At 31.6% G+C, this 144,179-nt stretch overlaps 7 protein-coding genes across 11 annotated transcripts; 3 read left to right on the forward strand and 4 right to left on the reverse strand.

Annotated features, from left to right (window-relative positions):
- Nucleotides 1-19,175: 19,175 nt before the first annotated feature.
- Nucleotides 19,176-20,636, reverse strand: LOC123212113. Its single transcript, XM_044631164.1, has 3 exons — nucleotides 19,983-20,636; nucleotides 19,570-19,710; nucleotides 19,176-19,474 (listed from the first exon to the last, which is right to left on the reverse strand). The coding sequence occupies exons 1-3, from the start codon at nucleotides 20,598-20,600 to the stop codon at nucleotides 19,346-19,348; spliced, it is 888 nt and encodes a 295-aa protein (XP_044487099.1). The 5' UTR covers nucleotides 20,601-20,636; the 3' UTR covers nucleotides 19,176-19,345.
- Nucleotides 20,637-36,077: 15,441 nt separating this feature from the next.
- LOC123212231 lies at nucleotides 36,078-37,576 on the reverse strand. Its single transcript, XM_044631314.1, has 3 exons — nucleotides 36,862-37,576; nucleotides 36,492-36,632; nucleotides 36,078-36,390 (listed from the first exon to the last, which is right to left on the reverse strand). The coding sequence occupies exons 1-3, from the start codon at nucleotides 37,474-37,476 to the stop codon at nucleotides 36,250-36,252; spliced, it is 897 nt and encodes a 298-aa protein (XP_044487249.1). The 5' UTR covers nucleotides 37,477-37,576; the 3' UTR covers nucleotides 36,078-36,249.
- A 3,844-nt stretch (nucleotides 37,577-41,420) lies between these two features.
- On the reverse strand, nucleotides 41,421-44,577 carry LOC123210012 (haloacid dehalogenase-like hydrolase domain-containing protein At2g33255). Its single transcript, XM_044628160.1, has 5 exons — nucleotides 44,124-44,577; nucleotides 43,624-43,666; nucleotides 43,348-43,408; nucleotides 42,297-42,431; nucleotides 41,421-42,002 (listed from the first exon to the last, which is right to left on the reverse strand). The coding sequence occupies exons 1-5, from the start codon at nucleotides 44,464-44,466 to the stop codon at nucleotides 41,838-41,840; spliced, it is 747 nt and encodes a 248-aa protein (XP_044484095.1). The 5' UTR covers nucleotides 44,467-44,577; the 3' UTR covers nucleotides 41,421-41,837.
- A 19,309-nt stretch (nucleotides 44,578-63,886) lies between these two features.
- On the forward strand, nucleotides 63,887-65,667 carry LOC123211014 (ammonium transporter 1 member 1-like). The gene has a single exon (XM_044629514.1). The coding sequence runs from the start codon at nucleotides 64,013-64,015 to the stop codon at nucleotides 65,525-65,527; it is 1,515 nt and encodes a 504-aa protein (XP_044485449.1). The 5' UTR covers nucleotides 63,887-64,012; the 3' UTR covers nucleotides 65,528-65,667.
- Nucleotides 65,668-83,475: 17,808 nt separating this feature from the next.
- LOC123210482 (carboxyl-terminal-processing peptidase 2, chloroplastic) lies at nucleotides 83,476-89,241 on the forward strand. The gene is made up of 13 exons (XM_044628862.1): nucleotides 83,476-83,627; nucleotides 84,341-84,674; nucleotides 84,780-84,929; nucleotides 85,286-85,368; nucleotides 85,532-85,740; nucleotides 86,112-86,180; nucleotides 86,424-86,542; nucleotides 87,114-87,189; nucleotides 87,272-87,313; nucleotides 87,684-87,792; nucleotides 88,538-88,635; nucleotides 88,716-88,809; nucleotides 88,885-89,241. Exons 1-13 carry the CDS (start codon nucleotides 83,535-83,537, stop codon nucleotides 89,008-89,010), a joined length of 1,602 nt encoding a protein of 533 aa, XP_044484797.1. The 5' UTR covers nucleotides 83,476-83,534; the 3' UTR covers nucleotides 89,011-89,241.
- Nucleotides 89,242-112,532: 23,291 nt separating this feature from the next.
- Nucleotides 112,533-115,541, reverse strand: LOC123212068 (beta-amylase 1, chloroplastic-like). Its single transcript, XM_044631104.1, has 4 exons — nucleotides 114,769-115,541; nucleotides 113,828-114,038; nucleotides 113,612-113,722; nucleotides 112,533-113,530 (listed from the first exon to the last, which is right to left on the reverse strand). Exons 1-4 carry the CDS (start codon nucleotides 115,392-115,394, stop codon nucleotides 112,721-112,723), a joined length of 1,758 nt encoding a protein of 585 aa, XP_044487039.1. The 5' UTR covers nucleotides 115,395-115,541; the 3' UTR covers nucleotides 112,533-112,720.
- Nucleotides 115,542-125,035: 9,494 nt separating this feature from the next.
- LOC123211209 lies at nucleotides 125,036-137,006 on the forward strand. Of its 5 annotated transcripts, XR_006501362.1 has the most exons (17): nucleotides 125,036-125,331; nucleotides 125,943-126,095; nucleotides 126,239-126,355; nucleotides 126,451-126,535; nucleotides 126,974-127,082; nucleotides 127,197-127,264; nucleotides 127,346-127,471; nucleotides 127,545-128,494; nucleotides 128,831-129,034; nucleotides 129,147-129,207; nucleotides 130,409-130,522; nucleotides 134,009-134,122; nucleotides 134,207-134,293; nucleotides 135,401-135,471; nucleotides 135,647-135,719; nucleotides 135,797-135,845; nucleotides 136,733-137,006. XR_006501362.1 is itself a non-coding variant. In XM_044629794.1 (15 exons), exons 1-14 carry the CDS (start codon nucleotides 125,204-125,206, stop codon nucleotides 135,671-135,673), a joined length of 2,322 nt encoding a protein of 773 aa, XP_044485729.1. In that variant the 5' UTR covers nucleotides 125,036-125,203; the 3' UTR covers nucleotides 135,674-135,719; nucleotides 136,733-137,006. The 5 variants fall into 5 exon arrangements, 2 of the variants coding, with proteins under 2 accessions (XP_044485729.1, XP_044485727.1); XR_006501363.1 differs by lacking the exon at nucleotides 135,797-135,845; XR_006501361.1 differs by lacking the exon at nucleotides 135,401-135,471 and having other exon boundaries at nucleotides 125,037-125,331.
- The last annotated feature ends 7,173 nt before the right edge of the window (nucleotides 137,007-144,179 follow it).

Below are 144,179 nucleotides of genomic sequence, written 5' to 3' on the forward strand. Positions count from 1 at the left end.
TTTTGTTTTTGCCCACCAAAGCTTAGCTCTTAATTTTAAGGACCATTTTAACTTCGTCCCATAATGATCATTTTACATAAACAAAATTTAAATTTTCTTCACTAAACCTTAGCAATCAATTTGCAAATATACACTTTTGATTTAGTGATAAAGTTTTTTGTCTTCAAATGAACAAAATTTTGAAAATTATTAGGGACAAAAAACTATTTTGTCTTCAATTTTTACCTTCCGAGGATGGAACCTATAAATCTGTTTAATATTAAGTCATCTATTTTATTTAATAAATAATAAATATTTAATTTTTTTATTATTTTATAACAGATGTTCAATATTTTTAAAAAATTTTCTAATAATTTAATGATTTTTTAATACTTCTTAAAGAAATTGTGACACACCACTCAAAAATACTGTCTTCTGGAGAGAAGCGTCATACATCTTGATTAGTTGAATATGCAACACTTAAAATACTTATATTCTTTTGATAAATAAATTGGAAATGACTAAAAATACCTTGATTAACTTTAACAGCGGAAAACATGCAAAAGATGTCCGAATACAACAACCATCATCAAAACAAACCGTGTAACAAATGAAATGTAATAACATCCATACAACAGTCTCAAAATTGAAATACATACTAAAATCATAAATTTATACAAATTGAAATATGATAGATATGCCCTCATATCGACTCTACACTTGTTGACCATCGTTGCACCACAACCACAAAAGATTGTGGCATTGCAAAGGATTGTACTGAGAGGCTAGTTACTAGGAGTTGGTAAGTTGTTAGAAGATATGGTTGCAGTGGCGGACCAATAAATAAAATTTAGGGGGGTTAAGGTTACAATAACATACCAATAAAACTATGCGTATTCATTTTGATTACACAAATAGATATACACTTTAGACGTCTTATAAAGTAATTGATGATTTTAAATTAATGGTAAAGTAATACAATATTATATGATGACATATATTAAATGTATATTTATTTGTATAATGAAAGTGAGTACTCATAGCACAGCTCAAAACATAAATATATTTTATATTAAAATAAACATAATTTTTGTATTAATAAAACATTCATTAACTAATATGTCTATAATTGCCCTCAACATAATTTCATTTTTTGAAAGTATTATATAATAACTTCATTATCAATACTATCAAATAAATTTTTCTTTGTATACACAACTAAATTATTATTCAACTATTAATCACTCATTCTATTTCGTAAACTATTCTTCACAAAATTCATTATTGAAAATGCTCTTTTTACACTAGCAGTAACAACTAGTAAAATTAATGTTAATTTCGTAAATAAATACACTAATCCTTTTTAGTTTTAACCATCACTTTTACAAGATCTTCAATCTCATTCAATTCCATAAATTTGTGATTAAAACGTATATCTAAAATGTAAATATCAAGTTGAAAATGTAGTGGAGAAAATTTTGACAATGTTTTGATATCGAAAGGAATAACCGAATAACAAAATAAAATGAAGATGGAAAAATGTAAACAATGTTATGGAGAAAAAAGTGAGCAGGTGAGAAATACAAATGACTCTCTCTCTTAGTCTACCTTTACTACTTATTTATAGAGTTGAATTTGAGTCAAACCAAACTCAAGCTTGTTTAAGCTCGAGCTCGAATTGATTTGAGGGGAGTCAAACTTGAGCTTAAGGTTGTTAGACTTCCCTTAACCTGTTCAAACTCGAGTTTAAACCAAGTGAAGCATTGAACTAAGCTTGATACCATAACTAAGCAACAAAAAAATAATTAAAATAACGTTCTCAAAATGACTTTGTTTTAGTTGATTCGTATAAAAAATTTTCGGGTTTGTGAGCCTAGTGAGCCGAATACTCCTCAAACTTGAACTCAAACTAAAATATTCTTAACTCTCAAGTTTGAGCTCGAACTCGAATTCATTTGAATCGAATTCATTTTGGACTTGTTCTAATTGAACTTATTTCGAGTTTGAACAAACTCGATTTGAATCTAATCCTACTTGTTTATTTGTTCAAAGATTAAATATACATTTTATAATATAATATTATACATATAATATATATGAGAGGCAACATGGGGTTTTTGAAAAAGTCAAGGGGGTTGATGGATGATGATTATGTTATTGGATGATGATATAGAAACATTTGCTGAGACAATAATATGAAATAAACAAAAGGGAAAAAAAACAAAACTAAAATCATTCAGTTTCCCATGTATATTTCTTAACCCAGGTACTGTTATCCCAACCATGGGAGAAACCGTTCTCTTTCACAAGCCAAAACACTTGGCCATGATTTGCATCTCTTTTGGGCTGGTACGCATCCAAAGAGCAAACTTAAGATTCCACATCGCTTGACATCTGTGCAAAACATTTTTACCCAATCTCCATCCGTAATCACGGCCGGCAGCGACTCCGATGCTGCGAAAGCCATCACCGGTACCTTGTGACAAGCAGGTAAGACTTATTTCGTCTGTGTTTTCTGGCAGCGCATTTTTAACATGAATGAATGGCTCAAATGCTCTGTTGGCATTGTAGGTAGCACGAAAACGGAAACGTCGAAACGTTGAAACGTGAAAACGGAAATGTGAAAACGTATTTTCTTAAAAAAGTAGAAAACGGAAACATGGGAAACATGTAAATATAAAAAATATACGGTTTTTTTTATAAATATGAAATTTTTATAAAAAATACAATAACCTATATTTTAATTAAAAAAAAATACAACAATTGATTTTTTCCAACCAATTTAAAATTACATATAACAAAATAATTTTATACCAAAAATAAATTACAAATTCAAGTTTTTGAAACATGTATGTATAAATTAAATCAATATTTATATATTTATCTTTTAAAATGAAAAATAAACATGTATACAAAATAAATATATTTTATCAAAATGTAAATAAATCAACCTACAAACTCAATATTATTTCATCAAAATAATAATTTCCAAGGGTCAATATCAAAGGCATCAAATAAAATATAATGAAAAAAATTAAAAAAAAAGTAAAATATTTATTATATTTTCTCTGTTTGATTATTCTCCTTATCTATTATGTCATTTGCATCTTCATCGAAAAAAACAGACTCCAATTCTGGTTCATCTAATGACAGGTTGGCTAATTGAAGAACTCCCACATCTTCCATACTCCCAAAGTCATCTCTACCAACATCCTACATCTTCTCCTTACTATCATAATACTTAGAGTTAACCCTTGACAATAAACGAAGATTATTATGAACAAAAACCAAATCTTCTGCACGTTTTGGAATTAATTTATTCCTTCTAATTGAATGAATGAAGGAATAAGTACTCCAATTTCTTTCACAACAAGAGGAGGAACTAGGTTGTCCAAGTACTTTGAATGCTAACTTTTGAAGCAATGGAGCATTCGAACCAAAACATGCCCACCACTTCATCGGTTCTGTATTAAATCTAGTACCAATTGAGTCAGGATCTTCAAACGGTCCACTTTTGAGGGAGAAGTTAGCATACTCATCTAATGCTTTAACACGCTCATCTTCAGAAAAGATTCTTCTAAAATATTTGTTCTTCTCAATAGATACTTCCCCATCTATATGAGGAGGCACTCTACCTTCACCTCATTCAAGCTATTGTTCACTATAAAACCTTCACAAATAATAGATATATCAAATAGTTAACAAATTAATACCCAATTTAATAAATAAATATATCAAATAAGTATGAAAGAAATATATAATTCAATTAGATATTTACCTTGGATTCAATGAATGAGCTAGACAATGGAGTGGAGTATTACTTTTTGCCCAACGATCATAAAGAATACTATAGATCACTGAATAAAAAGGAGAATCTTGGGTAGGAAACTTCATGTTCATAAATAATCGATTTAACCTTTTCAATCATAGAATCTCAATTCTCATAAACCAAATGAAGACATGACTTATTTGTATCACATATTCGAATCATATCATAAATCGGTGCAGTAAAAGCAAGAATGTAATTGACCTTCGCCCACCAATTCTCATCCAACACCTTTTCACAAACAAATCTTACTTTGCCTTGATCATCTTCTCTATATTGTCCCCATTGTTCACTGACAATCATTGATTCTAGAGCACCCTTAATTAATTTAAATCTTTTGAGCATAACAACAACAGAAGCAAAACGAGTGTCTATAACTGAAAGTAATTTCAAAGGACTAAATCGATTAAACATAGCCAATCTCATTGAATCATTCATTATGAAGTTTTTAATTACCATAACATCACCATAAACGTCAGTTATCCAATGACATTCATCATATGTCTCTTGATTAGATTCCACATTTTTAGCTGCACATATATTTTTCAAAGCTAGATTCAAAGTATGGATAACCCATGGAGTCCAATAAATATGTGGAAACATACCTTCAATGATTTCCCCAGCACCTTTACAATTTTTAGCATTATCAGTTATTACTTGAACTACTTTTTGATGACCAACCTCATCAATTATCTCCTTCAATAAATTAGCAATGAAATATTTATCTTTAACTTCACCTGCACAATTAATAACTTTAATAAACATCGGGCCTGATTCACAAACAACCATGAAGTTAATTAAATGTCTCCTTTGTGGGTCACTCTATCCATCACTAACAATACTAATCCCTTTTTCCATCCAAGTGCTTTTAATAGGTTCCAATAACCTTTCCACATTTGTTTTCTCCTACTGAAGTAGTGTAGTTCTTAATTTGTTGTACCCAGGAGGCACATAACCACCCAATGAATGATTAGATGCAAATGAAAAGGCACTAATATAGTTTGGATTCCTAACAAAATTAAAAGGAAAACCACCAGTGTAAAACATTCTAGCAATTTTCTCATCTAATTGAGCTCTAGTTTGTATGTCAAAAGATTTAGCAATAGGAGAATCATCAACTTTTCTCTTCTTTGAAAAAAGATTTGACTCACTCGGTGATGGTAAGGATAAAGACAATGATTGATTTACATTAGTAGTATCACTAGGCAATGACACTTCCTTAGGTTGAGAATTATAAATCTTATTGGTAGCTTCATCATCTAATTTTCTCATTTCTACTAAATCTTCAAATTTCACTTTAGAACAAACACTGATTCCTTTCCCCGTAATTTTTAATAGGTGAGCTTTAACTCTAGTATAAGTCCCTTGCCTTTCTTTATGACAAATTACAAACCCATTTGCATGTACCCCCTAATTCTCCAAGTTTCTCAATTTTTGTGACATATTTTCACAATGGATTTTGGTCCTCATCATTATTCTTTTTTGTAGAACCCACACTACTACTACTACTTTTAGAATTAGAACTTCCCTTACCAATAACAAAATCCATTAATGATTAACCCAAATTCAGTATCACCAACAATTTGCTAAAATTTATCAAAAAAATCAACCAAATCACATAAATCACCGACTATTCTTCTTGGCAGCTTACTACACAACTGAAATAAAATCACAAATTGAAAACATAAATAAATCAATTTAATTATAGAAAAGCTTTTATCTATAAATAATATTCAAATCAAACAAGAATAACTAAATTACAGAATAATTCGATTAAATTATATAAAATCAAATATTCAATAATTATTAATAAAATAAATTATGGATTATAATTACAAATTATATTCATGAATAACTTATGTGGGAGTGTGCATATATATATATTGCAAAAATTAACCAAATTGCATTGATATAAATATAAATAAATGAATAAATAAATAAATAAATAAATATATATATATATATATATATATATATATATATATATATATATATATATATATATATATTTCAGGGGGAATAGAGCATATAAAATAATTTAATGTTTTAACATATATTTTATAATAAATTAGAATTCAAACGTTAGACACATCTGGAAGGAAGCATGCATTGACTGCGATATATAAAAGCTTTGAGCAAAAAGCAGGTGGATAGGAGTATATATATAATAATTTAATATATGTTTTATAATAAAATAAAAATCTTGGAAAACTAACAAATCTGGAAAAGGTATACAGAGTTATAGTCTTGGGAATAGAGTTTATATAATAAATTAATATATATTTTATAAAAAGAAATTAATCTTGGGAGTAGAGATGCATTAGATTAAAATCCATATAAACTAATTTGTATCATAAAAGGTAAGAAAAACGCACACTTTTTTCATAGAGTTTTCTTTCTTTCAGCCACTGTTCGGAGAAGAAGAAGATGCCTAAGAGATTGACAACAAAGAAGAGAAGATAATCTAATGCATAGGAAACTGTTTTTGTTATTTACTTTCAAAATCCTTTTGTGATACACTTTCAAAATTCTTGTATGCATAGAAAACTATTTCTGTTAAAGAAACGCGTTTCCCTTTTATTTAAAATTATCAAAACGGCCCCGAAAAGTTTCGTACCAGTTTCGGGTTGTTTCAAAAATCGAAACGTTTCGGATTTATGGAAATGCACACTACTGTGCATTTCCGTGCTTCTTAGTTGGCATTAAAGTGCAATCCAAGAAAAACAAAGAGAAGATAGTGGGAAAGAGAAAAAGCTAATTTTATGGAAAAGATAGTTTATGTTACTGAGTTATGACCTCTTTTTATAAGTCAATTGAGAAGACAAGATGGATGGTAGTCAATAGTCTTTGAGTGAAGCCATATATGGAGCAAAACTGGATTAGTCAAGAAATCTCTGTTTGAATATGTAATCTTTAATTACAAAAAGTGAACTATTATCATAAAAATAGGGAAATCAATCATAATTTTTTCATTATACAATTATATCACAAATAGTTCAAAGTCCCTAAAATACTCCTACCTTTACAAAGCCATATACTCCTGCCTTCTCCCTTCCTAGGCACAATGTTTCTCAACTTTAAACATCTCAATCTAGCCAATTTCAACGACTTTTGCTCCGATCTTTCGGTCTTCTTTGAAGTTTCAAATGTACTCGACTTGACAATGGCGATATAGGTGAGTGATTGTTTAGTTTTCTCTTAAATTAATTGTTTGTTGATGATTGTGTTAGGGTTAGGAATTGTCTGTTCAAAAATTGTTATTTGCTAAGAGAAAATGCTTCATTGGTTGTTTAGTTCATGATTTACATATGCTTACACTTTTCTGTCGCCAAAAAATGTTGAAGGCGTCGTTTATCTAACTGCTTTGGTTATGAGATTTCAACTTAAGTTAAGCAAAATTGTGATTTTTTAGTTAGAAATGATTAATGTGTTGGAAAGATGTTTCTAGACAATTATGTGGTTGATTTGTTGGTTGTAAATTGTGAAATGTAGGTTATTTCATTGGATTCGCTATTGATTTGCCAAGCACGAATGACTTAGAGTTCAAAAGCGAAAAAACCAAACAAGATAAGCTTACAGCCTTAGACACACTTGGTCTGGTTGGATGTAGAGTAAAATGACCAAACAAGTTACGCTTGGGGCCTTGAGCATGACACAATTGTTAATGTCTTGAGCAAAAAACTAAGCTAGTTGGGCTTGGGTTTTTAGGTGTGCTTAACCTAGCAATGTTTGTGAATGGTAACGTGCATTATTGTTCATGGTAACCAATATGTATTTTTTTACAACTAATTTTTATTATTATATGTAATTGGTTGGTTTTATTTACTAATTCAAAGATGTTTTAGTCTTTTTTGGGAGATTTGGTGTTAACTATTGTGTGAGAGAGTTTAGATTTCATGAGTCATAAGGACATAGTGAACATCATCAACAAAAAATTAAACATGGCCCAAAGAGAAATTCTTAGGATGACATGTTTCGAGCACTTCTTGAGCTTGAAGAAGACCGAATTTAGCACCTTACTCATACACTTTGTGCTATTCCATTTAATAAATTGTGGGGACATAAAAAAAGAACTATGGCTCAGATTAAATGACATTGATCTCTGTTTTAGCCTTCTGGAGTTCACAATGGTCACAAGGTTGATCTTAAGGGCATGATACAAATGTGCCATCCTATGTAGATATTTCAAGATGGCCCCAATTGAGGCAACAATACTTCTTGGGTGCAAGAACAATAAATTATTTGGACCTGCAAATGGTATTTGAATAAAAGATTTGGGGTGACGGTGATGAAAATGCCATTAAGTTTGTAGTCTTATTTTTATTACATCACGGGTTGTTAAGGTCGAACAATAGGAAGGTTATATGAGATTACATATTATTTTTAGTCGACGACTTTGATGCATTCAATCGTGACCCTTAGGGTTTAGTGGTTTAGAGTGTAATAGCAAACTCTATAAGGCGAGACATACATAACAAGGATGAGGAATGCTCTATTGACTACCCACATTTCCCAACCCCCGCCTCCAATGCTCAATTACCTACTCATGGGGTTCCTAATAATCTTCCTAGTAACCATGTCATAATTAATCTAGTATATTACATACGATTGCAAGTACTAACCTAAGTTTTTTTTTTATTAAACAGTATTAGATTTATGAGATGTTAGAAAATCTAAGGGCTTTTGTCTATCTCGAAGAATGTGATAGGGTCCCTCATATGCTTAAGTGGAAGACTGTTAACCTATTGACATAAGATGATATACCCACAAAATTGGAGGCTCCTTTTGTAAATAGGAAGATGATACATTTTTAGTTGATTGGTTTATATAACTTGATTATTTTTAACAAATTTCCATTTTTTCCAAGAGGTTATGTCTCATTTCTTGTGTCTAACAAAAATAAAACAGGAGATAAAATGATACATCAAGGTATTAGATTTTCTAGGAGAAGAGCCACATGTAGTGTTGTCAGATGAGAAGCCTGTTTTATCTTAGGATGATGAGGATGTTAACTGAGCACATCCTGTAGTTTATGAATCACTAGTCCTTCCAGCTTAATGCCTCTTCCCCTACATTAGTAGTGACCCTTAGTTCTACACCTTTTCCCCACCTATTTAAGGGACCACTTCCTCCCTTGCATGGGTGAAAAACTCATTGCTTCCCGGTGTTTTCCCCTATGTTTGGGTGTCCTTTACATGATAGTTTCCAAGCACTTTCCATGTATGATAGTTTCTAAGTGTCTCCCTTACATGTAGGTTTAGATTCGAATCAAGCTTGTTTGAGCTTGAGCTGACCTCAAACAAGCCCCATGTTAGCGAGCTTGAGTTTTGCATAATAGTAAAAACGAGCTTGAGCCCAACCAATTAGTCGAATGGCTCCGATAGCTTGTGAGTTAGTTAAGCTTGCCTAAGCAATGATATTGTTTTAATATTTTAGTAAAATGTTTTAGTCAAAGACTCAAAGTCTACTTCCCTTTTGGCTTTTGCTTTCAACCTTTCAATCTCTCACACACACTTCTTCTAGCCTTTTTGTAATTCTCCTCATCTTTTGACTTTCTAAAAACCTTATCACTCTATGTCTCCATCAACAATGTCAGTATCTAATCAACTCCATATAGCTTTCGAGGTCAACTACTTCATCAGTTTTAGTCCAGTCATGAATCATCTTTACTTTCGGCTATAGAGATTACATTTGTCCAACATTCAAGTCTAACAGTGAAGAGTTCGACGACAATGACACAAGGACATATTAGGTTTGTTATTTGTTATTTGTTTACTTGAATTTGTTAATTGTTTGCTAAAATTTATTGAACCCTAATTTTGGAATTAGGGTTTCTAATTTGGAAGTTTTGTCTTGTTTGGTTTTCCATGTTGCCAATGTTGGAAATTTTTGCTTATAAAGTTTTCTTTTGTTTGATTTATGCTTTTTGGCAAATGATCTTTTGATTAAGCTACTTTTGGCTTTCTTCTTTTATTGTGTTTGTTGGTATTCATGAAGTGTGTTGAATTTTGATGCTAAGCTCTGCCATTTACGAACAAATTTATATATGTTATTTGTTGTGTTTGTTGGTATTCTTTTGTTGTGTTTACTAGTATTTAATATTTGACACAATTATTGAATGGTAAATTTGCATTTTGTTTCCACAATTTTTTTTTCTAATTCAGTATGTGCTAGTTTTCATTCATTTTACTAAACTCTGCATTGGTTCAACTATAATGATTGTGTAGACTTCTATAAGACCATAGCTGTAAATATAATTATTGAACTCTATATTCGTTTATCTATAATGACTGTAAGAAATCCCTTTATGATGTAAATACAGTTGACCTTGGTCAAAATAATGCAATAAAGGGTAGTTTGGCTATGCACATATATAGTATGCTTTCACTATTTATCCTTCATTATTTTGTTTCTATATTCTATTTTTATTTTATTTATTTATTTTAATTACATTAATAACTAACAATCTAATTTTAGTTATGATATAAAATATGAAATCAAGAAGAGTAGACACAACATATGACAACATTGGAAGATTTTGATGTTTCATCTTTAGCTAAGGAAGATGAAGTAGCTATATATTTTGGAGGAACAACAAAAGCACCACCTTCTGTTATAGAATCTAATAAGAGGAGGAAAACATCCACTATTTGAGAGTGTTTTTCATAAGTGATGTTTGTTATTGTTGGAGATGTTAAATATGTGGTATGCAAGTATTGCAAAAGAAAGATGATATCGCAAAAGACCAGGGCTATTACCCATTTGACACAACATATGGCTCAATGTGTTGATAGGAAGAAAGTGATGGGGAAAGATTTAGTCATGGGGGGACAAACAATATTGGGTTTTAAGTCTTCAAAATTAGGGTTACCTATCCCAACTGTGGTGAAGACAAACATGAATTATGAGCATCCCTTGGTTAGTTTGGGTTCAATTAATAACTTTTATTGTTTCTATGAAATTGTTATTAAATTAATTGTATTAACTAATACAATGATTATGGTATTGGTGTTTCAGGTTTGAGAGGCCTTGGCTCACCTTATTATGATATCTAAATTGCCATTTACTATATTCAATCACTCTAACTTCATCCATTTTTGTCGTATTCTTCAATTGCTTTACGAAAAAGTTAGAAGGACATAAGTAAAAACTGATTGCATTTGGATTTATCAAGCAGAGTCTATGAGGTTGAAGAAGATTTTTCAGAAGACCAGATGGATTAGTATTAGTACTAATCTTTACAAGTTAGATCATCAAAATATTGAGTATATCGTAATCATAGCACATTGGGTGGACAAGTCTTGGTCTTTAAATAAACAAATTATAAATTTTGTGCGCCTACCTCTGCCTAGAAGAGGAATATACATTGTAGCAACAATTTTTTAGTGTTTAAAGGGTTGGAGATTGAGAATAAGGTAAATTCAACCTTAAGAACTGTTTATAAGAATATATGTATAATTTTATTGTATGTACTTTCATTAATATTTATTAATTTTGGGAGTGTGAAGTTCATAAGAGCTAGCAAGACAAAAATTTTGCAAAAATTGCTATACAGTGTGAAATAAAATAAAGGAAGTTAGTTTTGAATTGTCTTACCTCGTTGGAATAATACATATAAAATGTTAACTACAACACTATAGTTTAGAGAGGTTTTTCCTCGTTATATATTTTTTGAATTAATCTATATTTATTGTTCCATGTGGGAAGAGTGGGAAATGACTATTTCCCACATAACAGTTAATTAAATGACAAATTTTAGAGACAAGTGGGAAATTAACTTTTTCAAACTTAAATGATGAGAATTTGTCATTTCATCAAACTTTAGGTAGGAGATAGTCATTTGACCTATCTTAAACAATCAATATAACTCTAGGTAAGCAAAAGGATAAACCTATGAAGACTAATGGATTTGGATCTTGGTTGATATGTTTGTGAATTTGTGGTTATTAATTTTAATGGATTTAACTATTGGAGTTAGGGGGGCTTGCTTTCTATAACTTAGAGTTTTGGAATTTGAATGTATATTATACCAAAATTAGTAGACTTCTTAAAGCCATGACTTCTTAAAAATAGAAATTTGAGCTTGTCTATTTGGTTCACTTCTCCCCTCTAATAAATTAATTTTAAAGTTCTAGCATTGACTTGATTTGCAATTGATATGCAATGTATATGTTTTTATGATATCATAATGTAGTTTGGAATTCTATGTGATCTAACTGTAGTTTAAAAAGACATGATTGGGACTCTTGAAATTTTTGATAAAATTGGAAAGGTTTCTTCATTTACAATAAAGTTATGGTACACACTTTTAGTTCATAATTTAGGTACACAGATAATATGTAATTGTATGATTGGATGATTTTAAATTAAAGATAAAGTAACATCTAATCAAGTTATTCGATTGTGTTCGTATTATATTAATTCAGGTTTCAAATTAAATACCCTAAACTCTAACCCGACCTAAAATAAAATCGTGTCAAAATTTATTAACTTTAAATCAAACCAAAATATTTTTAGGTTGATCTGACTTGACTCGAATCAACCCAAACTATATAATGGGTAAAGTTGTGTCAAAACACAACATGTAACAATATGATTTGTTATGAAAGAACACATTTTGTTAAATGTCAAAGAATAACACAATTTGTTACAAAATAATACACATAAAAGATATTTTAACATGAAATGACATTTTGTCAAAACAAAATTGTTCAATTTTAAGTTAATACTAATAGTTTATTTATTGTCTTTTTAAATGATTAATTGTAGGGATAAAAAAAAATATCATAATCAAGAACCTAAAAAAGTCTATAATTTCAACTTCAAAATAATTCAATTAATAACCAGCGAGATTAACAACTACTTATCAAATATTTAATAAATTTAATTTCTAATTTATATAATGAATGCGACTATTATAAATATTAAAACCATTAATAAGTCTATAAATATGACACACCAAATGTTTGTTTGTATATGACACACTAAACATAATAAACTCAAATTAGTAATATTGTAACATACCAAAAAAAAAAAAACAAAAATAGTTTTTTTACAAGTCTATAAAAAAGAATTATTAAATTAAAATGAACGTCTTTAAGTAATGCAAATTTGGTATTTGGTTATGTTATATTGATTAAAATTAGGTGGCCTTTCAATCAACATAAAGGTGGCTTCTAGCTCTATGTCCATTGATTGCCACTCACCTCGCGACCATTACAATCACTTATACTAGAAAAACTAAGAAAGTAAGACAGTGAGTAAAAAGTCACTAGTAAATAAGAGTTTCTACCATTATTTTATATAATCCCCAAAATACCCTTAGATCGACTCACCATAACTTGGCCATTGGGAGTGATCCCTAAACTCCTACTATGATGACATGGGTCTTACTACTCATATCAATAAACTCAAGAATCTTTAGGCTACATGACATCTCTTGGGACTATCTAGGTCTCACTTGGTCACTAAGGAAATCACTCTAGATCCTGAATTTGTGTGACTATATCATCTCTTAAGTGAAAACACTTATTCATCTATAATTGTATATTAGGTTGATTAGAGTGGATCGAGATAAGGATTTGCACTTTGGCCATTCGTTGTGTAGTCCACTTGCTTACATTACTACAAATTACCAAACTGTAACTAGGTTTTACTACAAGTAGGGTACCTTACTATGAGTATAATGTCTTATTACGAATGTGCCTTACTGTGGTGGTATAAAGTATATAATCACGGTGCCCTCTTGTAAAAATCCTAAGATATGTCTAACATGCATACATCTTAAACCACATAATCATTTCAAGCTTGTCTCAATTTTCACTCTATTCATAACATGTGTCTTATCATTATCTTTGTATTGGGCATATTAGGCACTATTACGTACTTGGAAAGTCTATACTGTCTTTCAGGACAACCTTCTAAACACTTAGCATGTTTTCTTAACCTTTGTTATTCATTTCACATCATCCACAGATATACATTATCAGGTGTATAGGCATGCAACATCTTCTCTTTGTACAACTAGTCCTTCATAGGCATACATACTTATACATAGTATGCATGACAATCATGGTCACATTCACGAGCTTGCCTCATCTTTTCTCTATGAATGCTTTATCTTGTCGTTCATTACTCAGTGTGACCTTATGTAAAAACACACATAAGCATGCATAGTTGGGTGTAAGGGTGTGTAGCCTACTCTATACTTAAACATTTAACTTCTCTGACCTATATACTTCTTAAGAGTAATATGGTCATTTTACCTTACATACAGTCATACATACTACTCATATGAACTTACCTCAAACCTTAGTCTATGAATCATTAGTCACTAGTTTGTGTCTATTACTTGATAGTCAAAAAATCCTTTATAATGTTTTGGGTTTTGCATGGATGAGTTTACATGACTTAAAATAACACTATTTCAGGCATGTCGTAGTTGTGTCTATCCTTGTTACGATCATGCATGTTGTCTAGAATATGAATTCTAGGTTAATTACGCACCCTAAATTGTTTCTATGCAAAATCCATCAACTTGAAACTTATTATAACATGTTTCTACTTCTTTTAGAACTTAGAATAAGTATCTAATATATTGATCTTATCATCATAACAATAAGAATACAAATAACATTACTCAACATGTCTTAATCAAAGGCGGACGAAGGGGGTCAAGCAAGGTCAATCGACCTTCTTTGAATTTACAAAAAAATCTCTCTTTCTCTCTCTCTCTCTCTCTCTCTATATATATATATATATATATATATATATATATAGAGTTATGCCATTGATTATAAAACCAATTTTATTTACAATAATGTCATTAGTTATGTAAACCATTCTTCTTTGCAATATTGTCATCAATTATATAAACCATTCTTATTTACATTATTGTCATTAGTTATGAAAACTAGTTTTATTTACAAAATTGTCATTGTATTACAATTTTATTGTATAGAATACATAACAACACATTTCTACACTTTCTAACAAGCTCCCTCTGCTTTTCTCCGTGCTTTTACTTCTCTTTTGGCACTGCTTGTTCAACTCTCTTACATTTTCATTTCATATCTTTGTTCGGATATTTCTTTAGCCTTTAGGTATCAATTATATCCCCTCTTGTTATTTTCACTTTTTGATTGGATTGATTAAGGTTTAGGTTATATTGGGTTGTTTAAGTTTTATGTGAATTTGATTTTCGAACTATTTATGGAGCTTCTTTGACTGGTTATTTCAATGAAGAGTTGTTTATTGTGGGTTATTTCTTGGATGGTTGTGAAGTGTTTGAAAAAAGTCTTGTTTGAAGTTGTGCCTATGATTCTTAATTTCTTATTCTCATTATGAAATATTGAATTGGTTTGTTGTTTGAACTATTTATAGACCTTATTTGACCATTTAGTTTGTTTTGGCACTAATTATTAAATTGATTTATAAGATATCCCATTGCATTTGTGAAGAAAGACTTGTTTGAAGTTCAAGTAATTTTTGTACTTAAGGTGTTTATGATTTTGCTTGTGTGAATTTTAATTAAATTTGAGTTTTATTTCATTGTTTCATTATGAAAAAGTAGTTTCTTGTTATATCTTTAATATTATGATGATTATAGTTAATATTATTGGTATTTTATCAAAATGTTGTGATATTTTTAAAAATCAACAAGCTTGTAAAGTTACTGAAGCTATTTCCAGTAGTGAACTTTCAAGTGGAAGAGGCCTTAATCAAGACACAAATTTGAAACTTGCTAGTGATACTCGTTGGGGCTCGCATTATGGTTCTTTAGTGAGTATAATGTTGTTGTTTTCATCCATTATCAATGTTCTTGAAATTGTGGCACAAGATGGGACAAATTTTGAGCAAAGATTTCAAGCAAAAATTGTATTGAAATTGATGCAATCATTTGATTTTGTGTTTAGTCTATTTCCTATGAAAGATGTACTTGGTTTAACAAATAAACTTTCTCAAGCACTATAAAAAAAGATCAAGATATTATAAATGCTATGAATTTGGTTAAAGCATGTAAGCAAGCTTTGTATTTGATAAGACATAGTGAATAAGAGACTTTACTAAACAAAGTTTGTTTCTGTGTAAATCATGAAATTGATGTTTCAAATATGGATGGTAAATTTTTTATTCAAGGATGATCACAACTTAAGACTCAAGGTATCACAAATATGCATAATTACTGCATTCAAGTATTTTACAATGTCTTAGATATACAACTTCAAGAATTGAATAATCTTTTCAATGAGGTAAACATGGAATTGCCTATTTGTTTGGCATGCTTATATCCAAATGAAAATTTTGTTGCTTTTGTTAAACAAAAATTGATGTGTCTTGCTGAACTTTATCCTGAAGATTTTTTTGACTTAGAACTTATGACATTTGATTCTTAACTTGATATTATATTTTGGATATACACTTTAATGTCAAATTCATAGGATTGAGTAAGAATGAAAATCTTGCAAAAGTGATGGTTGAAACTAATGAGTCGTTTGGTTCCAATCAATAAAAATTACTTAGGTAATCTATTTTTTATTACTTACATTACCTTTTTGATTTATCAGTAATAAAATATTATAATAATATTTTATTAACAATGATAATGCGACAAGTAATGTAGGTGGTAATCTGATTATCACATTCTCTTTAGGTATTAAAAGATTATCAAAGTAATTTTGATTATATTATAATTATATTTTTATTTATTAATTTTTTAGGACAAAAATGACCTCATTTTTAATTAATATGACAAATAATATAAAAAATATTTTATACTAATTAAACCCAAGGACATTTAAATAAATTAATTTACTAGTTTTTTTTATTACCTCTAGTCAAACACAATAATTATTTATACTTATTCATTTTTATCAAATTTTATTAAACATAGTAATTATTATATCCGATAATTTTCTAAGTAATTTATCATCAAAGTAATCTTTCAATTTTAGTAATAAAATATTACTCAAACCAATTGTAGTTTTTTTTGTTGATGAAATTAGCGTTGATTTTACTAGTTGCTACTTTTAGTGTAAAGAAAACATTTTTAATAATGAATTTTGTGAATAATCATTTACAAAGTAGAATGAGTGACCAAATGGTTGGGTAATAATTTAGTTGTGTATATAAAGAAAAATATATTTGATAGTATTGATAATAAAGTCTTTATACAATATTTTCAAAAGATGAAAACACGTCAAAAATAATTATAAATATATTAGTTAATAAATATTTTATTAATATAAATATTTTATTTATTTTAATTTAAAATATATTATTGTATTATCGACCCTTAAGTTTTATTTTTGATCTGACAGCGGTCTCAATCATGCTTTTCAATCTTTGTGCGCATAAGTCACGTATCATTCGTTCCAAATTTCTCAACCATCACCAAAACAACGCAAACAAATGTCCAAAATTCAACACCCACCCATATATATATGTATATATAAACAACATACACAAAAGCAACCGGATTCAGTACTTGTTCTCAATTCACTGCAAGGATCATCAAAATCCAGAATAAACATTACAACTGTGGTCCTACTTACAAGGATCATCAAAACCTCCTCCTCCTCCTCTTCTTTTCATCACAAGTCACTCGCAGGAAAATCTTTTGCCCGAGCTTACTGCTCCATCAAGAGCACGTTACTCAAACTTTTCTTTGGACAGGGGATAAGAACGTTTTTAATTTGATGGGATAATCATCCCAACAAATCAGTGAAAGTGCATTTCATAATTTTTCTCATTTATTTTTAATTATGGTTTTTATTTTTTAGAGTGCAAATGAGAAGAAATATCTGCAAATGTAAATTAATATTATAGATCAACCAAAGATGGCATAGAAATATCTGCAAAAAGATAATAATTTGAAACAAACAAAAGGGGAAAAAAAATTAAAATAAAATCATTCACTTTCCCATGTAGATTTCTTAACCCAGGTTGTGTTATCCCAGCTAAGGAAGAAACCATTCTCTTTCACAAGCCAAAATACTTGGCCATGTTTTGTATCTCTTTTGGGCTGATACGCATTCCAAAGAGCAAACTTAAGATTCCACATCGCTTGACATCTGTTCAAAACATTTTTCCCCACACTCCATTGGTAATCACGGCCGGCAGCGACTCCGATGCCACGAAAGCCATCACCGGTAGCTTGTGACAAGCAGGTAAGACTTATTTGGTCTGTGTTCTCTGGCAGCGCATTTTTAACATGAACATATGCTTCAAAGGCTCGGTTAGCGTTGAAGTACAATGCAAGAAAAACAAAAAGAAGAAAGTGGGAAGAAGAAGTAGCCATTTTTATGGGGAAGGCAGTTTATGTTATGGGGTTATGAGTTCTTTTTATAAGCCAAATGTGAAGACAAGATGGATGGTAGTCAATAGTCTTTGAGTGAAGCCATATATATATATATATATATATATATATATATATATTATTATCAATTATGGAGCAAATTGGAATCTGGAACATATCCCTCATTCCGGTGATTGCGTAATTAAATATGGACCAAAATTGGACGATGCAGGAAATCTTTCTTTGATTCGGTAATATTTAATAATAAAAAAGATGAAAGATTGTCATAAAAATGTACTATTTGAAAGATTTGTAGGTGTAAATGGCAATTTATGTCTGCAAAGATAATGGACTCTACAATACTTTGATTCACATTGTTATATTATTATCATGTCAACCTACCAATGTTGTTACAGGTTTTCTGGGAAGCCTAAAGGGGACCTGAGGTATGGCCAATGTTCTGAAAATTGGCCATAACTTATTTCGTCTTTCTCTTTGATTTCTTACTCATGCTCTTACAATCCGAGTCTATGCTGATGTTAACCCAGCTTGTTCCAGTTCCACCTAATTGCAGTCTCAGTCTCAGATAGTTAATTTTTTGGCTGAATGACTATTTCCAGCCTGAACTTTAATCAAATGACAATTTCCCATAACTTAAAGATTGGACTACCTGTCTACCTCCCTATCATGTATCATTCACTTTTAATAAAAAAATAATAAAACTATGTATATATACTTTGAATACATAAAATAGGTAAACAGATAATATATCATTATGTGATTACATTTAATTATATGATAACATATTATCCGTATACTCATTTTATATATTCAAAATATGTATATGTAATATTGCTCTAAAAAAATGTTAATTGAATGGATAAAACAATCATTTTTTTACTAACAAAAAATAAGAACATGGATTTAATAGTCATTCGACGTTCCAGATTGCTATCAAAATCCCCAAAATTCCCAAAGTCCCCTAATTGCTATCTAAATACTATGTTTCATGAAAATAGTTAAAAGTCTTTTGCAATGTTTGATAACATTATTACTTAAAATGGAGTGACTCTAATTACTAGTAAAGGAAGCATTTTTATCAGTGGCACAAAAAATCTCAGAATTATGAGAACTTAATCCATCTTCAAAAGATTATACAGGAAGAAACACTAAATGGAATCTAAACGAAGAGCAAAACGAAACAGAGTATTGATGATGTTTCTCGTTGTTGATTGATTAACAGTCTACAAGAGCTTGTAGTAACAGTTTTTCCCAGAGAGCAGAATCTGATAACCTCTGTCACAAGGACACTTGAAATGGATAATCAAACAATCCCCAGCCTTCTCCACCGTCACTGCTTCCTCACAATTATCCTGAATCCATTAATAAACAACAACCCACTTGACACTTTTTATCTGTTGTTTTTAACAAGAAAGACTAACAAGAAATTAAATGATGAAAAAAATACCATATTTCCATTGCTGTTCTCAATGCTGTTGCTGTCGTTCTTGTTGTGGTTCTCTTGCCTGCCCTTATCTTCTTCAAAACCGAGCAGTTCCTCCCATTTTCGAGTCATTTCTTTCATACAATCATTAAATTTCGTCGCCCACTGCACAAACAATGTCAATCCCACGCTCGATCAAGATTACACTTTGAAACAGTAAATAAAATAGAAATTTTCCACTTTGAATTCATTCAAGCAATGAAATCAGAATCTTGATAATTAGATATCAAAAAACACAATAGAAATATTCTCAAACTGTACAATAAGAAATAGTTCAATTCAAAATTCTTTATACTCTAAGGACACAGAATCACTCAATAAAGTATTGGATGATTCTCAAGAATTGATTGACAATTGAACATTAAAAAAGTTCGAACCTTTGCATTACGAACATCGTACTCCCCCACCCTGTCGCATGAACTGGAAAAAGTAGGGGCCGGAGACGGATTTGGGTCTGACACCGACCGCCGTAAAGTGGAAGGCATAGGCGGAAACTTCGACGCCGACAACGGAGTCCCAGGGGACGCTATATTAGCGTTCTGTGACTGGGGAGACTGAGGTGTTTCAGCCAATACTTGGGTGGGGAGTGGGTCACAAGGATCAGAATTGCAGCGTCGGAGAAAAGGATTGCTCGGCGATGTGTTGGGAGCCGATTCCGTGGGCAGAGGAATCTTGGAGAAGCCGCAGAGTGAGGTGGGTTTGATGTTGGGTTTCTTGGAATTTGGTTGGAGAGTGTTGGTTTCAGAGGAGGGACGTTTGAGAGAGGCAGAGGAGGTGCCGGTGAGAGAGTTTCCATTGCAACCGCAGGAGAAGCAGGGAGGGTGATTACAGAGGCGAAGGTTGGAGAAGCGAGTGGTGGTGCTGGTGGGATCGTCATTAAAGGAGGAGGAGGAGTCCATGGAGATGATTTCTTTTAAAAGAAGGAGCTCTTTTTCTTCTGCTAGTCGTTCTTGGATGGTGGGAATTTCTTGGAGTGCATTCTTGTCATTAAGCATTTTCTTCCTCTGTCTCTGGAGTTAGCAACGAAAGCTTACAGGGGGTTTTTATACACAGTGGAGGGAAATTATAAATTGGCCAATCGATTTTGAGCACTCGGGCCCTGGGTAGACGGCCCTTTTTGGGACGGATTCGGGCCTAATTGGTTTATACTTGATTGTTACTTCAATTTAAACCAGTTTGGAATAAGTTTGATTTAATTGATTTCAAATTTAAGCTCGAGTTTAATAATTTTATATTATTGAGCTTAAACTCGAAGGTTTTTGGTTTGCCAAACATTCTAGTTTAAAAAAATTTGATTCAAATCAACTTAAATAATATTGTTTTAAGTAATACATATTAAAATAATTTCATTTCGCTTAATTTTTGCTATATTATATTCTTTAGTCAAATTCAACTCAAATTTAGTTCAATACTATAATCAAATTTGAGTATCAGTTTTTTCAAACAAAACTAAACTCAAATTAGTTTGAGGGGAGTTCATCGAGCTCAAATCTATGTTCAAACTCAACTATTTAATCTAAGCAAAACTCAAACTAACATAAAGTCAAATTCGACTTAATTCACATCCAATTTTATCATTAAGTCATGCTATAGAATTTTTAATTCCATTTGTAATACTGAAATGAAACAAAAATTAGTGCACATAGCCAGACTTCAAACGCGTGCTTCCAAAGTATCAATGTTCAAATCTTCATGAAAAACCATTTTCATCCTTATGTTTTTATTCAAAATGCAGCACCTTCATTGTTCAAAGATATTGTATTAATTGTTTGGGATATTAATTAAAATAGGTGAAATTTTTTCTATCTAAATCTTTCTAGGTCAACTTATGATACAATTACCTTTATAAGTGAACTTACCATTTATTCCAATAATACCAATTCCCTTGTAGTATACCTTTGTTTTAGTTGTGTTCTTTCTCAACATACCTGATGACAATACACTCTAGCAGTGCATTATCGTATTGAAAGTAAGTTTGGTAACTTATATTATAATAAATCAAAACTTTTATTCAAAACTTGTTGTAGAAACTTCTATTGATAAAAGTTAAAAACATTAAATGCTGATTTTTAAAAGAGGTTGATGTTTTTGTTTGTTTGTTGGTAGTTACTAATTACATTATTTGTAGACAGATAATATCTATTGAATTAGTCAAAGTAGAGCAAGTTTTAATGTCTAGATCAGAACAAAAAGCAGAAACATGATTTCTTAGAAATCGGAATGCATATGCGAATGTGAATGCAATTGTATGTGTGAATGTGTATGCATTTCTCAAATATAATTTTTTTTCCTAAACCTTAAATTAGTGCACTTGTTGTTTGTATCAAAATGTTGGGTTAATTGATTTTTTTTTTTATTCAAGAAAATGGTTGAGTTGATATATATGCTTGGATTTGGTAGGCAATAGGTTTACGGAGGTGATAACACTTCAAAATACATTGGTCGGATTCGGACATTAGTTTTAATCAACAAGAAAATAAATTACAATGGATTTATAGAAGCAGTGTGTTCTCATTTGGGTATCAATCGAAGTTGTAATGATGTAAAAATTTGTATATCTAACCCAACGAAGTACAGTCATATGTCATGTTTGTTAAAGGATGACTACGATGTTTCAAATTATGATGAAGCTATCCAGGGCATGCAAAAGAACTTTGTTATTTCTTGATGTGGTTACACACCTAATAAAACCCAAACCAACTTTTTATAATAGCATCTGGAACCACAGTAAGAGGTTTATCCATCCTCAACCATAGATTAAGTTCACTATTTGGATAACATATATATGTAACCAAAAGTGTGCCTGAAGGTAGTAGGGTTAATGTAAACTTGCATCATAACGGTGTTGAGGTTGGGGTTGGCTTGATTCCTTTCTCTCAAGATTGGGCCATAGTGAAAGAGGTTCAAAACCGTTATGGAGTACACCCAAGGGATATTATTAGACAAGTGATTTTCCTATAGATGATTTTCACTTGGATAAAGAAGATGCATATGGTGGTTGCAATTATTTGGGTGATGATTTTGGTAATGGTGGTGGTGGTGGTGATAATGGTGGTAATGATATGAGGGTTGGTCCAAGTGGGTTAGCCTTGAAAAGTTCAATTCACGTTACTCCAATGCATGATGGTCTTATTCCTATTAGTGTGTAGGTTCCAAATATATTTTTTGGTGGTCTAAAACCTTATAGGGATGTGGAAAATAAAGGAATTGAAATTCATTTAGCTTCATCACGAGATGAGAGATTTAAAATAAATGATCATTTTGCTTGTAAGCAGGTTTCAATAGATAAGTTTTTCAAAGATGTATTAGAAAATGGTTATCAGTTTAAGGTGTCAAGTTCAAACAAAAAAAATGGGATATAAAATGTGTGCATTCTCAATGCAAATGGAAAACACGAGGGGAAAAGTTGAGTAATAGTAAAATTTTTGTGTTATAGAGATTGGAAACACACACTTGTTTCTAGGATGTTTTAAGGCCTTACCATAAACAAGTTGACAAAAGGACACTTAGAAAAATATTGTAGACAATGTTTACCATAGCAAAACGTGTCTATGAGCCAAAAGACATCATAACAAATATGATAGATAGGTATACAATTGATATCTCCTATGCTCAAGCTTGGTATGCCAAAATTAAGCTTTGAATAAGATTAGAGGTTCACTAGAAGATTCATTTAGACAATTCTGGCGTTTTGTTACAACCTTGAACAATGAAACCCTAACATTATTACACATATAGACACAAATATGGATAATTAGTTCCAATTTGTCTTATGGTTTTAGGATGCTCTATTAGAGCTTTTCAAGATTATTGTCATTCTGTCATTGGTATTGATAGAGTATTCTTGAAAGTCAATACTAGGGTACACTTTTATAGGATGAAAACAACTAGATTTATCCATTAACATTTGGTGTTGGGGGAAAGGAGTAAATGATAACTTGGATCTTGTTTCTTCAAACGTTACATAGGTGTATTGATGATCTCTTAGATTTACCAATCATCTCAGATAGACACTACACTATCACTCGGTGTGTGAGAAAAGTCTTCATAAATGTCCACCACGATTGGTGCAACCATTATATAAAAGGGAATATGCGTAATAGGTACAAATAAACAAAACATGTAGAAAGGTCATTTTAAAGAGTCGCAAAAGTATATCGAATACAAGATTTTGAAAGGGCTACATTGATTAATCCTAAAAATCCCACAACAACCACTAATTTGAAAGGTATTGACTATCGACGGTGGGTTTGCATTCATTTTCCTGGCATCCAATATAATGTCATGATCACAAACATTATAGAGTCTTTTAATGTTTTGGCACGACACATGCAAAAGTTGCCAGTGATGATACTCTTTGAATTTTTATGTTCCACCATACAGAAATGGTTTTATACTTAATGTAACATGACAAGTTCGATCAATTTCTTGTATTATATTTTATTTGTTATTCTAAATTCAGAAACTAATAATATTTCTCTGTTTGTTTGATATGTAGATGCTTATAGTCATCTTCTAACTCTGTGGGCTGAGGAGAAATTGGTTGGTCATGTCTGAAAATCAGCCAATATGATTATCAAACTAATAGTTTTCCATAAATATAAAGTTCATGATATGGGTACACCAGTCACTAAGTCTACCTTGCTACAAAGGAGTGCAATTATAAGAAATTTCAATTGTCATAAATCGCATGCACACATATTGTAGTGATTGTCAAGTTTCAAAACCTTTTGAATTGTTATCCATGGGTGAGAAAGTACTACTCAACTGAATATTGGAAAACAATTTACAGGGAGAATGTGGAACCATTAAGAGATTTATCTGAATGGGAGCACCCTAAGGAAATGATAGTGGTCCTTCCACCTTCGATGGAACATCGACATTCTGATCGTCCATTTGAATATAATAGAAGACCATCGCAAGGAGAGGAAGTACATTAAGTGGTATGTAGTTGATGTCATGGGAAAGGTCATAATAAATTGGTTTATATTAATCCATTACCTGAGGCTACTGTATTGTCACCAAATGCCAATTATTTAAGTGAGGTGTGATTGGTATTTTTATTCATTTATGTATTTTTCATGTATTTTTAACAAACCAAATCATTATAATGACAAAATATTATCCTTTATGTATATATATTTTATTTTATGTAATTAACTGTATTATTTAAGTGTGGTGTGATGAGTACTTAGAAAATTTTGGTAGAGTTTTCCTTGTGATGTATGCATTTTCCTTATTATTTCAAACAAATAACAAATCAAAATACACTCTAATATTTGCATTTAATCCAACATACTTCATTCAAAACACTATCTAATTCAATCAATTAGAAATAATATAATATAAATAATATAGCAAATATTAATGCTAATCTAAATACAAATAGCATATCAATCATCCATTGTCGTCATGCTTCCAAATCTTGGATGCTATTATGCTATGCATTTTGACAACGTATTTGGTAGCAAAGTCAAATCAGTGTATTGTCATAAAGTACTCTAAAATCCAAAATGTGAATATCCCACAATCGTCGAATGTTGGGCCTTATTAGGGTACATTGATACACCATGTGAGCTTCAATGGCTTCATCTTTGGCTCCTTGCCCCTAAACTCCCAATAACTAGTCATACCACTAATGGATGGGAAGTGACAATATCATGTCATCATTTCGGTGAACCTTTCTGTAGATTGAAAGAATTCGCTGATAAGTTATAGACAATCAAGGTCTATGCTTTGAGGTCCACTTCACTGCTTACCTCATGTTGATAATTGTAGTTGATCAAAATGTATACTTGTAACAACAACAATCACATCATTATCAGTGCGACTAATATGTGTAATGTTAAGAATTTAACATATAATTACATACTAATGGATGGGAAATGACAATATCATGTCATCGTTTTGGTGAACCTTTCTGTAGATTGAAAGAATTCACTGATAAGTTATAGACAGTCAAAGTCTATGCTTTGAGGTTCATTTCACTGCTTGTCCAATATTGATAATTGTAGTTGATTAAAATGTATACTTGTAACAACAACAATCACATCATTATCAGTGCAACTAATATGTGCAATGTTAAGAATTTAACATATAATTACATTGAACATGTTTCAAACCTTCTTCACATGAGCCCATGAGATGAAGCCCCAATCTAGGGCCAATTTTTTTTTTCTTCAATCGAGTCTAGTAGCAATCAAGGTCATTCAAAATTATCCAATCCAACCTCTTCCCAATTTTCTATTACTCACAACAACCACCTATAGAAAGACATTTCAACACATGTATAATTAGCGAATACGAATGCATGTCCTAACACAATCAGATAGTTATCAATATTTTGAAATAATAATATTATAGATATAATCACGTAATTAATAATACAATAATATATTTCAAACATAATAAATTGTGGGGGTTAAATTTCACATGCCTAGTCTGTTAGTAATTTATTATCGTCACAAAGCTTGTTCCACTATCCTTTTTTGTTACAGGGTCCATTCAAAAAGTGGATCATATGACATCTTCATTTGTTTCCTTATACCATTTAAAAAATTCAATCATAGTAATAGATTCCATGTGCAATTGTGACAATCAGATAACTTTTTGCACATGCCATTATCTTAATAGGTCAGTATACAGGCTGAGAATTGAATGAGCTTTCTTTAAAATCATTTTTCATAATGTCTTTTGGGTAGCAAAACAAGGTTGTACTAGAGGGTCAACTTCATACGAGATAACAACTTCTTAGGGGCTTGTATCCTTCTAGGAGCCTGTATACTCATGGCTAGACAACTTAATTATGACTCAGATTACTTGCCTTGTATTATAGGGAAAAATATAACCATTTAATTACATGGTTAGCCTATAATGTTACATATTTTAAATAATAAATGATCATTGGGAAAAACTTATCTCGTTTGTAGGGGTAATATTGTATATACGTTGAAGCTCCACTAATTTAGCTTTAAGTGATGTTTGGCGTTTATCCAACTATCCAAAACCCTTATCAACTTGGTCCACGAAGCCATGAGAAAGCCCTTGAAGTCGATCAATTTTAGGTTTAAATGTTGATGTAGAAGCAGTGGGAGCAATGTGAGAGGGTAATGTTTTGATCGATCGATGAGACATTGACATGACCAGATTGCATATAACTGGACCATATGATGCGATAAGATTGCATATATGTGTACTCCGGTATTGGATTTGCTTGGGAGATGTAAAGGGGCTACAATTATTATCAAGTTCTTTTCTGTCACTTGTATAATCCACGACATTTATGTACCATAATAATTCTCTTTCGACTATCAATGAAATCAAAATGGGAGTCACAACATCTTGTCAGATGTAACAATTTTCAAGTTATAAAAAGAATAGATGTTCTCATGTATAATAACAATAAATCATCAAAACATACCTAAAAAGCCCTGAAAATGCTTTTAACATGCTCCCACCCTAGGCCCCCAACAGATTTCCATTTTAACATCTGGGGGACCTGTCTCTAGACTTATAAATTGCATAACCCTTAGATTGCTAAAAGTTTTGTATATCTGTAATTGCATCACAAAAAATATGTTGTTAGTTATTGTACATAATCATTTATAAAATGTAAGGGTAATATAACCATTATCTCATACTTAAGTTACCTAAAATACCACTACATATCTCATTTTCCCATCAGATTACACTAAGATATCCTTTTTGTATGATGAATATTTGTTCAAAACTTCCTTATACCTTTTCTTCATCACTTGACTCACAGACTCTATAGTCATCTTCTAAACCATTTTGCCCTAAGGATACCTATTGAACCCGTCTCAATCATTAACCAACCCAAAAATGCATTCTGATATAAGTTTCCTGTTATCTGATCTCATCAGTCCATAATGGACAAAATATAGGGCAGTTAATTTTACAACATCCTTATAATTGTTACTTGATGCCTTTTCTTTAAAAACTTTGGCCAAATCAGCGTAGGACAAATGTTTAGCAACTGGGAAGTACCTCTCTTTAAATTATGTTTTCCCTGTCATTACATAATCACTCATATCCCTCTATTTGCTAAACTTCAACCCAGTTATCATAGCAAACTTAATAGAGCTAAATTGACAATCGACAACATTGAGTATAAACTAAAATACCTCTCTCGGGACCCTCTGTTGACTTGCTGGAAGAGTACACAATTTATCATAACCAAGTTATGTCTATGTACTTCAAGATCCAAAATCTGCCCAAAACAACTTGAACATCTCTTTCTAATTTCAATTAAGATTGTTGTTTATTTGCTTAACTAATTTTTACGTGGCTTCGAACATTTATCATACCACTAAAGCTATGACTATCATGATATTGTCTTTCTCTAAGCTGTTTATTAACTGGAATTCTTTGAAAAACAAACATCAGAACAAATCATTAATAAAAAAGTAATATTTCATGTTTAAAAAATAAAGCATTTTGTGAACAATGCGAATGCGAGTGAGTTCAAGTGAATGCAAATGCGGCAAATATCCAGTTTTCTTCTTTATCGACAACATCATGATCAGACAAAAATCCAGTTAAATACGACTATTTGCAAAATAACTCATCATAAATTGATCGAAACTTTAACCCTAAACCTTTAAACCAAACTATACTAAATTGGTTGAAACCCTAAACGCCATAAAACCATCATACCGTACCCTATTTTCATCAGTGTAATCATAGTTCAAATGTTATATAGACTTAGGATGGACGACAAAAATGGACTAAACCCATTTCAAACTTAACAAGGCAAGGAAACAATCAAACTTACCTTAGATGACATTTTTGAAGGCTATTGTGATTGTTGAACGTTCAAACTACAACAACGAAGTCATTGTTACTATGTTTCCTGTTCTAATTTGCTATCTTTGGTTTAGAAAAAAAAAAATGTTTCAGTTTTCATTAGATTTTGATATTAGAGGTAGAATAGGTCAATCACATGTAATTTGCTTATAAAAGTAACTGTATTAAAAGATGACCTAAAAAGGTTTAGGCAAAATTTTTTTTGCTTGTTTTAATTAATATCCTTATTTTTTTTAAAGGCTTTATTTACCTCAATATTTCCAAGTAGTCATGCCAACTTATATAATTCAATTAAACAAACAAAAAGGTGGGAAAATGGGATTGGGCCTTGTGGCCCATTAGGGCATTTGATGTCAACTTGGAATATCCTGTTAGGGGTGCGGTTTGATTTTAGCCCTATGATTAGGCAATCCTAACCTTGGTTATCAAGGCCTACAAGCCCAAGGCTTAGTCTCAACCCATTTAAGATTGTTTTAAGTGTAAAAAAATTAATGATGTTATGTGTATACACTTTGGATACATAATTTGGGTATGATTTAACACAATTTTGTTATCAGGCCCATTAGACCTGTTTTCTCAATTGTAAACAAACTCTAACCAACACTTTTGATATATAATTTGAATACATATAGTTTTATTTATAACAACAATAAAACTGTGTGTACACACTTTTGATGTACAATTTAGGTATACTAATAATGTGTCATTATGTTATTGGACGATTTTGAATTAAATATAAAGTGATACCCAATTATATGATGACATATCATCTATATACCAAAATTATGTTTTTATATATATATATATATATATATATATATATATATATATATATATATATATATATATAATATTGCTCTGGTAATAAATATACTTTAATAAGGCTAAAGAAATACAAAATAATAATAAGAAGAGGAAGAGGAAGAAGAAGAAATAGAAAATAAGTCCTATGTCCTCGATCTAGACCAACCTACTTAGGGCTTGCGGGCTTATTCCAATACTGTCCCTTATACTAATGGGCTGATCTTAATTCAAGCCTTTGGAGACTGAAAATCAAGCCCCATCAAGGCCTAAGATTCTAGGCTCATAAGCCCAGGATAGAGCCCGTTTTCTCAACTTTAAACATGTATAATTTAACTTTGAGCAAAATTATTTTTATTTATTTTAAATACAAAAATGATTACATATTTATATTTATAATCATATAATTAAACATTCAAAATGAGTATCTATAGTGCTATTGTTTAACTATAACAGGAAAAAGATATAAAAAAGAGCCAAATCAACACAACATTTATATTGTACTTTGTAAAAATTTCCGTTATGAGCAATTAGTAACATCCAAAATCTCAAAATTATTAGAACTAAATCCTTCTTTGGAAAGTTATATATATAGGAGAGTATTGATGAGGTCTCTTCTTTATTGTAGGCCATAGTAAGATAAAACGATAATTCTCATATTTTAAGTTTGAAAAAATTAATTTTATATTTGTGTTAAATTTGTTAATAAATTTTGTTAAATTTTTTATAAAAATGTTAAAAAGAGAAAAAAAAAACCTTTGAACTAACAAACACTTTTAAGCTCTATAATTTTATTAAATAATTTTTGTACCCTAATCTATATTAATTTCAATTAAAAAAAATTACTAGTACAAATATAAATAGGGGTGTCAATGGCGTGTAATTATATGTTTGGAGGCAAATTGTAAAAATGAAAATTTTAAGGGCTTTTAAATTTAAAAAAAAAGTTTAGGGTTATAGTTATATTTTAAAAATATATGAAGGTGACTATTCTGAAACAAACAAGATAAGGAAAATATCTATTTGCTCCTAGTAAATTTTAAAAAATGACATTTACACCCTATAATTAAATATAGATATTGGTGTTAATGAAATCTCATATGTTGGGGGTGTTAATAAAAATTTTCAAAGGGTTCTAGAAAATTTAAAAAAGTTCTGAGATATTTTTAAAAATTTAAATTTTAATATGTCTGTCAACATATAGTTTCCAAGATTAAGTTACATTTATAAAAAATTGAACATAATGTAACAAATTAAAATTGTAAATATCATATTACAAACTATTATAGTAAACTTTGAGAAATAACACTTGCACCCTTATAATATTGTTTATAATTCAATATAATAGGGTGTTATTATAATATTTTAAATTTTAAAGACAAAATTACAATATATTTTAGGGGCTTTGTAAATAACTAAGAATTGAAACCCTAAACAAATCTAATAAACTTATTTATCTAAATACAATATTACCCTAATCCGTGACCCTTTTAGCCTCTCAATAACCCTATGAATTTCTCAATCTCACTTATGAAATCTCACATCCAAAGCAAAATATTTAGTAAGGAAAGTTAATATATGTAGGTATTAAGATTAATCTTACCTTTAAATCCTTAGATATATCTTTTTATTATTATTATTTTAGCTTACAATGATTTTTTTCTTGTATTATTGTTGACATACTGATGATCTAAATATTGTTTGAAAACCCATTTACAACTTTTGGGTTTGACACCGATAACAACTCTATGAGATCCCATTCTCCATTATCACCCATAAACTACATTACTTCCTTTATGACTTTTAACCATTCATCAAATTGTGGGCATGAAATAACTTTCTTACAGCTCATAGGATCTATGGTTTGACCTATGTCATAATTTATCTCACCAAGATAGACATAATAATAATTAGAGATTGATAGACATTTTTGTCTCATTGATCTTCTAATAGGAATCTTAACTAATGGTTCATCAACAATAGCTTCAATAATTGGTGGTTGATCTAAAATAGGATTTGAAAAGGAATCTTTAACAATAGCCTCATTTTGAACAATATCAAGTTCTGCAGGATTTCAAAAACCTGTTGTTTAGACTCTACAATAGGATTTGGTAAAATATTACCATACCCATAAGAGAAACAAGTAGTACCAGATGAACTTGTTTCATAATCTCTTTGGAAAAAAATGTTGCTACCTTCTAGTGTATCTAGCTCTAAGAACTTGATTGTCATGGATTCGACCACTTAAGAATAATTAAGACAATAAAATCTATAATCTTTGAAATGTTCAAGATAACCAACGAAATATCCTAGAATCCAATTTCTTCTCATTGGAGTTGTACGCCTTTACTCAGCTGGACAACCCCAAACTCAAATATGTCTCAAATTAGGTTCTTTTTCCTGTCTATAATTTAAAAGGAGTCTTCGGCACAAATTTTGAAGGAACCTTTTTGAGAATGTACAATACAGTCGTAATTGCTTCATCCACAAATAGTCTAGCAAATAGATCTATAGATCATGCTTCTCGTCATTTTTTTAAAGAAGTGATTGCATTTCTTAGCTACACTATTTTGTTTAGGAGTCTCAAACATAATCTACTAAAGAACGATACCACAATCTTGCAAATAGTTGGCAAAATGTTCTATTTGCTATTATGAGTCATCATATATACCATAACACTTTTCACCTCGATAAGATCTCATAACCTTCATAACTTTCCTAGTGTGTTTATCTGATTCAGTTTTAAAGATCTTAAACTTCTTAAGAGCATAAGATTTCTTCGTAATTAAAAAAACATAGTCATATATGGAATAATAATCAATGAAGGTGATAAAATATTTGTTTCAAGCAGGGCCCACTTATATATGTATGAACAATCTCCAAAAAATCTTGACTCTTAGTTGATCTGTGTTTCTTAGTCTCGGTCAGTTTACCCTTTACACAATCAACACAGATCCCCATATCTTAAAAATCCAGATATGGGAGAATTTCTTCATTAATAAGCCTATTAACCCTCTTTATAGAAATATTTCCCAATCTTTTGTGTCATAATAAGGAGGATCACTCTCTAATCAAAGGCCTTTTAATATGAACATTTTTAGCATTCAAGGAACAATTAATACTATAAGGACCCAAACATAATTTGTATAAATTATCCATTAGAATGCAACATCTAATAAATCAACTTTTATATTCTCAAAAATGAGTTTATATCCGATTTTGTCAAGCAAACAAACATAAATGAAATTCCTCCTAAAAGAGCGAACATAAAAGCAATTTTCCAAACAAAGCTCATAACCAGTATCTAATAATAGCTTAATAGTATGAACATAGCAAACTTCAATATCAACATATTCCCTACTTTAAGTTTGGCCTTCCTCTCAGTTGAATCTTTTTTATTGATTAATCTTTGTAAAGTAGAAGTCACATGAACAGTTGAACCATTATCAAGCCACCGGCTATCTCTACGAACATCAACAAGATTAGACTCACAACAAACACAAGCTAAAACATTACCTTACTCCTTCTTCTTCTTCTTAACTAACCAAACCTTGAATTTCTAAAAGTGGCCCTCATGTAACCTTTATGCTTGTAGAAAAACACTTTACCTTAGACCCTATTTTCATATGAGCCTAACACATATCTTTCTTTTTAAAATTCCCTATGTTCTTTGGAATATATGTCTTGTGTTTCTTATTTTGCCATTTCCCTTTGTGAAGACCCTTTGATGAACCAACTAGGTTGATAGTTTCAACTTTCACTGACTTCAAATTCTTTTCTTCAACCACACATTTAGTGGTCAAATAATTTATGCTCCAATTCTCACTATGAGCATTATCCACTAACTTGAGCTGACTGAATTCAACAAGCAAAGAATTGAGAGTATGCAAACAATAAACTTGTCATTGAAGGGAATTTCATGATTCTTCAATTTAGATTATATTTGTATAATCTTCAAAATAAATTCCCTAACTCCTTTTGATTTGTCAAAATTTGCACAACATAATTCACTCGTTAATTGGGCAACTTCAACATGATTACAAATTTGGCATCTCTACTCAATAATAGTAAAAATATCTCTGGCATTAGTGGCTTCTGGCAGACTATATAAAAGGTATTTATCAATTGTCTTCTTCATGGTAAGAATACTAAGCTTATAGATCTTTTCCATTTTGCATATAACTCTTTCTCAGTTGTAGTACTCTCATTAGTGGGTGGTTATTTCTCTTGCAGAGCTATATCAATATCAACATTGTTGAATGCAAACTCAACATCAAATTTTTATCTCTTAAAGTTACTACTAGTCAAGACCTCAACAATAGCATTATTATTGTTTATTGTAATTGTAACTGATTCCAAAATAAAATAATGCAACTAATTTGTATTAAGGAAAATCAATGATCAAAATAGCATTAAAATAACATAAGTTAGTCTAAATTGGGATCCATATTACATAACCATTACCTTTCTTTTGGGTAGAGAAAATAACATGTTATATGAGTCCTAAACATAAGGTTATAAAACAATATGGAGACCTTAAAAACATATGATTTTTGAAAGCCTCAATGTATTGAATCTATTCATGACCATGTATTCCACAATTTAATACACATAATAATCCCCCTTAGGCAAGAAACTATATGCATTAAAACAAAATGTACCATAACTAAATAGAAAATTTCATAAGCTTCGATGAATGAACAACTTTGGTGATTAGACAATTTGAAATCTGATAAAATTACTCTTATGATACTTTATTTAAAATTGTCATTATCAAAGATTTTATGAAATACAAACCATAAATATCTCTAACAATTAATATTCAATAAGGTTGCATTAAACATAGTGAACTATAAAGCTTTCGTAAACTTAACACCCTAAAATATAATAAACCATAACAAATAAAGTTATCTAAGTGTTGCAAATGCTACTACATGTCTTCTTTTTGCAAGACAACTATGTTATGCACCGGAAAGACATAATGACGTGCCAACATGTATCAAAAAACACCCTCACGCATCGACACGCACCAAAAGAAGTTGTGATGTGTCAAAACATGTATGCACATGCCTCAACGACAACATGACGTGCTCACATGCACTTTCACGTGCCCAAAAAAGCTTTGATGCACTTCCACACATTGAAAATAGGTGTGCACGCAATCATAGCATCATACTCATGGTCCCACATGCTGACAACACACTCAATTTAGGTTACTAAAACCTATTTGATGTTTGACTAGGTTGGGTCAAAATACTGATTGTTGACATCCGAGTTTGGTTATACTTGTTGGCTTACCAACTCAATTTCAACTCATGAGCACAAGAACCCTAATTTCACATGTCCAAAATTCAATGCCAAATTGGACAATTTCGATTACTAATCGGACCAAAAATCATGGGTGAAATGATTGACACGATCAGTTGACTCTTCCTAGTGCATTTTTTAACGACGATACTGCTGGGAAGTGGTTAAATCTTGACATCACCTTCTAGCCCTACACTATCCATTTAGTCCATTTTGGTTTTATTTTTGAAAGATTTACAAGTCTAAAATCTTAAAAGTGGTTTATGAAACTATAATCAAGGTTTTCATATCTCAATTCGAAAGAATTGAGTCTCAAATTGGCACAAAACATAATAAACCCTAAAAAACCAAAATTAAACATATTTGCACAAATTTCATTTACAAAACCAAGTTTTATTATCTAAATGTACAAGCTCTGATACCAACTGTTAATCAAAACATGAATTGACCATAGAAATTTTCATAACTATAATTTCACTCATCAGTTCAAGAATCCATATACATATTATTATAAAACACTAAAATTGGAGTTTATAGGGTTTTAAATAATCCTAATTGTGTTATTTGATGAAGAGACCAATTTTGATGCAGAAACTTTTTACTGATTATCAATTTGTAGCAAAGGTTTTCCTTGCTAGGATCAGTCACCCAAAATGCAATTGTTGATAGGGTGTAAGTATCATGCTCTGTTACGGAAAGAGACCTAGTCTTTTTGATAATAAGTCTGTAGGATCCTCCCATTAAAAACTTAATACTCTATAACAACTCACACTTATCACTCAAATTAAAAAATAATAATAATATGAAGTGTAATGAGTTTTTATAATATGATCACATAATGTCCAATAAACAGATTCTAAACTATACATTTATCCGAGTTTATTTTAATCAAATTAAAACTAGAATTAATGTACACCCACATAAGAAATTTCAACACTGTCATATCATTCTTTCAGCTGAAGGAAGGTAGCTAAAGTATAAGGAAAAACAAGAAAACAACAAAGCATGGCAGCAACAACCACAATTTGCAGAAACAAAATATGTTGGATGTGATAGAGATAAAAATTATGCAAAAACGAAAAAGAAAAATGGAAGAGAGAGGCCTAGTAGAAGCATAAGGAAAAAAATTTAAAAAAAATTTGATTCAATTAATTGCTCAAGGCAATTTCATTCTTTCAATAAAAAATAATTATAGATTGGTCATTGAAACTTATATTAAATATGGAAGACAATTTTATAATTCCACTCAAAATGACAAACTATAAATTTATAATGAAATCAAACCTTTTTATTAACGAAAATAGATGATGAATAGATAAATGGACCTTTTATCATAACAGCAAAGTTCAGGTGGGAAATCCATCTTGACCTAAATTGTTTAGTTATTTCTGGTTGGCCCCGAGTGTGTAAAAAACTATGCGACCCCCAACTTTGAAATTGTGGAAAGTTGATTATAAATGCAAACTAACTTGAAATTATTTTTGGGGGTAAATCTTTTGCAATGTTTGATAATATTTTTACTTAAAATGGAATGACTCTTATCAGTAGTAAAGGAAGCTTTATTATAAATGGCATAAAAAATCTCAGAATTATGAGAACTCAATCCATCTTCAAAAGATTGTACAAAAAGAAAGACCTAGTGAAATCTAAACCATGAGCAAAACGAAACAAAGTAATGATGAGGTCACTCGTTGTTGATTGATTAATAGTCTACATGAGCTTGTAGTAACAGTTTTTCTCAGAGAGTAGAATCTGACAGCCTTTGCCACAAGGGCACTTCAAATGGATATTCAAACACTCCCCAGCCTTCTCCACTATCACAGCTTCAACACAATCTTCCTCACAATTATCCTGCATCCATTAATAAACAACAACCCATTTAAAACTTGACACTTTTTATATGTAATTTTTAACCAGAAAGAGTAACAAGAAATTAAATGATGAAAAAATACCATATTTCTATTGCTATTCTCAATGCTGTTGCTGTCATTCTGGTTGTGCTTCTCTTGTCTGCCCTTATCTTCTTCAAAACCGAGCAGTTCCTCCCATTTTCGAGTCATTTCTTTCATACAATGATTAAATTTTCTCGCCCACTGCTCAAACAATGTCAATCACACACTCGATCAAGATCACATTTTGAAACAGTAAATAAAATAGAAATTCAATGAAATCAGAATCTTGATGGTTAGATATCAAAAAACACAATAGAAATATTCTCCCGAAATAAAAAATGGTTCAATTCAAGATTTTTTATGCTCAAAGGACACAGAATCATTGGAATGATTCTCAAGAATTGACAATTGAACGTGAAAAAGTTCGAACCTTTGCATTTCGAACAGCGTACTCTCCCACCCTGTCGCATGAACTGCAAAAAGTAGGGGCTGGAGACGGATTTGGGTCTGACACCGACCGCTGTAAAGTGGAAGGAATAGGCGGAAACTTGGACGTCGATAACGGAGTTCCAGGGGACGCTATATTGGGGTTCTGTGACTGGGGAGACTGAGGTGTTTTAGCCGATACTTGGGTAGGGAGTGGGTCACACGGATCAGAATTGCAGCGTCGGAGAAAAGGATTGCTCGGAGATGTGTTGGAAGCCGGTTTCGAGGGCAGAGGAATCTTGGAGAAGCCGAAGAGAGAGGTGGGTTTAAGGTTGGGTTTCTTGGAACAGGGTTGGAGAGTGTTGGTTTCAGAGGAGGGACGTTTGAGAGAGGCAGAGGAGGTGCCGGTGAGAGAGTTTCCATTGCAACCGCAGGAGAAGCAAGGAGGGTCATTAGTGAGGCAAAGATTGGAGAAGCAAGTGGTGGTGCTGGTGGTGGGATAGTCATTAAAGGAGGAGTCCATGGTGATGGTTTCTTTTAAAAGAAGGAGCTCTTTTTCTTCTGCTTGTCGTTCTTGGATGGCAGGAATTTCTGGTAGCGGATTCTTGTCATCAAGCATTTTCTTTCTCTCTTTCTAGAGTTAGCGTTTCTTTGAGCGTTTTTTAAAGAACCGGAGAAGGTAACGAAGGGTTTCAGGGGGTTTTTTCACACGGGACGGAAATTTTGAATTGCCCTCAGGACGTGGGTTAAGGCCTTATGTAAGAATATGTAAGAATGGTTTCGGTTGAATTTGAACCCAGTAGTTAACCCAAGTTCAATTGCCAAAGTTTGGTTTAGACGAGCTTGAACTCAAATTTAAGCCTAGGGACTTTGTATTGTTAAGCTTAAACTTGTAAATGTTCAACTTATTAAATTAACAAGTGTAAAACCGTTTAATTCAAATCAAATAAAATAACATCATTTTTATTAATATGTATCAAACAATACTATTTTGATTAATTTTTACTCGACTATATTACTGAGTCAAGTTTAACTTGACTTCAGCTCAATATTATAGTCAAACTCAAGTTCAACTCCCTTCAAACTAATACTACAAAAAAAGTTGGCATTAATGAGAGGAATAAAAACCCTTGCTTTCAATGTATTAGGGTGAAGAAAACAATAGTCAAAATCATGAGATTTTAAATTGCAGACACGATTGAATATCTATTCACAGTGGTGAATGATCATTCAATTGAGAGGTTTAAGATGAACAATGAATCGTTCACAAGGAATTAACGATAATAGTGGGGTGTCAATCTAGCAGTCCATATTTATTGCATGCAAGGAAAAAAGGATTGCATTAGTTTATTACTCACATGGCTAGTGAAATGTTTCATACACTAACTTGCGATAGGGACCAACTTCAGGTGATTTTAGTAGTTCTCGCATATTGTGTACATAGAAATGGGGACTGTGAGAGTTCATTTGCTCATGTGGTCCGGATGTTTATGCATTTGTAGCCTAGTTCGGCCAATAAAGTTGAGAGAAGAGACAACATCGGAGCCTTGATGATATTAGTTGTGTGCATTAATACACTAAGATTGAATGAAAAAGTAACGATAACACATAAAGATAAGTTGTGGGCATGTGAAAGTATCTTATAAATCACTTACTAAATGTTTAGCACTCATTCCTAAAAGTAGTTTTGCAAGTAGAAGATGAGTTGTTGTTGGAGGAGCAAGGGTCAGCTAGATTGGATGCATGAAGAGGGACAATTTTCATTAGGTTATGATTTTATTCATATTATGTTTATGCTATGTATTATAAGAGCATATATTACACATTTACTATTTTTTATATGTATTTGACTTGAGATGTGCTCCTTTTGTACATATATTAATAAGATTTTTATTCATGTTTGTTATTATATATAAAATGATTTTTAGTTGCATTGAGTTTTGAAGTAGCATTTTTTTGGCTAAGTTAGCATGCTTCTTTGGATGTATATTCTGTTATAAAGGTATCCATCTAAAGAGGGGTATTATAATATATGACCCAGACTTATATCCGACAAATAACATGCCTTAGGCCTATAAATGTCCCTCAAGGTGTTAACAATAATCAACACAGTAGTTTAAGATTGGTCAATGACATGAGAAGCACCCTTATTACCCAACCTTACAACCATTTTATGCATGACCATTTAAATGTCCATTAGGCTTCTCTAGAGAAGGTGATTGAATGCATCCCTATAGATAACGTCTTTTGACATAGGAAATTGGACTCTCATTAGGTAGACAGTATCTATCCACTACAATGGCATGTTGGCTCCTTATTCGATTATAGTAAGCGAGGTAGCCCGATTCATGAAGCTCTAAGGCCAAAGTAAAAAAAATGGATAACATCTCTTGATCCAGAAAGCAAGCCTCTTAACAAGATACTAACATTTGCTTAATGCCCCCATGTGTTTGTGCTATAACTAATTTCAACTGGCAAATTGAATTTAGTTATCAGGCTTGTAAGTCAAACTTGTGTGATGACCTAAATGTCTATCTGGCCTCTTCAAATAAGGTGGTCAAATTTAACCAAATGAATAACATCCCAAAGTGCATGGAAAAGGCCTCTTTTCAAGGGGATATTATTTACTCAATGCCATCATGTGTTGAAGCCCAAATAAGCTAAATAGGAAACCTCGGTTGTTAAACTTGTAGACCAAAGTGATAACTCGTGATTACCATTCATAGGCATGTAAAGGCTACCTCTCGTGTAAAGGATATCATCCACATGTTGTACATCAATACCATAACTAGCCTTGAAAGGTAATGTGACCTTGTTCAACACTCTCAAGGATCAATACGGTACTAAGTAAACATCAAACATTCAATAGATATTTTTTGCTCAACGCCATTGCACATTGACACTCTAATCAATTGATTAGGCCACCTTAATTGTCAAACCCATATATTGGAATGGCAACTTGTGGATACCATCTTTAGGGGTAAAGAAACTACCACTTGTTGGGAAGACATTGTCTACTTAACACCCTTAGGCATTAATCCAATAACTAACTTTGACAGGTTAGACAAACTTAGTTGTCAAACCTAAAGGCTAGATTTGTTACATAAATATTCGTTGGGCCACTTGGAAAAAAGTGGTTGAAGATCCCCTAGTGGGCATTCCACTAGATAAAAAAGGCCACGAAAAGATCGAACTTCACATAGCAATTATTTCATGGTTGTTGCAATCAACCAATCTTATGTGATGTACAAAAATGCGAGGATATTCTTGTGCCAAGGGCAATAAGAGGAGATTGTTCTAAATAAGATTTTAGCAAAGTTTTCCACTACCACAATAGTTTGTGGACAAGACTATAATGACCAACCCACAACATTGAATAATAGTAAAGCTCTCACTCAGTGGCATTCCTCATTCCACACAAGTTAATACATGACGACGAGATTCTTTTTTCTCATCAATGGAACCTTCACAAAATTTATTTCAAGTCTAGGGGGCATTTAAGTATTTCCTTAACCGTTATTCGCTATTTTGTTAAACCTATGGACTTGGATTAAATTTTAAGTCTTTTGATGAGAATGTAAGTTCAAAGCATATGCACACCCAAACCATTTTTGCCGTGTGTCAAGTCATTATTCACTCTTGTCCAAATTTGTTACCTACTTAAGTGTGTCAAGTCAAAATTCTTAAGTTGATTACGTGATGTTTAAAATAGGGTGACATGAAAGATACTCATTTTTCCGCTCTTGTCTAAATTCGTTGCTCATTAAAATGTGTCATTTCAAAATCCTTAAATCAGTGTGGCGACAACAACATTACTTGAAAAAATATATTGAGATTAAACTTGAGTTTGCTAAAAACTTAAAACTAAGGCTCAAACTCAAGTCATGGTTGTTCATTTCGTATTTGATTAAGTTGAGCTGATAATCATACTTGAGCTAACTCAACTCAAATCTAACATTACATTGGAGGGAAAATAGGAAATCTCAGTGGATTGGCCAATAGATGTTGAGCAAACAGGTTCAGTTATGGATTTTTTTGTCATGTAGGTTAACCGTTTTTTGCGCCAGAAAGTAAGACGACTGTAAGAGAAAGAAACTGAATATAAATGAGAATAAAAAAAATTTATATTAACGAGAAAAATAAAATCCATTACTGAAGCCCCTCAAGCTCAATCGGTGGACCGCAGGGCGCTTGCCTCACTTTGTACCTGTGGGCAAGGTTGTTTTGGCCATTTGCTCATTCCTGATAAATTTTCACACAATAACGTAATGTAACATTTGATGAACATAATAACTTCTGAGGAAGGCTGCTTCTTCTCAAATAAATGTTTAGGGCAATTCATGTAATTTATCATTTGAACATAAAACCTTCTCAAACAAAAACTTTTTGACCAATTCTTATTATTTCATGTAATTTATCATTTGAATTAACATGAAACCTTCTAAAGAAGATATGATGAACCTGAAAAAGCCAAAGACAGTGTAGTGATCGCCAATTTTCTTCACCACCACAATAATTCATTCAAACGAAAATTGTTAAAGACTCTTTCACACAAAAGGCATATACAACAACAGTTTTGTTTGCCAAATTGAGGATCATGAGCGTCTGCAAATTAATACATAATACAAAATCGACAAAACTTGCCTATGCCTCCTAATTCTTAGCCACAAAAATATACTTCGTAGCAATGTTCTGCTCTTTCGCAGACAAGAATTACAGTCACAAGCCAAAAAACTAATACCTATATTCTGGGAACAGAACTTCCATATTAAAATGAATTTCTGAAATTCCCATAGCTCTCCATGTCACTAAGGTTTACTCTTTATTCTACGCAAAATTCAACCAGAGGTTCTACTTCCAAACTCATTGTGGATGAAAGGTGTTACACTTGATGGACAATACAAGGACAATTGACAAACAATATATCAGAACAACTAGTCTACATCTTCCCAGGACAAAGCTTACTCACAGAGTAGGAAATCATGGTATCAGGTCAAAATTTGCTTCTAATAGTGAGTAAACCTCAGTGAGTGAAGACACCTTGAAATCTGGCTGTGCATCCAACTTGGCAAAATCAGTGATGCTATACCTCCCCTTTTCATCAAGCAAGCATGTGAATGCTCCTGCTCGTTTCCCGCAAACAATCTGCAAAAATCCAGGTAACAGAATCAGGCCTCTCTATTTAGCACAACACTCAATTCTAAACTGCCTGGGTAAGTCAGAAGCATCATAAATTTGTTAATGGAAAAATCATGAAAAAAAAACATGTTACTAAAATTGGATTTCTAAGATTTATCTTATTTTTCCCATTTAATAATACCACAGAAAGCAATCTGGACCCACCCATCTCAATGCATGACATAGACCATTGATAATTTTAAGAAGACAAAAAGCAAATGAAGGACAATTTATTTTGATCACCAATAAGCAAAGAATTACATCATCTTTTAGGCTATCGCCAACCATCATGACTTCATTGGGTTGAACTCCCCATGTTGAACAAATATGGAGTAACGGAGCTGGATCAGGTTTATAAGGACGAAACTCCCTGCTTAGTGCAGGTGAAAATGTTACCTGCAGCAATGAAAAATAATTTAAAAGATTTATCATTACACTTCAAAGAGGAGAAATTTTGGGGTAATTCGAATGATTAGATCACTTGGAAAAGTAAAAGAGATCTTACAGCTAAATGCTTCTCAGACGAGGGACTGATTTGAATTAGGGTGAGGTGGGGTGGATGAGGGTTCAAAGGAAAAAAGAATTCTTAAGAAAAAAAAAGAATCTAGTAAGAGGAAATATCAAGAGGACTTTTCACTCACAAGATGTTTGCTAAGGACGGGCAAGAGAGAAATAAACACCGCAAATAATTGTGGCTGAATATATACATTGCTGAGCTAATCAAATTCATTTATAGATTATTATTGTCACTTGCAACTTAAACATAGCTCAAAATAGGGATAGGGGTGAATTTATTAACCAAAATCAGATTGGTCTCCAGTGACACTAGTCATTCATAACACAGATACTGAAACGGGAAAGAGAACAATCTACCATACATTTTAGTCTGCTAAAACATCAAAGGTTTGAAATCGGTCTGTTTGAATATGACACTTAAAAACTAGCATTATGTAGTCCACACACTCCCCACCTCTAGAGATGTTTCATATCGATTTCAGATGAAAATGTCAATTAGTCAGATATATGTTTTGGTATCTCTTTAAAAGTTCAAGCAAACTTTTTACCACCCCAAGTGGAACTCACAAGGGCAGATATTATGTTGAACCAAGTACAGAACTCTCCGCACAGAGTGAAAGCTCCTTTGAAAATTACTATATACACTGACTAGGACTTCTCTCAATATTCCATGGTAACCTTTTCATTAAAACACAATAAAAAATGATATCATGTAAACAGCTCTATATTAATAAATTAATGTTCAGTATGTAAAACTTAGACAAAATTCCAATAACAAGCTTAGGAAAAACCTTACCCCAAAACGCTGATGAAAAATTTCAACTGCTTCCTTAAAATTACGAGTTACCAATCCCCTTCTGGAAAAAGGATAAAACAGAAATGTGACAACAACTACAACATGACTTCTAATCGGCCAATTCCATTATCCTGAAAGACCTTAAATTAACAGTAAAGAAAAGCCCAAGAAAAGTAAACTACTCAAAGTATAAGAAGAGTCCCACAAATTCAAGCAGATACACCATGAAGTTAACTGAATACACAAAATAAACTAAATATTAAAAATAAAATTGACCTTATTTTCTTTGAATCAAGAAACCCACAAAGCTGCGCTGCACCTGCACCATTATCAACCACAAAACAAGCTGAATTAATGACAAACCCCGTATAATCAAAAATTGATTAAATTGGACTTAGTGCAGGTACAGGTACATAACAGAATACAGACTTAGATCCTTGCGAGACTTCACATTACATCCAAAATAGACAGCACAATATCCCAAGCTCTAAAAGCACATAAATCAAGCCATAAAAAACACAAAAAATTATGTCCTCAGCTAATAATCCCACTTTCTGATGCTCATACTCTTACTGTAAAACTTGGTTTCTGTAACATTCAACGTAAAACCTCAGATTTGTAATTCAAAATTGCCAGCTATTGATTCTCTTTTGTTTTTGTTTTCCACATTTTCCTCCAATTTCTCAGCAACCAAACACATTCAGAAGCACAATACACCCAAAAAATTAATAAAAGGGAAAGAAGGGAAATTAAAAAAAATAAAAAAGTAGGCAGACCAGGCATGATTTGGAGGCGATCAAGGCCCTGGCGTTCAAAATCAGCGATAATTTGATAGGCTTGGCGCTGCTTATCGGGGCTCCAATTCTCAATATGGTGCAAAATATCGATCCCGGTGGGGTTTTCCGCTTTAACTCGTGTGTACTGGTCTTCTCCGAGGACGGACTTGTACATTGCGGCGAAATCGATGACCGGGACCGTTAGGGTTCCATCCATGTCGAAAACGACGCCACGAAGAAGCGGTTTGGAGGCAGTGGTGGCGGTGGACATCCTGGACCTTGTAACGGAGTTAAGGGGAGTTTTAGGGAGAAAGAGAAATGGTGTGGAAAGAAGTGAGGGCATGAATGAAGGAAGAAAAGAAACCGACACAAGGGAAACGAAATGAGAGTCTTTTGCATTTGGAATTTTGTCTGGAAATTGGCAGCGTTTGATTTGTGTGGGGTGGGGAGCCTCAGATTATCAAAGTACAAATGATTGAAATTTCATAGGCTCCTATACTCACAAATTTTAAAATAAAAAATTAAATTTTTTAATCAACTATATAATTAAATATTATTTTATTTTTTATTTAAAATTATTTAATTATATATTGATATATATATTAAATATATATATTTATATATATAAAATAAATATGTATAATTTGCTTATAAAAATGTTGTTGGTGAATTTTGTTAATTTTATTTTTATAATAATTAACCTTAAAACTAATGTAAACAAAAAGTGACAATATATTTAATACAATTTTTTGAAAAATTGTTTTTCAATTTAATTTTATAAAAGGTGTTTCATATATCATATTAATTAATAAAACTTACTAATGAAACTTAAGGATAAATGAAAAATTTTTTTACTAAAATTTTGTGGATGACAAAAAATTTGACAAAGATAAACTTTGATGAAAAATTGTGAAAAATAAAATGAAATCTCCCACGTGTTTTGCATGATTATTAATTTTTCACGTTGTCTAGCGATTCGCCAAAAAAACGTACCAGAATATCTGCCCTTTTCTTTTAATTGCAGATGCAATTGTCGGAACCGTAAAACTGACTTGTTTTTAAATCATTCAAGTGATCTTTGCGGCGCGCAGTTAGAGCCGTTAGTGGGCATGCTGGCCCGGGCAGGCCGGCTTTGGCATAGTTCACCGGGTTTATGGATTGTGTTGTGCCTAAGCGTGTCTAGTCATAAACCTTCGTGCAAGGCCAACTCACATAAAAGAGTAAGCCCATAACACGGTCGTATATTGGGTTGTAAACGAGTCAGCCCGTTAAAACTATTTTTTAATTTTTTAATTAAAAATTAAACAAAATTACTAAAACCAAATACAATACTCAGAATATTTTATTAATAATTTCTCATTTGTAATGGAAGAATATTATAATTATATAATAAAAAATATTATAATATATTATAAACTCATTCATTTGCTCGTCCTCAATGTCAAGACTTTTAAATTCTTTAAAGATATCTTTTGAGACCCGATTATGTAATTTAAAGTCAAGTTTCACCCAATTTTTATATACATGATTGTCTCAATCATGTGTTAGTGTAAATTGGATCGCCCCTCATCCAATATATATCTACCTATACTAAAAATAAATTCTGATGCTACAATAGACACCAAAGGGTTTAATAAATCTCAAGCCATAGCAACAAGCACATGAAAACTTTCATGATTTGCTTTCCACCATGCCGAAACATTTAATTTCTCATCACCATATTATTAAACAATTTCTAGATAATGATCAATATTAATATAATTATAAAATTTATCATAGTGTGACTCTAACCCACAAGTTGTTTATCTTTGCGTAAGAGCGACTATATACGTAATTTTCTTCTATTTAAATTACCAGAACTTACCTCGGGGTCTAAAATTTGTGCCCTACTTCCATATTTAGTTTCATAAATATTATATATTTCTAATAAAAAATTTTGAACATCGTCTATGCAATTAATACTATTGGTAATTAATAAATTATCAATAATAGTATCTAATAAATTTTTTACTCATAATATTTTTGCCCTCTGATATAAGAAAGTGGCAACAATATAAAGTAAAGGAATTTCATTTCAATATTTTAAAATTTTTGTTTTATTTGTCTAGATATATTTTGAAAGTATTATGATATCTAAACTTTTTAAAAATATCACTAATTTCTAAAATACTATACAAAATTAAACAACTAGTTAGATAGTATACACCTGAACATTGATCCATGATTATTTTCAATGATTCTAACATATTTATTAAATCCACAACAATCTTTCAATCATAATCTATCAAAAAAACTGGATTTTTTGAATCTTTTGGTTGGGTATTGAAAAAGCGTATAATAGTTATTTCATACATTTCACATGCTTTCAATATGAGGTATTTTGAATTCCACCTAATTTTTAACTTTTTTCGTCTTAACTCTATTGACATACATGATTCATGATATGTTTGAATCCGTGATGGGAATGACAAAATGTACGCAATAACATGTTTAATTATTGATATCTGATCTTTAATCATACTCAAACAATCTTAAGCTATTAGATTAATAATATAATATGCATATTTAATATGAAATAATATATAATTTAACATTAATTTAATAAAGCTATCATTATTTTTTGCATTATCAAAAGTCATTATAAAATAAAATTATTAATTTTATATTCATACAAAATATTAGGTAATGTTCGATAAATTATAAGACTACTACGTGAATATTCTAAATTTTAAATGCAATTACTTTTTTACACAAATACCAATCAGAATCAATGTAATGAACAATTGCACATAAGTACCCTATGTTTTGTTTGTGGTTGACCAGTGTTCAATTAATATTTAAAAAAGTTTCTAGAAACACATTAAAATATAATATAATTAGAAATTATGAATTAATGAAAATAAATAGTATAAATGATCTTAGTAGATTTAATAATGTTTTTTCATTAACTTTAAATTTATGGACATATACTAACCAAGATTTATAATATATTTGTATAATAACTCATTATATAAATTCTTATTAGTAATTACATAAAAAACAATAATAAATTATTAAATTTAAAGTTTTAGAATTTAAGCATATTGAGGAAACTATTTATCAAACATTAGTTAGCAATTTTAATGAATATCAAATAAATAAAAATATTTTTTTCTATCACATTTGGCAATGCTAAATCAAACGGTAAAGTTATTGAGTTAATGATAAAATATTTAAATTTACTTTTTGATAAAAAATTATTTCATGTTAGATGTATATATTATATAATGATTTTAACTACACAATACGTAATAAATTTAACACATGCATAAAAAGGAACGATTTAGTATATTATTACTTTTATTTCATCATTTTCTTCACTTTTACAAATATATCATTTAATTTGTAAATAAATTAGATTTAAAAAAAATTAAAAACTGATGTTAAAACTAATTAAAATTCAATCTATTTAATATTAAAATCTTGTAAATATTGTTGAAAATATTGTGTGCATAAAAGGTTTGGTGAAGAAAAATTTCATATGGAATTTTATTTTATTTTATTGACTTTGTAATAAGTGAAGATATTTTAATAAAATTTTATAAAAGAAATAATAAAAATTAAGAAAAAAAATATTTGACTACTAACCTAGAAAGCATACAAACTATTCCCAAAAAAAAAAAAAACTACATGGCATGATAGGCTCGACCTAATCCTGTTGGTGGACAAATCTGATCTTGACATTTTAAAATAACAAAGAGAATTATTCCCACCTAATGACTGACCCAAAAATAAAATTTAAGGGTGTCAAAGTTTGAATAACACAAATTTTAAATTAAAACAAATATAAATATTTGTATTAATAGAATATTCATTAAAGAATAACTTTATAATTGTCTTCGATGTGATTTCATCTTTTGAAAGTATTATATAGTAACTTTATTATCAATACTATTAAATACATTTTCCTCTATATACACAACTAAGCTATCATTTAACTATTGATCACCTATTTTGTTTTGCAACCAATTCTTCACAAGATCCATTGCTGAAAATACTTTTTCTACACTAGTAATAACAACTGGTAAAATCAATGTTAATTTTACTAATAAATAAATCAATGGAAACACTTTATCTTTCTTAGTTTCAATTATCACTTTTATAAAATCTCTAATCACGTTCAATCCCATAAATTTGATATTAGAATGTACATCCAAAATGTAAACATCAAGTTAAAAATCAAGTGTCATGAGTTCTAAGTCAAAAAAATCTTATGGATAAAGTTCAGTGAAACACATTAATTTTTGTTTATCAAAAGCAACAAAATTTTCATTTGGATATAGGAATGCCAAACAAATAAACAATTTCATGTTTACTTCAGATTATTCAACTCTTGAAGTTGCAAATCTAGAACACTATAAATACTTCAATGCTATTGGATCTGGGTCCACCCATGACGGGTCAACCCAATCTGGTTTTCTTAATTGCCAAAGGGTAATTATTGATAGTTAATAATTGACAGTTGAATTCTTATATAAAGTCCTAACTGCCTCTTCAAAAGAGATATACGCTATTTTTTTACAAAAGAAGAATTTTCCACCCAACACACAAAAAATTGGCATAAATCCTATCTCCCTAATTGAAAAGCAATATGTAGTGCAAATTGAGTCATGGGAATAGACTAATGTCGATACCTTGTGCCGTTTTGAAGAAGCTTCATCGAAAATTAATCCGGGTACACAAATCTTTATTTACAAAATTCATAGAATTTGATCTTGACATGTTTGATTATTCCCAACATTGGTATTAGAGCCTAGTTGCTATGTTTTCTATGAATCGTATTACGTATGTTGTGCAAATTAAAATCTGTATATTGAATTTTGATTTAAAAATTCGTTTTTGGGCACGAATTCAATTTGGTTGAAATTACATGAAATTGGTGTTGGGAAACATATTGGATGAATTATTAGAATGGTATTACATGTTTTAAATTAAAAAAAGGACTCGAATTAATGCCGAAATCGATGAAAATTGACCAAAAACCGAGACCCAAGGGGTGTTTTTCTTTCTCATCGTTTCGATGGATTTCGATGCCATTGGTGCCAAAACTTGGAATGACAAGGCTCATCGTCGACTGGGCTACAAAAACCCCATCGTGTCATCGCCAAAACATTACAGAAAACGACCAATTAGAAGGATAAAAAATCTAGGGTTTACATGCAGAATCGGATCGAAAGTAGGTTGAGAAAACTTGATTACCCGACTCGTTAGTTAAAGGGTTGGTCAAGACCCATTGGTTAATGGGTTAACCCATTGAATCAACTGGGTTCAACCTGAACCAATCAATGCCTACCAAGTCAGTTGACCTTTAATGGTCAAAATTTGACCATTATCATTGACAGATGCGTGTGATCGCGTGCATGCACATGCCAGCGTTACTCTGAGACATGGTAGAGCGTGCGAGCCTGCGTAAGCACGTGATAGTCTTACTCCTGTGTGTGACAGTGCGTTTGACTCATTCCTTGCCTGTGCTGACTTATTTACAACATGTACGACATCTTGGCACGTGAAGGAGTGTATGGACTTATTTTGGCACATAAAGTGCATGAAAACCCTTTTTCCAGAGCGTTTTAGCACTTGAAACCTGTATTCTGGTCCTTGGAAGTTGTGTAATGCTTGGATTTGTATGTGAGATATGTTTCATGGGTCTTATGACGCATAAAGACATATAATACCTTATTCCAACTCTCATAAAATGCTTATTGGTGTTTCAAAATACATGTTTCTACTTCATGTAACTTTGTTGACTAGAGACCATTACACTGCATGTTGAGACTATCAATAATTTGTTGACTTCTCTTAATTGGAAAAGAGATAATATATAGTCTAATAATATCCATGTATGAATATATGCCCTGTAATCAATGATCTAATTTGAGACAAGAATTTGAAACTTTTGGGACTGAGTGGATTCATTACAGCTTGTTATAGAGTGACGCTTAGTAATGTACAAGAAAATATCCACTATTTTGACATTATTTCCAAAATTAACGAAATGCGAAATATTTGACCTACTGTAAATTTCACAGAGACTTTATTAGGGATAAAGTGACCCAGAGATCAATACGGGTAGATGAAATGGTCCTAGTCAAAATAGATGATGCATTCGTTGTATCATATATTTGTTAAATGTGAGAATTCTGAGATTGATAGAATTTAGGAAAATTCTCATCCAAAATTAATATTGGCGTAATTAGATTAAAGTTTAAAATATCAAGCATTTGTGTCATGGAGGATGATTAGGAACATAGTAAACTTTCGATTCTATGTCTCATATGAGATATTTTAAATTTTAATACATAGTTATGATAATTGATGTGTATTTGATTGTGTTTAATAATGTTGTGTCTGATAGATATATCTCTGTGATCTAGTTAACCATAACATTTTAGAAAATGATGGCTGATTTGAATGAGAATGATACTGAATAAAGAGAATTACAACGTGTGGCATTTGAAATGCACAATATCCTAGATGAGCAAAAGACTTTAGAGGTTGTAGATCAGGTTAAGATAAAGTTATGACTAATTAAGGGATAGAAACCTAGTTAGTGCCTTACACAAATGTGATATGGATGCACATCACACATTTAAGAAGCAAGACTCACTTCGTGTGATATCTTGAGCAGTTTCATTAATAATGATCTGATATATGAGTATCAGTAATATTCAACTGTATATATCATAAGTATGGTTTTGATTGAAGATTTTGGAGGTATTGTAGTCCTCAAATAAAGATAGTTAATTGTTGAATTTGATTGAATGCCAAATCTGATTATGAAACTGAAGTCAGCTAGGCATAACCTGACACATGAACAGTAGGTTCATTTTGAAAAGCGATCACTTCCCAATAGTGGGAGCGTATAAAGGTACATATGACCCACAATGAGGAAATAAGGATTTTTTGTTAGTGGTTTTTGCCACATAAAACTAGAGGACAAGCGCCCTTAAGACAGCTGAACTTGGTACTCGTGCAGATGTTACAGAATCAAGTTTTAAAAGTGAGTAGCTTAAGTCCTAATACGTGAAAGAGATCATATAATGCTCAAAGAATAAGAACAAAGAATTGAAATGAAAGAGTGGCAAAAGTACTAGAAGAAGAGATGAAAACAAGATAAATAGTTACAATAGAAGTAACAAGAATTATAACGTCTGTGAATAAACGGAGCTGAAAATGATAGTCTTTGTAATATCCTAAGGTACGTTTTAGGGGTATTTGTGTCTTTTGATTCTACTTTGAGACATTTCCAATTTTAAATGTATATGTTGAAATGTGTGTGCGTGTGCGTGTGTTATCTACAAAGCAATTACAAAAGAAAAACAAATAGATATATATATATATATATATATATATATATATATATATATATATATATATATATATATTAATATATTAAAAAGTATGTGTATATATATAAAGAGAGAAAAGTAAAAAAAAAGGCAATTCTACCTTTTTCCATCATCTTCTCTGTCTCTTCCAAAAAAAAGCAGCCTTCTTCATGCTTTTATTCTTTTTTTTTTAGAAGGAAAGTGGATGATTTGAAGGGTTTAAAAGAAAAGTAAGGAAAAAAAGAAGAGGAAACACTTTTGGAGCTTTGGTAACCAAAAGATCTCTTTTTTTTCCCTTTTCCTATGTTTATATATATTGGATGCATGTTATATAAAGATGTTAATATGTTTTGGTGTTGATTTAAGGTGGGTTTGGTGATAAAAGAAGGAAGACAAAAAAGAATGAGCAAATTTAGCAAAGATTGGCTTGAAATAAGGTAAAGGATATTATCCTTGATATGTTTCATATTTTATACTTTTGGTTCCTTGGCTCTATGTTATAAATGATGATTTTGAAGTTGAGAAATGTTGTTTTGGCATTGGGGTATCTATGTGTGTGATTTTGTTCATGGCAGAGAGTTGGATAATATTTACAGTTTTACCATTGATTTCGTCTCACGTTTTAACTATCTTATCTAATAAATCATGATTTCTATTATAGCTTGTTGGAAAGCCCTTTGAATCCTCTTTTCAATGATATATAGATTGCATGAATTAGAGACCGTTTGGATGGTTAAATTGCATGAACAAAAAAATTGTCTTACTAAATAAACAGTGAAGATAGTTTTTTGCCACTGAATTCATCCCACGTTTTGGCTGCCTTATCTGATGAATCATGAGTGCTATTATAGCTTGTTGGAAAGATCTTTGAATCCTCTTTTCAAAGATATATAGCTTGTATGAATTGGAGATAATTTGGACTGTTAAATATTGTATGAACCAAAAAATGGCTTTACCCAATTAAACAGAAAATACAGGTTTTTGCCATTAAATTCATCCCACGTTTTGACTGCCTTATCGGATGAATCATGAGGGCTAATATAGCTTGCTGGAAATCTCTTTGAATCCTCTTTTCAACAATATATAGCTTGTATAAATTAAAGACCGTTTGGACTGTTAAATTATATAAACAAAAGGACTACCCTACCAAATGAATAGTCCCATAAATAGTATTTCACAGTTTTTTGGGAAGAAAGAAAGAAAGAAAATGAGGAGAAAAAGGAAAGGAAGAAAGAAATAAAGGAAAGGAAAGAAATGAGAGAAAAAGAAAAGAAAAAGAAAAGGAAGAAAAGGAATTTGGGGCTCAAGATTCAGGGGTTATCCCAAAAGTATAGTCTAGTGAATTATGAATAGTTTTAGATGAAAGTAAGATTAGTAAGATTAGTAAGATATAATGCACATATGAATGCTATGAACTATAGGGGACACTTTACACTACATCGCCCGTAATAGGGCACGTCCATAGTAGGATACATCCATAGCAGGACATAGACCCACAATAGGATCCATTCATAGTAAAACACAATTTAGATTCAAAAATGGTGTAGTGAGAGAAAGAAAGCGAGCTCGAGCTTAGAAAAGCATCAAATTCCTATAGTCAACTTCCAGAAAGTATCAAATAGACACTAGATGGGATATAGTATGACTCAAATAGTAAAGAATGAATTACATTATCCCCTCAATTTCTTATGGAGGTTATGATGTGAGGTTGAGTCCTGAGAGTGAGTTAAAATAGAAAAAGAGATAGTTTACTTAATTCTTTCCCTTTACTGAGTGTTCTTATCTCTCACTTCCTTTTCTTTCATGATTGCAAGTACCGGTGATCAAGGTAGCTACGAGGCAAGGTCAAGTCAGCGAAGATAGACCCAGACTGAGGCTGGTTACCTTTGATTTTTGTTACATACAAATGATACTGTTGATTTTTTGCTCTATTCAGATAGTTGTATAGTTGTATCTAGGGGCATGTATATGATTACTCTATGATCTTAGATGTTTCAAATGAGTTTTCATATGAAATATATACATCTTTTGTTCGCTTCCAGATTTTTAGTTTTCTTAGAATAATTTCTAAACACTTTTAGTGATGTGTTCATTTTAAAGTATTTAAAAAAAATAGATGCTCCGGATATTAATTCGTAACATTTCTCCTTTGGTGGGTAGTACTTTTGAAGAAGGATGTTACAATCTTGTTGTACATAAAGTGATGAAACTTTATTTTCTAGCACTATGATATTAACTGAGTATTATCTTACATGAATTATGAACTCAAAAGCCATTGACCAAGTAACTCATGATAGAAGATTTTTAGTAGATTTCTGTCAAATTCTGAATAAAGTGAATTGGATGAATATAGGCAACAACACAAGGGTTGTAGTAAGAGGAATAAACACGAGCAAATGAGTTTAGCAGGTGGTCAAATCCTATACCTATACGAAATCCAATATGCTCCAAATATTCAACAAATCTTGGTCAAAGTACTTGTTCTTCTTAAACTAAGATATAATTTGAATTTTTTTGGGTGTTTTATTAAAATGAAATAGAATTGATTTATATAGATTTGGTTTGTTGGTTGAATGGTTATATGGTGTTTGTCACATTACATTATGATAATGTTAAGTTTTTCATTATTTACTTTTCCTATATGTATGGATATGAATGCAAATATATGACGTGCTACATTAGGGCACGTTAGCCTAGATGAGTTGAATAAATTGGCTTATGAAAGTTTATTAGGGACTTTCACATAAATACAACTGACCACATATGAGTATTGCCTGATTGGAAAAACTTCTAGAAACCCATTTCGACAAAGTTGTAAGAGCTTGATTTCCTTTGCAATTTATATACTTAGATATATGTTCTCCTATGAATGTAAAGTTTAAGAATGTATCTTATATTTTACTACTAATGTCGATAACAATGTTCGATTTGGTTTTGTCTACTTGATCTCCCATAAGTCAGAAGTAGTAGACTACTTTAGACACTATATATAATTGAGGTTGAGAATAAATTAGAGAAAATAGATAACAGTTTTATGAACTCATTGAGGTGTTGAGCATTTGTCTAAAAAGTTCAAGAAACTGAGTAATGAAAAAGAAATAGTATGGTAAATAGTAATTCCAAAACTTTGTAACAAACTAGTGTGGCGGAGAAGAGTAATTGAACTCTATTGGAAATGGTTAAGTCAATGAAGACGCAAGCAAAACGTCAAGTCACTTTGTGATGATATGATGTTTATTGTTGCTTGAGTATTAATCGATTGCCTACTAAACCAGTTGCTTCCACTCCCTATGAGTTATGGTCAGGTAGAAAACCTGATTTAATTAATTGCAATCTTAGTGGTTAGCAATATTTATTCATAGTTTTTCCCATAAGTTTGAACAATTGAGATTAAGAATAAATGAATGTATCTTTATCAGATAAGCTGAGCACTCCAAAAGGTATGTGGTCATTAGGGAGGATTCTGTTGAAGAATAACTAAAATTGTACTATGAGATATTACATTCATAGAGGATATTTTTCTTAATAGGGATGATATTGATAAAATGTTTAATTCGAATAAGATGAGAAAAGAATAAAGATGGATATATCTTAACGACTATTAGTTGAGTCCTAAGAAATAAGACTATACTTGTTCTAGATAGTGGGAGCAAATGCAATTGAGCTTTAACCTATTTCGGAATAGTGAGAGTAATGATCCTCAATTGTTTGCTTCATTCATCTTAATCTAGTGGGAGTATTAAGATTAAGCTTTAATTGATTTTGGATAGTAGGAGCATTAATTCTCAATTGCATAAGAATGGATGTCCAAAAGTATTCAAGTGACGTTTTAAAGTGAAAACAAGGTTTTCATAACCATCCTCAAGATGATGAAGAACCTGAAATAATAAAAGAAATTGTCTCATCCCTTGATAAGAAAATTTTAAATTACATTAGAAGAACAGATGAAATACAAAGAAAGCAAACCAAGTGTAGGTTTTGGTTGACTTACCGTCAGATCAAAAATTTATTGGGAATGAATAGGTTTTCAAAATCAATCGTAAGATGGATGACTCAATAAATAGATATAATTTTGCTTAATAGCAAAAAACTATACCCAATGAGAAAGTATAGATTGTGTAGAAGGATATTTTCGTCATTTATAATATTTACTTCAATATGTTTGATTCTAGTTATAGTAACACATTTGAATTTAGAATTACACCAGATGAATGTCAATATAATTTTCTTTAGTGGAAAAATTGACAAAGAAATCTACGTGAATAGGTCTGAAGTGCATAATGTGCAAGCTTTAAAAACGTTGAATAACCTAAAACTCTCATCCAGATACTAGTACTTGAAATTTAATAAGTGTTAATACCTTATGACTTTAAAATGATTAATTAAGACCATCATGTTTATGTGACAAAGTTTGATAACAAATTTGTAATTCTATCAATGTGTGTAATGATGTATAGATAGTTAGACATGATTTGAAGTAAGTGATAATCATCAAAGGATGATTATCCATATTTTTGACTTGCAAGATGTGGGAAAACAGATTACATATTGTGAATTTAAATCTAGAGGAATTGTACAAAGAAATTTTTGACTCTGTCATAAGAGCATAATATTCAAAAAATTCTAGAACAATCCAATATAGTATACTGTGAACTCATTGATATTCCTATGTCAAATGATGAATTATTGAGTCAAAAGACAAATGTCACAAAACTTAAGATAGAAATAAAGAAATGTCAATAGTTACATATTCAGATGTCATCAGTGTATTATGTATGCTATGGTACGTGTATGCCCGGATATTTATTTTTGTTGTTGGGTTGGTTAGTTGATATAAGTAAATGTTAAAAAAGGCATTGAAAGGTTATATATAGAATATTGATATTTTAAAAGGCTCTGTGGATGATTGATTATGTAATTAAGGATCAAATTTGCTTTTGATGGGTTATTGAGATGCCAGTTGAAGAAAAAGTTTAGACCAACGCAAATTAAATTATGGCTATATTTTTCTTTCTCCAAAAGGGCCCATATTTTAGAGCGATAACAAATAGAGATGCGTAGCCATATCTACATCAAAAGCCTAGTATATAGCATGTTCAGTAAATGTGCAAGAAACTGTTTGGTTAAGAAGATTTTTCATGAATATGAGTAAACATGACGATATTGTCGGAGCAATAGTTGTCTATTGAAATAAATGATCTTGAATTTTTATAAGATAACCAAACGTATCGACATTAGACACAACATAATAAGAGCTCTATTTTCAAGAGGGAAATGAACGTACAATATAATTCTACACATTGTATAGTCACTGATCCCTTGACCAAGATTCTTCTAAGAAAAATATTTCTTACACATGTTAAATTTCTTGAATTGTGTAGACTATAATTGATAAATGTTGAACTTATATATTGTATTAGTAATACAACGTCAAAAAACATGAATTCAAGTTCATTTTATGTTTTAAGCTTATATCCTGAAATTCTTGGGTTTTCATTGCATACACATCATTTTTAACGCAACAAGATTGTAATGTCACACAAGTTAGAGATTAGATTATTCACTGAGCAATCGCTTTTGGCGCTGAGAGAGTGAGCAAAGATAAGACATTTTTCTTAAGAAATATGATGTTGAAAGAGCATGGCAATGGGAGACAAATTTCTTGAGAAAATATTTATTAAAATGAAAATATCACCTTGATGATCGATCAAGATGAGGTCATTGATAGATAAATTTGAAAATGACCGATTTGGATTCTCTAAATCTAAATAACTTGTGAATGTCAGATGTGAGTTTTTAATATAGATAAATACTTGCAAGTGTGAAAATGATTAAGAACTCAGGTTAGACGTTGGGTATTGCGACTGAACTAAGATCTGTACAGTGTTGTGAATGACATTTGAGAAAATATACACTGTAGCACATGATCATATCATGTATGTATAAGTAAGACGATGAATTAAAGTCGTGAGAGGATGAATCCTTACTCCCTTACTGTATGAGACTTTATGAGATTACTTCATATTGGTACATTTTGACTCTTTACTGTTGTTCGTAGGGCTGGATTCGAGCCGAGCCGAGCTCGGCTCGCAGCCAGCTTGGGCTCGGCTCGGTTTTTTAATGGCCGGCTCGAGTTCGGCTCGAGCTCGACTCGAGCTGAATTCGGCTCGGCTCGGTAACGGCTCGGCTCGACTCATTTTTCATGTCAAAACGGTACCGTTTTGTGTATATATGAGGATCAAAACGACGTCGTTTTGTATAAAAAATTTTAAAAAAAATATACCGAGCCAACCCGAGCCAGCTCAAGCTCGGCTCGAGCTCGAGCTGGCTCGGCTCGAATCCAGCCCTAGTTGTTCGATATTTACTCTTAGTGTTGCTATCTTAGTTTGGAACCTATGACCATGCATGATTCGGTCTGTGGAACATGACTAGAAAAGCAACTAAATTTAAATTGAGAATTTCGAATAAAAGAGGAAAACTTACATGTTATTTGTGTCCATTAGTCGGGCGATCATGTCACTCATATGAGAGATTGGACTTGATCATGGATATATAAGAAAATAACACAATGATAAATAAGGGATTAAAGGGAGTTAGTGTTATCGAGTAAGTTTAGGGTGTTCTAAGCCTAATGCTTTATTTTGTTTTATTCGGATTGAAGCAACTATGTTATTTCTAACAGATGCATAGTATTTAACTCCAAAGTACAAGTTACTCGCGAGGTTACACGACAAATTTACAAATATAAAACGTACTGTTATATGAGATTTCTATGGCTAAGTGTTTTGGTAAGGGTCTTCCGTCATGTGTGAGTGGAAGATATTGGATCTAAGTTTATCCATGACGGGTCGATTGATTCGATTTTCTTAATTGTCAAAGGGTAGTTATTGGTGGTTAATAATTGACAATTGAACTCTTATATAAAGTCCTAACTGCCTCCCCAAAAGAGATATACGCTATTTTTTTGCCAAAGAAGAATTCTCCATCTAACACACAAAAAATTGGCACAGATCCTATCTCTCTAATTGAAAAGCAATACGTAGTGCAAATTGGGTCGTGGGAATAGACTAATGTCGATACCTTATGCCGTTTTGAAGAAGTTTCATCAGAAATTAATCTGGATATGTAAATCCTTATTTATAGAATTCATAGAATTTGATCTTGACATGTTTGATTATTCCCAACAAATACGGTAATGATGGATGTTTGTGATAACTTGAGTCTTGCATTGTAATCTCCTTCAAATAATATATTTATCATCCATATTTGGAATATCAATATCATGATTAGCACAAAAAAAAAAATAATAATAATAATAAAATAAAAAACAAACTTTGTTAAAGTCTCTCATCCACTATCCCTCGTCGCTTGTAAAACTTACTTATACACTTCAACCAAATTCATAATATTTATAATATCTTGATCGTTTTTTTTTTGTAGCGTTTGAGAAAGTTCATTTGTAAAACCAAGTACATTTTTCATCAGAAAAAGACTAAATACAAAGTTAAATGATTGTATCAATGTCAATGTATTTTTTGTGTGAAATCTTTGCTCAGAGTTCGCCTAATCTTTTACCACAATATCAAGAACATTAATAATGGATGAGAACAATAAGGTTATGCTCATTAACAAATTGTAATGTAAGCCCCAACGTCTATCACTAACACATTTCAAATTTGTCTCTTGATTTGAAAGTTCACCATTAGAAAAAGTTTCAATGACTTTACAAGTTTGCTTATTTCTAGAAAATCACAACATTTTGATGAAGCATCGATAATATTAACTATGATCACCATAATATTAAAGAAATCATTAACATCATCTTGGTTTTTGGCTAAAGTCACAAGAACCAACCGGAGTTGATGGGCGAAATAATGAATATAATAAAAATATTTATTTTCTTTCAAAATCAATATCTTTAAACCATTAAATTCTCCTTACACATTACTAGCCCCATCATAACCATGTCTTTACACTCTTGAAATCTCAACCCATGCTTTGAAAAAAAATTGTCAAGTGTTGTCTTGAGTGAGAAAGTTATAGTACTGACAACATGTTCAACACCCATAAAACGCTCCATAACATGTCTATTCTTGTTAAGATAACACAAGACAGTAGTCATTTATTCCTTTGTAGAGAAAATATGTAGTCTGTTAAAAGAAATAGGGAATGGAAATAGTTATTTTTGCATAAAATTGTTAATTTTAATATAAATAGGGAGTGGCAAAATTATAAATTTCTTTAAACTTATAACTTTTTTTAAAAAGTCAAAGAAGGTGACTTGACCCTTGTTCAATCTATCACTGTTTCCATCCAGAGTTTGATGTATTCCCTAATTTCCATCTATAAAATTTCAAAAACTAAAATGTTTACCATTTTGTTAAAATTTTTAGTTAAGGAAATGGTAAAATCATTATTAAAAAAATTTAAAAAACTAAAATTTTATCTCATTTCCCTACCTTAATTTAAAAACTAATAATTTTCCCTACCCATAGTTTGAAAAGTTGTATTTCACTCCTAAGGTTTGATTTTTTCTAGTCACACTTTCCAGTGATCAATCAGTTTTGGTCATCAACTGGTATTTTGTGTGTCTCTCTCCCCAGTGGTTTCTTGGCATGGAAACCACCCAAAATCCAGTTAAAATGGTTGGACAATGTCGCACAGATCTACGTGTTGTCCAACCGTTTGTGTGTCAGATTTGTTTCTTCTTGACTTGCCTATTTCCTATAAGCTTATGAAGCCTAAGAATGAGATCAGCTTCATCTGCTGCAAGCTCTCCTCTCTTTATATTCTCAGCCACCACAATCCACAGCTTTTCCGGCATCTCTTTAGACCTTAAAATTTCTGCAAATATTTTGTAAAGTACAAAATATATATGTTTAGTAGATGATGAATTAATTACCTTGGAGAGCACAGTACAATGGAGAAAATCAACATATTCATTGGTTGGACCATAGTTGTGATGATTTACTTCACGGGTGAGATCTCAAATCCAGGATGGCCTAGTTGTACCAAAGGAAAGAATAGAATAAGCATCTGACTCTTTCATGCATGCTCAACTTGACACAGGGGGATATAGCTCGGTAGATCTTCATTCTTGCAATTGAATCGTTGCAATTACGGGATGTATGTATAATTGTCTATCATCTTGTACACTTATGAAACAAAATAAAAGGCTCAGCTGCACCAAGGAAAAGAATAAAAGAAGTATTTGACTCTTTCATGCATCCTCCACTTGGCTCGGGGGATGTAGCTCGGTAGAGCTTCGCTCTTGCAAATGGGTCATTGCAATTACGGGGTTGATGTCTAATTTTCCATGATCTTGTACACTTATTAAACAAGTCTTGCAACTGGGTCGTTGCAACGGGATGGATGTCCAATTGACACTTGACCTTTGCTTGGTTTTTTGGACCAGATTTCCATCAAGCCAATTCAGTTTTTGAGAATTCTTATATATTATGGTTTTTTATTAATATTTTTAATTTCGCCGAATTGAGATTTTGTAAAAACTAGAATTTTTAAGATTCAAATAAGTACTAATATTCAGTTTATATGCTGGTTTTCAGTAGGCAACATGTTACTTTATAGATTCAAGTATTTTGACTTTTATCAAAGGAAAATACTACATGCACCAAAATTTTGCTACCAAAATAAGCACTGACATACGTAAAAGCTGATGGGATAGTTTAAATAATAATATGGAAGAGGAGTTTGAGCTGCCTTATCAATTTTCACATATATCGGTATTGATTTCTATACCAAATTTTCAATGCATGTAGCACCACTGCTTATTGAATACCTTTTTTTTTTTCAATTGAAATGTTTGTTTTCCAAAATTGTTTTTTCATTTAGCTGATATAAATTTTATTTTATGTCATGTTTATTAAATAAACTAATATTTTAATTCATTATGTTGATTAATTTTGTATAATTAAAGTATGTGCAAAATTATTTTTTAAATAACTTCTTAAGATATGTAGATATATAATTAGATGTGATGTAAGTAGAATAATTTCGATTAATCATTGAATAGTCATATTACCTTTAATTATGTTAAAATTATATATTAAGTATCAAAAAATCGCATATAGTTATATGACATCAATTATAATTAATTATCATAAATATGATAAATTTTATTTTAAATATATTTTTATTATATTTATGTGACTAATAAGAATGAGATAACAAATTATTTTTCTTAATCTAAATTAAGAAAATGAATATGAATTCATAGTTTCTTCATATATATATAAGTCTATTTAAATTAAAAACTTATTCTATATGTAGTTTTTATGTTATGTGTGATTTGTATATTTGTTAAATGTTTATACATTGGTTTATATATGCCTCAAATTTGTGACATAAGTATGTATATTTATATTTATTCACAGTTATTTAATTTATGAGTTTTCTAATGATATATGTGATGTTTTTTTATTTAAGTGGTGATAACTATAAAATTTGAAAGAAGAAAGTTTTTCTCTAATTCGGGTGTATAGACATTAATTACGTCATTAAGAAGGATGAACCACTTGCACATATAGAAACTAGGACTCATGCTAATTTTGCTTTGCATGAACAATGAGGGTGATCTAATTGGTTAAGTATGTGTTCATTAGTACACACATATCAATTAATTTTTGATAATTTAATCTCTGAGTATAACAATGTTAAAAAATTACTAAAGACTATTGATGAATAAAGTTATTATCAATAAAGCTTACTAGTATATTAATTGTTGTAATTATATATTGAATGAATAAAAATGACAATCTTTATTTGACATTGTGTGTACCATATAAATAAATGCCTTTAGAATAGGTGAACTGTGACGAGGGGTTTAGTGCATATCAACTGATTGTGAAACACTCTATGTTCATATTAGATTACTATTCTTAAAATGTTCGTAGTTCTAATATTATCTTGACTAAGGGCACATACGATGTAGTAAAGATTATCAAAGTGTTCAATGACTTCATTGAAAGGTGGTGATTAATCTTACGTATCAAAGTTGTTCATTGATAATGTGATGCAATATATGAGTACACGTTGTAGACATCTGCACCAAATAAACCCACTAAAAGGATTTCATATAGATGATTACTCTAATATGTGATTATTCAAGTGAACACCGAATATTAGTTACAAATCTAATATAACATGTTAGACGAACCTGCTTTTCTATGGGGATTAATTGATTCGATGCCTTGATGGCTTTCATGCACATGTCCATGCGATACCTGTTTTTATCAACTCTATCTACATAAAATTGGCTTGCTCGATGATTGTTAACAATCTTTGATCTATGTGACTTTGCATAATCAAGGCTTGCTAGCGAGCAACTACTGCAGATGCTCTATGGACGCATAACTTGAGAATGGCTCGTGTAACATCTCTACTCTAATAACTTGACCCATTATCAAAATATTATCTACTTTTGACAAACAGTCTATCATAGTTTTGTCCTAAGCTTTATAACCTACAACGTATTTTAATAGTTTAAGAAACTCACAGACTATTTAATCAATTAAATCTCTCCTCATTCCTAACCGATGTGGGATACACAAACAGAATACAGATAGACCTAATATATTTCTTGTGCTTTCCAATATAAGATTTGTCAAAGGGTATCATAGCCTAACAAATGATATCATGTAGGCTGGTATTGTAGGCTAGGAACTTGTTGTGCAGATGACGCCTGAATGTGGAAGGAAACGTTAGGCAACTACAGATAGGTAAATTGTTGTGATGGTGAGACGTGAATGTACCAAATCGGACCGTGCACACCCCTAATTCTATAATCGGTCATATAAAAAAATAATAAGTAAACTATTATTATTAATCTGATATATAACAATTTTGTTTTGACAAAATATCGTTTTGTGTCAAAATATTTCTTTGTGTATTTTAATTTGATAAGTATATCTTTTTATGTATTATTTTATAACAAATTATGTTATTTCTTGATATTTGATAAAGTATTTTGTTTTGTTATAAATTATATCGTTACTTGTTGTGTTTTGACACGATTTTATTTGTTACATAATTTGAGTTATTTTGGATCAGATCAGATCAACACGAAAATATTTTGTTTGTGTTTAGGGTTGAAAAATTTTGATATAATTTTATTTCAAATTGGGATAGGGTTTAAAGTCTTCAATTTAAAACCCGAATTGATACGATATAAACACAATCAGATGACACGAATTGTCAAATCTAATTGTTTGGTCAAATTCTCAGGTCATTTTAGACTTTTTATGGTTTGGGTTACACATGTATGATGAGAAAAAAATTGACTCTATTTTTGGTTAAAATAATTATTGTCCCACCATTTTTAGCATTTTAGATTTGTGACATTCATTAACATTCTTAATAAATAAATATAATAAGAAGTCATCTCTTACCTGGAATATTCTGTCTCCAGCATACAAGGCTCTACTTTTCTACCTACACTTCTATTTATATGATAACTCTCATTTCTTCGTAACTCCAACTTTTAACCTTATCAAATTTCCACTCATGGCAGCATCATTGGTCTGCTCCAACGCCGAACTCTCCCAACTCACCTCACTCTTCGGCCCCAACGCCACCAACGCCAACGGCGCCGCCTCTTTTATCTGCGACCGCTTTTTAACCATCGACAACAAATTCAAAGATGCAGCCTACGCCATCGATTCTACTTACCTCCTCTTCTCCGCCTACTTAGTCTTCTCCATGCAGCTCGGCTTCGCCATGCTCTGCGCCGGGTCTGTTCGCGCCAAAAACACCATGAACATTATGTTAACCAACGTCCTCGATGCCGCCGCTGGTGGCCTCTTTTACTACATGTTTGGCTTCGCCTTCGCTTTTGGTACTCCTTCCAATGGCTTCATCGGCAGCCACAATTTCGCTCTAAAGTCTATTCCATCTGAGAAGTTGGACTACAGTAATTTTATTTATCAATGGGCTTTTGCAATCGCCGCTGCTGGCATCACCAGTGGCTCCATCGCTGAACGGACTCAGTTTGTTGCTTATTTAATTTATTCCTCTTTCTTGACCGGGTTCGTCTACCCGATTGTGTCTCATTGGTTCTGGTCGGCCGATGGGTGGGCTAGTGCAACAAACCTCGATGATCTTTTGTTCGGATCGGGTGTTATCGATTTCGCCGGGTCAGGTGTGGTCCATTTGGTGGGTGGTATCGCTGGCTTTTGGGGTGCACTCATTGAAGGTCCGAGAATAGGACGGTTTGACCACTCGGGTCGGTCAGTTGCTTTACGAGGCCACAGTGCTTCGCTTGTTGTTCTTGGAACGTTTATGCTCTGGTTCGGTTGGTATGGGTTCAACCCGGGTTCTTTTAATACGATTTTTGTGGCATACGAATCGGGTTCTAATTATGGACAATGGAGTGCTGTTGGAAGAACGGCCGTTACCACAACGTTAGCAGGTTGCACCGCGGCTTTAACTACCCTTTTCGGTAAAAGACTTTTGTCGGGTCACTGGAACGTTACCGACGTTTGCAACGGCCTGCTGGGAGGTTTCGCTGCCATTACAGCAGGGTGTTCTGTGGTGGAGCCGTGGGCAGCAATCATTTGTGGGTTTGTGGCAGCTGTGGTTTTGATAGGGTGCAACAAACTGGCAAAGAAGTTTAAGTTCGATGATCCATTGGAGGCTGCACAGTTGCATGGGGGGTGCGGCGCGTGGGGGGTGATTTTTACTGCTTTGTTCGCTACTAAGAAGTATGTGAATGAAATTTACTCGGGTAAACCGGGTAGGCCATACGGGTTGTTCATGGGAGGCGGTGGAAGGCTTTTGGGTGCCCATGTGATTCAGATCTTGGTGATTGTGGGGTGGGTGAGTGCCACAATGGGGCCTCTGTTCTTTGTTCTTCACAAGTTGAAGCTGTTGAGGATTTCAGCAGAGGATGAAATGGCGGGTATGGACCTGACCCGACATGGGGGGTTTGCTTATATTTACCATGATGATGATCAACTCCAAAACAATGCGACAGAGTTGAGAAGGATTGAACCTTCAACAGCAACACCGAATTCAGTTTAGATGAATTGAATTTTCTTTCTTGGTAATTTTCTTTTTTTTTAACTTTTGTTTGGTTCGATATTTTAACGGTGTAAGATAGAGTTAGGGCTGGTGGATGTGTTATTTGTTCATTATATTATAATATGATATGTTTGATGTTTTATCGTGATTTGTGTGATGTTTTGTTGTTTAGTATTAGAGAATGCCCAGAAACGTACAGAGAATCTTGTCAGATGCTATAAAGGTGGAACGCCTATCCTTCCCAATCCGGATATCATTGTGAACCACACAAATTGTAGTTTCGATTTGGCCAAACGACTTATTCTCACCGGGATTTATTCCATTTTTAAATTCACTTTTACAAAATTTTCAAAATTTAAAAATTTAAAAATTTATCTACTTTCAAATTTTGTTAGAATCTCAGTTAAATAAAATTATCATTTAACAATAGCATTAACATTTATATAATTTTATCTTTTTTTTTAATTTTAAAAATTAATAATTTTTTTTCTAGAATTATATTTTACAAGTTTGAAAAATGACATTTTCTCCCTAATTTTAAGGTTTCATGCATTTCAAAATCTCATTCTTCACCACATCAAATTTTGCAAAATTTTTCTAACCCCCCCATACATTTTTGGTTTGCTTTTTTTTTTTTCGGTGTCTTATCCCTTCTTCTCTAGCCACCTCTCTCCCCATGATTTCAAATCAAGTGAGAGACTTGGCTTGAATTTGATTGACTTTGTGTCGTTGTCGACCTTTTCTTTAATACTCAACAACGACGCAACTGTCTGCTCCCTCTTATTTGTTGAATGGAAGAAGGAGAGAGCACCAATTCGTTGAATCAAAGAAAATTGTGCAAAGCAAAACCCTATTTGTGTGCCACCCATCTCTCAATCGAAAGCCTTGATCTGTGTTGGCTCAGTCTTGGGTTGGAAGTTTGGTTGAAGATAAAGAAGAAGGTCAGTCTATCCAGGCTTTGTAAAACATGAAGGACAAGAGGTGAAACTATATAATTCAAAACTTTGGGGGAAAGGGTACTACAAGGATAAAAATATGTAGAAAATGCAAACCCTAGGGTAGGGGTGAAATTATCATTTTACAAAACCTATAAAATATGACTCTAGAGGAAAAATTAATAGTTTTTAAAACCTAATGGAAAATAAAATAAAATTATATATATTTTTAATATTATTGATAAAACGATAGTTTCACCTTTATATTTAACTGAATATTCTAACAGAAATTTAAAGATGGGTGAGTGTTTAAGTTTTTGAAACCTTACAGATAGAAATTTGAGAATGGACTAAACCTTGGGTGGAAATAAGTCTTTTGGCCTTTCAATTTTATTTGCACTGAAATTAGACAACCTGTATCAATCAACTAATTGTTACAACATAAAATTTGTCCCTTAAAATACCTTAAAATTAATTATAGTAAAGTAACCCAACCATCTCACTTGCTATATCTTAAGTTAGGCCAAAAGACTTGTTCTTATCTAAGGTATAGTGAAATACTAAAATCTCATCCTCTAATTATCAAAAATCTAAACACTCACTCATGAGTCAAATTTTATTAATAATTTCAATTAAAGTTAGGGATAAAATCGTTATTTACTAAAAAAATTTAAAAAATTTGTGTTTTATCACATTTTCCTTCTTAGGTTTAAAAATCTCACAATTTTTCTCCACCCAAAATTTGAAAAGTGATCATTTTCCCCCCAAACCTAGGGTTTTTTCTTTTTCCTTTCTTTGGCCACTGATAACTTCCTCTTATTTCTTTGCCACCAACAAAGGAAGACTTACTTATTGAGACACTAATGATTGACGTACGATGAACGATGACAATGAAGAAAGAAAATGAAGAGAAGACAATGAATCTTCATCTTTGTCAAATCTTGTCAGACGATGAGAATTGACTTCAAACGAAGCTTCCATTATTCGATTTGTCTCTACTCAAAGCCAAATCGACAAAAAATGAAATTGATTCTCGTTGTCCAATGTCGATTGACAAAGATAAAGATCTATTGCCTTTGTTCTTCATTGTCGTTTGTTGATCATTGGCATCTCGATTTGTAAGTCTTCCTTCGTCGACGACAAAGAAAGAAGAGAAAGTTGTTGATTGCTGACGGCTAAAGAAAGGAAGAGGAAAAAACCATAGGTTGGGAAGGGGATGGGAATGACCATTTTTCAAATTTTGAGTGGGGGAAAATTATGAGATTTTTAAACCCGAAGAGAAAAATGTAAGAAAACTTTAAATTTTAAAAATTTCTTAGTAAATGATAGTTTTACCTCTAATTCTAATTGAATTTTTTTAACAAAAATTGGTTCATAGATAGGTATTTAGGTTTTTGAGAATTTGAATGTGGGACTTTAAGATTTCATTGTACTTTGGGTGGGTATAAATCTTTTGGCCCTTAAGTTATATATAAGAATCCAACATTATTTTATTAGAATAATCCATGTCACAACCACATTTGGAAAAAATGCATTGTGGGCTTGCAAAAGGTTGATTACTATTTTTCACCCAAACTTTGACCTAGATTTGAAGGAAGTTGGCTAGATAGAGCAAGATCATAAAGAAGCCAGATCAATTGTCCAGGTGGCTTTGCGTTTTGATGGTTGTGTCTGGTACAAAACATTGTGTTCTTATTTGTTAAGGATTTTTGTGTAAAAAGGAACGTAAAAGCAGTGGAAAATATAGTTAAAATTTTATGAAATATAAAAAAATCTTAACCCTAAATTAAGGATATTAATGGGAACATATATAAAATAAAGACTAAATAGCATACAAGGTTCAAAACCTGTACCAACAACGTTGACAATTTCTTTTCTTTGCGATCTCTCTAATATATGATCTTTCATAAGCCTTTCCAACTATATTACAACACTTTCTTGTCTACAGAAGCAATGTTGTCACCATCATTATGGAGAAACAATAGAGGACTTTAAGAACACGCTGGTAATTCTATAAAGTAGATTAGAAGGATGAATGGAAAAGCTTTTGTGAGAAATATCACACTATATATATTGGATATTCACTTTCATTACCGGAAAAATAACATCTTGATTTATAGTTTACACTAAATAGACATTCAATAAAATTTGAATAGACATTCATCAATGCAACACCCTAGTCAAACTCTCATCCAATATGTAAAACAAGTGTTTCATAATATCAAAATGGGTGTTCCTTGATGCAAATCAAGATTGGTCATACTAAGGGTTCAAATGGGCATTCTTCACATCTAAAACTAGAAATGTCATTCCTTGATATGGAACAGGTGTTCTCTGCTCACAATTTAATCAAAGTCCATATATAAAGCTTTTAACCTCAATAGTTAACTCTATTAGGTATGACTTATAAGTTTTTAGTCATGTTAGTAGTAAATATAATCATGACTAATCCATAATTAGTGTACCCTCTAATCACAAACCAAACTAATCTCTAGAAAATATTATGACCACCAAAATGATGAAAAGTAAATTGAAGATATAAACATATCAACAGTATGGTTATTATGCAATCTGCTGGAAATAATTAAACATGTCAGGATCAAAATCTGTGAAAACTGTAAATACAAATTTCGCGTACCCGTTTCAATATTCAATGAAGCGTCTTCAAATTCTATACGAGGTGTTGACGTTAGTCTGTTTCCACGATGCCATTTGCTCACGTATTGGGAGACAAGATTTGTTGTACATTAGTATATTAGGTAGAGAATGATCCTCTGTAAAAATGGCGTTATCTCATATGTTTCTTTGGGAGGGAGTTAGGACTTTATATAAGAGTCCAACTACCAATAATAACCATCAATAACCGTTAATAGCTACCCTTTGGCAGTTAATCAAATCGGGTCGGGTCGGATCGACCCGCCATGGGTGGACCTGGATCCAATATCTCCCATTCACACATGATAGAAGACCCGAACCAAATGCTTAGCCACAGAAATCCCATATAGCAGTACGTTTCATACTTGCAAATGTGTCGTGTGACCTCGCGAGCAACCTGCACTTGGGAGCTAAATACTATACATCTGTTAGGAATAACATAGTTGCTTCAACCCAAATAAAAATAAAATAAAGCGTTAGGCTCGCAGCACCCCAGACTTACTCGATAACACTAGCTCCCTTTAATCCCTCATTATCATTGTGTTATTTTCCTATGTATCCATGATCAAGTCTAATCTCCATATGAGTGACATGACCAGCCGATCAATGGACACACGTAATATATAAGTCTTCCTCTTCTACTCGAAATTCTCAATTTAAACTTAGTTGCTTTTCTAGTCATGTTCCATAGACCAAATCATGCGTGGCCATAAGTTCCAAGCTAAGATAGCAACACTAAAAGTAAATATTGAACAATAGTCAAGAGTCAAATGGTACAAACATAAAGTAATCCTCATAAAGTTTCACATAGTGAAGGAGCATGGATTCATCCTTCCACTATTTTAATTGGTCGTCTTACTTATGCACACATGGTATGAATCATGTGTTGTAGTGTGTATTTTCTCAAATGTCATTCACAACATTGTACAAATCTTAGTTCAGTCGCTACACCCAACATCTAACCTGAGTTCTTAATCATCATCACATTTATATGTATTTATCTATATTAAGAACTCACATTTGACATTCACAAGTTATTTGGACATGGGGAATCCAAATCGGTCATTTTCAAATGTATCTATTCATGACCTCATCTTAATCAATCATCAAGGCGACATTTTTATTTCAATAAATCTTTTCTTGAGAAATTTGTCTCACATTGGTATGCTCTCTCAACATCACATTTCTCAAGAATAATGTCTCATCTTTACTCACTCTCTCAGTGCCAAAGGCGATTGCTCGCGTGAGTGAGCCAATCTCTAACTTATGTGACATTACAATCTTGTTGAGCTAAAAACGATGTGTATGCAGTGAAACCCAAGAATTTCGAGACGTAAGTTCAAAACATAAAATGAACTTAAATTCACGGTTTTCGACGTTGTGTCATCAATACAATATATAAGCTTAACACTCATCAATCATAGTGTACGCAATCCAAGAAATTTAACATGTGTAAGATATACTTTTCTTGGAAGAATCTCGATCAAAGAATCAGTGACTATACTATACGTAGAATTATATTGTACGTTCATTTCCCTCTTGGAAATCGAGTCTTTTATTACGTTATGTCTAGTGTCGATACGTTTGGTTATCTTATAAAAATTCAGGATCTTTCATTTCAGCAGACAACCATTGCTCCGACAATATCGTCCTGTTTACTCAGATTCATGAAGAATCTTCTCAACCAAATAGTTTCTTGCTTTCGATATGGATACGGTTACGCATCTTTGTTTCTTATCGCTCTAAGATATAAACTCTTTTGGAGTAAGAAAACTTAGCTGTAATTTAATTTACATTGGTTTAAAAACACTTCCCTAACTGGCATCTCAATAGCCAATCAAATGCAAGTTCGATCCTTAATGACATAATCAATCATCCACAGAGCCTTTTAAATATCAAAATTCTACATAGAGTCTTTTAGTGCTCTTTCAATATTTACTTATATCGACTAACCAGCTTAATAACAAAATAAATATCTGCGCATATACGCATCATAACATACATAATACATCTGATGACATCTGAATAGGTAACCTTTGACATTTCTCTGCTTCTATCTTAAGTTTTGGGACATATCTCTTTTAGCTCAATAATTCGTCATTTGACACAGGAATATCAACAAGTTCACAATATACCATATTGGATTGTTCTATAATCTTTTGAATATTATGCTCTTATGATAGAGTCAAAAGTTTCTTTGAACAATTTCTCTAGATTTAAATTCACAATATGTATTCTGTTTTCCCACATTCTGCAAGTCAAAAGTATGGACAACCATCATTTGATGATTATCACTTACTTCAAATCATTTTTAGCTATCTATACATCATCATACACATTGATAAAATTACAAATTTGTCATCAGACTTTGTCACATAGACATGATGGTCTTGATTAATTATCTCAAAGTTCAAGTACCAGTATCTAGGTAATAGTTTTAGGTCATTCAATATCTTTAAAGCTCGCACTTTTTGCGCTTCATACCTATAACAATGAGATCTATATCTCATTTCATGCAGATTTCTTTGTTAAGTTTTCTACTAAGGAAAATTGTCTTGACATTCATCTGGTGTAATTCTAAATTCAAATTTGTTATTACAGCTAGAACCAAACGCATTGAAGTAAATATTATAAATGACGAAAATATCCTTCTACACAATTTATATCTTCTCATTGGGTATAGTTTTTCGCTATTAAGTGAAATTGTATCTATTTATTAAGTCATCCGTCTTATGACTAATTCAAGAAACTCATTCATTCCCAATGAATTTTTGATCTGACGCTAAGTCAACCAAAACCTAGAATTAGTTTGTTTTCTTTGTTATTTCGTCTTTTCTTCCAATACATTTCAAAATTTTCTTATTAAAGGATAAGACATTTATTTCAAGTTCTTCATCATTTTGGGGAGTGGTTATGAAAACCTTGTTTTCACTTTAAAAAGAAAACGTCACTTGAATACTTTTGGATGTCCACTCCAATGCAATTGAAAATTAATGCTCTCACTATCCGAAATAGATTAAAACTTAATCTCAATACTCCCACTAGGGTAAGATGAATGAAGCAAGCAATTAAAAAATCATTACTCCCACTATCTGAAATAGGTTGGAGTTTAATTGCATTTGCTCCCACTAACTATAACAAGTATAGGTCTCATTTCTTAGAAGTCAACTAATAGTCGTTAAGATATACCCATTCTCGTTCTTTTCTCATCTCATTCAGATGAAACCTTTTATCAACTTCATCCTTATTAAGAAAAAAAAATATCCTCTATGAATGTAGTATCTCTAATACAAGTTCAGTTAATCTTCCAACGAAATCCTCCTTAATGAACACATACTTTTTGGAGTGCTCAGCGTATCTAATAAAGATACATTCATTTCTTCTCAATCACAGTTATTCAAATTTATGGGAAAAGTTATGGATTGATATTGCTAACCACTAAGCTTGTAATCAATTAACTCAGATTTTTTGTCTGACCATAACTCATAAGGAGTGAAAGCAACTAAATTAGTAGGCACTCGGTTAAGTTCTCAAGCAGCAATTAATATCATATCATCACAAAGTGACTTGACATTTTGCTTGCGTTTTCATTGACTTAACCATTTCTAATAGAGTTCAATTACTCTTCTTCACTATAATGGTTGTTGCGAAGTTTTGGAATTACTATTTATCATACTATTTATAATATTATTTCTTTCATTACTTAGTTCCTTGAACTTTTGGAACAAATGCTCAAGACCTCGGTGAGTTCATAAAACTTTTATCTATTTTGTCTAATTGATTCTCAACCTCAATTATATATAGCGTCTAAAGCAGTCTATTACTTCTGACTTATGGGAGATCAAGTAGATAAGACTGAATCGAGCATTGTTATCATCACTAATAATGAAATATGAGATACATTCTCAAACTTTACATTCATAGGAAAATATATACCTAAGTATATAGATTGCAAAGGAAGTCAAACTCATATAGCTTTGTCAAATGGTTTTTTATAAGTTTTCCAACTAGGCAATGCTTACATACGAACAATTCTATTTATATGAAAGTTCTTAATAAACCTTCATAGGCCAATTTAATCAACCCATCTTGGCCAACATGTCGTAATGTAACATGTCATATATTTGCATTTATTTCCATACACATAGGAAAAGCAAACAATGAAAAACTTAACATTATCAAAAAATATAAGGTGACAAACACCATATAACCATTCAACCAATAAACCAAATCTGTAGAAATTAATTCTATCACATTTCAATAAAACACCCAAAGAAATTCAAATTATATCATAGTTTAAGAAGAACAAGTACTTTGACCAAGATTTGTTGAATATTTGGAACATATTGGATTTCGTGTAGGTATATGATTTGATCATTTGCAAAACTTATTTGCTCGTGTCTATTCCTTTTACTACAACTCTTGTATTGTTACCTACATATATCCAATTCACTTTATTCAAAATTTGATAGAAATCTACTAAAGATCTTCTATCATGAGCTACTTGGTCAGTGGTTTTTGAGTCTATGATCCATGTAGGATAATACCAGTTAATATCAAAATACTAGAAAATCAAAGTTTCATCTCTTTATTTTAAACAAGACTATCATTTTCAGCTCTGTTCATTCACAGGCGATATATTTCTTGTTGTTTCTATTGTAACTATTTATCTTGTTTCTGTCTCTACTTCTAGTACTTTTGCCACTCTTCTCATTTCAATTCCTTGTTCTTATTCTTTGAGCATTAAACGATCTTTTTCCTATATTAGGACTTGAGCCACTTATTTTTAAAAGTTGATTCTGCAACATATGCATGAGTATTAAATTCAGCTGCCTCAAAGGCGCTTGTCCTCCAATTTTATGTGGCTAGAATAATTAACAAAAGTCTTTATTTCCTCACTGTGGGTCATATGTACTTTTATACGCTCCCACTATCAGGAAGAATCGTTTTTCTAAATGAACCTACAGTTCATATATCAGGTTAGGTGTAGCTGACTTTAGTTTCATGATCAAATTTGACATTCAATCAAATTCAATAATCAACTGTCTTTATTTGGAGACTGTAGTTCCTCCAAACCTTTTAAATTAAAACCATACTTATGACATATACAGTTGAACATTAATGATACTCACATACCAGATCGATAAACATGAAACTAATCAAGATATCACACGAAGTGAGTCTTGCTTCTTACATGCGTGATGTGCACTTATAACACGTTTGTGTAAGGCACTGATTGGGTTTATATCCTTTAGTCAGCCACAACTCTATCTTAACCTGTTTCATGACCTCTACAGCCTTTTACTCATCTACGATATTGTGCATTTCAAATGCCACATGGTTTAATTCTCTCTATTCAGTATCATTCTCATTCAAATCAGCCATCATTTTCTAAGATGTTATGGTTAACTAGATTACAGAGACATATCTATTAGACATAATGCTATCAATGCAATCAAATACACATCAATTGTCGCAATTACGTATTAAAATTTTAAAATATCTCACATAAAACATATAATCAAAAGGTCACTATGTTCCCAATCATTTTCCATAACACAAATGCTTGATATTTTAAACTTTAATCTAATTGCGCCAATATTAATTATGGATGAGAATTTCATTAAATTCTACCAATCTCAGAATTCTCATACTTAACTAATATATATGATACAACAAATGCATTATCTATTTTAACTAGGATCATTTCATCAACCTGTATCGATCTTTGAGTCACTTTATCTATGATAAAGTCTCTATTACATTTGCGTTAGGTTAAATACCTCGCATTACGTTAGTTTTGGGAATAACGATAAAATAATGGATATTCTATCGTACATTACTAAGCGTCGCTCTATAGCAAGCTGTAATGAATCCACTCAGTCCTAAAAAGTTTCAAATTCTTACGTCCTAAATAAGATCATTGATTACGGGGCTCATATTCATGCATGAACATTTTCTCTTTTCCAATTAAGAGAATTCAATAGAGTATTAATTTTTTAGACATGCAATGCGATGGTCCCTAGTTAATAAACTTGTATGAAGTAGAAACATGTATTTTAAAACACCAATATGTGTTTTCGAGAGTCGGAATAAGATATTACATGTCATTATACGCTGTAAGACCCATGAAACACATTTCATATTTAGATCCGAGTACTACACAATATCCAAGGATCAGAAAACAGATTTCACGTGCCAAAACGCATTGAAAATAGGTGTTCACATGTTATCACACGCCACAATAATCCCATACAATCCTTCACGCACCAAATCGACGTCTCACGCGCCAGGATTGAGTCAAATGCACTGTCACGCTCCAGGAATATGTCTACACATGCTGTCACGTGCCAGGACTGAGTCAAATGCATCATCACTTGCTAAAATAGGGCTCTCACGCACCTACACGCTCTGCCAATTTTTGAAAACTGGTTGTCACGCGTCGATCAATGGTGTAGTCAACTTTTTTTATCATTGACCAATCAACTGACCCGAAGGATCGTTAACTAGTTCGGGTGACCTTGTTGACTCAACGGGTTAACCCGTTGACCTGTTTGGGTCTTGACCAGCCTGTTGACCTTCGGTTTGGGTAATCGGGTTTTTCCAACTCGATTTTGACCCGAAATCGCATGATGAACCTTAGTTCTATTATCTGTCTAATTGGTCATTTTTTGGTGATTTTCTGGTGACGAGACCATAAGGCTTTTGTAGCCCAGTGGACGTGGAGTCCGATCGTTCCAATTTTTGGTGTCGATGGCGCCAAAATTCGTCGAAACGATGACAAAGCAAAAGACGCCTTGGGTCTCAGATTTGGGTCAATTTTCATCGATTCCAACGTTAATTCGAGTCGTTTTTCAATTTAAAACATCTAATATCATTCCTAGCATACATCCAACATGTTTCCTAACATCAGTTTCATGCAATTTCAGCCGAATTAAATTCATGTCCAAAAACTAATTTTGAAAACAAAATTCAACATACAAGTTTTAATTTCATAATATACGCAATACGATTCACAGATAAAACATAACAAATACGTATCCTAAACTCTGATACCAATGTTGGAAATAATTAAACATGTTAGGATCAAAATATGTGAAAACTGTAAATACAAATTTCGTATACTTGTTTCAATATTCGATGAAGCGTCTTCGAATTCTACATGAGGTGTTGACGTTAGTCTGTTTCCACGATGCCATTTGCTCACGTATTGGGAGACAAGATTTGTTGTGCATTTGTATGTTGGGTAGAGAATGATCCTCTGTAAAAATGGCGTTATCTCATATATTGCTTTGGAACGCAGTTAGGACTTTATATAAGAGTCCAACTGCCAATAATAACTGCTAATAACTGCCCTTTGACAGTTAATCAAATCGGATCGGATCGGGTCAACCCGTCATGGGTGGACCCAGATCCAATACAATCAAGTCCTGTTATCAATTTATAATTCATCAAAGCTAAGGTACAAAAATAGTGTTTATCTCATATCATCCCTTGACTTTAATAATTTGAATTTTGAAACAAAGACCAAACACAATTGGATTTAAGTAAAAACCTAATCAATTGTAGCTACAAATTTTAATGGCCATATTCATCCATCAAATAGTGTGTCGAGAAATCTTCTTCCATATCTTGTAATACGTGATGAATCTTATATCGACCTACCACAACTTTTATATATTTCGTGATATAGCCAACCATTATTGTATTAATAACTTTAAATAAAATACTATATTATGCTAGCATCAAAATATGTCAATTGATACACAAAATGCTTTGGTGATCTCTAGTCCAATGATCACATATATCACCATCCATTAAAGGATTTTTTTCATATAAATCGGGTTTACCATCCATAAGTATTTCTTTGGTTGGTCGTTCTAGTGAATATGCAAATAATATGCACTTATGTATTACACCAAGTTTTTACCAAATAACTTTAACATGTAAGATTAGCTGCCACCTTTTGATAAAGTCATTGAAGCTCTGATGGTCTTACCATATTATGTATGGCCTTGGTCAAAATAATACTGAAGCGATGGATTTTTATGTGATAGCGACTTAATATGTGTACATGGTCCAAAATACTTGATTCTATCACTATAGTTGTACTATTCTAAGGAAGTTCATCTTAAACATATATATGTGTACACAAAGAAAAGATGAAGGAATGCCATTTTATTATTATTACATAAACATGGTACATATGATATGTACACATCATAAATATAAAACAACCAAAATGATTAGCTGTAAAGCATTAATTCTATCAATCTCTCATTTGTATTATAGCTAATTATTCATATATTTTATATCAAATGATGTTACATGCCTATCATTCTTTTATTGTGACAAAGTTTTCATCAGTGGGTTGGTGATGCTATCATTTGTCTACACTTTACAATCTACACATCTTTGTGTTAAATTAATTGCATGATCCGATAAAATCATTTGAGTATGTGTAAATCTTTAGTGAGACTGTGACTCCTTAAGTTGAGCAATGACACCATTATTATCACAATTTAACTCAACTAAATCAACAATGGTGAGAACCACACCAAGTTCAAAAATGAACATCTTAATCCAAACTGCCTTTTTAGTTGTATCTGATAATGCTATATACGTAACTTTTGTCATAAAATCCATCATAATGTTGTGCTTAGAGCTTTTCCAACCGAGTACAACGCCATTAAGACAAAAGGCATAACTTTATTGCATTTTGTAATCATGCTTATTAGTTTAAAAACTAGTATCATTGTATCATTTGATAGTGAGCTCATTATCTCCTTTGTAAACCAAGAAAGAAAACATCCTTAATCATTCTTAAGCATTTAAGGATGTTTTTAACAACTATCTAGTAATATTCACTTGGATCTGATCGATATTTACTATAAATACTTAAGGCATATGAGACATCAAATTCCAAGTGCACAACATAATGTACATGACAAATGTAATAATAGGTGCAAATGGTGTCCTACTCATTTTATCTCTCTCTTCTTGTGTTTCATGGGACATATAACTGGAGAAAGATATTCGCCATATGACAGAGGAAGAAATCCTTTTTTGGATTCTTCCATGTTGAATCTTATTAGCACCTTGTCCACATATGCACAATCCATATTGTTTGAAATGCATATTTCTTCTAATAATTTGATCTTGGGGTGTTTTAAGTGAATTTTGATCTTAAGCTAGAATAGACTATATGGGATAAAAAAAAAGTAAACCATAATTTCATCAACCTCCCACCATCTTATCAAAAGCATTAATGCAATATCATGTTGTCGAACTACCAAACTCCATATCTCCCATTTTCATTTCACTACATTGTCTTAAAAAACATACCTAATGCATAACAAGACAACCCATAATCACGTAACTGGTTAAACCCTATAAAAAATAAAGCTAAAAGTGAAATTATACCATATTTTCACTATGAGACTGATAATGCAGAACAAACACAACCCACAATGACATATCTTGTCAAACCCATCAAAATGAAGTAAAATGAAAAAAAATATCATTTCACAATGGTAGCAAAATTAGATACTCAAACTCAATAAACCATTGAATTTGACATGATCAACAACAAAAATATCCCACAAAATATACAATTTCACATCTACATTAACTGTCTTTATCCTAAATTCTCCTAAAAAATCAAATGACGGAAGCCAAATATAAATATCAATAAAAGTACCAACCTCATCACCCCACAAGTGAGCCACCTCCCGTAATGGCTTAAAAACCCTAACAAACTTTAAAACTACAAAACCAAACCATAATCCGAAAGAACCCAAACCAAAAGCCCTAATTTTCTCCCTTTTTTGAAATCAACATGGTTAGCTTGTCATGATGTTATGATTAGCTACGTGAGTATAACGGCACATTGAGACTAATATGTTTTGGTCAAAGTTAGGGTTTTACAATGTCAATGGTTAGGGAAGAGGATAGATTGGTATGGAAGAGATCTCTAGTTTAGAGTTTTAATTTTAGTGGATTATACAGAGTTTTTAAGAGTTCTTTTAATGGTTCAAATGCAGTAGAATAATGACATGGCTCAACTGCCACATAATTCAATACTAATGTTAGTACATATTATTAATTCATATAAGTTTACTATATTTTAAAAAGTTAATGTTAGTACATATTGTAAAGAATGACTAAGATACGTCTGTTATATCATATTAATTTGATATAAATAAGGATATGTATTATTTTTTATTTGTATTATATCATATTGTAAGATATGTACCATATATTGTATGATATGGATAATTATGTTTTTAATACGAACTATATAATGTTATTAGAATATGATATTTTTGTAAACATTTTGAGCACCATCGAGCCTTAGAGCCTGAATTTGAAATGCTTATCAGACAAAAATATTATCTAGCCATGTCCAAAGCCTGAATTTTGGTTGGCTTGGAATATATTTTTTCAGATTGAATAATCAAGTTTCAGACTTGCTCAATCTAATTGACAAGCTTAATTATTGTCTTATGCTCTACTGGGTTTATGTATTTTGCCTTTTTCTTTTGTTGTCATTTTTTTTTTTAAAGTAAATTTGTTTTCCTCTAAGTTAACCAATAGAAATTTAAAAAATATATTTATTTTATCCACGATTTAAATTTAAATGTTAGTTTCAATGATTAAAAAATACTTTCAATTTGAAAATCAATCATTTATATAATTATTTTTAATTTAAAAATTCATTATACTATGTAGATAGCTGAAATAATACTTCCAAGTGTGGTTCACAATTGTCTGGTTTGTCAATAGCATTCACCAATAGTGACTTTTTAAATTTTATTTTGTAATTTTATAATTATTAATCCTAAAATTATTATAAACCAAAAGTTATACATTTAATAAAATTTTTGGGAATAAATTATTATTCAATTTTAATAATATTAAAAATTAATGAGTTATTTTCGTTTCTTAAACTATTATAATTCAATAAAAGAAGTGAATAGAGAGAGAGAGAGAGAGAGAGAGAGAGAGAGAGAGAGAGAGCTGAAATATTTTTCTAAAACTTGAATGAAGAAAATAATCAATTAGAAAAATTTTAATTGAGAAAATTTCGGTTAATATAATTATTCTTTCACACATGTTGACAAGGGAGTGATCGTATGGATAGTTGATAACTTGGAGATATTAACTAACCACTAATAAACGAGAGAAGTTTATGTTTAAATATGATTAGATAAAAAAGTAATTTTTGATGAAACGCGAAAATGATAACCTAACTTAAATAAAAGTTTTCTATTTAAAAAAAAAAAAAGGCTTATATACCCAAATAAATTTCTAAATCTCAAGGAAGTAAACAATTATCAAACAAAGAAATCTAAAAGAAAATGTTTGGTTTTTGATATATATATAAATATATATATATATGAAAACATTTTTTCTAATTTTATATTTTAATACTTGTAGTAAACTTACTCTTAATTTTAATTTTTCTTTTTCTTTTGATCTGAATTTATTATTTCTATCATGTATTTTTTAACTGAATTTTTCCCTAAAATTTTTTATAAGTATAATTTAAAAAAATTTATATATTTTTGTTCAGATATTAATTATAATAGGTAAAAAACTTTCCACTTCAACATTTTTAGGCAAACATTTGACACATTTACATTTGTAAGCAAATTATATATGATTTACCTATTATATTATTCCTATCAAAATCTAGCAAAACTAAAAGGATTTTACTTTCTAAGCAAATTTAGTTGCAATTGAGATTTTCATCATTAACCATCTACACAGCCTCCTCAAAATCTTTTATCTGATACACTTTCGTGGCTCTCCAAAATAATCCTTTTACATGTTTTGTTTGTTTATATCAACTACATAGGTTCCCCTTTATATGATGATTACACCGACCATGTTATGCATTCGAGAACACTTTTCTCACACATCAAGTGATAACGTGGTGTCTATTTGAGATAATTGCTAAATATGAGAGGTATCTAATGCACCTATGTAACACTTGAAGGAATGGAGTCCAAGTTATCATTTCCTCATTTTCCCTAACACTAAATGTTAATAAATAAATTTGGTTGTTTTCATCATTGCCCACAGTAAAAAAAGTGTATCCTAATATCGACCTTTCAAGAATGTCTCATTGATACAAATGATGGGACGACAATAATCACGAAACGCTCTAATAGAGCATCCTAAAGCTATAAAGACAAAATGGAACTGATTATCTACGTTAGTTTCTATATGTGTGATAGTGTCAAAGTTTTGTTATTCAGGGTTGTAATAATATGTCAATAATAGTTTGAATGACTCCTCCGATAAACCTTTGATTCATTCAAAGCCCAATTCTTGGCATGTCAAGTTGGTGCATAAGAGATATCAATTCTATATCTATCCGCCATATCCATTATGATGTCTTTAGACCTATACACCCAGTCACCTGCGGTAAACATAGTTTACAATATTTTTTTAAGTGCCCTTTGTCATCTTCTCTATGGTGAGGTTTTATTACATTTCGAGGACAAGTGTGCATTACTAACCTCTATAACACAAAAATGTCCACTGTTACTTAACTTCACCCCTCACACTTTTCGTTTGCATTGTTGATGCACACATTTTATATCCCACTTTTTTTTTATTTGAACTTATCACCTTGAATTGATAACTATTTTCTAATGCATCCCTATATAACATATTTATTAAAACCTGTTTGCAAGGAAATTGATCTTTCACTTTGAATCTCCCATCTCATGATGCAGTTGAATGAATTTTAATTTCCTTATTTTTTACATCCTTATAAGGCTCTAGACCACGAAAAAAAGGATTTGGAATTGCATATTAATGGGAATGGAACTATCATGCATTGGAGCAACGTGAATTGAACTTTCCTAAGCTATCCCTGTTGGACCAACCCTCGCATCATCACCACCATCATCACCCCCCTTAGCACTACCATTATCATCACAACCACCATCACTCAAATCATCACAACCACCATAATCATCTTGTTCGTCGAAGTGAAAATCATTTATAGGAAAATCGTCCGTCTGATAACATCCCTTAGGTATACCCCATAATGGTTTTAGACCTCTTTCACCATTTATCCAATCTTGAGAGGATGGAATCAAGCAAACCCAAACCTCAACATCGTCATGATGCAAGTTCACATTCACTTTGCTACTTTTAGACACACTTTCTAGTTGTGCATATATGTTATCCAAATAGTGAACTTCGATTGGTGGGGATTGGTGAATCCCTTGTTGTGGTTTTGGATGTTGTTGTTCATAGTTGGTTTTCACTTTTGTTGGGCATGTAACCACAACAAGAAATAATGAAGTCCTTTTGTGTGCCCTAGACAGTTTCATCATAATTTGAACATTATAGTCATCCTTTAACAAATATGACAAATCATTAGACTTTGTTGTGTTTGACATATAAATTTTTACATCATTATAACTTCGATCGATGCTCAAATGAGAATACACTATTTCTAAAAATCCATCGTAGTTTATTTTCCAATCGGTTGAAACCAGTGTCTAAACCCCAACAATGTATTTTGAAGTATTATCTCCTCCATCAACCCATTGCTCACCAAATCCAAGCATGTATATCAGTTCTACCATTTTTCTGATAAAAAACAATATCAATTAACTTCTTGAAACAAACAACAAGTGCATCGATTTAGAGTTTAGAAAAGATTATATTGTGTCGTTGTCGCAACACATTCACAATGCATTTGTATTCCATGAAATCACGTTTTTGCTTTTTGTTTCGATCAAGACGTATCATCAAACAAACAAAAACATCAACCTATTTTGGAAATTAGCATTCAAGTTTTCACAATGAGTTAATAATAAAAGTTTTAATTTATACAAATATAAGTTATCAAACTTAATTTCAATGTGATAACGTTGGAGTATGTAGCCAAAAAAAAAAACATGGTTGAAGGAAGGTAAACTAAGAGAGTAAGGGTATTATTAAAATAAATAATGAGTTTGTTTACAAAAATAAATATATTAAAAGTTTGCCTAAAAAAGATTTAGGTGTAAATTTTTTTATCTATTTTAATTAATATCTCATTCTTGTTTGATTTTTTATTTCATGAAAAATATTTGCTTTAGAAAATTATTTAAAAAAAGAATTTAAAAGTTATAAATGACTCAAGAAGATAAAACCATTTGGATTTTAGAAAACTATTAGGTGTGAATATAATATTTATAACTTCATATTAAATTCAGACGAAAGGTGATTGGTAATGTCTTCAATATTAGCAATGTTTTTTCAGTCTCACCAAAATAATAAGAAATAAAATAATGGACTCTCGTTATTGGGTTTGGCCTCGGCCCAGTTTGGAATATGTAGCATACAACGATAAGGAGGTGAAAAACAGCCAATTTTATGGGACTCTACCGCTCTGGCACTCCACGTTGATGGAGCTCCTCCTTGCAAGCTCTGCTACTTCTCCCGGTTTTTCTTCTCATTTCACTATCTCTAAAATTATCAGAAGCCCCACCATTTCGCAGGTTCTTTTCTTTTACTTTCTCATTTTCATGATTAACTATTATCATCTGAATTTACTGCCTTATGAACACGCTTTAATATCTTATATTGACTTAACCTTTAACAACATCCGAGTTCTTGATTTCTTCTATCATCTGGGTTTGGTTTGCTTATTATTATTATTATTATTTTTACTGGGAGGTGCATTTATGATAATGAGCAACCATGCTTTTGTTGCCTAATAATGTTGATTAATTCAGTTTTTTGTTTGGTTTATCCAAATTATTATTTCAGTGAACGAAGTAGATAAATAAAAAAATGAATTTCGGAATTGAAATTTTTGCCTCCGTGATGTGTGGATTTGTTTGAGACGAGTGGACTTGGGTTTACTGTATTTCTTCACAAAGTTGTTGCCTTTTTTATATCTTGGCTTGCCAGATATCTTGATTTTTCAATTTTCTATAGCTTAGTCATTGCCTAAATATTTGCGTACCGATGCAATATTAGTGGAGCAGTAAATTATATGTATTGTGTGGCTGCTGTTTTGTCTATCAAGTTATTGCATTTAGGTGGTTAGTCACATTTAATTTGCCTCCTACCCTTTGCATGATAAAAGGTTGTGGCGGTATAACTCTCTTGTAGAGTAGACTGTCTGTGAATATGCCAGTGCTAACTTATTTACAAGGCATGTATGCCGTGTTGAGTTTTTATTTTATTTGGATTGGGCTTAATGCAGGTCCAGACATGGAAATCTCTACATGTGAGGACCTTAGAAGCTCGATTACAGAATTTCTTACTGTGTACAAGGACAAAAACCAGTAATAGTACAAGAAGATGCAATAATTCTAATGAAGGTTTGAAAAAAGGGTTCTTGCTTCATCCTGTATGCAAGCTGAACAAGAACATTTTTTCTCTGAGTGGATGGTTTCACATGAAACATACTTGCAGTCACAAAGTGATGAGTTGCTCGGACAGATTCAAGCAACGCTTTTCTGTTCTTTTTGTCCAGTTAGTTGTTGCTGTGCTGCTTATTACATCAGTTTCAGTTGCTGTTAGTGAAACATCATCTTGTAAGATTATTTTTGTGTATAAAGTATTCATGGAATGCTGAAAGCTTTGAGAAAATTTGTTCATTTATGCTGCTTTCTTTCCTAATCCTTATTTTTATTGTTCAGTGGCTCTCAGTGAAGAGAATCAACTCTTCTTAGAGGCATGGAGAACAATTGATCGTGCTTATATTGACAAAACATTCAATGGACAAAGTTGGTTTCGTTACCGAGAAAATGCACTGCAAAATGAACCAATGAACAACCGAGAAGAGACATGTATGTAATTGTTTTTCAATCAATGATATTGTCATAATTTCTTCTCAAAAAAAAAAAAAAAAAAAAAACTGGAGTTCTAATCAGATTAACATGTTAATGTATAATCTTCTGGTGACTTTTGATTTGTTAATTGCCTTAATATTTGGATGCTAGCAATGTTGTTTTCTGATCATTCATACACCTTCCAACTCTTGTTCGAGCAAAAGGTCATGATTTCTACAATCATGTTATAATTAAGGATCTACAAATATGTAAATTGAGGCAATAATATTTTCTGATAAACAATTTGAAGATATCATTCTTGTTTTTTTATAGTGCACCAACTCATTGAATTATTTTCATGAATTTGCTTGCAGACATGGCTATAAGGAAGATGCTTGCCACATTGGATGATCCTTTTACTCGATTCTTAGAGCCTGAAAAATTTAAAAGTTTGCAGGTAAGAGGCTGTTTTCTTTTACACCTTTCGTTTGTTGCATTTCAATTGGATATCCTATAGGAACCAGCACACATTATCTGGATTTGCTGTAGTCTGCTTCAGAAGATTTTCTGTTTATCTGGAGATTCCCCCTTAAATCTGTTAATATCTTCTTTGAAGGCAGTCTGGAACTCGAGGGGCTCTTACAGGTATTGGCCTTTCAATAGGCTACCCTACAGGTTCTAATGGATCAGCTGAGGGACTTGTAGTTATATCAGCTTCTCCAGGAGGTCCGGCAAATAAGGCTGGAATTCTGTCTGGAGATATTATTCTGGCAATAGATGATACAAGTACAGAAAGCATGGGTATCTATGATGCAGCGGAGAGGTTGCAGTAAGTGTCTCACTTTATAAGTCAACAAGTCAGTTCAGCCTTATTGGTTGGATGTTTTGATTGTGAATAAATATCTGTCTAGTTTTGAATAAAAAAAGATTGAAAAAAAGCTTGAGACTTGCTACAGATTTATTATAACAGTTAATCGACTGTGATTTTTTTGTACTAAGTATTTTTCTAGAAACATTGTTTCTAGAAGATCTTTAGGTTTTTGAGATTTCCTATATTGTGAGTATGATTTGGTTGATGACATTTTTTTCAAGTCTTTAGAAATCCTTCCACAAACATGAATTTTCATTATATTTTTACGAACTTATCTTTGGCCCTTTTTATCTGTATATTGATGTCTAAGCTTTTCTAGTGAATTTCAGGGGACCCGAAGGAAGCTCAGTGGAATTAACCATACGCAGTGGACCTGAAATAAAGCATCTAGCTTTGACGTAAGTTTTCCTCTTTTTTTAAAACTGTTTTCATATCTAATGGATACTTTGTTCCAGTTTTATAAAGGTTTATATGGTTTGCATATCTCAGAAAAGCCATACAATTTGGATTTTGTGTTGCTTTTTTCCTTACTTATTCATGAAACCATTTTGATATTAGTTATGCTCTTCTGAATGTTGTAATTGAGTGATCCATGATCTGCCTTTCCTTATTTTTGAAGTTAATCTAGTGCTACTTTCCAGGAGAGAGAAAGTGTCACTGAATCCAGTGAAGTCAAGACTGTGTGAGATTCCTGGTTCAGGGAAGGATTCACCTAGGATTGGGTATATAAAACTGACATCATTCAACCAAAATGCCTCTGGTAAGTAGTGATGGAGCTTGTTATGAATTTTGCACAATTTTCAAGCAGTTATACTGAATATTCTGGTGAAATTTATTTGCATTCAAGGCCTGAAAGCATTTTTTTGTTTTTTGAAAGAAATTTGTAGTAATAAATGAATGTGATTGGTAATCTATTCTCCAACGAAGTTTAACATGCTTTTGATACATATTGTTAAAGAAATTTATGGTTCGCATTCTACAAGTTTTAATGAGTATTAGATTTTGATAGTCAATTGACTTTGCGATGCTGATCATAGAAATAGTGAGCTATTTATTTATTTGTTGATTCAAGAAGCTTGATTTTCTTGTTGTTTTCTGTATGTTGTCCTGACCAATTGTTTACACAGTAGTGCCATTACTGATAGCACAAATTGCTTTTAAATGAATTTTCTTTTCAATTGATTTGAATTGTTATTACCTTTATGCTACTTCAGTTCCTCTCTCTAAGCTAATATAATGTGATTTTAATATGTTCTATTCTAAAATATTGACTGATATTTAATTGTTTCCATATTCGATAATATTGTTTTTTGCCGATACTTTTCTTGTAGGAGCTGTCAGGGAAGCAATTGATACGTTAAGGAGTAATAGTGTTAATGCATATGTATTAGACCTTCGAGATAATAGGTGATTAGCTTTCAACATCCTCTATTTTTTTTTTTCACCTTGGCCCTTTGGCAGGCTCTCTGAAAGTTTAAATTTACTGCAGTGGTGGTCTTTTCCCAGAAGGAATTGAGATTGCCAAGATTTGGTAAGTTAATCGAGCAGTTAATGGTGAATAAATTAATTTTAGTACACGGCTTTTCAATGAATATAGGGGTGCCTTATTTTTATGTAAATTGATGATCATGTTATTGGGTTTAACATTGGTAAAACTTTGTCTGTGTTAGAATGATTCTTGTTGCATTTTCCAGTTGAATGCAACATAAATTTTGTGATCTTGTTATCCAATACCTTAGGATCTTCTAGTATCAGTGAATATTCTTTGCAGTTGTAATATTTATCATCAAAAGCACCAAAATTTCCAATTAAACTATTGGTACTCCAAAAGGGATTATCCTGCATCCTTTCATCTGTTTTAGATTATGTAGCAAGCATGCTAATAATTGTGATGCATTCAGGTTAGATAAAGGTGTGATTGTGTATATTTGTGATAACAAGGGTGTTAGAGACATATATGACACAGATGGAAGTGATGCATTAGCAGCTTCAGAGCCCCTAGCAGTGCTGGTATGCTAATATTTTATAATTGATTGAATTTGGTCTTCGCAATACCTTGATGTTTATGACATAATTTGACAAAGAGATTCATGAGTGTTCTGTCCGGTCCTTCTATTTCTATCATTATCATCTCTCTTTCTGCATGTGTAACCAAAACCTCTGTGGACTTGGGAGCAGCCGATGGTCCATGATGACCAGGGACTGATTTTACTAGAAGCATCTTTGAAAGGAAATTTCTCATATCTAAGAGAAGCCTTAAATAAGAATGTTGTAGTTTAGTAGAAAATACTTAAAAGTTTCATCACTATAAAATTATTTTCCTGAATAATTTGTCCCTTTAACTATCTTCTTGTTTGTGTGTGTGTTTTTATTTTCAGGATTTAGAGGGTCTTTAATGGTTTGGATTAGAGAATTTGTCTGAAAAGGGGAACATGTGAAATTGAATTTTGTATTATCAAAATCTAATTACAATTTAGTAATTTATTTTAAAAATGGTTATTTTAGAACACCAGACAATGAAAATTTATATGGTGTCAATATATTGAAGTAGAGGAATTTTTTTCAATCTTATTTTCAAAAAGTGCATTAAACAATTCATGGTTGTTTTCAAATTTAACACTAGTCTTCAGAGACTGCATTTTGTGGTTTTCAAATCCTGTTTTCAAGATGCAGTATCAAACACTTTTTATTCTGAAATTAATTTTTTAATCGTGCCAAAGGTTTGAAACAAAATCTACCATTGGCCAATGCACAGGTTAACAAGGGAACTGCAAGTGCAAGTGAAATATTGGCCGGTGCTTTGAAAGACAACAAACGTGCTGTGTTGTTCGGAGAACCTACTTTTGGAAAAGGGTATCTGTTTTTCCTCCATCTTCATGCATATTCATATATGGCAGATCCCTAATTCGAGCCTTTATTTTTCCACTATGCAGCAAAATTCAGTCAGTTTTTCAGCTTTCTGATGGCTCTGGCTTGGCAGTTACAGTTGCTCGTTATGAGACGCCTACTCATACCGATATTGACAAGGTCTGTTGCTGGTTCTGCATCATCTCCTTTCTCTCACTCTCCTATGACTAAACTTCTTGTCTTGCTGCCCAGTAGGTTGGAGTGACACCGGACCAGCCTCTGCCAAAGTCGTTTCCCAAGGATGTAGATGGGTTTTGTGGCTGCCTTGAGGATCCTGCATCTACTTGCTATGTCAATGGACTCCAACTATTTTCAAGATAAGAAGGATTTTTTTTCTTTTAATGTATGTGGGGGGGAAAAGGAGGAAAGTGGGGGTGGTGGTGGGGCACTGGGAGATGTCTGAATTGTTTGTGTAGTTTTAGCATTCTTTTGAAGGTTCACTAATTCTTTTTCAATTGTAAAATTATAAGACGCACATAACAGATTTTAAATTGAATTGTCATAATGAAACAGAGAATTTACATATCTCAATGAGAATTCTTTGGTTTTATGCCAAGTAGAGAACTTGAATAATGACCTGTTATGAACATGATAGTAAATGTTCCTAAGGGTGAAAACTAGAAATTATGAGGGACCTTAAGTGAATTTATTGCAATTGCCCCCTTTATTGCAGCAAATAGAAATATCATTTCACTGGGGTTCTAGAGAAATGAATTATGAAGCGTGATTATGGTCGGTTCTAGGGAAAGGTATGAGAGATTCGTGACACTCGTATGTACAGTGTCTTCCTGCATCAATTTGCTTGGGCAATAGGGCTGGATTCGAGCTGAGCCGAGCTCGGCTCGCAGCCAGCTTGGGCTCGGCTCGGTTTATTTATGGGTGTTTCGAGTTCGGCTCGGCTAGGCTCGAGTTCGGCTCATTTTCGGTTTGGCTCGGCTCCGTTCGGTTCGACTCGTTTTTCATTATCAAAACGACATCGTTTTTAATATATATTGATCAAAATAACGTCGTTTTATATAAAAAATTTTAAAAAAAATCTACCGAACCAACCCGTCCCAGCTCGAGCTCGATTGAACCGAGCAGAGCCCAGCTCGTTTCAGGCTCGAACCGAGCCGAGCCGAGCTCTAGCTGGCTCGGCTCGAGTTCAGCCCTACAAATGGTGCTACAGCTAACTCAGCAGATAGCAGAATAACTGATTTCATTTGAATGACTCAAAAGTGTTCCCAAGGAGAGATGAAAAAGGGTAATCTTAAGGGATGATTTACCAATACATTCAACTGTCCAGATAAAAAATAACACATCTTTACAAGTATACATGGATTTGAATACAGTGAAAAAGAAGTGTTTTTTTTTTTTTCAATTTTGTCTTAAATCAGTATTAATAATTTTCGTTTCAAGGCAATTAATGGTCTGTGTCATTAATTAAAGCTCTATGTGTTATTGATTTAAATAATGTTGTTCTTAATCTCAATATAAAGAAAGCCACACATGATTAACTAAATCCTGCATACCTATGGCAAGCTTGATAATGCAACCTCAACCTGCATTTTAAAGCTCTAAAAGGACAAAGTTTTGGAATCATTTAACCTTCAATCATTAGATAAATGTGAGTCATGCATTTTAGACAAGATGACCAAGTTGCCTTTTGCTGGATAAAGTGAGAGAAAAATGAAATTGTTAGGCTTTATCTATAGTATTTATTGATGATTTTAGCAATTACGAATATATGTTTTTTATGAGACACGAGTTTGAATCATTTGAGAAATTCAAAGAATTTAATAATGAAGTAGAGAACTAGTTGGGAGAAAGTATCAAAATCATTTGATTCGATCAAGGAACTAAATACATGAGCCTAGAATTCAAAGAATATCTAAAGGAGTAAGGGATAATATAACAACTCACCCTTCTTGACACAGTAATACAATGGTGTATTTAAATAGAGAAATTGAACCTTAGTAGATATGGTTCAATTCGTGATGAGTTTTACTTATCTTCTCACATATGTTTGGAGAGATGCCCCAAAGACTGTGACTCTTACACTAAACCAATTCCCATCCAAATATGTGGATAAGACATTATATGAATTATGGACTAAGCGAAAGCCAACTTAACTCATGTGAAGACTTTCTATACTTCAAATTTGATAAGTTTATTTTTGTGAGAGTATCCTAAGGAAACAAAGGGATACTGCTTCTTCCATCATAAAGAGCACAAAGTCTTTGTTACTCGGTTTGGAGTTTTCCTAGAAAAAGAATTCATTCTCAAGAAGAATAATAGGAGGAAGATTAAATCTGATAAAGTTTTGATTGCATAAGATACCACATATGTTGGACAAAATGATATGCCATATGAGGTGTTCGAAGATTGTGAAAAGGTTACCCTACTATTAATGGAACAAATTAGACTGCTCAAGATTCATGGAAGTTGTATAGGTTTGAAAGAGCACGCCATGAGCCCAAGAGATGTGGTTTTTTTGTGACCAATATGATCACATATTGGTTGTTCAAGGTAACAAGCTTATGACTCATGAAGACACTATAATGGATCCAAATTCTACCAAATAGTTAGAATCCATGAAATTTGAAATGAACTCTATATAAAAACCCAAATAGAGACTTTGTGAATCCACCTAAAGGCATTTAACCTATATAGTGTAAATAGGTCTTTAAGAGGGAAACTGACATGGAATGTAATGTGCATACATGTAAAACACAATTGACTGCTAAAAGTTTCAAACAAAAGTATGGCATCGACTATGATAAAATCTTTTTATTGTTTTGCTTAAGGCCATTAGGATTTTGCTTGTGATTGTTTTATACCTCAACTATGAGATTTAACAAATGGATGTCAAGGCAATTTTTCTAAACAAAACCTTATAAAGGATGTGCTCATGACACAACCTAATGGTTTTGTTCTTGAGGAACTAGTAAGGTATATAAGTTGCAAAGGTCATTTTATGGACTAAAGCAAACCTTAGAAAGCTTGAATATTCATTTTGATGAAGTCATAACAGATTTTGATTTCATAAAAAGTGAAGATGAGTCTTCTATGTACAAAAAGGTTAGTAAAAGCATAGTGACCTTTTCGGTATTATCTATTGATGGCATAATGATTATTGAAAATGATATACCAAACTTGTAGTTTATGAAAGCTTAGTTATCCAAGTGTTTTTCCATGAAGAACTTAGGGGAAGCAACCTACATCCTTAGAATAAGGATCTATCATGAGAGATCACGTAAGTTACTCAACCTAAATCAAAGTGCATATATGGACAAGGTGTGAAGAGGATTTAACATGGGTAAGTCCAAGAGAGGATTCCTACTGATGTCAAATGGCATAAAATTCTCTAGATAAATGTGTCCTTGAACAAAAGAAGAAACAAAAAAGATAAATAAGATCATGTATTCATCCACAATTGGATTTATCATGTAAGTCATGTTGTACTCTCAGGTTAATATTTGTACACCCTAAACATATGTAATATATATTAATTGGATCTAGGTGAGCTTTAATGGATAGTTGTTTAAAACATCTTTAAATACTTGAGAAGGACTAAGGATGTTTTATTAGTTTACAAAGTAGAATAGAAGCTCACTATAAAAGGGTATAACGATACTGGTTTTTAAACTTAAAAAAAGAGAAAATAGATCACAATATGTTATGTGTTTAGTCTGAATGGTGTTACATTTAGTTGGAAAAACTATAAACAAAGCACTATAGTTCATTCTACAATGGACGCTACGTATATAGCATGTCAAATAAGACCAAGAGGTGGTTTGTAATTTCATCCTAACAACGAATCTTATTTTATTAATAATAAATTTGTAATTATTCATCTGTTATTACATAAATATGTTCTTATATATTGTATTGACAAATGCCTTTAGATTGGTAAAACTATGATAAGACCTACAGGTGCATAATAAGGACATCATATCTATTTTTTTATGTAGTTTGCGCTTATTTAGATGTATGTGGAAATTTTCAATTGTCCAACAATTGTGCATGAAGTATGCACACTTGCTCATGTCATGCTAGATGAATAAAATGGATAATGTGTCATGTCAAATTATTTTAAATGAATGAACAATCGTTCACTAAAGATGAACAATTGTTCCAACGATTATCAAACTAACAATTCTATAGAAAGACACATAACACATGACTTAGCTATCTTTATCTACAATTTTCACTTTCTAGAAAACATACTTTAAATATTTTGATGATTTGAGAGCAGACCCAACGATAGAAGGACAAAAATTTGGCATCATACTTTGCTTGAAAGGAATCCAAGTAAGTAATAGGTCTTGATTTGTTTTTCTCCTTGAATATTTGGTAGTGTTACACATTATGTGAGTTTCAGTTAATGTTTATCATCTGCTAATGATACTATAATGATGAGATATGCAATTTCTTGAGTTTTATATGAAAATGAAAACATGATTTTATGTATAAAAAAGAAATATGTTAGGTTTATGTAGGGTGACAAAAAAAATCCAATCTAGAATTGGAACCGCTAAGTACCTAGCTTTCGGCTCCTTATTAAAAACTAGGTTACCTCAGGTAGGTTATGGTTCCTATTGTGAGGAAGCAGTCAATTCAGGTTTGGGTTCCGACTCTAGTTCTATCAACTAAGAAATCAAAACTGAAATCTAAAGATAAAAGAGGAATAAGCAGAACTGTTAATGATAATTTTAGAATTAAAATGTCTAAATTACAAATCTATCTAAACATTATTCCCTTGAAGTTGAACTTGCAGTTTTATTATGTTTACCCATAACTTGCAACTTTGCTAACAAATAACATGAAACTGAATTCTAAGTGTTGAGAATCTAAACCTTGTGGGGCCAATCATTTTTTTTGCAGAGATATTACCACTTCAACTCAACATGATGAAGTGTTAAATTTAATTTCATAATTTCTACAATTATCAAATTATAGTCTTCAAGCCATTAGACACAAGTTAAATTAAGTAGAATAACCTAGCCTAAGGCTTAATCTTAATCTTCAATCATGAGCTTTATTCAAATTTTCAAATCCAAGAGATATGTTTAAAAAAAAAATTCAAACTTTTCGTAAAATACAAGTTCTGGGTAGGAACCAAAATCTATCTTGAACCTATAAGGTCGATTCTAGGTAGAAACCAACCTTATAGGTTTTAGGTTTCTATTCCTATTTTTAGGAATCAGTTAGTTTTGATTTTTCAAATTTTCACAAGATACTCAGACTCTTTCACCACTAGGTTTATAGTTAGGCCAAAGGACTATTTCCCACCCAAAGTATGTTATCATCTCAAAATTCCCCTCGTTAACTTTCAAAATCCTATTTACCCACTCATGAATGGTTAAAATTAACATAACCCTAACCCTTTAAAATTTTATCTTTTTTCCTCCCTAACCCCTAAAAACTAATCATTTCTCCCTATGTCAAGTTTTAAAAAATGGCATTCCCCCATAGGGTTTAGCTTTCAATCCCCAGTGTCAAATCTCATGTCATCGTCGACGACAAAGCTTTCCAGAGGTATCACCATGCTCCGACCATCTCTCCTTTCTCCTTTGGAACTTCGATCAACCGAGATCTAGCCTGGAAAGTTGAAAAGCTTTGTCAGGAGACGAAGCTCTTTTAGGAAGACGATCGTCTTCCTAGACAAAAATGAAATCATCGTCTTCATATGGGAAGACAAAAAGCTTCGTCTCCCAACGAAGCTCTTCTACTTTCCAGGCGAGATCTCGATCGATTGACATTTCAAAGGAGAAAAAAGAGACGATCGGAGCATGGTGATGCCTCTAAAAAGCTTCGTCATAGGCAATGGCACTGAATTTGTCATCAGAGATTGAAAGCTAAACCCTAGGGGGGGAATGTTATTTTTTAAAATTTAACTTATAGTGAAATTGTTAGTTTTTACGGGTTAAGGGGGAAAACTAGATTAAATTTTAATTTATTTTTAATATTATAGATAATATGACGATTTTGTCTTTTAAACTGTTAATTTTAACAGCGCATAGGTGGGTAAGTGAGATTTTCATAGTTAACAGGTGAAAAATTGAGATTACAACATATTTTGGGTGGGAAATAGTCTTTTGGCCTTATAGTTATATAAAGAAATTGAATGGTGATAATATTCAAATTTAATGATAAAATTATTATTTTAAGTATATTTGATGTTATGAGCTTATTTGAAACAATAAGAATTATATTAATATTATTTTGGTGTGAAATTCTAGCGAAGACAAGTAACAATTTTTGTTTCAAATATGTATGAATGACCATTTTAAGGATAGATACAGTTGTGCAATCATATAAGTTAGGGTTACATACATGCGCAAACAACTATACAAAGGACATACATAATTGTTCAACGATTAGGACAAAGATGTTGATGCATGACAAATGATCATACAGAGGACATGTGCGGTCATTTGTGACATGTACGATGAAGCGTGATAAGCGCTTATGTAAAAGAGTGCACGACCATTCTTTAATGTAAACAAACAAAAATGCCCTTAAAGTAACATATGGTCATGAACATAAGGATTGAAAGACATTCATGAAGTATGAGTAACGATTGTTTAATGATAGGTATGAACGTGCATGTTGATTAAGACATGAACAATCATGAAGAAAAGAAGAAGTCATTCATATTAAGTAGAAAGTGAACATCTATTCATAGAAGACGAATAGTCATGTATCAATGAAGTAATAAATGAGCGTTCATAGTAGATGACCAATCATTCATACCATTTTTCCATTAGTTTTTGGAGACATTAATAGGTACACAGTAGTATTGAGTCATGATGAGAGTAAGTTTTTTTGAAATAAATAATAAATAGACATAAATTTTAAAAAGTTGAAAGTGAAATTTGAGTGTAAGTTATATGATTAAGGAGCTCAAAAACAAGCACATATTTTTGTGAAAACATATCTCATATGATGTTTTGAACATTAGATTGGTTTTATAACATACTCATTTTCCCAACTTTAGCTTGTAGAGTCATGTTTTCAAACCCAATCGTGTAGTGAACATGTTGGACTAGAGATTTGTAGTACATATATGAGACTTGATCTTGTAATACATATATGGAGCTAGGATACTCGTAGTACATATGTGAGACAGGTCTCATAGTTTTCATAATTTCATGAAACCCACAAAAATATGTTTTTCTCATGATAATTTTATTCATATGTTTTCATGAGGATTATTACAAAGGGACACTTATATGTACTTTATGCACCTGTAATAGGACACAAATAATGTTATTACAATCCAATAAATGTGTGTAAGGAAATGAGACTGCATAGTTATGTTACCCAAGTGGCTAGATACCTAATTGTTGTCTTAGTCCAATCCGATCAATAGATAGAAAATGTTTTAATGAAAATGTAACATATCTCTCTAGATATATATCTTACCTGAAATATATACTCGAATAGATATACTAACTTGAACCTCTCTAAAAGAAATAGTGGAATACAAAAACATGAGTGACACTTAAACACATGTAACGTAAAAAAAGTTGTAACACATTAATTATTGAAAATACCTTGATCTAATAAACAGTCAAAGTCACATCATTCACAATATAAAGTTTCTAAAATATAAGTATAATCCAAAATCACATCATAAATATCCATATAATAGAATGACAAAAATGCCCCATCTCCTTATGTAATGTCCCAAGTTGACTATTGGCTCTTTATCGCCTCGTTACTCAACATGTCTACTTGTAAAACCATAACAAGGAACATAGTGAGTGAAAACACTGAGTAAGTAGATGACCTATCAGCAACTTGCACACAACATAATTCAACAATAGTGTTCCAATCCTCAATTTCAATGTGGTGCTCTTGAATGTTTTTCTAGCATCTCAAATGTCCATTTGAGCTATTTCAGCACCTCGTGGGTTAACTCCATTAGTATTGTCATCCTGGATAACTAATGTCAAATGATGCATATCAACTCGAGCCAGCTCGAGCTCGAGCTCGGCTCGGCTCAGTTCGAGTCCGAAATGAGCCGGGCTCTGCTCGGCTCAATCGAGCTTGAGCCGAGCTCGAGCTGGCTCGGGTTGGCTCGATATTTTTTTTTTAATTTTGTATACAAAACGACGTCGTTTTGATCCATATACATATACAAAACAGTGCCGTTTTGATATGAAAAATGAACCGAGCCGAGCCGTAACCGAGCCGAATCGAAAATGAGTCGAACTCGAGCCAAGCCAAATTCAACTCGAGTCAAGCTCGAGCCGAACTCGAGCCGGCCATTAAAAAACTGAGCCGAGCCCGAGCTGGTTGCGAGCCGAGCTTGGCTCGGCTCGAATCCAACCCTAATATCAACATCTTAGATGACTAGTGAAAGCACATGATATCTGAAATGTCTATCATAAAAGTGCACCCAATACACTTATCGGTTGGACTTTAGGCTAAGGGTACTCTAATCATATGAAGATTCAAACCCCAAGCCTCTCCCAATATCACATGAGCATCTTAGATGCTAAGGCACTCAACTCTACACACATGCATAAGAAACCAAAATGCTAAGGCCCCTTATGTCAAGTGTATAAAATCTCATGGTATTAGTATCTCTCAAATATCCCTAATGTTTTCATTACCATATTGTATATAGTTCGATGGCTAACAGGGATATAAATCATTTTTATATTTTTTATTTAGATCCACTTCGATCAAGGTTTATGTAACCCCCAAAAACTAACATAATTATGACAATAATTGTCCTCGACAGAAAGCATACAATCAAATGGATACTAATTTTTCTTTTATTCAGTCTCCTCAATTGATCATTTTTATTCTTTATTCCCTAATTATTAAATAGTCACTCACACTCTTTGTCAAACTCTAAAATGCAAAATGTTAATGACAAAAGGGTGAACCGTCAACTTGGTAAGTAGAAACAAAACGTGATATATACATTATATAAACATTAAATTCAAATATTGACAAAAAAAAATCTTATGAAACAAGATATTTAAACATATGAAACAAGGTATATATACCAAAATATATCTAAACTTTTCATATAACAATCTTAAATTAAAAAAATATTTTAAGACTCATGTCACATAGTGTCATTTGTACTCTTGGTGACTCAGCCAGAATTTTAGAATCATATATCGTTCGTAATCCCGATGACTGACCAAAATTTCAAAACCATGTCCCCTGTAATTCCAATGCCCTAACCAAATTTTCAAAAATTATATGACACCTGTAATCCCAATGACTGGGCTAAAATGTAGAAGTGTGCATAACAGAATAGATAATCTAACTGGATCAAACTTATAATCCAAAGGACGTTATTGGGGATCTTTTCAATTATTAAATTGTTACATTCTGCCACAATTTTTTGTTTTATTGAACACCAACCCTTTCATAGGGATTATGGTTCAAGATATACTATTAAAAACTTAGGGTTTGAGTTTATGATTAAAAACATATGATGCTTTATAGTTTAGAGTTTAACGCTTATGACAACACCATTGTATATTTTGTGTTAAAATATTATTTAACCCATAGTATGTAAAATATTATTTCACCTCTTATAATATCAAATATCTTGTCACCCCCATTTTAGTAAAAGTAGGAAACTTAAGATTCGACCTAACGGACAATCATAACATTATTTGAGATGCTTGACAATGTATGTGCAATCAAAATTAGGGTTGGATCTGAGTTAAGTTGACTCAATTTCAAAAATTGGTTCAATTCGATTTTACTTAGTTTGATTTAAATATGAAACAAATTCGAGTAAGAGTATTAAACTGAGTTGAATTCAAGTTATGAGGCATTTAGTTCAATTTGATTTGAGTTCGACTGGAATTTTTGGTTTGAATTCATGGCTCATTTTGATTCAAATTTGTGATTCAATTCAATTTGAATTTTCATAGTTCGACTTAATAGTTTGAATTTGTGACTCAATTTGATTCAAATTTATGATTCAAATTGATAGATTTATTTAAGGTAAAATAGTGTCATTTTGTTAATAAGTCATAATTCGAGCCACTAATTGGAACCATCAAATCAAATAATGAATTTGAATCAAACAAGCCAAAAATTCGAATCAACAATTCAAATTATAAATTTGAATTAAATTAAATCAAATCATTTTTTATTCGACCAAACTTAAACAATATTTAATTTTGGTTTGACCAATTTGAATTAGACCATTTTTTATTTAACCTAAATTCAAATCAGGGAGTGTTTGGACTTGATCCAATTTGTATCAGACCTTGACCCAGATAGGATAATTTAATTAATTTTCCTTAATTTTAACCCAAATTTGGTTCCAATTTAAATTCAGTGTTTGACATTTCTAAAGGGGAAATTATATTAAATGGCCAAAATTAAGGTGGTTTAAGTAAAATTATCCAAAACAATCAAGTTTAAACAAAAATGCCCTTTTTATGAAATGACCAAACTACCCCTATATATAAACAAAGGATTTTACTTATTTTCGCTTAATTTTCCCACGGTTTCACTGTGCAAAATCGAAAGTTTTCACTGGTCCCACAGTCGTTCTACGGGCGAAGTGATTTTCATGTTTTTCAACGATCAAAAATGGCAAAGAAGGTTAGTACATCTTCCCTAATGTTATTTGAATGAATTTATTGTTAAGATTATTGAGATATAAGGAAGATTTTTCAGTTTAAAATTCTAGGGTTCCAATTTTGAACAATACATAAAATGTTTTGATTCTTGGTTGTTTTTGTTGAATTTCTTAAGGGGTTTTGTGTTATAGGATATGTACATTTGATTTGTGTTGAAATTGGAGACAGAAACGATGATTTTTGCATCGAAAAAGGGGTTAGAATAGCCAACGCTCCTACTGTGGGAACAGTGGATCCCACAATCAGGAGAGATTGACCGTGGGTTAGGGGGTGAAGTAGCGTTTTTAAAACATTAGGGAGCTGGGGGATAAATATTGGACCTAATTGTAGTAGAAATTTTCTGAGGGGGTAAATTAATATTTTTCATATCTAGGGTTTCTCGACTTGTAATTTTTGAATTTTAGTTCCATTTTTTCTATATTAGGGTTTTTCGATATGTAGTTTTCAAATTTGACATTCAGTTTTTCGATTTTTATGCTTTTTTGGCATATTTTATAATGAAATGACGTAATTTCAGTTCGATATTTTTGTTTTTTCGTTTATAAGATATATCGATTCGTATTTTTGAATTTCAGTTTCGTTTTTTAGAATTTCGTCATTTTATGATATATCGACTCGTATTTTCTAGATTTTTGAATGATTTTTCAATTGGTGGCATTCTTACGTATTTCAACTTACAAAATTCGAATTTTAGTTCTGTTTTTTTAATTTTTGTAGTTCTAGGATAAATCAACTTGTAATTTTCAGATTTTCTAATGATTTTTTGATTGTTGACATTTTAGTGTATTTCAATGAATAGAATTTGAATTTGAATTTTGTTTTTTTAATTTTTACTGTTTTAGGATATATCGACTCATATTTCTAAATTTTTGAATATTTTTTTATTATTGACATTCTAGGGTATTTCACCGTATAGAATTTGAATTCTGTTTTTTTGTTTTTCACCTTTTTAGGATAGATCAACTTGTATTTTCAGATTTCTGAACGAATTTTTGATTGTTAGCATTCTAGGATATTTCAACGTATAGAATTAGAATTTCAATTTCACTTTTTATTTTTTTCGTTTCAGGATATATCGACTCGTATTTTCATATTTTCGAATGATTTTTTAATTGTTGATATTCTAGCGTATTTTATTGTATAGAATTCAAATTTGAGTTTCGTTTTTTTTATTTTCACCTTTAGAATAGATCGATTCGTATTTTCAGATTTTTGAACGAATTTTCATTTTTTCACATTCTAAGGTATTTCAACGTATAGAATTCGAATTTCAATACTATTTTTTTAATTTTCGCCGTTTTAAGATATATCGACTCGTATTTTTAGATTTTTTATTGTTGACATTTTAGGGTATTTCAACGTATAGAATTCGAAAATTTAAAACTCAGTTTCTTGCCCGTCAAGCCTATGAATATGAAATGTCAATTTTATACCGGTCGGCAATATACATAATTATTTCCTGAGGTCGATAAATTCAATCAATCAGCACAAACTTTGAGCTCATTAATTGACCTAAAGCTCGGGCCCCCGTTTGTCTGTGATGTGACATTATTTGATCAACTGAACATGTGTGGGTTAGATTCATTTGGCTGATTTGAAACACTTCACCGACTTTGGACTTGCTTGCATGTATATACCACTGACAATTTTCAGCTTTGCACTTCATTTCCCATTGCGTCCTGTCAGACTTTTTAACCATTAATTAAAATCCTTTTAGTAAGGCAAATTGCTTACAACATCTTTCAGTTGTACTTTATTATGAAAAATATCACCAAGCTTTACACCATTCTCCTCTCAAATCAATCTTATACCACCTGATGATGTTGATGGTTGTGGAGAAAAATCAAGAAGCCATCTAAAAAGATCAGTCGGGACATTGTCAAAAAATGACCCAAAATAATTTCCACCACCTGAAATAGGATCTTTAAGCTGTAAACTATTCATACCCTCGGTAACAAATGACATATACTCGTGCTCTGCCTCTTCAGAAGGAATATTGAACATATCATTTCCATCAAAGTCACTGTAGTCAGGAACCCTATTTTTCTCTTCATGAGCCCATGAGTTTGTAATGTATAATGGGTCATTACTGAAATGAATCAAGTTTTTCAAATTATATTCTTTTTTTACCCCACTAATTTCTTTTTCATCATCATCATCTTTTTCTTCCTCATGTCCTTCAATTGGGATACATGTAACAAAAATAGGAATACATTCTTATAAGTATTGAGACATATCAATGAGATATATTTTATTATGGAAAATATCACTAAGCTTTATACCATTCTCCTCTCAAATCGATCTTGTACCACCTGATGATATTGATGGTTGTGGAGGAAAATCAAAAAGCCACCTAAACGGATCAATCAAGACATTGTCAAAAAATGGCCCAGAATAATTTCCACCACCTGAAATAGGATCTTCAAACTGTAAATTATTCATATCCTCGGTAACAGATGACATATACTCGAGCTCTGCCTTTTCAAAAGGAATATTGAACATATCATTTCCATCAAAGTCACCCCGGTCGAGAACCCTATTTTTCTCTCGATAAGTCCATGAGTTTGCAATGTATAACGAGTCATTACTAAAATCAATCAAGTTTTTCAAATTATATTCTTTTTTCCCCCCACTAATTTCTTCTTCATCATCATCTTCTTCTTCCTCTTGTCCTTTAATTGGAGTACATGTAACAAAAATAGGAATACATTCCTGTAAGTATTAAGACATATTAATAAGACCTTGAACATCTTCATCATTTTAGATATGTATGGGGCAGTCGAGCTTAATTTTTCTTTGGATCAAGACCGCAAGTCTCCATCAAAAGCTGAATAAATTCGTAAAATGTTATAAGAAATTTTAATCAATTGTTTGAATCCTCCAACATATTTCATTGTGTTGTCATCACCTTGAATTCAATCTCCTTAGTAATGAACCGATGCATAACCATTTATTTTAAGTATCAATCCTACAATGACAAGTTTTTGGAAAAAAGTATTCATTTATAATAAAAAATCTGTAATAACTATTTAAAACAGTCTTATAATTATTAATATCAAAATACCTTAATATTTTTCTAATATTTCATTTAACCTTCTATAATTATTTAACATTTTATGTAACACCCTTATATGTTATCTTGTATCAAAATGCATCTATCTATTCTTAACATTCAATTTAAAACATTTTTACAATGTTTACTATTAAAATACCCCCTATAATTTTTTAATATTTCATTTAACTCCCTATAATTATTTAACATTTTATTTAACAACTTGTATGTTATCTTGTATCAAAATGTATTTATTCATTCGTAACATTTCATTTAAAACGTTCTTACAATGTTTAATATCAAAATACCCTCATATTTTTATAACATGTCATTTAGCCTCTCATACTTCTCTAATATTTCATTTAATACCCTCGTATGTTCTCTATTATCAAAATATATCTATTTATTTTTAACATATTATTTAAATCCTTCATATATTATGTACTATCAAAATACCCCATAATTTTTCTAACATTTTTTAATCCCCTATAATTATCTAACATTTCATTTAACACCCTTTTATGTTGTCTTCTATCAAAATACATTTATCTATTTTTAACCTATTATTTAAATCTTTCATGTGTTATGTACTATCAAAATACCCCCCATACTTTTTTATATTTATTTTACTCCCTATAATTACCTAACATTTCATTTAACACCTCTGTATGTTGTCTCATATCAAAATACATCTATATATTCCTAAAATTTCATTTATAATGCTCTTAAAATGTTTAATATCAAACTACCCCTCATATTTTTATAACATTTCATTTAACCCCCTATAATTATCTAACATTTCATTTAATACCCTTTTATGTTGTCTTATATCAAAATATACTTATCTATTTTTAACACGTTATTTAAATCCTTTATATATTGTATAATATCAAAATGCCCCCCATCTTTTTTTATCATTTTATTTAACCTCTATATTATTATCTAATATTCAAATACCCTATTTATATGACATACAAACTAGATTTAACAAATAAAATTAAGTTTTAAATTAAGATTCGTATAAATATTTTTTTTTTTATGAATTGATTTTTTTCGATTTGAATTAAGAAATATGAACTTCTTCCATCCGAACGAACTCGTACTAATCAATATTGAGTAAAAATGAGAGTAAGAGTGAATGTTTGAGTGATATGAAAAGTGTGTGTAATAAGAGTGAGTGAGATGGTTTACATAGATGTGGTAAATGGTAATTTTGGTATTTTAGAAAAATTTTATGGCATTTTTGCTTAAGAATAGGAAAAATAAACATTTTTACTTAATGGAGGGGTAAAAAGGGCATTTACTATAATTTCCCTTTCTAAAGCCGCGATACAGATAACAACGACGTCGTTTTTTATTCCCGTGAAGAGAAAGAAAATCTGGTGAAGAAGCAATGAAGCCTATGCAGATGGAGTTCTTTGGAGACATGGATGAGCAAGGGTCGACGGTGGCCATGGACGTGGACGACGTAGATCCACTGGAGATGTTCGGCGAGGGCGTCATCACTATGGAAACCAAGCTCGTCGACACCGACTTTTTCAATGAATTTGAGGACGATTTCGACGACACGGACATTAACTAATTCTACCCCATCAAACGACATCGTTTGCAGTCATGATTCAGGGTTTGCTTTTGTTTTGTTTTGTTTATCCTAATCTAAAACTCTGCAGTATATCATAATTGTAATTGACTTATCATTTATATGGATTGTTGCTTGAATTATGAGATGAATTAAGTAATTACTTAATTTGTTTGCTAGGGTTAGTGATTTAATAATTTATTATTCAATAGACAGATTCAAAGTATTATTTCATTGGATTAGGTCAATCCTTTTGCCTATATTCAGTTAGCTATATTAATAGTGCTTGAGGATTCTGATAGCAGCTTCAGTGGCAGTGTTATCTTAGTGAGATATTTAGGACTATAGCTGTTGTGCTGTTGATGATGAATTGGCCTGATGTTTTTTATTGAGTTGGTTGTTAAGAGTGAAGGATTTAGATTCTTCCTGTTCAGGAAGTTGATTAACATTCTGCTTACCATGATATTATTAAAGATCAACTCGTGCATATTTTTTATGTATATCGGAATAGCTGAGGAGGCTGCCTCATAGTTGTAACTAGTAGTCACAACTTCATTCTTAGGATGTGCAACACACAGCAAAATGTAGAGATAGATAGGTCTTTAGAAAAAACGTGTGGTTATGGCTGTAAGTCAATGGCAGTTGATTTGTACTTTGACCTTTAATTGATAACCTTCAAACGAAATTGATTTTCCATGATGCTTTTAATAAGACATTTTCTGTTGAAACTTCCTCTACTGCTGAATTTGCCATGTGCATTGCATCGCTAAGGATAATATGTTCTGGCCATGTGGGAAACTATTTATAGTTTTCTTTGTGGTCAAGCTCTCTATGGATGTTGATGTCTATAAAATACTGTTTGAATGTAGATGAAAATACTTGGTATACACACTTTCCATCTGGGCTAATGAGTTTTTGGGATATTTGAATACACTGATTATCAGTACCCAGAATGTTGCTTTGCAGAAACACAATCATATCTTGTACTTCACAAAATCTGGGTGGATGGCTTAGTATTCCAGCCACATTTCTGGATGCATCTTGCACTGGCCCTTCGGTTCACATTGCATTATGAAAAACAAGATTATTGGACACTTTGCCTGGTTAAAAGGGTTTTTAGCAAATATAGCCACTTGGAGGGTGGGTTTGTTGAAATGTGTTACTTTTAGTATCTTTATGTATGCTTTATCAGATACCTTACAATGTTGACAATAAACTTGCTGAAAGTATTGTGATATTTGACACTTGATCAAGCTTCCCCTGACCAAACTGGCTGGGCTTTACCAAATGTTGATTTTGGATCTAGAAAACAATTATTTCTCGGATACATTAATGACGTTCTAGTGCTTATAGAACTTTCATCTTGATTCACATTCAACCAAAAATCTACCTAATAACTAATAATATGTGTCCTTATGATGAGTATCAGTGGCAATGGTTATCATGTGACTGAATAATTTTGAATTAAGAATAATATAACATTCAATCACATAATAATATACAATGACTCATACCCAAATCACTGTTCATTATTAAGTACACATTGCATTGCAAATTGGGGAAGTATTCTATCGAATCTATTCACTTTAAAGCTTTTGCGCATTATCTTTTCAACAGGTTCCTTCTCAACTTTCAACTGTAAAATTGTTCTCATTCCCTCTGTCAGGAATCAGAATCGTCCTACAGAAATTAGTATCAACTTTTAACTGAAATGAACAACTAGTAAGGAGTTATGCGTCAAGCACAATAAATCATACAATGTTAATTCAGCCTCAGGATTACACTACAATCTTGGGATTTCTTATCTCTTTTTAATCAAAGATTTTTGGTTGGGATTAACTAGTCTCTTAATTCATTCCTTGTGGAATGGAAGGACTAAAAATTGTCTTCGATTTGAGGATATCATTTACTAAATTACTTATTCATCTTTTTTTTTAAAGCATAAAGTGACTCCAAGTCTAATGACTCTCGCATAACCAACATAACTTAAGAAATTGCCTCATAACAAACTATAAATTTAATGTACATGGTTGAAGTTGCTATTAGTAAATGTTGAACGCTCTTACAAGATATGACCCCTTTCCATAAGTATGAAAACTTATCATGAAGTTGATTTCAAATCATTTGAATAATCACCATAATATGAATTCAAATATCCCACCATTTCAAGATTTTCTACTTTTTTTGTATACAAGCATGAAGTCTTTTCTATGTATCTCATTGTTTTCTTAGTTGTAATCCAATGATCAAAACATAAACTAATGAGATATTAACGAAGAACCTTGAATGCAAAAGTTATATTAGGTCTCGTGCAAACCTTTGCATGTATCAAGCTTCCAATGGCACTATCCTAAAGGACAATTCGCATGGATGCCCTTTACCAAATTCTTTAAACGATATTTGATACTAAACTCATTTCCTTTTACAATAGACATGTCACTTGCCTTGTTATTTGCATGTTAAGCCTCTTAAACACACACTCCATGTATGTTTTTTAGATAAAAAGTTCTTGAATTATGTTATTATAAACCTTAATATCATAAACAAATTATGTATCCCCAAGATCCTTCACATCAAGAGTCTTGGATGAAAATTGTTTGGTCTTAAGAAACAGAATGGTGTTACTGTTATCATCATAAAGAGTCATAACATAAAGATAAATTTTGTTTCTCCTGATCTTTCATATATATATGGGTTCAGTTTGTTTTTATGAACCCATGTGAAATTATAACTTCATTGAATTTGAGATATCATATCAAGAAGTTTATTCTAAACCATAAGTAGACTTCTTTGATTGCATATCAAATGTTTATTTCCTTACGTTTGAGATCAATCTGATTATACCATATAAACATTTTTACTAAGATTTCTATTTAGAAAACAATTTTCACTTCCATCTGGTGAAGCTCAAATCCAAATGAACAATCAGTGTCATCATGATTTTGAATTAGTCTTTGGTAAAATTAGAGAAAATGTTTCTTTGAAATTAATGTATTATGACTTAATGAAACCCTTTTGCAATCTATTTTGTCATATACTTTTTTATTATATCTTTGAAGTCTCTTTTAGTTTTGTAAACTCCTTTGCAGTCTATGGGTTTATAATAATTAACTAATTTCATCTTTTCCTTCATGACATTAAACTACTTGCTAGATTAAGAAATTATAATGGCTTTAAAATGGATCATTAGACTAAAAATCTGAGCAATAATATAATTCTCCGTACTAAGATACAGGTAGTAATACTTAGTGATAGCAAATTGTCTTTCTCTAATAGATCTTCTTATTACAATTGTTTCAATTAAATCAATTATAGTTGGCTCATCTATTATGAGATTGGTCATCAGTTGTTTAGTGAAAATATCCTTTATAGTGATCTTAGGTCCATGAGATTTTGTGAACCTTATTAACTCCCTTCTTTTATTAATTTAACTGTAACACCATCATGCCTTACAATCAAATGAAGAATATGACATATCTACTTCAATTTCCTTCAGTTGTGGAAAAATGTTACTCTTAATAGTTTCAAGATCCATCAACTTTATAATATTGAAGTCAATTATAACTGAGTTTTTTAGCTACATCATTGTATTTTGGAGTCTTAGCATCTTGAAATTTTGGCAAAATACCCATTATGCTTATGTTTTTATCTTCAATGTCCACATCATTTCCAAATCTTATTGTGGACTCCCTTTTACTTAGTTTTCATCTATTAACCAACTCCACATTATTAAAACTTTTATTTTTATGTAGGAGTAGGACATAGTTTTTGCACCTCTAATTGTTGTTTTTTCTTTATAATTGGGCATTGATTGAGTAACTAAGTTGACTATTAAAGACTTGTCCCTTTACTTGCTCTTATTCAACAACACATATAGAAATTAGATCAACAAGACTTTATATCATATTTTAAACCATATAAGCAAATTTGATTTGATTGAAATGTGTTTGCAAACAGTTCTAAGTTTGATTGACTACACAAATTTCATTTATGGGAATCTTAAGATTTTTTAACTTGAACTAAATATTGACTAGTATTTTACTCTTTTGGGATTATCATACATTTTCCAAGTTGTATCACTCATTAAACGAGTAGTTTCAATATTTTTAGATGCATTATATTTTTTGCTAACATTTGTGAAGAACTCGTTAACACTTGTGGTCTGAAATAAACTTCCATTGAGATAATCTACAAAGAACCTCTTCATGGCCAACAATCTAAGCCTTTGGACTTCTCTCATTCATCATAAAAATCTTTTTATTTAGTTGAGCTTTTATCTTAAGGCTTTGATGGATCATTAACTTGTAGGGTCAAATTTGTATCCTTAATTAATAGTGCAAACACAATATCTTACTTTCAACTCTTCAAATTGGAGTCATTCAAAACCTTTATTATTACATTATTATTATTATTTTCCATAATAATATATCATGCCAAATGTAAAATGCAACAAAGCAGTTTCATTAACAATAAATAGTTTTAAAACCTTATAAGTTGTCCTCCATGAGGGTTCTTAGTGCACCAGCGTAAATTCTCCTTTAAGCAAAGAATGTAACATACAATTATAGCCCCTAAGCATAAGGTTATAAATAATGAGAGAAAATAACATTGGAATATCTATCTTTTTTGCGGAGACGAACCCAAGTTATTATCCTTTTTCTCATCTATAAGAAAAACATATATCAATTGAACAATCACAACCACTTTTGGGTAAATTAAAATTTTCATGACCAATGTAATTTTACAATCAACTTTATGCAATTATCAATTTTAATACAAACAAAAACCACTTTTGAGAGGAAAATTATATGCGTCAAAATTGAAAAATGCAATTTTTTACTAAATATAAAATTTTGAAAACTATAATTAATGCACTGCTTTAACAATTAACCATTTTGAAAACTTATAATAATTTCTATTTGAGACTAAACAATATTATCAAAAGTAAGATTTCATAAAATATAGCACAAAATTACTTTTGAAAATCTTAATATAATAAATATTGGAACAAATCTATATTATTAGTAAATAAATAATCAATGTAACTTTAAATGTATCACCAATTAACTCCCTTTTTAAACAGAGAAAATAACATGCTGTTAGGATTTCATGTATAAGGTTATAAAAAACATAAAGAAAACTTTGAGAATATGCGATATTTGAAAGAAATATCAACTTTGAATGTCATTATTCATCTTTTACTTAATTGAAAAAACACGTCAATTTAATAAACACAACTACCTCCGGGGTTGTTAAATTTTTTATGACTAGTGTATTTACAAAAATTAACCTTATAGTACCATCAATTCCAATATACATTATGACCATCTTTGGATAGGAAATTATCTATATTAAAATTGAAAAACGTATCATTATCAAAAGAAAAATTATATGAGCTCCAATAATTCACCGATTGGTGAATGATATCATGCAAACTCAAAATATTGTCCTAATGATACTAAATATTATAGTCTTATTCAAGATTCCACGAAATATGATACTTTATTATCTCTGACAATTTTAATTCAAAAATTGTTGCATCTGACTTAGTGAATAATAATAATTTTAACCTAATGTACTAACTTAACCACACATGATAGAGTTAACCATCTAAATTCATCAATTCTAATATGAAAAAAGTATTATGTTTCAGTCTTCAATCAAGAATTAAATCCATCTCTAACTAGAGTCCTACAAGAACCTTATACGCCTTCATGTGCCACCACAAGTCATTCACGTGCATTCATCACTACCATAAGTACTTGATGTACTTTGTAAGTTGTTGTTTGCCTTTAAAATGATCTAATGCATGTCACTACACTTCCTATTCACACATTCTTATAAGGCATTCATGTGCTCTTACGTGCCTCCATAAACCTTTTGTGTTCTCTCATGCAGCAACACATGTCCTCGTCATACTTCAAACCCCATGTTAGACCATTTTGTACTAATGCACCTCAACAATCTTTCACGTGCTCAAGCATGTTGTCAATAACCTTTTGCACATACTCACACATTATCATGAGAAATGATTGATTTTCATGCACCCTAAACCCAAAACCTCTCATACGACACCACACACTTTGAGAAGATGCCACATTCTTAAAAAACTTGCCTACACACCATCTTGATCTCTTTGGAAATCACATGCACATACACATGTCGACTATTATCATCCTTGTGCAACCATGTGCTTCATGCACTAACATTATTCTTTTCATTTGCACATGTTATCACGTACCTCACTCAGTTAGATTGATTAATCCAACTTTATTTTAGGTTGGCTTATAAGTTGAATTGACTTAGTTTGACTTTGCTCGGATTGATTCTAACTATTTTATTTGATAGGTTGGTTTACTAGGTTGTCTTAACCCAATTTCAACCAATGATTTGTCTAAAATTTTAATTTTCATAATTCAACTCTTTGACATCAATCAGTTATGATTCTCAACAATTAATTATATTGATTGACAACTAACATTTCATTGATGACTTACGAGGCATGACCATCTCATGTTAATGTTAGAAAGGTGTGACAAAAGAAAGAAAATGTTGCATGCCAAAATTGAACTCTCTACATTGAAATTCATCCCTCAAAACACTAGATTAGGGGTATTCAAACTCTAATTTTAAAGTATAATTAATCAATTAAGAACGTTAAAACAATATTGGTAAATCCCTAATAGTAAATTTTCAATCCTAATTTTGATTAAAAAAACTAATTTAGAATTAATAAAACTTGATTTAAGTTCTAATCATCAATTGGTATTAGACTACCATTAGGCTTGTTAACATCTTTGGATTAGCAACAGGCCCAAGGTATCAAGTGTGTTAAGTTGGATATGCATGCTTAGAAGTATTTTGATGTCTTCCCTATTAGGAGATCTCTATTGAGATCAACAATTTCAGGGCACGTGATGCATCAGGGAGGATTAAAGATCCTCTATTCGATGGTATTTTGTCGTTGTCACTGGTGGCTAGAGCCAGTGGTAATTGGATGGGGTACATGGATGGGGTACAGGTGCATTTGCGTTATTTCTCTCCAAGAGATGGGTCTTCCTCATGATAAGGATGCCATTAGGATAGCATTAAGTGTTTGTTGAATGGTGTTAGAGAGATTTTCCTCATATGATCTTGATTAGACAGTCGAATTATGGGTCGACTATTGTGCATCAACCATTGAGGTTGGCTGATTAGGAATAGTGGGATGAGATGGTTTCAAATTAGTGTTGGATTCCTCAATTGTCTGGTTATTCAAAGGTTTTTGGTGTCACCTTCAAAGAACCATCATAAAAAACTAACGCATTGAATGATTAAACTCTACAATTATGAAATACAGAGGTGACCTTTCCTTTACCGTCAAACTACTAATAAAATTTCTTATCGATTAATGTTGTAATTTATAGTCTTAAATATGATAGTTACTGCAACGACATTAAGGATCTAATGATAAACATTGATATCTATTATAACATAAAATGAATTAAATACAAAGAAAATAAGAACACAAAGAATTTATAATATGGTTTGACCCATTAGTCAAAAAACCTATGTTCATGGTTTGTTAATAATTGATGTTATAGTATAGGATATCTTAAAAATGATGCAAATAAGGAGAGTAATAGAATATATTTTATCTCTCCTTTATTTTTTTTCCTTTGTATTAGTCATTTATGTTTATGAGATTGAGAAGAAATTATATTGAAATATTAATATCTGAATATTCTTAATTCAAATATAATTTGCATAATTTATTTCTATTCAAAATTAACCGGAACAAAATATAAATAATAACAATATTATCTCAATTGGAAAGAAAGAGATAGTTTTTCCTCTCACACATAAAGGGGAAGGGTAGAAAAATCTTCTTTGTAAATAGTGAAGAGATTTTTGGCTGTGTTGTAAAATCTTTTTCGTTACTACAAAGTGAAAGGTCCGTCTACCTATGGGTAATTGGCGGTAAAATTTATGATTAGTCATTGTTATTATAGCTAATCATTCATCATGATTATTCAAGTTGATTCAATTAAGTAAACCCTTCTCTTGGTAGATTTTTTGCAAGTAGAGACCTATCAAATAACCTCTACCATATGTTAGGAGAGACATATTATAATTTATAAAATTTTCATTTGTCAACAAAATTTATAGCCGATCACTAAACCAATGTGTCCATGGAATAAGCATATAAAGAAAGTGAATCTAGCCATTTTTTAGTTCTTGAAACTAAATTAGTTTTTTTTTTTTTTTTTAAATTCTAATTCTATACATGCAAAAATAACCACATTTCTATTTCTTTTTTTTTTTTTAAATTTCCATTCAATACTCTAAATTTAAATTTTACAAGTGAATAATTATTAAATAATATTATATACACAATTTTTATACATAAATAATGACGTATCATTATATGATTGAATAATTAAAAATTAAAAATAAAATAATATCTAATCACATATCGTTATTTATATGCAAAATTATACATATAATTGAATATTAGATGGCCAGCAGTGGAAATAACCATATCAATAAAAAATGTAATGATATCTATGCATCGCACGGGGAGGAGCAGAGATAAAAAAAAAAAAAGAGGCTAACATATATAAATCAATATCTCTTATATATAATATAATAATATTTTTGTATTGTGATGGGAATGAACTTAACAATTTTTCTTTTTACTATCATATAGCCACACACAGCATAATAAAAACAGCTATAGCAAGATGTAACCTTATAACAAAGCATTTTAAGTGTACATAGTAACATAATCTAACTGCCAACCTGTTAATGCATAAGAGCGACGGCTGCCTCCTGGACCAAAGGCTGAGTCATATGCACAAAATGCTCGGCTTCCCGTTCCACCTCTTCCCGGCACCGGTAAATATCTTTCCCCTCATTCATTTTCTTAACAAATGCCACAAACTGCCTCCAGTTATCGGGTTGAAACAAGTGGGGACTCATCCTTAAATATGTGAATGCACACATCTGTCTATCAGCTTCTGAGCTGCCATCCATGTTCAAGGATGATGCTTGCAAGATTTGTTCATGAGCATATTCGTCATAACGTGGCAATGCATTTTCTCCAGCAAGTGGAACATCTGCTGCTTGAGTTGCTAAAGCCACTTGCCTGACAAGCTTCTCAGGTGCACAAAGGGCATCTTGTGGTTGCTCGTGATCACGCATTTCAATGCAAGTGAAGTTGAATATGGCACCATGGCGTCCCAGCATATGGGCAATAGGAAGGTAACCATCATGGAATCGTGTGTTGTAATATCCAGCTGTGAGTTCAGGGGCATGGGACCTGGTTCCATAGTGCCAGTGGATTCCTGCAATCTTCACCGAAATCTTTACGCCTGTACTATCAAAGATTGACTTGGCAGACAAGAGAATTCTTTCGCCATGTTCAATGAGGATCCGTGAGTACCAACTGAGGAAATATTCACCGTACTCACTATTCCAACCACCACCTTCTTTCCGGAAAAAAGGGGTCTCTTCAGGCCAGTTGTTGTAGTGTCCGGCATCGGTAGGGCCTGTGCTACCCCATTCTGGCTTACCCGCAGATTCAGCGGCTGCTTTTAAGCTACTGAGCATATACTGCATCAAGTAGGCAACACCCATGTGAAAACTAGAAAGCTTTGAATGACCAATAAAATGCATAAAAGGAATTGTAAGTACCTTGTCATAACATTGGAAGGCTCCAATTCCTGGGAATTTCCATGTTCCATTCAGCTCAGGATATGAAGGGTAACGAAGCTCACCTGCTGGTCCCATTCCCACTTGGATTTCCTGTATGAAACAAATTCCTCCACAATTTATCTAAGATCCTTTATATATGTAGCATGGTTGCACAAATCCAATATATCAAATAGCACTACAGGTACAACTAATTACCACAATGGTGTCGACAAGATATTGATTAAAATGGTCTCGGAAAGCTCGCATGAAATCAGCATAACATTGAATAGGTGTTCGACCCTTGAGGACTGGAGCGGTATCACAGCCAAGCGAAACATATTCATAATTCCTTCTTCCCCACTGATCAGTATATGCAAGGTCTTGATCTTTGTCCATCTCTTCCCTAACCCAGTTGGGTAATGGGATGCTGCAAAGTCGACAATAAACGAATGAGAAAAGTGCCATAATTTCATAACAAGAAACAAGAAAAGCATTTACAGATAGTGTTCTATTACTCAAAAAATGTCAGGGCATTTCAAAGCCACCAAAATCCCAATGAAACTTACTAAGCTGTCAAATGACTTTCATCCCACTATTTTCCAAAAAAAAAAAATGTATCAATCTCTTATACGAACTATCGCTAATATACCAAGCCAGAACATCTCAAGAAACCTAGAGAAGTTCTTAATTTAGTAACTCTCAATATCTTTTATTGACGGTGAAATGCTTCATCCAATGCAGGTTTAATAGGGATGCGAATAACATAACCACGCAAATGCAATATGTGACGTTAGAATTTTACAACCTACTTCCAGTTTTCTCTATTCAATGTAATAGTTAACATGCACCCACCAAAACATGTGCCAATGATTTGCACAATACTCAATCCTCCTCTATAATAGGATCCACGACGACTTAAATAGATAATTTCGCATATCATTTTCCCTATGTTACACTGATCCAATTTTTAAAACCAAATTATTTAATAAATAATGAAATATCTTCCTATATTACTTGCATCTACATGACTTCCCATGTTTCAAGAGATCCATAAATTTCCAAGGCCACCAAAAAATCTACCCTACTGAAAATAACTCCAAATGCCACATTAACTAATAAAATAATAATCAATGCAAGAGAAAGCATGTGATACTCACGTGACAGAGTCACCCACGTTACCGCCACATTGATGAAACGACATCACAGCTTGAACCTTGAGTCCATGCCGTTTAGCCATTTCCATCAATTCATTGTATCCACCCCAATTGTACTGGCCCGGCTGGTCTCTCTCTACCAGGCCCCACCACACGTCCATCATTATTCCCTCCACTCCCGCGCTCTTCAACGCCCTCAAGCTAGCATCCATCGCCTTCCGTCTGTTCACGCCGTTAGACATCGTCACGCTGTCCAACGGCATCATCACGAACACCGGTACTCCCTTCCCTTTATCCTTCGCACCGCCTCCCTGATTATAAAGCTCAGCGTAGTCCCTATCTGTATCCGACATCGTCGTCGCCGTCGATTCGGGCGCGTATGCGCGGCACACCACTGAGAGATCTGCGCGCATGTTGCTCATTACCGGTGACCGGCACGGACTTATAGGCGGTGATACCGAGTCGATCATCTCTGGTTTTGAAATTTTACAACATAAGTTTGTGGCAATTGTTTTCCAAACCGCCGACGCATTCACCGCGTTGGTTGACTCGCCAGAGACGGCGCCTCCTTCCAACGAAATCGAAGGCCCGGCTAATGCTCCGATTTGGTTTGTCATGTTTAAAGCCATTTTCACTCCTGGATTTTCCCGAGAAAATAAGCGAAAAAGGTTACGTAGCTTTTGCGTGAATTTTGAATTTGAAAATGACAAAAAACAAAAATTTCTTCTCTTATTGAAAGAGTTTGCGTTTTAAGATTCTGAAAATGTAAGGTGGAGCTGGCGAGTATATAAGAAAGGTGGAGATTCGGATTAGATTAAAATAATAATTTGATTAACCGTTAATTTTGCGACGCGTGCAGTATCACACGTGGCGGGTGGAGGGCTTCTGAGGAGGTAATGGCTACGATTGCTCAACCCGCGTGACAATGGACGGTGAGATAGATAATCCGCGTGAAGGTTCAAGCGATCAAACGTAATTTTGGGGAGAAGAGATGATGCTGCTAAAGCGACGTCGTCACATGTCGGCGGTAAGACGTGCAGTTTTCTGTTTTATTTTATTTTTTTCCTAAGGTTGCTTTGAACCAAAAAAAGTTGAAGGAAGACAAGTGGAGACATGGCGGGAAATATATGAATGAGGTAGGACGTTAAACAGTGCCATATTCTGTCAGAAGTTGCCACGTTAATTTAAATGTTGGCTAGGAAAAAGCATACGAAATTTCTGGCAACAACGAACATTAATCTTCTTCATGAGTTATAGCCACGTAACGTTGTCTGTCGGCAAATTGATTGCCGTTATTGACTTGCAGAAGGTATACAAACACCAATGGGTCGGTTTGTCTATTTCATGAACAGGTGCCCAATCACATGATTTGCAGGCCCAGATGTGATCACACAATTAAATTTTCATTGGGATTTTCCATAAAAAGCAAAGCCTGAAAGAAACCGTGTAACCCAGTTAGCAATTAAATTTGATCGGCCATATGAGTATTTTTCATCCAAATTTCAGGTGAATTTCAAAAATATATTTATAATAATTTAAAACACTAAACATTTATTTATTCATGATTCAATTATTATTAAATTTTTTTATTAAAAATAAAAATAAAATTATCATTTTATTATTAATAATAAAAAAATATAAAATTTATTATATTTCTCTTTTAAATTTTAAAAACTAACAATTTCACCTCTGTTTAAAATTTTCTAAATTTGAAAAATAATATTTTTCTTCTCAAAACCTAAGGTTTATTTTCTTTCCTCTTCAACAACCATCTTCAGCCATCGACAACAACACTATCACTCTTAAGTCATAGACAAAACTCCAACCACTATCTTGAGGTGAATTGACAAAATTCAACCTCCATCTGTGACAAAGAGGCACAATATGATGCAACAACGTGATAACGCAGGCCTTTGTTGGTAAAAAATGCTTCATTTGGATGATGAATCGTTTGGATTCTTCTAATCTAAATGATTCCAAACAAAGATTTGCTCTTAGGAGGAATAACAATAGTTTTGGGTTTAAAGGGGAGTCATTAATGGTCATTAGAGAGCAGTTGAAAATAAATCCTATATTTTGAAAAGATAAATGTTATTTTTTAAAGTTAAAAAACTTTAACATGTGTGAAATAGTTAATTTTTAAAATCTATGAAAAATTATAATAAATTTTATATTTTTTAATATTAATAATAAAATGATAATTTTACTCTTATTTTTAATTAAAAAAATTAACAATAATTCAGTCATGAATAAATATTTAAAATTTTTGAATTGTTATCAATATATTTTTAAGATTGTGGGGATGGTGTGGATGGGAGAGGAACAGTCCTTTGGCCAACTGATTTTAATTGCTAACCACAATCGTATACATCAAGAGGAAGTTTGGCAACAAATTTGGAACTTACTGGGGTTCCCACTTTATATAAAATTGATCTCAGTCCACATAATTAGTGAAATTTACTAATTTTCCAAGTTTTTGACTACTTCCTTGAATAAATAAAAGAGAAATCGCAAAAATTTATGCCTAGTGAAATACCATTACACTTCAAAGGACGACGTCAGAATTTTTTTTAATTTTTTAAATGAGAATATTTTTGTATTTTCTAATCTAACTAGTACGTGATGTTTAATTTGTTTTTTTGTTTAATTTGAATTTTAAATACATTATTCTAATTTTTTAAACCTAAAACATATTAAATACATATTTTATATATTTTTCATATTAAACTTATATTTTTATAATTTTTTTACACTTTCTGTTTTTTATAAATTTTTTAAATACAAAAATGTCTCATATATTTTCAATTAATTATTATAATATCATAATTATATAAAACAAAAACTCAATTTTTTATCATCAAAATCTTTAATATCTTTCGATAATTTCTTATAATGATTGACTCTTAATTATATATTAGGTTTAATAATTAATTATATATTTTACATTTGGATTATTAACCACATTTTTTTGTATTACTGTATTTTTAAAAACATATTATTGATAATATGTCATATTAAATCTATATATATGTTTCGTATTTTTTTATATCTTAATTTTATGATTGTTTTTTATAAACGTATTTTTTATTATTTATTGTATTTTATCCTTATAATTCTCATCTCTTTTTTTTTTTTTTTTTTTTCTGTTTTCCTATCTACCGATTAAGTTTTCTATTAGAGAATATTGACCAAAGAACATTACATTCACATTTGGTCATATTTTTATGATTTCAAGCCATTTTCAATAATGGATGGAGATGCATATTCTTCTCTTTTAAGAGGATTATAGTAATAAAGTCCTTTTCAATGGCAGAATCTTTCGGTTCAATGCCATATGTCTTCATTCCTATATGCAGTTGCTCTCTATATTATTTCTATATATGCAGGCCAATGTAATTCTGGCCTATGTAACACAGGCCACGCTGCCCAATTTGCTGCAGGCCAAAACAACGGCCGAACTCAGGCAAACTTTAACTTGTGTTTAAACTTTTTAAAGATGCACATTTGATGATTTGATTATATCGATAATTTTTTTTAAATAAATAAAAAATTATTTTTACGTGAATTATAAACATTTATTTTTAGTTAATTCTAAATACAAACAATCAAGCGAAAACTTTTGCACATGCATAGATGGTGACATTTTCTATAATGAGTGCATTTGGATGGGGCAGAAAAGGTTATTCGAGTAATTTATCTTTTATTATTGGTTTTATTTTATTTGATTCGTAAAATAATAAAATTATGATAATATTTTATTAAAAAATAATATTACAATTAATACAAAAAATAATTTAATTATTAAATTTTTTAAATATTAAAAAATTATCAATATAATTTTTATTTTATTACAATTTTTTCAAAACAAATTTGGTTTAACATATTAATTATCCATAAAGGCAAGTCTTGGAAGCATATTGAAGGGTTAGAGAGTTAAATAAGAAAAGTAGTCAAAGAAAAGATACTAAAAAGTTTGTACACATCAATAAAATCATTTCCAATCTTAGTGCTTAAATTATATTTAAGGGTATGTATAGTTCAGTTTGATGTGATTTGAAAGATTTTTGAAAATAAATTGAAAAAATGATTTGAAAAATTTTCAAACCAAATCAAACCGAACTGAAAAAATACGATTTGTTTCGGTTTAGATTATAGTTTGAACCATAGTTATCAGATCCTACAATACACGATATATATTGTATCACACAATATGATACGATATAGATGAAAAACTATACGTATCATAAATTATATTGAATTAATACGATACAGTAAATATATCATACAATACGATACATATTATCTATACAAATTGATATACTTTTTTAGAGAAAATGATAATGCATTAAGGGTGCACATGAAAAATTTTAAAATGTTAAAGGTATTTGTGATATTTTCTAAAATGATGACGTCTCAATTATAATATTTTATTAGTAGTTTATTTATTTAATTTTTAAAAAGTGTATCATACAATATGATATACAATATGATAAATTGAGTTTTTAATATACAATATGATACACTATTTGACTAGTATAACTTGAATTTTTTAAAATCATTCATTTATATATTTACGGTAGTTTTAAAATATATATATTTTAAAAATATGATTTACAGTTTGGTTCGATTTGAAAATTACTGAAACCGTAACCCGAACTGAAAAAAACGGTTTGGAAAATTCTAACCCAATTAAACCGTTTTACAAATCAAACCATAATTTTAAATGGTTCGGTTCGATTTTACAGTTTGAACCGAACTATACACACCATAAATTATATCCTTAGAGAGATTGTGTAATCATTTTTGTACTAACCTAGTTAGAGACATATTAGTTTGTAATCATCTTGTATTCAAACTAATTTAGGAAAAATTTCGGATAAATTATTATATTGAGTGAAATCCTGTAACGACTAATATTAAGGGCAATATCCCATACAACTAAACTGTGGTCTCATAAGAAACTAGTATATTAGGTTGTGTTGATAGTGGAACTTCAAGAGCGTTCTTAGTTTTACTAAATACTAGTACATCATTTATGTAAACAACACAAAACTCAGATAAGTCAAAAAAAACCTTATCTATTTTCCTTTGAAATATAGATGATGTTTGTTTTAACCCAAAAAGTAAAACTAGTCATTCATATAATCCCTTTAGAGATGTAAATGTCGTCAAATGTACACTTTCCTCAGACATTTTAATTTACCAAAACCTTGACTTTAAAATCAAATCGAGAAATTTTTTTTCCAAATCTAGCTTTATTTAATAAAGTTGATTTGTTAGGTATTTTATAGGCGTCATCTATAGTTTCGTTGTTTAAAATCCTATAGTCGATAACCATCTTAGTGTTTCCTTTAATTTGCTTTGCTCTATTTATTATCATAAAAGTAGGCGAAAAGTGAGGATTATTACTTTCCCTTATTAGCTCTTTAGCTGGTAATTCTAGTATTTACTTCCTAAATTCCTCTTCCATATCAGGAGAGTATCATCTAGAGTTTGTTTTGACTTTGTCATCTAGAGTTTTTAATTTTATTTCTGCAAATATTTCATTCCTTTCCCATAATTTTAATGGTAATTCATCAAAACAAAGAGAAAGTTACTCTTAAAATTTTTAATTTCTTCAAGATTTGAAGAGTATTCATGACCTTTGACTATTTTAGAGATTTCTTGTTCTCTAAGGTATGATTTAGAGGATTTTTCTTTCTTTTTTGGTTTACCTTGAGAAAATCTTTGAAATATCCTTTTACAGGTCATTTTTCTATTTTTTTTCTAGCTCAACTTATGTTATCCACCATTTTTCTCGAGGTTTTATCGAGAACACGATGTGGTCAGTTTCTTACCTTAGCTTTGTAGGTCTAAAACCATTTCTAACTTTAGTTGTTTTAGGCTTTGCTAGAATAGGAATAGTATGTCCTCCAAACATAATATAATCATTATCCTGGATAAATGACCTCACCTTTGCTTGACCCTGCAAAAATGAGTTTCCAATAATAAAGTCTACCTCTGGGTAGTCTAATAATAAAACTTCCCTTATGACAAACTTTTTCTTGTTTAACAATATAGTTACATCCTAGACAAATTCCGTAATCACACTTTGTCTCCATGAACGACTGTATTCATGATAGACTATTCTAGCTATTTTCATAATTCTTGTGGAAAACAACATTGTCATGCTACGCATTTTTTCACTTTTATATCTACTAGAATATTTAAAGAATATGGTTCATATTTTGGAAATTCCAGTTCCGCGATGATACAAGTATCTATTGTGCCTTGTATCAGTGCATGAGAATGAACTTTTTGATTCATTATCATTCGTGTTGATGAAGTATCTTCTTTTTCATATACTGGTATCTGTACAAATTTATATCAGACAATCTTTCTTGTAGAAAAGTTCCTCGAGATGTGACTTCCACATCCAAGTTGTCTAATCTTTCTTTCTCTAGTATATTAATCCTTGGTGCATTAGGTCTTATCTTTTCTCTTCTTTCAGAACTTGAATTTCTTGTTGAATGTACATTCCTTGAAATTAAGATTCTTGGAATTGAAAGAGTTATGTCAACCCTATCATCAATTTCTTCAATTTTTATTCTTGGGTTTATTTCCGTTTTCACCACGCTTGATTGCGGTGTGAAAGTTAAAACCCAATTTCTTAGCCATGTCAATTGGCGAGGATTGACGATGGTTGAATTTATTAGAATAATCGAGTTTGATCCTAGGCCATGTACTTTTGTACTTGAATCAGAGTGCATTAATTTAGGATTGACAAAATTTACTAATCTGTATATCATCCTATATTAAATTGCTATTTCGTTACTGGATTATAATAAGTCTTCCAATCCAGAGATATGAATATATAATACCATGATCCTCTTAAGGCTTAGTTCTTTGAGATTGACCACATATCTTGGTTGGATCATCCCATAAGAATCTCCTCAAGCTAATTTGGTATGAAATCCTCTAAGGCTTTAGTAAAAGTGTCCACCTCCTATCGATTAGTGCAACTTGGATAGACACATTCATACCTCCCCGAAGTAGGCCTTGTACACGAACCTATACAACTCTTAGTTATACATAGTGATACTTTTTATTTGCTCATTTCACAAGTTCAAGTAACTTTAGTAACTATTCATCATTTGATAAAATGATTTCCCTTCTATTTGATTTGGTTATGACAACTCTAATAGGCTTTTCATGCACATCTTCTAGTCCTCGAGCCTAAAATATCTATCGTGAAGTTTTTTCAAATACTTCTCTTGGAGAAAGCTTTGGAATTACCTATTCATTTAGGCTTATCGATGTGTCCTCATAACTAATAGACAAGCTAATTACTGATTATGGATTAGTCTTGAGTTCTAAAGAAATGAGTTCCTTATCATTGGTGAATAGATTAGACGGTTTTTGTAAATTTTCTATTCTATTTATAAAAATATTTTACTGATGTAGATTAGAGACCTTTTCTTCTTATCTTGATAAATATTTTTTATTAGTTGAAGAGTTTTCCTTTGATTCTTCATAATATTCTAAAATCAATTCATAGATTGATTCATCATTCGAGTTTACCTCATATCCTAATATAGACTCATATTCCAAAGTTCTAATACTAACGTCTACGTTAAGTAGTTTAATACTAGCTTTTCGTTTGACCTTATTTGGACATTTATTGGCATAGTGTTCTGTGCTACCACATCTAGCAGCAATCACAGTCTTTTGCACTTTTGCGCAAGGGACAAGTGGCACAATACCTTTTCGCTCCTCTTTCCTTCGCTGTTGGCGGAGTCTTCTTTGTCTTTCTTATAAATCTACCATGGCTAGGAAGTTTAGATTTATTATATACAGGTTTTCTCCCTCATGTTCTCATGACAATAGGTTTGTCCTAGGTCAAAAGATTTGTTTTGTACATGGACCCAATTTATAGTTTCCCAATTTAAAATAACATTAGCTACATTACTGACATAGTCTATATGGAGAAAACTTTCACTAGACGATATTTCCATCAATCTTGGTGTAGGTCTAGGTGTAAACTCTGACTTTATCTTCATAGGATAAGTCGTAGGAGTATATTCAGGTTGTGAGATTTCTCGTAGAAATCCTTCAAAAGAGTGCAAGGGATTTTTCATTCCTTCTAAAGGATAATCTTTAATCTCAGTTTCTCTAAGATTAGAAATTAGATTCTCTAAGTCCTCTATTTTTTATCCTAAAAATATATTTTTAGAAGTTTCTCCTTTTTAACATTTTTTTTTTGTTTCTTAAGTTCCTCTTCGTAGTATTTGCTAATTTTATCAGCATTCGAGAAAGTTATATCTGGAAGTTTTTTTTCTACTTTTCGTTTTTCTTCTTTTTTAGAAACAAAATATTCCTCTTTTATTACCTTTAAATACAGTTTTTCAACTTTGTCCTAATCCCCTTGGGACTCTTGAGCTACAAAATTTATATATCCTGGAAGGAGACTAACATATTTATTTTGTAGACTGACAGTGAATTGCTTGAATGTTTCTTCATCTGCCATACGTTTCCTCATCAGGAAACATGTTACGTGACATTAAGGGCTCCTCAGGATTCTGAGATTCTCCATACCAGTATCCTATAACAGCTTATACTTTATCCAACCATGGATTTCTCAACTCTAATTCTCTTGTTTCTATGGTCGTTATCTGGGTTGGTATAAAGCAAAGTATCTGCGTACAACCTTGACTTAAGGCTTTGCGCACTGCGTCTAATAACCTTTTTATTCCTGACTACTCCGAATAGTCTTGGCGAACATTTGGGTTCCCGTTACAGAGATCAAGAGTACACTGTTTAATCTCTTATTCACTGTATCCTTCAATTGGATTCACTTGTTCTATATCATTGAGGGTTAGTAACATAGGATAATTACCTATCCTTATGATAATATTTGAATAACCAAAATTATTAGTCAGTTTTTTGTGTTTACCTATTTAGCAAAATAGTAAGAACATGTTCTAGAGCTATAATCTTATGTAGATCAAAGCTTACTTTAGAGAGAGATTCTTCCACTCTAGTTAGCTCTTGAGCTACTAAAAATATATGATAAATTGTATAATTTAGTTTCCTATCTAGATTTCTTACCTTGAGAGTAAAATCTTCAAGTTTATCTATAACAGTATTTAATCAACCAATAACAGACTTATTTTTAATTTCATAATCTAAATAAAACACTATTTATTTAAAAATTTGTTTTCTTTTAGTTTATTATTCATAATACTATTATCAAAGTTTTAACGTCCACCAAATGACATCCCAAACAATGAATAAAAATATTATTAACTCATTAAATTTTGATTCATGATATCATTAACAAGACTTTGATACCAAGTTAATCTAATATTACGTAAGTTAATACAAACAAGTTTACAACACACAAGTCGATATTATTATCATTATCAAAAATTAATTACTCATTTTCAATATATTATGTATATATTTCATTAAAAATTAAATAGTTATATTATGATTTATATATATTATAATAATATAAATGTTTAATTTTTAATAAAATATATGTATAATCTATTAAAAATGATTAATTAAATTTTGATAATGGTAATAATATCAACTTGCGTGTATTGAGAAAATAAGAAATCTAGAAAATAAGACTGACAATTTGAGATTTAAGGGGCATAGAATGCTGAAGGCCCGAACCTAAAAATGGAGAATTGTTATTTCAAGTTATTCTCTATTTTAAAATAAAATTCTTTATTGTCGTAAATTTCAAGCGCTGTGGGCCTGTGACCCTATTTCCTGTTCCACTTATAAATATTAAAATGTGTTAATTTAGATAATATTTTATTATCAAAATAGAAAGATTAATTCAAAGATAAATTACTAATAAAGTTATTAGGTATAAATGATTACAATATTTGATAAAAATATATGATATAAATAATTAATATGTTTAATTAATAGTAACAAAAAAACAATAAATTATTTTATTTAAATATTTTTAAATATAATTTTTTAAATATTTTTTATATAATTTTTTATATTAATTAAAAATAAATTTAATTTTACCTTAAAAATTAATAAATAATAATATCAAAATTATTTTAATAATTTTTTAATGTTTAATATAAAAATATTATTTTTTATATTATTTATTATATCAATATTAATAATAAAAAATTATTATAATATTTTATTATTAATAAATTAAATAAAATAATATAAATAATAGAGGATTGGTATGCAAAAGTAATATTTAAAATGTACCATCTAGACGCGGCTAAAACATTTAATAGAATTCCAGAGGGTCGGAACCAAGCAATAAAGCAAAAAGAGCATCTAAAATACGTTTTGCCCTTGCTGGTTTCTTTCTCCTTTAATCGTTTCTTCTTAAATTTTCTATTAGACTTTTCCTTCCCTATTCTCGAGAAAATGGCAGAAACTAGTACCAGCTCAATGGCTCAATGAGTCTTCAAACATGAGGACCTCGATATGGACAGACGATCCAAACGCGCCATCAACTTCAAGCTTGCAATCACCCTTTCCTTCTCAAGCTGCTCCAAACATCTCCAATTCCCGTGTGACGTGCGCTGTTGATCCCGAGCTGTACAAATTTTATTTTATTATCGCAATTCTTGTTTATTTATGTTTTAAAGTTTATGTTTTTAATTTAGACAAATAGATATTAGTTAATGTCGCAAAACTATTTAAAGTTTTGTATGTTAGATACTGAAATTCAATTGAGTGTCTCCTATCCTGTAATTTGTTTGTATTTGCTGCTGTTTGTGAAATTTTTATCATAAATTCGCTTTTTTTCCTTTAATTTTTAGCAGTTTGTTTTGTTTACTTGTTGACATTTTATCTAGGTTTACAAGGAGGTGATTTAATGAGTGCTATTATAATTCTAAACTAATCATATATCTCTTTTTTACAAACTGACCTTTTCTGTGTGATTTCCGCATCGTCTATGATTCTATTTTGATTTGCTAGTTTAGTTTAATTTCTCTCATTCATTATCTTTTTGTCAGGTTAGTGTGTATAGAAAAACTTTTACAGGTTGTATGGTTTTAGTATTAGAATATTCATATCTGGGCTTGTGCTGGGATCAATTTTTAAATGGCGCGTAGGATTTGCTTATTTCTTCTCATTTGTTGTTCTGTGGCCTAAATGGAACTGTAGCTAATTTAGTTTTGTTTTTGTGAATTGGGTTGTGGTAGCAATGTGTTTAAACTATTGTCACAAAGAGAGGTTTGTCCTCAAACAAAGCGTTTGTCTAAAAGACGATGGAAAGAAGCTTCAAAGCAGTGTTCTAGTTCGTTGGCATCAAGATTTGAGAAGAAGCAAGATGCAAGACGAGGTCTTATCTCATGGTAAATCATGGGTTTTGTTGTTTTGCTTTTGTTGCCTTGATGTGTGGTAGAAAATATTTTACTCATTTCTGGATGGTTAAATTTACTGTGTTGTTTTGGTGTTTGACATTATTTTCTAAATTTGTATGCTTTACTGGGTTCAGGGTAGAGTCAGAATCATTGCAGCGCTTATCAGCAAATTATTGTGCATTGTTGCCTCCCCCAAGGTCAACTATTGCAGCGGCATTCAGCCCTGATGGAAAGACTCTGGCTTCTACACAGTAAGTTGTGATTTTATTGTTGGTGCCGACCATAAGGATGATATGCTCCAAGAGATTTGTTTTCTTGAAACTCCATTTTGGTTTTGTTTGTTCAGTGGGGACCATACAGTAAAGATTATTGATTGCCAAACTGGAAGATGCTTAAGAGTGTTGCGTGGTCACCGGAGGACACCCTGGGTGGTAAGTCTCTGTTACTATCACTCTGACATGATTTTATCTTTTCTCAGCTACCTGTATTTGAAATGTTCCAAGAAGAATCTATTCATATGAAAGCTACAATGGATCATATATTTGGTAGTATGCTGTATATTTATTGGCTATAGTGAGCTGCTTTCATTTATATGATTCCTAGTGTGCATGGTAAGTGGATAAATTTTTTTAAGCTGAGAAGGCAACTATGTACATTGGATATCCTTTCAATTTGTTCAAGCGACCAAAATCTTCAATTTCCTGGTGCTTATTTATTAGGTTATGTAATCTTAACATGCTCTATATCTGTAACCAGTCACTGAAACTTTTTTCCTTTTAATTAGATTCAATGCATGGAAACATTCAGTAGTTTGTGAATGTATTGTTTTAAACCCCTTCCCATCTCATGTGCTTGTGCAACTTTTGCAGGTTCGGTTTCATCCAATAAATCCTGCAATACTTGCAAGTGGAAGTTTGGATCATGAAGTCCGGTTGTGGGATGCAAATACTGCAGAGTGTATAGGATCACGTGACTTTTGTAATTATGTTTCAGAATCTCTTTGTGCAGCATTCTATTGATTCTGCGGAGAATATAATTTTTTTGCTGTGAGTATGATTCATGATTTCTTAACTTTTTCCCCGTTCTGTGCAGACCGTCCTATTGCTTCTATAGCTTTTCATGCCCATGGGGAGCATCTTGCTGTAGCGTCTGGTCACAAGGTGATATTTCGTCATTATCAGACTAAACTTTAGATTTTCATCCTGGCTTGCTTTTTGATGGTCTAAGAATCTCTATGCTAGCTATATATATGGCACTATAACAGAAGAGGGGAGACATCTTCACCAAAAGTTGTGCTGAAGACACGCCGTTCACTGCGGGCTGTGCACTTTCACCCTCATGGTGCTCCATTTCTGTTAACGGCTGAGGTGACATTTTTGGTTCACATCTGATGCTTTTTTTCTTTTTCCTTATGGATCCTTATATTCTGCTTATTTGCAGGTAAATGACCTAGACCCATCAGACTCGCCAATGACGCTGGCAACCTGTCCAGGTTATTTGTGCTATCCTCCACCTGCTGTATATATGGCTGATGCTTGTTTTAGTGGTCGTCCTACCTTGGCCGATGAACCACCTCTCATGACTTTACCCTTCTTGCTTTGGCCTTCATTTGCTAGAGACTATGAGAGAATATCTTTGCAACATACTGATGGAGATGTTGGTGCAAGTCGTACACAAGAGAGAGTGGATTCTTCTACTTCAGTGCGCCTTTTGACTTTTTCAACTCCTTCAGGGCAGTATGAACTTGTGTTGTCTCCTATTGAACCTAATAACTCATCTTCCATTCCAGAAGAAGCAGTGACAGATACTTTGGTGAATGAAATGGTTAATGCAGTTCCTGAAACTGCTGTGGATACTGTGGAAATGCAGCCTGAAGGAAGAAGTAATCATATGTTCCCTTTGGGTGATCCAACATATTGGGAGCTTCCTTTATTGCAAAGTTGGTTATTTGGACACAGCCAAGCAGCACAGCACATAACTGGACCACTTAATGGTTCTGCTCATGATAACTTTGCAGCATCTGGTGACATGGAAAATCTACCAACTTCCTCAGTAATATCAAACGATGCTGGTCAAACCAGGGTCAGTGTAAGATCTGGTTCAGGACATCAATCTTCACGTTCCTGCATAACATCTGGAACTGGAACTGGATCTGTATCTGGATCTGGTGAAAGGACTGCTTCTGTTAACATCCCTCATAGTGAAAGTGGTGCACAACCTGTTGTTAGCAGATTTCAATCTGACTTCTCCACATCCCTGGCTTCAGCTGCTGCAGCTGAATTGCCTTGCACTGTGAAGCTAAGAATCTGGCCACATGATATAAAAGATCCGTGTGCTCATCTTGAAGGCGAACGCTGTTGCTTGACTATACCACATGCTGTACTTTGTAGGTATAACCTTATATTATATTAAATTCTTAGCATATTCCAGTTTCTTATAAAAAACTAAACAAAAAATTCTTGGCATTTTGATATTATGATGAACAACTTTAGAAGTTTAAAAACTAAAAAGCCTAAGGTAGAGCGAATGAGTATCAGTTTTTCTTTGAAGATATTATACTAGCAACATTTGAGCATAAGGTCACAAATTATAAAATTAATGTAGAGTTTCTCTATATGAGCATTAATGACCTTTATGGTTGTTTTGTCAATTCTCATTGTAATACTACTATTTATGGCATTTGAGGCCTCTTCTTTCTAATGATAAATATTAAAACATGTTTGCAGCGAAATGGGTGCTCATTTTTCGCCCTGTGGAAGATATTTAGCAGCCTGTGTTGCATGTGTGTTGCCTCATTTAGAAGCTGATCCTGGATTACAAAGTCAAGTACACCATGGTGTCTCAGGGACTGGAACCTCCCCAACTCGACACCCAATTTCAGCTCACCAAGTTTTGTATGAGCTTCGGATATATTCCCTGGAGGAGGCAACGTAAAGCTTAAACATCTTATACATCTCAATTCTTTGGTCCTGTTTTTAGCAGATATTTATTTATATTATTCAATTGTTCTATTCTAACTAGATGTTATGTTTGTCCATTTAGATTTGGTTTGGTGCTTGCATCTCGGGCAATTAGAGCTGCTCATTGTTTAACTTCAATTCAGGTTGGTTACATTGTGGACATCAATGTGTTGTTGCATTATATTACAACTTGCAATCTTTTCAATATAGACTTCGTGGTTCCCTTTGTGGGATTGGGGGATATCTGTTTAATTTATTGTGAGGATCTTTTATGTGTATATGATTCCTGAAATAAGTACTAATTTATAAACTGTATTTGCAAGATTATTTGAAATGTTTTCTTCCTTTGTGAGTTACTTGTGCTTCCTAGGGTTAGAAAGGCAACAGGGGTGGTTTTTCTATTGTTAGTAAAAGTTTTTTGTGCACTGTGTTAATTGGGAAGGTGACTGAGCTTAGGTTGGGGGATGGTCAGTTAACTATTTAATGTGTAAATTGATAATATTATCATATTCCGAGAAGTTTCATGTCCTAATGTTTTGGATAGTTTTACAAATTTCTTAAATATGTAAACAAATAATTCTCTGGATAAAAATTAAAAATCATAATTAATTCAGCATATATCCTTTTTAGTGTAGATGGATGTAATTGCTTAATAAAAGCATAGGAAGTTCAATTTTCAATTTTGAATAAAAAATTATAATGGGTGCAGCTGTATAGTATTCAACAGCTGGGAAAAAAAATAAAAAAGAAAGTTAATCTACTAAATTGTTTACATGCTAAAATTTTGAAGACCTGTTGTATAGGCATTTTTATATTGCTGCTTGTTAGCTTGCATACCTTTGCTTTCAATTGTTGGTAGGGAGGATAAAGAGAGGGAAAGAAAGGGTATGAGGGAAGGAAAACATATGATAGGGGAAGTAAACTTGTTTTCCTACATGTGTTTGATTGAAAGGAAGAAAAGAGATGAGCTGAAAGAAAGCATTGAGAAGCCTTGTGAGCCTTGGATTTCAATGTGTCAGAGCCATCTTTTATTGGTTTGCCAAAGAGCGAGTTATGAGCCTGCAATATTGTTTCTATTTTGTGGTAAAGAAAAATATAATATTCATCATCAATATGGGAAGCTGATAGGGTCAACGGTGAGAATAACTCTCATAACAGTTCTAATCTGTGATTTTTTTAATTAAATAGCCTTAATCTTGTTTGGTTGTACTTTGATTTCTTTAGTGGTACTATGGCAATTGGCTAGCTATGCTTTAGACCTGCAGAGAAACTTGTATGACACCAATAATTTGATTCACTACTTCTTTATATGTTTATTGATCATACATTATTATAATCTTTCAGTTCTCACCCACATCAGAGCACTTATTGCTTGCCTACGGCCGTCGGCATAGTTCACTTCTAAAAAGTGTTGTCATTGATGGAGAGGCAACAATTCCCATTTACACGATTCTAGAGGTATAAATTTATATATTTCTTACTTTTTTGCTTCTGGCCATATACTTTTTGCAACTTGCTTTCTAGAAATTATGATTTTTATATCTTAGGATGATTTTCGAATGTGATTCTATGTGAGAAAGATTTGAATGGTGTAGCTCAACTCTTCACTTAGTTTGTGTCTAAAACGATTTTAGAGCGGTTGAGATGCAATTCAAAGTCCCTAGTTTGAATGTACTTAAAAGATTCACTTTTAAGGACTATTTGATGGTGGGATTTTGATGGAGACCCAATATTATATTAAATAAATAATACTGATAATAAATAAGAGGTGTCAGCTCCTCCTCTAAGGTGTCTCCCTATCAACCAATGACTGCCGAAATACCCAGATAACAAATATTTTTTCTCTTCTATTAAATCCTCACTCCCCTTTATATAATTCATTAAATATTATCCTAATATCTTAATCTTATCATAATATTAAATATTTTATATTAATCATATATTTTATTCTAATATAATATTATCTTAATCAATTAATATTATTATTATTATCCTAATCTAATATTTTCTTTAATTATTATTACTATTATTATTGTTGTTGTTGTTATTATTATTATTATTATAATTAAGTCCTAACATTACCCTTCCCTAAAAAACCACCTTGTCTTCAAGGTGGGGATTATTTTAAGGTTTTTTTTTCATCTTTTCCTACCAAATTTGAAAAAATTTCTCCTATTTTGCCATTCCAATTGTTGGTGGTAGGAAAAGTCAACTTCATATTTGTCATTATCAAAAACACTACTTTGATATCGTTTGTTTTAAGTATGGTCACATATGTTTCAAATCCCAACCTTAAAACCTTTTTCTTGCCGAATTCAATATCATCCACCACAAGAACTCTTAGTTCAGCCTTGATCTTGTTGTCTTTATTGTCAATCATAGAATTTTTTATGACTTCCTTCTCAAATAGCGGCGACGATGATTGAATAGATTTTTTTGTGACTTCCTTCTCAAATAGCAGCGACGATGATTGAACAGATTTTTTAATGACTTCCTCAACTTCCTCTTCCTCAGACAATAATGATGGTGGTTGAACTTCAATCTCATTGTCTTCCTCAACTTCCTTGTCAGAATCTTCCATTTCAACCAAATGAGTTTCTCTTTTTTCTTGTTTCTTATCAAATACAATTACGATGCCAGCTTCATCTAATTTGTCCTCTTCCACCATAAGAACCGTCCATAACTTACATTCACAGTTGTGATTGGGTTTTTCTATTCTTTCACAAGAAAGACAAATTCCATTTGCCAATATTGTTTGGATTTCCATTTTCGTCAATTGTCGGACAAACCTCCATCTTCCATTTTCATTTTGCATCATATCAACTATCCTTATTATCAAAATCCTACTGCTCTGATACTACTTTGATAGAGACTCAATAGATATATTATATTAAATAAATAATACTGACAACAAATAAGAGGTGTCAACTTCTCCTCTAAGGTTGTAGCCTCGCTATCAGCTAATAGCTGCCCAGATACCCAAATAACAAATATTTTTTCTCTTCTATTACAATCTTCCCTTCCCTTTAGATAACTCATCAAATATCATCCTAATAATATCTTTTTAAATATTATCCTAATACCCTAATATTATCATAATGTTAAATATTTTATCTTAATCATATATTTTATCCTAATCTAATATTATCTTTAATTATTATTATTATTATTATAATTAAGTCCTAACAGATTTATGGATTCCTAAGTGAAAGATCTTCTCTCATATTCATTGGTTAATCAAAATTTAGTTAGAAAGAATAGAGAAAATACTATAAAATGGAAGAAAAATGGCCAAACAAGTTTAGACCTCGGTCAATTTTCTTGAAAGAACAATTTCTTAGATAATGTTGAAAAGTTTTGAAGTGTATGTGATATATTCCTCCCAACATGGGGTGACTATAATTTTCTAAATTCTTGGTAGAAGCTCTCTCATTTGCTGTGAATCGACATTTTACACATCACATATTTCCCGCTATGGTACAACTAATATCTTTTTTAATAAGAAATGTTTTAACTATGCTAAAGAAGGGATTGAAATAAGAAAATAGTCTTGTGACTAGGAATATGAAAACAATGAGGATTGAATTGAGTCCAACTTACTTTCATGGAGAACTGTTAGGACCTAGGGTTTTGGGACACATGTCCCAATTCTAGCGGGTAGGCTTATTAAATGAAGGGTAGTTGGGGTGGTAAAAAAGGGGGGAGGAAAAAAATTAAGGTTTTTGGGAAACCTTTGGTTGTGGGCAGCCTTAGGACTGATTTGGGAGATTTCTAGTGCCTTGAATGGCCAGAATTGAAAGGCCTCGACTTCTCGAATTGCTGGTTTATCCTTGTAAATTCCTTTATCAATAAAATCAAGCTTCCTCTACTCATTTTCTTCAATTTCTTGCTGTGTTTAAGTGAGAGTAGCTGGGTTCCTAACAAGGACGAATAAGAGGATGAAACCAGAACAGAAAGAAATTGATGAATTTTTGGTTGATTTCATTTAATATTGAAAGGTGAATTTATACATTATCTACAACAGTTTAGGAAAGCAATTAAAACTAAATCAGCTTCAGGACAAAATAAAACTAGAAAATACGATGAATAAATTGGAATATTAATCCCTAAAGTTTAGGGATCTATTCCTACTTTCCTACACAGGGTGAAAAAACCATCAGTGGACTGGAAATCCAGGAAGAGATCACAAAAAAAAGAAAAGGGAAAACATTATACAAGCATTGACAGAAGTGTGCCAAAGATCATCTTCCCTTCCAGAGCCAAAATAAGCTAACAGTACAAATTAGCCCAAAACACCCTCCCAGGTAAGTTGTATTAAAAAAGAGAAGTCTTTCAATTCCTTTGAAACTGGATGAAAAATAAGCTAACAGTACAAATTAGCCCAAAACACCCTCCCAGTTAAGTTGTATTAAAAAAGAGAAGTCTTTCAATTCCTTTGAAACTGGATAATACAATTTATACTAAATTTGAACTGTTTTGCTTTATTGAGGAACCTAACAATCTCATCTCTGATTCTAATCAATCACTCCTTGAAAAGAATATATTCACTTTTGATGCAGTTACGATATTTTAGAAGAAATAAAAGATTTTATTGTTTAACTTTTCCCAATCATATATCATAGGAAATGTATTATTATGGAGAGAAATGATAATTACTGAAGATGCTTCAGAAGTTTTACTTTTGGGATTGTATTAGAGGTCTCAGGATCGAATGGTGGGTAGGGAAGACTTTCTTATAATTTGTTTGTTTTGTAAAAATAAATGAATAAGTGGTTCTTGTTATTTCAATATTTATATGCATTAGAAGGGATATTGCTCAAGTGCACAGGAAGAATGTCCATGTCTGATTGCATTTCCTTGTAATGATAGAAACAGATTTTCTTTTGGTTTCAATTTTCTATCCATGTATGCTGTCTTGATTAAAATATTGTTGTTGACACCAAGGTCTATAGAATTTCTGATATGAAACTTGTGAGAGTTCTACCAAGTGCTGAGGATGAGGTTAATGTGGCATGCTTTCACCCTTCAGTTGGGGGTGGCCTTGTATATGGAACTAAGGTAAATATTTCATGCTTTGGATTTCGCTTCTGGGATCCTGCAGCTTTGTGTTTAATTTTATCATTGATCTGCTGTTAATTGCAGGAAGGGAAGCTTAGGATTCTACAATGTGATGGTTCTTATGGCATGAATTACACAGTGTCCTCTCTTTTTGATGAGAACACACTTCAGGTAGATAAATGCACAATGTTATCGATAATTTTATTATTCCACTATATTCATCTAATGAAATTATGCTTCTTATTAATTGCTTAGTATTATGTTTTTTGCCAAAATAAGTCTTCTAGTGTTCATTACATGAAGTCTGACTTTGTCTGGCAGTGTGATAATGGATTTACTAGTTTGGTAGTTTACTTCTCTTAGTGATTTATTGTAAATTATACTTGGCTGGTCTTCACATTTATTTGTATGAATCAAATTTGGTTTTAATTATGATATCATGTTAGTAAATTGTTTTAACTTTGATATCTAAGATATCCGTTTTCTAACATTGATGATGTGGATACCTTCCTGGCTCCTTTTCTTCTAAAAAGGGGAGAACAAAAGAGAGATGAAAAAGAATGAAAGTGGTAAATGACCAAAAAACGACATCACTTGGAAGTCTAGGATGTGAAGGACTGGATCAGCTGCCATACCCCTGAAAAATGATAAGATGAAGCAATAACAGTTCTGTGCAATATAATTTTAAAGTGCTTTAGGATCTCATATATATTGAGACTTGCTTCCTTTACACATAAATATAGGAAATACACAGTTGCTTTTGTATTTAGCAGTTACTTTTAAGTTTTATAATACATGTTCTAGGATTATCTGGTGCTGAAGCAATGGCATGAAATAATTGTATCTGTGAATTTTTTATGTTCTATAGACACTTATCTCACCTTTTTGGTTTATTGATTAGGAAGAAATTTGTGTGATTGTGTCTAGTGTCAAGTGATAGGATTGAAATGGGAGATACTGAGATAGTATTTTTCAGAGCCACCTGCTATTTTTAATATGTTTAAATAATCAGTTGGAATCAAAAGATAAATGAGTATCTGGAATTTAAAAAATCAAGCATGAAAATATTCTTAACTATGGAGTCTTGACATCTGACCGATCCTGTTGGGGAAGCGGCTGCAGGGGAAGGATGTAGAGATATTTTCATGGTAAAATTATCTGAGCAATCACAAACTCTTGTGGCAAATACAAAAAAAGTAGTCGTGTATGTGCATAGACATCTTAGATAAAATGGAGAGAGAGGATGTGTTCTGATCTTCTCTTCTCCGCTTTGATTAGGGTCTGTAGTTGAAGTTGTGGAGTATTTTACATACCTGACCCTATGAATGTGCTGAAAACATGGAAAGCAGGTACCTCATAATTGCCTGGTTGTCTACATATTTTTGAGTGCTGGCCTTTTGAGTGAAATCAATCATTTTGAGGTGTCACTGCTTTAATATTTGTATTTTTAATACTCTGGTTTGACAATTTATTTGTTGTTATCATACTTGGTGCTTATGTGTTGGCTTTTTTTCTTTGTTGTAGGTCCCCACATATGCTTTAGAATGCTAATAAAGTGATCAGTTCCCATGTATGAGATCTGTCACTCATGGTTAAGGTTCGTTTCCTTTTATGATGTTTTTGTTGAATTGTTTAACCTTATTCACTTAAATCAGCTTTTGCTTATTTGAACAGATAATGAATATCAGAAAGTGGTGTTTATTATGATTTAAATGTTGGTGAGGTAAATTATTCAACCATTCATTTCCATGAGAAATTATTGCTGTTTGTTACATATCAGCAACAGGCTATTGGGATAAACATAGAATAATGGAACCATATTATTGTAATTTGACACTGTATCTGCTTAGTCAAGGAACTAGTGTTGCGAGATCAATTGGGTTAAAAGGCAAGTGTAACCAAAACTCTGGATAGTGCCTTGGTTCTTGTAGATCTAGGTTATTGTGACTGGTTAAAATTCTTGGGTACAGAATCAAGTTTAAAGAAATGTCAGTCATTGAGGAGAAGGTTTCTAATTGTAACTGATACAAAGTTGGGATAAGAGGAAGACAAGAAAGGATCTTGATAGAAGCATGAGTGGAGACATGGCTGTTCTGTGTAAATGGAGGATATGTTTCTTCAGAGCCCTATAGTGAAAAATGATTTATGTGGCTAATCTAAAGAAGTTGAAGTCAAGCTTTTATAAATATAAAAACCAATAGCACACACTTAAATTCTACAATATGTTTTGCTTGATTCAGTACCTTCCCCAAGAATTTCACAAGCATGCTTCCTAAGAATGTTGCTATTAATCAATCGACCTCAAGTATCTTTGAGCCTATCCAGTTGTCTTGGATGTGTTCATTATATGGAGTTATCATTGTTGGTTCTTTATTTTCCCAAATTATTCCAAAGCAGAGTGTTCGGTCCATGTTGAGTATTTTTTTTTTTTTAATCTTCTCTCTATGTTTACGTTCATGGCTTTACCATATGATTCATTAAGCTATTTAGTGATCTTGGATTCACCATTTAATTTAACATTATTTTACACATGTCTTTTAGTTTCCAAATTTGAGTTCTTTCAAGAATTGTGACAAACTTGATAATCTCTCTCTCCCTTTCTCTTTACAGGTGAGATGAAGGAAGCCATATATATATTTTTAAAGGATAATCATGGAAAGGCTTGATTCAATGTCTTGAAATGCTTAACAAATGTTTGATACAGTAGATGGTCGATTTGTATTTCTAATTTAAAATTTATGTACAGCATGATCTGACACATAAATAGGTCAGTAAAATATGTAATTGCATTTTAAATCTTTTGATCCCTGAAAGACTGCCTGAATTTTGCTTGAGCAGCCTTGATCCCTGAATTCTAATTGAATCAGAATACTTTCTTTTGTAAGTACGTTTCAATTTTTCTGTTTCTAATGTATATAGTTTAACAAGTAAACAACAATAGAATAGTGGATGTAAGAAAATTATGATAATAAAGAATTCGTAAGTTCCAGAGCTTAATATTAAACTGAACTTAAATCAACAACAACAATATCAATCATCAAATCTAAATCAATGAGAAAACAAAGATGCAAGTTGACAGACTATAATCCAAATACTTAGTATTTGGCATTGTTGAAACTTGTAAAATTCTTCCAGATACAAGATGGTTGTGAGGATGTATGATGTGGGTCTTTTATGGGACATAAGAAGCTCTTGTTCATACTTTGTTTCTCCTTCATGGATAAGAAAGAGTCTCATGTTGTGGGTGTCGATTTCACGGTGATTGCACTTATTTTCACATTGAATAGTTGATAAAGTTTGTTATTAGTGGCTAATGGCCCCTTGTGTAAGGTAGGCAAAGCCATAGTATGGGCAGTTTAATCAATTTGTGTAGCTTTATAATCTGTAACTCCAATGGCTATGACTACTGTAACGAAGTCCTTTTGTTTAAGGTAGTCTTCTGTTGTAGCTCTGTATTCTGCAACATTTTTGTCACCAAATAGGACAAAGAAGACGGGTCCATTTTATCACCATTTTACTGATGATGGGTACTGGGAAAGGAAGAGGTTTATTAACGGTTTATTAGATGTTCACTATGCTTCTTGATGAACGGCAGTTTCCTCCCCATAAAGCGCCTCCTCTCAAAGCGATCTATCCGCAGAAACGACAGCCCGTACACTGACTAGTGAATAGATATCCTCAATTAATGAACGTGGTTCGCTAGTTGACGTACACTCTATGTCATACAACTTGGATAAAAATAAGTTCCTACCAAATAATCTTTATTAGGGGTGTTCAAAGTTATCCGATAATTAAATCGAATCAATTTTTAAATCAAAATTTTAACCGAAAAATAAGTTATTCGAAAAATCAGTTCGGATATCGGTTCAAAAATATATAAAAACCGAATTTTTGGTTCGGTTACCGGTTTGCCAAATTTTCAAAACCGATTAATCGAACCGAATCGGTTTTTAAAAAATCGAATAAAAATTTAATAAAATATTAATAGAATATTGAATAAATTTTCAAAAAATTAGAAAAAAATAATAAAATATGATAATTTTTAAAATTCGGTTCAAAAATTGGTTAACCGAAAATTCGGTTCGGTTAATTGATATTTTCGGTTCGCTTTAAAATCAGTTAATTTTTAAATCGGTTCGGTTTCGGTTCATGATTTTTTTCAAACCAAAAATTCAGTTTGATTCAAAAAATAGACAAAGCGGTTCGGTTAACCAGTTTTGAACACCCCTGGTCTTTATCATGATCATCTCTTCATTATAACTTTTTAAAAAATTAGTATTTGAATTTGAATGTCAAATTCGTAATTGATAACAGTATAAGGATTATCAATGGAAAAGGGGCGCCAAACACATTTATAAGTATAAATATTGAATATCTTTTTTGTACTTAAAAAATCAATCTTGTTCTATTAAGTTTAAAGATAAAAACCGTCAAACTTAACCATCTTTCTAGAGGTATCCTTTTACTTTCCAATTCCCATCAAGATGCTCTTTTATAATTTTTTTTACTTGCTTCGTAGAAACATCTTTTAGAGTTATTAATATTATAACTGTAAATGTAGACTATTGAATAACAAATCGAATTATATTAAAAAAAAATTATTTTGTGTCTAACTCTTTTTATACACTTAATTGCTATCACCATAGTAGAGATTAGAGTCACTCATTGGATCTACAATATCGCTATCATATTTTAACTTATGTAAGACTCAAATTTATATATATAAATTGGTAATAAAAATCTTACCACTTCAAAGTTTAAACCACCCTAAACAATTCTATATGAGAATAGAGTTTTCTTATATATACCCAATTTTGAGTATCTATTATTTAAGTATTCAGATAATATATTATCATATGATTAGGTATTATCTTATCATTAATTCAAAGTAACTTAATCACATGAAAAATACATCATACTATATAAGTATCCACTTAACTCTTTTTAAGATTAATTAGGATTTCACATGCTATCTAGATCAAAATCAAGAATCTGATGAGCCCACCTATTATGGGTTGTTACATAATATTCAAACTCAACAATTAAATCATTGTGTGTTGCTTAGCATGGTAAAACGCTCACACTTATGTTGGGTAGCTCATTTCTCATAGGCTTCCTTATCTGACCATGTTAAATACTGTTACCTATTTCTGGTAACGCAACCACTTGTGCAAGGGTATGCAAGAGTTCTTGTTCATTAGGTAGATTTTGGATTTTAAAGTACCAAATATCATAATTTTCGCCATCCAATTTCTCGTTCTCAGTCAAATCTGCCACAGTAGTCTTAACGGCTATTTTTACAAAAATTAATTAAATTACTTTTTTGTAAGGTAATAAAAAAATTATCTCTAATTTTGGTGTTTAAACAAAAATAACTATATTTTAAAGGATTTAAATATCCGTAAATTACCAAAAATATCACTTTTTTGTTTCTATGTAAACTATATCTACTCCTTTATCTTTCATATATATAATTTTACTCATTATCTGAAAGAGATTTCTGGAGAGAGAAAAAAGTTCATGATCGAGATTTTGAGCCAAAAAAAGTTCATAATATCGAGGTATTTATATATGTTATAACTTTAATTATTATTATTTTATTGATAATACAATTATATGTGGTGTTTTATATAATAAATTAGAATTATGTAAAAAGTAAATTGATAAAAATTATAGGGGTATTTTGTAATTATTATAGTAGTATGAGGTGAAATGATATTTTACAATAAAGAGTATTAGAGAATTAGATTAGATAATATTTATGGGTAAAATGAAATTTGACAATATAAGGGTAAAGTGATATTTTCACAAATTAGTATCACATTAATCAAAGTATATTAATAATCACAATATATAATCGAATTATGGAATAAGTGTACTTGTGCAACAGAAATAAAATCACAAAATTCAAACTTAATAATAAAATAATGTAATACAAATCTGTAAATAGTATTTTTTGTCATGTTATTTATATTGATTATATATTTTATTGTAAGATTAATCTAAATGGTCGGATATACTTCATTTAGATAGGGGAGAATAGATAGAAAGAGGTGACAATATAATAAAATATATTGGAGGTAACATGAAATTGATTAAAATTCCAGAACATATGACATTTGAGGGATTAATCTAAATGGTGAGCAAAAAGTGTAACATAGATCGAAAGATATTTGACATTCAGATAAACATAAAACCAAAACATCTTGAGGACGACATCCTTGTTGAAATTTCCAATGATGAAGATGTTTAAACTTTTAATGGTTTGTCTAACCTCTTTAAAAAATGTGTTATAATTTTTGTAATAACTATAGTTAATGATGATAGTCATAACGTTCAACAAACAGATGAGGGTTTACAAGGTGATGAGTTGAATAGTTATTAAGAAGATCAAGAGATTGGTTTAGAAAGGATTCAAAATATTAGAATCAATTCGAAACAAGAATTTTCTAAGGAAGACTTTGTATACTTAAATGATGTTGATGTTGATTATTATATAGTGCAGAAAAATTTATTCTTGGCAACAAAGAAAATTTTTTAGAATAGAGTGAATTTAAAGAGAAGGTTATACATGATATTCCCAACGAGGAATTGAAGTTCGAAGAGAAGACACATGTTAATGAAGATATTGGAGGTACAAGTAGTTTCCCACAAATAAATCCTGATGGTGGGCATGTTCGTATTGATGCATTTCATTTGTTATCACTTTTTTTTGACCAGCCATCTATTTCCAGAAGCCTAGGAATGTAAAGAGATAGTGATTCTCCAAAAATTGGTAAATTAGTTTTGAGTAAAAAACATGTCATTGATGCGATAACTCGAGATTCTCTTGAAAAGGGATATTAGTTTAAAGTGCACAAGTCAAACATAGTTAGATGGGAGGTCAAATGTCATAATGAACAATGTGAGTGGCGTGCACAGGTAATAAGGGTGGGAAAAAGTGACAATTTTGAACTATGTCGTATGGATACCCATCACACATGTTACAGAGATCATATATTACCTTATCATAGGCAAACCGAGGCTCGAGTTTTAGGGTAAATTTTGAGGACGAGATTTATATTGGTTGATTGGGTTTAAAAACCAAAAGAGATTATTGTAGACATCGTTGATCGATATAAAATTGATATATCATATGCACAAGTATGACATATGAGAAATTGAGTATTTCAATTATTAAAGGGCATACTAAAAGAGTCATTTATGTTGTTGTTAAAGTATTATTACAATTTAATACGTTATAATCTGAGAACTCTAACACATACATTAACAGATGAGCAGGATTGATTTAAATACTCTTACATGACATTGAGTTATAGTATCTGTGCATTCCAACAACACATATTTAGTCAGTTATTTGTATTGACACTGCCTTCTTAAAGGATAGATATTTAGTTCAATTATTTATCGTTGTTGCATTGAATTGTAATAATCAGATATACCCATTGGTTTTTTACATTGGTCCCAAGGAAAATCATGACACATGATATTAGTTTTTAACAAAGTTGAAGGATTGTTTTGGTGAGGTATCTCAATTAGCAATGATTTTAGATAAACATGTTAGTGTATTCTCTATATTGATTGAAGTATTCCCAGGTGTGTACCATGGCTACTATTGTCATCACCTCTATTGTAATATGCGATCCAAGTACAAGAAGAATGCAAAAGTCATGTAGATGTATTGGAAAGCAACTAAGGCATACACAAAGTATAAATTTCAAGAGATAATGAAGTCATTGTCCCATATGCACCTTGATACAACAACGTACTTGTGTGAGATGGGTTTCTATCGATAGGCAAGGGCATACTTCCCAAGGCATAAGTATAATATAATGACTACTAATATCATTGAGTCATTTAATGCACTTGTTAGACACGCTCGAGGTTTACCCATTACTATGTTTATCGAGTTTATCAAAGGTACATTACAAAGATGGTTTTATGAAAGGAAGAATTATGCGAGCAAGTACATATTCAATATTATAACATGTTATAAATGTGTTTATGTATACTTATACTTAATTACTTAGTATATTTGCTTGTATTTATATTATTTACAGATGCTTGCATTAGTTCGGTAACACCTTGGGTAAAGGAAAAGATTATCAAATGTATGTGAAAATCTTCAAACTTAGAGGTACGTCCTATTACATCTAAACAACAAGAGGTTTTTGGTAATGGCCAATGCGCTGGTGTGTTTGACCTTGCAGAGCGGACATGTATATGTAGAAAATTTCAATTATCACATATTACCTATATGCATGTCATTATCGTTGCCAGATATATGAAGTTGACCACTTATGTTTAAAGGGTGCATCCATACTATAACATCGTCTTTTACTGTACGGTCTATGCAGAGGCTATCAATCTATTAGGAGATCAATTAAATTGGATTTGTCCAGAGAAGGCAAGCATTATCCATCCATCGTTCATCTATCGTTGTTGTATAAGATGTTTAACAAATAAAAATAGACGTCTTTCACAATGAGAGGTCATTGAACAACTTATTTGTAGTTGATGTGACAAACCATAATATATGAGATAAAATCATAAGAGTCCTGTTCTGATACCTAGTTTCGTATCATCAAGTTCAGGAAGTAAAAAGAAAGGTGGAAGATAACTGCACTTGTAATTGTACTTGTTCATTTTGATATAAAAGTTGTGATTATATTTGTTATTTTAAATAAACCTCACTATCTCTATGAAATCTCACCACACGAATTCATGTGGTGAGCTTTCCATTTGTATGGTCACTATCGATTTTGTGTGGTGCGATTTTACCTCCCAAACTTTGTTTTTCAAATACCATTTCATCAACAATCAACTCGACAACTTTCATCAACGATCAACTTTGCAACTAATCTAATGCAAAAACCCTAAGAAAATTTATCCAAATCAACAACAAATCAAACAATTTTATCAAATATTTCAATTTGAAACTCTAACTGTAAACACCCAAATACTGCATCAAATCCACAAAATCTTTCACTAAAATGTATTAAAATATGATAAGGATTGTTTTATTAACCTTTTTATCCATTTTCGTCATCAGAAAGGTTGCAAAATTTGCCTAAGAAAGTTGTTGCACATTTTCCTGTGGTAGAGAAGGAATTTTCGTCATTTTCTTCGATTTTGGCATGAAGGACATTTTCTTCTTTACAGTGAAATAGGGCATTTTTATTTAAAACTCAAAAATCTAGACAATTTCATTTTCCAACCTTAATTTTTGGATAATTTATTAATTTCCCCTATTTTTATCTTGAAAAAGAATATGAGATATTTTTGTTAGAACCATATACTTAATTGTTGCTATAATAATTCAAATTAAACAATTGCAACTCACAAAATCAAAAAGGAAGTAGACCTTTCAATCATCTTTTGTGCCCAAATGTCAATTATAATATTTAAATGGCCAAACAACTATTTTCCACCCAAGGTTTGATGAAAACCTAGCTTCCTATCCGCTAACTATGTAAAACCTAAATATTCATCAATTTGTTAAATTTCACAGTTATTATCAAGAGTAAAATGGTTATTCAACAAAAATATTTAAAAAAATTAAAAATTTATCATATTTCCACCTTTAAGCTTAAAAACTGACAAATTCCCCCACCCAAAGTTTAAAAAACTTACATTTTTCTCTAAGAAATTTCCAGCATGCTGCCAGTGGCGTTCTCTCTCCCTTCCACCCTTCTTCCCAGCTTCTCTCTCAATCCTGCTCTATTTCTGACTATTATCAACAAAGGAAACCAGTCGATGAAGACTGTTTTTTTTCTTTAGATGAAGACGTGATTTGTCTTTGTCTGAGACGAAGATGAATCACATATTCTTTTGAAGATGAATTATTTGTCTTTGTCTATCGATTTTTTGGTTGATGATAGCCGAAAATAAAATGTGACCGAGAAAGAAGCTGAGAGGGAGGGAGAACGCCACTGTGGCCATCTCTGACCGCCAACAATGGTGGTTGGAAAAATCTTAAGGGAAAATATTGATTTTTCAAATCTTGGATAGAGAAAAATTTGTTAGATTTTTTAACTTAAAGTGGGAAAATGTGATA

This window comes from Mangifera indica, chromosome 3 (assembly GCF_011075055.1).
Source record: "Mangifera indica cultivar Alphonso chromosome 3, CATAS_Mindica_2.1, whole genome shotgun sequence".
NCBI lineage: Eukaryota > Viridiplantae > Streptophyta > Magnoliopsida > Sapindales > Anacardiaceae > Mangifera > Mangifera indica.

Coding starts and splice junctions, on each gene's coding strand:
- LOC123212068 (XM_044631104.1), bottom strand. CDS start 115,394: ATGGCTTTAAACATGACAAACCAAATCGGAGCATTAGCCGGGCCTTCG. Junction 113,723..113,827: donor ATCTTGTCGACACCATTGTG/GTAATTAGTTGT, acceptor TGTTTCATACAG/GAAATCCAAGTGGGAATGGG. Junction 113,531..113,611: donor CCTTCCAATGTTATGACAAG/GTACTTACAATT, acceptor TACTTGATGCAG/TATATGCTCAGTAGCTTAAA.
- LOC123211209 (XM_044629792.1), top strand. CDS start 125,204: ATGAGGACCTCGATATGGACAGACGATCCAAACGCGCCATCAACTTCA. Junction 126,096..126,238: donor AGACGAGGTCTTATCTCATG/GTAAATCATGGG, acceptor TACTGGGTTCAG/GGTAGAGTCAGAATCATTGC. Junction 129,208..130,408: donor ATTGTTTAACTTCAATTCAG/GTTGGTTACATT, acceptor ATAATCTTTCAG/TTCTCACCCACATCAGAGCA.
- LOC123212231 (XM_044631314.1), bottom strand. CDS start 37,476: ATGCTTGATGACAAGAATCCGCTACCAGAAATTCCTGCCATCCAAGAA. Junction 36,633..36,861: donor ACGCTGTTCGAAATGCAAAG/GTTCGAACTTTT, acceptor TTGTTTGAGCAG/TGGGCGAGAAAATTTAATCA. Junction 36,391..36,491: donor AGAATAGCAATAGAAATATG/GTATTTTTTCAT, acceptor TAATGGATGCAG/GATAATTGTGAGGAAGATTG.
- LOC123211014 (XM_044629514.1), top strand. CDS start 64,013: ATGGCAGCATCATTGGTCTGCTCCAACGCCGAACTCTCCCAACTCACC.
- LOC123210012 (XM_044628160.1), bottom strand. CDS start 44,466: ATGCCCTCACTTCTTTCCACACCATTTCTCTTTCTCCCTAAAACTCCC. Junction 43,667..44,123: donor TCGCCTCCAAATCATGCCTG/GTCTGCCTACTT, acceptor ATAATGGTGCAG/GTGCAGCGCAGCTTTGTGGG. Junction 43,409..43,623: donor CTTGATTCAAAGAAAATAAG/GTCAATTTTATT, acceptor TCCTTTTTCCAG/AAGGGGATTGGTAACTCGTA.
- LOC123212113 (XM_044631164.1), bottom strand. CDS start 20,600: ATGCTTAATGACAAGAATGCACTCCAAGAAATTCCCACCATCCAAGAA. Junction 19,711..19,982: donor ACGATGTTCGTAATGCAAAG/GTTCGAACTTTT, acceptor TTGTTTGTGCAG/TGGGCGACGAAATTTAATGA. Junction 19,475..19,569: donor AGAACAGCAATGGAAATATG/GTATTTTTTTCA, acceptor TAATGGATTCAG/GATAATTGTGAGGAAGCAGT.
- LOC123210482 (XM_044628862.1), top strand. CDS start 83,535: ATGGAGCTCCTCCTTGCAAGCTCTGCTACTTCTCCCGGTTTTTCTTCT. Junction 85,369..85,531: donor AAAAATTTAAAAGTTTGCAG/GTAAGAGGCTGT, acceptor CTTTGAAGGCAG/TCTGGAACTCGAGGGGCTCT. Junction 86,181..86,423: donor ATAAAGCATCTAGCTTTGAC/GTAAGTTTTCCT, acceptor GCTACTTTCCAG/GAGAGAGAAAGTGTCACTGA.